The sequence below is a fragment of the Protomyctophum parallelum genome (genome assembly GCF_964188405.1).
Source record: "Protomyctophum parallelum genome assembly, chromosome: 2".
Lineage (NCBI taxonomy): Eukaryota > Metazoa > Chordata > Actinopteri > Myctophiformes > Myctophidae > Protomyctophum > Protomyctophum parallelum.
In genome coordinates, this window is record NC_139699.1 from 21,182,129 (window position 1) to 21,326,307 (window position 144,179).

At 43.5% G+C, this 144,179-nt stretch overlaps 3 protein-coding genes across 5 annotated transcripts; 2 read left to right on the forward strand and 1 right to left on the reverse strand.

Moving 5' to 3' along the window:
• Positions 1-29,952: 29,952 nt before the first annotated feature.
• On the forward strand, positions 29,953-30,423 carry LOC310854558 (DNA-directed RNA polymerases I, II, and III subunit RPABC2-like; the record flags this gene model as incomplete). The annotated part of the gene is made up of 2 exons (XM_083759236.1): positions 29,953-30,100; positions 30,155-30,423. The coding sequence occupies 2 exons, from the start codon at positions 29,953-29,955 to the stop codon at positions 30,421-30,423; spliced, it is 417 nt and encodes a 138-aa protein (XP_083615362.1).
• Positions 30,424-50,464: 20,041 nt separating this feature from the next.
• shcbp1 (SHC SH2-domain binding protein 1) lies at positions 50,465-85,288 on the reverse strand. 2 transcript variants are annotated; one of them, XM_083793365.1, is made up of 13 exons: positions 85,010-85,288; positions 83,304-83,513; positions 82,434-82,549; positions 81,487-81,695; positions 77,560-77,655; positions 71,420-71,650; positions 67,101-67,278; positions 65,113-65,233; positions 62,115-62,246; positions 59,778-59,896; positions 55,446-55,532; positions 54,832-54,943; positions 50,465-52,007 (listed from the first exon to the last, which is right to left on the reverse strand). In XM_083793365.1, the coding sequence occupies exons 1-13, from the start codon at positions 85,137-85,139 to the stop codon at positions 51,592-51,594; spliced, it is 2,157 nt and encodes a 718-aa protein (XP_083649491.1). In that variant the 5' UTR covers positions 85,140-85,288; the 3' UTR covers positions 50,465-51,591. The 2 variants fall into 2 exon arrangements, with proteins under 2 accessions (XP_083649491.1, XP_083649490.1); XM_083793364.1 differs by having other exon boundaries at positions 50,465-52,010.
• Positions 85,289-95,787: 10,499 nt separating this feature from the next.
• Positions 95,788-118,642, forward strand: znf280d (zinc finger protein 280D). Of its 2 annotated transcripts, none has more exons than XM_083759518.1 (18): positions 95,788-95,919; positions 99,693-99,824; positions 100,320-100,540; positions 101,406-101,514; positions 102,640-102,891; positions 103,132-103,206; positions 104,573-104,670; positions 106,824-106,993; positions 112,222-112,379; positions 113,486-113,586; positions 113,699-113,845; positions 114,236-114,370; positions 114,893-115,149; positions 115,701-115,841; positions 115,932-116,000; positions 116,547-116,662; positions 116,761-116,782; positions 117,345-118,642. In XM_083759518.1, the coding sequence occupies exons 2-18, from the start codon at positions 99,701-99,703 to the stop codon at positions 117,958-117,960; spliced, it is 2,811 nt and encodes a 936-aa protein (XP_083615644.1). In that variant the 5' UTR covers positions 95,788-95,919; positions 99,693-99,700; the 3' UTR covers positions 117,961-118,642. The 2 variants fall into 2 exon arrangements, with proteins under 2 accessions (XP_083615644.1, XP_083615645.1); XM_083759519.1 differs by having other exon boundaries at positions 102,640-102,876.
• Positions 118,643-144,179: the final 25,537 nt, after the last annotated feature.

A 144,179-nucleotide genomic window follows, 5' to 3' on the forward strand; every position in this document is an offset into this window, starting at 1 on the left:
CCAGTCCTAGTCTAAGACCAGACCATTTCAACGAATGATCTGCTTACAGAGAGAGAGAGAGACACACACAGGATGGGGGTACATGGCGTGGGTTGTTATATATATATGGGGGGTTGTTATATATATATATATATGGGGGGGTTATGTTATATTGCATTGTGAACTATTTTCCTCTCCTTTACCGCTACACACATAGGCCTAGATTTTGAAGGTGCGTTTTACCAATGGTAATACATAAATTGGCCTCGCTCTGCGCACATTCGTATTATGAAAGGCATATCGGCCCGTGTTGAACGCACTCGGCCCGTGTTGAACGCACACACATTATGGCTTACCGCGTTCCTGAATATTTTAGCATTGTGGGAGTGTCCATATGTTAATTATTTTCGCTTTGCGCAATTTGCTATTAAGCCCCTTGACCTAAAGACACTCAGCGCATAACGATTAGACGTGGGTCTGACCACCTCATAAACGCAAAAAGCACTGTTTGATTTGACACTTGAGCGGCTCTGGGAGGCTGCTAGAGTGTTGCCATGTCTGTTTATTATAAGCGGCTTATTTTTCTGTAAAGTTGCTTTCTGTGTGGTTGCTTTTCTTGTTTCTAAAGTGGTTATTTGGGCTTTTCTCCTAATGTTGTTTAAACCAGTGATCCTCACACAGCACATTCCCATGTCAAGGATCCCCAGATGAATGCAATTGCCCAACTAAGGACGGCTAATCCAAAAATTAAATAAAAAGATTACTTTTGAAAATAGCAGATCTATACCAGCTCACAATGCATCACTTTCATTCATTAAAACTATGAACTCTGACTGCAGGGGGATATATAATGATCATTATAACAATGTGCAAGAACATATTTAAAAAGAAGGAAGAACTTTATATTTGTGGACAATCAAAATATGTTTTTTTATTTTAATGTGGTGTCATTCAAATTAATCTGGATATGGCAGACTCACTATTTAGAAAATAAAAACATGGCACTTCATTTAAAATAGGTTACAGACCCCTGTTATATGCGCTTCTTTTGGGATTATTTTTATAGACCTATTTAGTTGTTTCTATGGGACGTGGCAACAGCTGCTCTCTGCTGCGGCAAAGAGAGGCTTTCTTTGGTAAAAATGTTGAGATTAGAAACGGCCATAATTCTTACATTTCTCAACCTTTAAAAAAAATTAAAACATCTCCATAATCCTTGGGAACTTTGCTTTCATACGCTGTATCACACCCGATTCAAGTCTTCTTAAATAAAATGCTACGAGCGAACTCAGCGAAGACCATACCATCGGGGCCACAGCATTACGCAGCACGCATTCAACTCATTCCTTCCTCGTGATTTGAATGAAATAAAATATAATAAACATTTTACTGTTTTTTTTTTCAATAGAAACAAATAAAGAGCGTGTGTAGGCTACTGTGTGCAAGTGCAACAGTGCATATACATGCATGCACTAGGCTATATTTCTTCCGTGTCGGGATGGTGATTGAGCTCTTCAAGTTCACAGCCCGTTTGTCTTTCATAAAAAACGTTGATATTAGCCTATAAACACTCATGGTTCTCTCATTTCTCAACCGTTTTATTAAATGTAAAAATCTCCATATTCCTTAGGAATCTTGCTTTCATTCGCTGTATGGTACATGGTTCTATCGTTATCGAATTAAACAATATCAAACGAACTTGCATGTTCGGGGGTTAGACGATTCTGGGAACATTACGCATGGATTGCCAATTTGCCAATATGCTGCCATCTACTCGCAGTTCCATTCCGATCTGAAAGGTATAGGTGGGTCTGTTCTTTTGAGGCATAAAGGTGACAGCATGCAGTGCAATAGGAATAATTAACCCAAATGTGACAAAGGCATGTCATGTCTTCTATGGTGCCAGCCTGAAGAAATGTAATACCACGATCCCCAAAGTGCGCATTCCGTATGTGACATCAGCTGACTGGTAAAGAGAATAGTACGGACATGTTGATTGGGTACGTCTCAAACACGCCTTAAACACACCCATGACTAATTCAAGGCCGTTTTGCGCACTCCACAGGGTGTCAAAAGCGCTTCTTAACATGCCCAAAATTGCAATATGACATACCACACGCCCCCAGCTCATAAAACTGTAATATTATATGTAATATTGTTCCACTTGCATAATCGACCCCCTAGTGTCATCCCTAATCAGTGGGATTGGACCCATGATGTGCGTGTGTGGTATATTTTCAGCGTGCAGCGATGGACAAAAACAGGAACAGGATATCGATGTGATGAGTTACGAAGCGGCAGCTTTATTTTTCATTAAAAAGCAGTCCAAACAGTCAAAGCAAAGTCAAAGGAAATCCTTCGTGGTTCACTGGATTAACAACACACGGTACACTCGGGCCGAAAATGAGTCAACCGGATCCAGTCCCCACTAAACATTACAGTCCCTGTTTATATTCTGTAAACTAGTCCCACCCTCTCCCCGACATAAGGTAGGCGTTTACTGACTCTTGACCAATGATAAAATCCCTTTCCGGTTGGAGAGAGAGGCGGGACCTGGGACAAAAGCCTGTGACGTTCCACCTCAGACAATACCCTTTTCAGGTGATAGTAGTTTATAATGAAATTTAACAAAACTTAAACGTAACTGTAAACAATTTATAAACATGGTTACTCATACCTTAAAAGTATATAAAAAATGGAAACACTTAGTTAGGAAATGTTACGGAACTATAAAGTAAAACTGAACACTAAATGAAATGAATTAAGAACAGTGTGAACCAGTGATGAAGACTATAATTCTGGTAGTCCCATAGTACCTTTTAAGAATAAGCACCAACATGGCGAAACCCTATGTTTTTATCATACCTTTTAAAGGAGACAAGTTAAACTCACTATAAATAGTTAGAGTCTCATCTTTCTATAGTAACAGATTGTTATAAAATCATTGAGTTTTAACCTGTGGAGTTTTACAAGTACCAAATGGTCCAATGGTCCTGTGGTAATTTCTAAAACCTCTCCCCTCCAGGGCTTCAAAGGAGTTAGAAACAATGACCCTTTGTTTTCACGTGTGAAATGTAAATGCTCCCTGTCTCTTAGTTTTTGAGAGAGAGAGAGAGAGACTTCACGCTCTAGTTAAAAATAGCTTATCCTGACTTAGTGGCATATCAATTTAGCAAGTAAGTTCACAGAAATTATACGACACGTGCTTATAGGCAGGAAGTGACACTCTGCCTTCAGATTCAGATTTGTTTGACCTTGAACTTTATGCCAACATTGTTCCACCTCCCTTTTCCCCTTTTTTAGTATTGTTAAACCGTATAGGATATAAAATGAATTGTAATTGCAAGTAAGAAGTGTCTGATGGTATTCACACCACTACAACATGCTGTGTTAAATCAAAGGACTCGGTCAAGTGTAGGAAGTCAAATTTGTTGGCCTCCATGTCGACGATGTTGAAATCACCCGAAATTAATAATTGACTATAATTAACACGGTGCCACGGTGGTGGTAAAAAAGAAGGTAAGCAATTGAACGCCGCTGCTGCTGAGCAGGCGGCTGCTAGGCTGAGCGGATAATGAGCGAGCAAACAAAGCTTTCAGAACGTTCAAAACAACGGAAATGAACGGAGAGGAAGTGTCAAAAAGAAAAATAAACTGTCAAAATGACACTGACACTATAGTTGGCGATAAGGAGGCGAAACTCAGTTACTGCTGTTGTTCGAGACCACGTACTGTAGGTAGTAAGTGACGGCACGCAGGTGTATTTATACTGTGGTGATTGTGACAGGGATTGGCCGAATGATAATGAAAAGCAGGTGATGTTGATAAGGAGGGAGGAGTGGTTAAGGTGAGTGGAAGGAGGTCTCTTCTCCTGAAACTGCGTTGTATAAATACAACTTCCCTAGAGTCAGAGCAATAACTTGACTCTCTCCCCATGCAGTCAGAGTTCAGAGTTGTAATGAATGTAGAATTATGTGCAGGATGTAATATACTTACAAATGTGAGGGACTTTATTTATTTGAAAACAAATTTAAAATAGTTTACCAAAAAGCCTGTCTCTCACACTTATGCCAGTGTGCCAGTGATCACCATCCTTGGTCCCAATGCTTACCCCTGGACTAAACCATTCCTTACCAGGCCTCATACAGCTGTCCAGATGTAGTAATTGTCTTGCTGTTTCTACTCTGACCCAGACAGAGGAACCATCGCACAGCGTTCCAGTGGCAGTGCCAGAGGAACCATCCACGTCACACAACGTTCCAGTGGCAGTGCCAGGGCCAAGTCAATCTGTAAGTTAGACTTGCTGTTTGAAAAAAAATAAAAAAATAAACTCACTTGAGAATATACTCAGGTTGTCATCCATGTCTAGCTTCATAGAAAATTATAATAATTAAACTTTTGAATTTGAATACAATCATAGTTTACATATGGAAGAGATTGCTATCAAATTCTGTTTTTCATTCAGACTACAGGACATCGTTCCAGTAAATTTGAGAGTTCTAATCAGACCAGTGTGGAGGCTGATGACCCAGGGGATGACAGCTTCCAGCCCGAGACAAACTCATCTGGGTAGGAGGAGGACGTGATATTTACTGGGAAGGTCCTTGTGGATGAGGAGAGAATAATTCAAGCTCTGCCAGGTCTGTGGAGAAGCAATCCTTGATGCAAATGTGCACAAGTACTATATTGGCGCACAGTTGACTTGAGTGCAGTGAGCCATTGCACTGCCACCAAGTCGTCCACACGCCAGAGGTCAACCTGCAAGCTGCTGCCTCTGTTCTGTTTACGGGGGGCACTTTCACAGAGCTTTTAGAGTGGTCTAAGCAGGCAATGAAGTTACATATGTTTGGTACCACAACATTCCAAAAGGCACACCTACACCCTGCTGCATTTGGTTTCTTGCTCCTCTTTCCAGGTCACACAAGCATCCAGGGGCCTATTTCACGAATTTTGGATTAAATAATCCAGGATTTAAAGGGTAAGACCACTTTTTTTGAGGTTTGGGTTGTGTAGTTACTTTGCCATGATGCAACTCCAAATGTGGACAAGAAATAAAAAATAACTGCTCCAGTGATTAGAAATTGATAATTCAAAATATGCTCCTCATTGACTTGCATTGTATCTAAAACAGCTCTCAAAGTCACTCTTTTAGTATGTAAACAAACACAAACAAAGTTGATTCAGACAATATAGAGCATCACCAAAACTCATGCTGTTTTATTTTTTCATAAAAATGTTTTCTTCCTGTTGATTTTACTATTTGAAGATCTGGATCCAGATCCACGGATCCAGTCCGGGTTTTCTTCCCAATAAAATGGACAAATCAACAGGAAGAAAACATTTTTATGAAAAAATAAAACAGCATGAGTTTTGGTGATGCTCTATATTGTCTGAATCAACATTGTTTGTGTTTGTTTACGAACTAAAATAGTGACTTTGAGAGCTGTTTTAGCTACAATGTAAGTTAATGAGGAGCAAATTTTGAATTATCAATTTCTAATCACTGGAGCAGTTATTTTTTATTTCTTGTCCACATTTGGAGTTGCATCATGGCAAAGTAACTACACAACCCAAACCTTAAAAAAAGTGGTCTTGCCCTTTAAGGCAAAACCAGGCTTGGTAAATCCTTGTCTTTACAGCCTGGTTTATTCCGTTCCACTAAAGCCAAGCAAGGCTGAGAATGGGCGGATTTGGCGAGCATTTGGCCCACATTCCTTTAAAAGCCCATAAGTCGATCGTAGAGTCCTTGACCGAGACCAATCATATGAGGAAGTAAAATCTGTAATAAAAAGAAAAGGCAATACCAGCTCAATAAATAAAGCCAGGGAGAAGGCGTGGCAAACTATTGCTGACAGATTAAATGCGTAAATTGTCCAAAAATAAATGTATATATAGTCCATATGTCACGTCCTGTCCTAGGACGTACCACACCTGGACCGTCGTCCTTATGTTTGCCCCTTACCACCCTGTGTTTTCCCCGCCCCCCTGAGAGACTGATTAATTCTGGACTCAGCTGTGGACTATTATGCCATAAGGGCCTGATGGTATTTATGTGTGTCTGGTGTTGAGATCTGTGTGTTAACTCAGGCCCAGGCTACACATACTCAATCTTTAAAAAAGCGGATATTTTCGTACTCAAAACACAAACAAAACAAACAAGGCGTGCAGACAGGGCTCCGTCTAGTGAGCAACTTTAGAACTCACCTTCTAATATAAACACAAACCCCATTTTGCCAGCTGCCTTGCTAGCCTAGTGGACTACTACGCACACTTGTAATATATGCTTTGCTATCGTGTTTGTTGTCGTTTCTATGGTAACCTCGCTTTCACCTCGGAAGTTGTTCGTTTTTCAATCCATGATTTGATGCGCATGCTCAGTCTTAAAAGCAACAATGAACATGCGCGACTAGGGAGGTGACGTCATCCTTCCTCAAAAACTCTGTTTCGCATGACTACACAGCTCCACCATCCGGATATTTTCGAAAATCTCCACTTATTTATCCGTTGCCAAAACCTCAGTTTGAGTGGCCGAAAACGCCGTTTGCGTCTGGCTGAAAGGCCCAAACGCACATAGAAATGTACATTTGAAAAAACACCCAGAGACGTGTAGCCCACCTCTGAGTCGTCCTTTGACGCGTCGCGTGTAGTGTTTGTGATATCCTTGGTTGCTCGTTCTACAAGCCCTGTGAGGCATCTTGTGTTCTAGGTTCCTGTGTGTGAACGTTTAATAAAGTATTGTTCCAGTACTCCGATGTGGGGAACTCATGTTTTTGTATTGTCTTGGTGTTTATTTTTTTCTGTAGGCCTACTATGTGTTGTTTTTGTTGTTGGTGTTGAACAGACCTGTGAAGATGAATATCCTTCGGGACAATAAAGATTATTATTATCATTATGTCGTGTTTTTCTATGTAACAATACAGTGACGATTTGTAATGATGGCTATTCCATCTGGTAAATGGTAAAATGGTAAATGGTGCATTTATATAGCACCTTTATTCAAGGCACTTCAAATAGATTGTATATTACATTCACCCATTCACACACACATTCATACACTGATGGCGGCGGAAACTATGCAAGGCTCCAACCAGCACATCAGGAGCAATTAGGGGTTCAGTGTCTTGCTCAAGGACATTAACTCTGAGGGAGCCCGGGTTTGAACTAGCAACCTTGCGGTTACCATCCAGCCACTCTTCCCCTGAGCCACCACCACCCCTACCCCTAATCTGGTCAGGTTGTTATTGTTACCCTGGATTTGTTTTTAGATAAGAAAAGATGTTCCTATGGACAGAGACCGCTTTCGAAAGAATATTCTACTCGGATTGTTTGGATTGAAGTTGGAAGACGAGCTCTGCCTAAAGAATAATCCTCAGGAGAAGGGGTATGATGACATTTCTTTTGGACAAAGTATGATTATGAAAATTAAAGAGATGTATTTGAACTTGAAGTGACGGAGAGGAGAGAATGGCAGGGATTGAGATTTCAGAGTTGAGGAGCATTGATTGTGTCAACTGTGCACATGTATAACCCGCCTACACATGTTGCAATAAATGTTACTGCATATCATTATTTGGTATGTAGAAGTGTGCTCCTTTGAGTTGTTATTTTTGTATACAGTAACACACTGCTGCTTTGCACCATTTGACTGTTAAGTCAATCCATAGGCCTACAGTAATAATTTGAGTTTAAATAATACGAGTATTTGAAATGGCTAGACTAGAAAAAAATAAGCATGGATTGGCACATTCAAGGCAGTTGAGAAATTAAGGGAAACACCAATTTACCACCCCAAAAGTTGGTGTGCACAGCTATTAGTTAATGATTTTTTTTTCCTTTATGATCTTTTATCCCTGTCTAGGACAGGGGAGACCGATGCAAGGTTGGGGTGTTTCCCTTTTCAAACAAATCACATATTGGGACTTGGTCAGAAAATCAAATAAAACATTATTTCTTGGGATTTTTTTCTGGGCATTAGTCACTACGCAACATAACCTGTCCTTACCTTCACACAAGAGGAATCAAAACTGTAACTTAGAACTACTGTAGAACAAACACCCAGGAAGGATTCGACGACAAACAAGCAGGTCCAGCCCCACTCAGGCCCCTTATATACCCTGAGCCTCAATTAAGGCAAACAGTCACCCCTTGGAACCGCAGGTGGAACCAGTCTCACAAACGAGAGGGAGTAGGATCACAGTGACATGGTCACAACAGGAACAGGCGGGTCTTAGGCCTGGGCTATACGACTCTGGGTGTTTTTTCAAATGCACATTTCTATGTGTGTTTGGGCCTTTCAGCCAGACGCAAACGGCGTTTTCGGCCACTCAAACGGAGGTTTTTGGCAACGGATAAATAAGTGGAGATTTTCGAAAAGATCCGGATGGTGGAGCTGTGTAGTCATGCGAAACGGAGTTTTTGAGGAAGGATGACGTCACCTCCCTAGTCGCGCATGTTAACACTGACCATGCGCATCAGTTCATGGATTGAAAAACGAACAACTTCCGGGGTGAACGTGAGGTTACCATAGAAACGACAACAAACACGATGGCAGCTAGCGCCACCCGCGCGGGCGGTTCCTCACCATCTAACACAAACCCTATTATTCCAGCTGCCTCGCTAGCCTAGTGGACTACTACGCAGACTAAGAAAATATATGCTTTGCTTTGCTTCGCTGGTTCACGCCCCACTGCCGCCGCTGTTTTTACAACCGCAGACTTTTTAATAGTTTTTGCTTGTTGGAGTCAAAAATGATCGTTTTGGGTTGTATGTGTGGACACAGATATCTTTGTCGTATGGGCCCCTGCCCATACGACAACGGAGTACGAAAATATCCGTTTTATAAAAACCTAGAGACGTATAGCCCAGGCCTGAGTTGGTCTGGAACCAGAGCCTAGTAGATTCCCTAGAAACACATCATCATCATCATCATCATCATTTCACATGGATTTCACAATGCCACGCCAGACTTTCCGGTCCTTCATTGCCACCCCCAGTTCCTGCTTACTGAAACACTGAAACTGAAACACACCATACTTTATCATTTTAAAATTAATTGGACCATAACTAAACGCATATCATGATCATTTATTTATACTTTAAAATACTATAAAAAATTAAATACTTTAAATGAGTGATTGAATTGACTAAGGTAATAAAATCAAGTGTAAAGTTCACCCAAAACCTCATTGAGATACATTGAGATTATAAATGTATTGCAGACTGTGGAAGGTGAAATAGTGGCCAAGCAGAAGTCACTTTTTCACCTTCCACAGTTTGCAATACATTTATAATCTCAATGTATCTCAATATAAAGTATAAAATAATGGTTAAAATCTAATGTCACAGATGCGTTCCTGGTTTTAATGGAGTACTACAGTGAGTCTTGAGAAGGGAGCGATGTTGCAGGATATCACAAGCTGTTTTTTGTCTTACTGCCATAATGAAGTTGAGTTCAAACTGTAGGGGAGAGAAACTGTTCAGGTTACATTATCTAACAAATGAGACCTCTGGCTGATGGCCGAGGTGAGAGGTCTCTGACAGCATCTCTCATGAGGTTACTAATTAAAACACACAATTACACAGTTCATCGATTCCTCATCCTCCCCTGGGTACATGATTATTCCTCTCATATACAGACTAATGTTTCATAATGACAGCTGGCTGAGACACGAGTGAATACATTCCAGCTGTAGCCGACAATAAAACAAGCAATTATATGATATATGGGTCAGTGCTAATAAATGTTAATAAATACAGAGCATCTCACATTATGGTTAGATCAAACTCGTACTCATTTGAAAATACAGACACTTATAAATGAATATCCGTAGGTAATCATATTCTCAAAGCTAAATATGTACATATTTGTCTCCACCAGGCCGAAGGCATGGGGAGAGAGTATGTTTTGCACTCCGTCCGTCCGTGTGTCCGTGTGTCCGTGTGTCCGTCCGTGACAAGCTAATCTCGGCCACCGTTAACCCGGTCGATGCCACATTTTGCACACACACTCCCTGGATGCCAACGATGAACCTCTGCCCCAAAATTTCCAGAACGGCCTGTTATAGCGCCACCAGGAGGCCGCTTTGTGCAAAACAAGTTTTTGCACAGTACACCTACAGATTTTGTCCAAAAATCCCGCAAATCGTTACACAGTATCTCCATAGTCATGTGCTCAAGACGGATGTGTCTGATATTTCATATTCCATCCTAATTGGCTTAACATTGGCTTTCAAATTTTGCAGGATTGGCCTGTTTTGAACAAAAAACCTCAAATCATGAACGCAGCGTGCAATTTCACGTGAAATCTTTCACGCACTTTCCTACTAGGCTGAGGAATATAGCCCACCCATTTCACATTGCCCTGTTATAGCGCCACCAACAGGTGGATTGTGCATGCGTGCCATCAACACGGATCTGCACCATTTCCCATATTCCATCCTGATTGCCAAAGATTGGAACAAACAAACAAAAAACATGTTTATATTACTCCTAAATATTCCTATCCTCCTGGTGGAGACCTGTGCCCAGAAGGGCACTTTTTCTAGTTTGACATTGATATCTTTATTGCCCACCAGTTGACCTTCCTAGCTGTCATCCCTTCAGTCTGCAGAGCTTAGAAATTACATTCAAATGGAAAAAGAGATAGCAGACGTAAGAAGAGACGCCTGCGTTCTTGCAGCCATCTGCCTGCCATGACTAAAGCGTGTTTGAGAGCTTCTCAGCAGGAGGTCTCTCAAATCGCTCCCTGCTGCATTAAAACCCTAAAGTGCCTCTGGACAGCTGTGGAATTGTTGACTTGTACAACAGCCGACCTTTTTAAATTTGCTTGGTAATGTTCCACGGTCTAAATTATTAGGTTATGCCCTAGCCGAGCTAGTCATTATTTTTATTGAGTGGAACTTTATACCAAATGTTGTGTTGAATGTCTATCCCAGCTAGACTAGCATACTACTTCCTGTGAATTTGTTGACAAAGGCCTCCACATCAAGCTTAGTCTCTTGTGGCCAGTCTGTTGCCTCCGGCAATTTTCAAATGCTTCCGTCATACACTCTGGAGTACGGAAGATCTGATCATGAGTAAGCGATAAAGAGGAAGCCTCCTCCCCACTTCTGTTTCGTCTTACAGTCGCACAAATGTATCCTAATATAAATCAAAATCATTTAAGCATAGGCTATGTACTGTAGCTTGCTGCTTAGCAGAAATGGAAATAAAAATCATGCATGTAAAGATATTTTTAAAAGTATTTTCGCGTGAACGGTAATGGCAGCTAGCTTCCTTACTCGGATTTCGGGAGGTGTAGTTCCAGACTATATAGCATTCGAGATTGTGGAATTGTTGTTTGGCTACGCAAGACTACAGTACATCAAGCTCAACACAGACAATAGAGCACCGAAGTCTGACGTCAATATCGGTAGAGGGTGCGTGTTCATGTACTATTTATTTGCATTGTAATCCCCATAGGGGGATTTTAGATCGCCTCATATAAGAACTGTGTTTGAAAAATAAACATGTATTCCCGGCCGTTTCACTCATATGGATATGAAGAATCAACTGACTGAGAGAAAACGCTATTGTTACTGAATTAGTTAAATTTTCGCTAGAAACAGACGGTATCAAATATGAGTGACTGACTGTCAACGATACCGAGACACCTCCCTGACAATAACGCTGAGACAGCTTGTTCATCTTTGGACCACAATGCTTACATGAAACGATTTTAAGATGACCTCATGTTATTCTCCATAGAGAAATTACTTATGTGAACCAAGGGATGAGAGAGTGACGTCAGGACTTCGGTGCCCTATACTGGCAGATGTTTTTCAGGTGCTGCCCCAGTATCTCACCTTTTACTTTGACATCTCCCTGGTACCTACTGTGTGTGGTCGAGGACAGTCTGCTGTCCTTCAGGTCACACATTGTGGCGATCACTCGATCCTGTCGGTTTACAATTACACTTTACCACATCTGAAGGATCCTTCCCTTCCTCACCCAGGGTGGTCTGCCCAGCTCATTTTCCAGGCTTGACTATTTCTACTTCCTCCTTATTGGCCTCTCTGGATGTTCACTGAAGCCCCTCCAAATGATCCAGATTTCACCACTTTTTAACTTATCTTCATATAATTGGTCCTGACTAGGGATTACCCCTTACACAGGGGTAAGGGGTTGACACTATATGGCAGGTAAATAAAATGCTTTCGTGTTGCCCAAACTGTAAGTGCATGTTTGAGTGAGGAGTCTGCTATAAATACAACACAAGATATATATAGCTAGATAACTATAAACACAACACGAGATCACAACACTGGTATCGGTATTCGGTATCGATAAAAATTGTGGTATCGGGATCGGATCGGGAACAAAAAAAGTGCATCGGGACATCCCTACTAGGGTCTAGGGATGCACTAGGGTGGCCAGATGTCCGGTTTCACGCCGGACAGTCCGGTTTTAGACCCACCTGTCCTCCTCCAACCTCAACCTCCGGCCGGACACATAATTGTCAGTTTTTTTGTGATATACAGTGCTTGTGTCATAACTGTCATTTACGTCGTCTGGGTATTAAAATCTCTGCAGCGCTTCTCAGCTCCGCAGGGAGCCGGCCACACTCCCTCTGTCAAGAGAGAGGAGACGTTCGTAGTGTTGCCATGTCCGCTTAATTATAAGCGACTTTGGGCTTGTTTTATAAAATAGCCTACTAAGCCTAGTCAGGCTTCTTTTGGGCTTGTTTTCATAGACATGGTTGCTTGGTTCTCTTCCAAAACCTGGCAACACTGCCAGTGGGACGGTCGGTTTGTTTGTTGTGGAATGTGTGCTCTCACAATCACTTTAGGATAGTTAATGCAGAGATAAATAAACCAAATATGCCGAAATGAAAAACTACATTTAATGAGCAATGGAGCAAGGAACTCGACATCATAAAGGAAGGGAGGCTAAAGCACTGTGAACATATAGGCTACTGGCATCATACTATGTCCCACACCGATGACCATAAGACTATAAAAAAAAAACACAAGAAAGAGATTAAACATAAAACATATCTAAACATGAAATAAAATAAATTGATTATAAAATGAATGGCCTTTGTGGTACCCTATAATTTAAAAAGGTTAATTTAATTAGCAAATATATGTTCTCTGTGGACATAATGCTGGAGATGATGGTGGTGAAAATCAGGTGCAATAGTAGTAGTAATAATAATAATAATATCTGGGAGGGGGGGGGGCGAATCTGGGAGGGGGGGGGGGGGGGGGGTCGGGGGAGCGGGCCCCGCAAAAGTGTCCTCCTTTCTGAGGTCTTGCAGGTGGCCACCCTAGGATGCACCGATATAGAAATTATTCGCCGATAGCCTACCGATGTTTAAAATAACAATTTAGCCGATAGCCGATACCGATATATGTTTATTTAGTTTAGTTGTTTTTTATTTCACCCTTTTGTGCCAGAGAAACAAATACATCTTCAATACAATAAATAAATGTTCAGCATCTACAACTTGGCTGCAGATAACCAACAATCCAATCCAATCCACTTTATTTATAAAGCACATTTTTATACAACAAGGTTGAAACAAAGTGCTGTACACAAAGAAATGCTAAAAAAGCAACAACAACAGTACATAGACAGGGCACATAAGGACACAATGCAGTGGAAGCAGCAACTCTTAATCATTATGTTCAAATGCCAAGGAGTACAAGTGAGTTTTCAGGCGTGATTTAAACACAGACAAGGGTTGAGAAGCTCTGACATGAGGTGGAAGTTCATTCCACAGTGTGGGTGCTACAACAGAAAATGACGTATCCCCCTGGGATTTAGGGATCTTGAGAAGTGACTGGTCAGTCGACCTCAGGGCCCTTGTCGATACTTTGGGAGTTACAAGTTCCGAAATATAGACTGGTGCCAACCCATTTACAGACTTAAAAGCAAACATTAAAATCTTAAACTGGATCCTGTAGCGCACAGGAAGCCAGTGTAGGGAGGCAAGGATCGGGGAGATGTGATCATACTTCCGTGTCCCTGTTAAGAGGCGAGCGGCCGCGTTTTGGACTAACTGTAGTCGTGACAGGCAGGCTTGGGTAACACCAACATACAACACACCAACTTTATTGGTATATTGATCGATAACGGCAAATATCGGCCGATACCGATATGTGGTCGATAGATCGGTGCATCCCTAGTCCTCACTAAAACTGTCCTCAGTAAAACACTGCCAAAACCTAACAATATTCCTAAACGTAACCCCAGTAAAACTATGCCTAAACTTATTTCTAACCTTATTCTCAGCTAAACAAAATACAGAATACAAGAACCACCCGCCACCATTTTAGACGCTTGGAAAACAAGACACCCCCCCGAAAACAGTCTTCAGAAGCATTAATATTTTAACCGCACGGTAATCGGAGCGTTGTTCAATCCAGCTCAATCTGAGCCATAATTCCGAGATAAGCTGCTATAGAGGTCGACGGCCCCAGCATCTTTGGGAGGGCAAAACACTCCGAGCCAAGCATTGCCTAGCGACCGGGAGTCCGGCTTTAGGGTAAATATGAGCGAGACGATTGTGAATTAATACAAAGCTCAAAAACACGTTAAAAGTTTTCCTGGTGCCATGGGATTTCATGAAAAAGACGTTAAATCCTTAGCGTTCAATGAGTTAAGTCAGTACTTAATAACTATGTACAGTAAATGTACTGTGCATATAGTTAGTAGTACTTCACACCACTGCCACCACCTTCATCATGATTATCATGAATGTTACCGTCAGCAGAACTTACTTTTTTCGTTCAGTAAAGCAGGTTGTTGAGATGAATTACTGTGCTCTCTCTTCAGGATAATTAAAACAGAGGTTTTTGATCAACTTGAGGTCTCTGTTCAATATGATAGCTTGAATGAGATACTTTCAGGCAATATTCAGATGAGGGAGAAGGCGTACATGCCCTGCCAAGCTGCCAATGCTGTGGAGATGAATGCAATCTAAAACTAATAGTCAGTTTGCATAAAATGCTCAGCGCCCAACTCAATGCCTCCTGGGAAATCATTTGAATTTGGTATGGAGACATAATTCACTCAGGAGCCAATTCTTGAGCCTTTTTGGTTCCACTGGCATAGCTCATTGTGGCAAACACAGCACTTTTTCATAAGAAGTATGCATTATTTTGTGTTTTAATAAAGAACTCCCACTGTCACATAAAACACCCGGAGTAGAAACACACTACACCACTTTGCCCGTTGTGCCCGATTATCAAATAGGTCTCGCACACAGTGGCGCAGCAGGCCTGAGTATGGCACGCTGTTCAAAACCGTGACTCACTTCAAATAGCTTACATTGTCTAGACCAGGGGTTCTTATAGCCCGTGGGTCGGGATCCCCCGCAATTTAAGGGCGTTTGAGACCTTTTTAAATACCTAAGAAAAAGAAAGGGGAACAAATTAAATTAAATGAAAAAGGGTCATTACTGCATCTAAAGTATAAAAACAGGTCAAGCATTGACCAAAATTGTCAAATAATATAAGAAAATGGAATAACACAACTGTGAGCATGTAGATCGGCTATTTTCACAATATTATCTGTGGAACGGAGTCAAACTAATGTTTGACAATTTCAAGTGCTTGTCAGTGTGGGAGGTCGATCGCGAGTTCAAATATGACGTTCATTGTGGTACCGATAAATAAATTAAAATATACTACCGGTATATTACTTCCATTGATCCAAGCCGCAACACAATCGATTGATCGTTAAAGCAAAACACCCATGAGAATCTACGGTACACCCAAGAGGCGCCAGTGAATCCACGTTATGTTTCTGGCAATTAAAAGCCAGGGTACAAGAAGCCAGATGTCTCCTATACACCCAAATGCTGCACATGGCCCTTGATGGATCATGGTACATACCGACGACAGTGGTGGAAAAAGTACTCAAATGTTTTACTTAAGTAAAAGTATAAATACTGCAATGAAGATGTACTCTGTTACAAGTAAAAGTCCTGTAACTAGTAACTAAAGTTTTCAAATAATTGTAGTGAAGTAAAAGTACACATTTTGGCTCTGAGATGTAGTACTAAAAATTGGAAATGATCAAGTAAAGTATACTCAAAATTGTAGTACAGTACTTAAGTAAAAGTACTTAGTTACTTTCCACCACTGACCGACCATTGCATGCCCCCTGCAATTTGAGAACCGCTGTTTGTTTTACAGTCTATAGATAGAGACCACTGGAGGAAGAGGACTCGTATTCTGGCTCATGTCACCACTACCCAGTCTATAATAGAGACCACTGTATTCTGGTTCATGTCACCACTACCCAGTCTATAATAGAGACCACTGTATTCTGGTTCATGTCACCACTACCCAGTCTATAATAGAGACCACTGTATTCTGGCTCATGTCACCACTACCCAGTCTATAATAGAGACCACTGTATTCTGGCTCATGTCACCACTACCCAGACTATAATAGAGACCACTGGAGGAAGAGGACTCGTATTCTGGCTCATGTCACCACTACCCAGGTGGCACTAGCAGCGACACACAAAGATCCATGAATTAATCAAGCCATTAAAATATCTCAAGTACAATTAAAGGACATGGTGTTGTGGGAGAGGACATGATTTCCCCTGTGACTCAACTGGATCTTTTGACCTCTCCACTCTTATTAAATAAGGATCGCTAATAATACAGATTAACATCAATTACAATTCATGAGAGTTTGTGAACGAATGGACATAGTTTAGAGGACATGGTTGCTACAGTTATAATGAACTTTTGCACAGGTGATAGGAGGAGTCAAGTGATGGTAATTAATTTGGATATATGTTGTGAATATTTCTTGTATTTATTAAAACTAGCCCTTATCCGTTGTGAGATATTGCCCCCCCCCCCCCCCATAAATATCTTTAATTGCCGAAAAATACTTGCCGCGGGGGGTACTGCGCCCTGGGTGCGTTTTCGAATTTTTTATTCACTAATACGTTCATTATTCATTTATAATTTGTTAAATTGGAAAAAACCTCCATATTATTATGGTCAATGCCTGTGTGAAAAGTGGGAGTGATTGGTGCAGGCGGTGAGGAGATACGGCGGTGTTTCTGACAGACATTCAGACATTGAGTTAATTATAGTATGATGATATGATATGATTGAGTTAATTATAGTATGATGATATGATATGATGATATGACATGATAAACAAAAATATAATGAACTCAGATTCACTGGCAAAGAAGCTGAAAAATAATATTTTGAATGATTTCAGGAAGGAAATCAAATAGATAAGTAATTGCAAAACATCTCTTCCATCAAAATGTAGATTGTGTGAGTGGATCTGATGAAATTTCACATGCAGTTAGTCAGCTGTGTAAAATGTAATCTGTTTTTAGTGGAAATGTAGATTTTAATGATGAGTTAATTGTTACTCGTGCTGAAGTTCAATAAGCAGATAATAAGGCATGCGGTCTGGACAGTATAACAGCTGAACAGATCTTAAACTTGGCCAGTATGAAACTGTGTCCTTTGGTTGCCGTGTTTTACTTTTTTGTCTGTTTCCAATCCATGCTCTCTGTTGTTGTTGGACGGGTTTCTAAACTGCCCACAGCCCTCCTATGAGACACAGGGCTGTATTTTGCGTGTCTTAAGTACCAGGTCTTATTCCCTAACTTGAGTAAACTAAAGACCTGGAGGCGTGATCAATGCCATTTGTCTATTCTGAGTGGCCAAAGAGCATTGATCACGCCTCCAGGTCTTTAGTTTACTCAAGTTAGGGAATAAGACCTGGTACTTAAGACACGCAAAATACAGCCCACAGAGTAGAAATGCTAGGTGCTATTGTATCATGAACATTAGTTAGGACCAATTATAGGAAGAGAAGTTGAAAAGTGGTGAAGTGGTCCTGTCAGCTACATAGAGCCAGGTGCCAAGTTGTAGAAGTTGATATTTTGAAAAATAAATGTAACTGCACCGGTATGTGTAAATATGAAGCGTAGGCCTATAGATGGTCACTAGACGTGATGATCATGTTCTTTTTGACAACCTCACCTCTGGTAAACCCCTTAAATCAGTTCTATCTACAAGATAAAAATTAAAATGCTCCCCTGTCTGCTACAAAGTTGGCAATGTTCATTCAAGCATTCATAACGTTCCATCTAGAATATTATCTCCAGCAGGCTTGTCGGGGATGATTCACCTGTGTGTGTGTGTGTGTGTGTGTGTGTGTGTGTGTGTGTGTGTTATAGTGTCTGCATGTGTGTGTGTGTGTGTGTGTGTGTGTGTGTGTGTGTGTGTGTGTGTGTGCGCGTGCGTGCGTGCATGCATGTGTGTTTGAGAGAGAAACAGCAGCACAATTCCTGCAACAATTGTATAAAGTATAGATTGCACAACACTTGTCTGCGATATTGCAATAACAAAGTTTCAGGCCTGATATTTCCAACCCCTGCAGGCATAAGATAATTTGTATTGTCTACAGATTATTTTTGTTTCTTTTTCCTCTGGTAGAAGTGGCCCTTTTCAGTTTGTACAAGTTGGTCGGTTGTAACTGACTGGGCAGAGAGGCCATCTGGAACCAGATGGTTTCCGGGTCTGGCTGTGGTTGCAAAATGGCTTTTAAACACAAAGGGGCACCTGTATTTGTATTGTACCACATGACGTCACATGACGTTTAGTGCTCTGAACAAACGTTAAAGGTCCATAGACTTGGCTGCCATATGACGTAATTTCGTTGTCACGCTGTCATCAATCATCTGGCAACCATGTTGCTCAGTGGCGTTTTGAAGCGCATTTTTCCGATTTGCGTACCAAAATCTGTCTCAATGTTAAACCTATGGAGCCGAATCCATGCCAATATTATCTGTGTGTACGTAAAAGAAAATGCGTAAAAAAGAAATCTGTAAAAGAAAAATGCGTAAAAAAACAATCCGTAAAAAAAAAAATGCGTAAAAAAACAATCTGTAAAAGAAAAATGCGTAAAAAAACAATCTGTAAAAGAAAAATGCGTAAAAAAACAATGTGTAAAAGAAAAATGCGTAAAAAAACAATCTGTAAAAGAAAAATGTGTAATAAAACAATCTGTAAAAAGAAAATGCGTAATATATACGGATAGTGTTTTTTTGTGTTTGGACTTACGAACATAAAAAATGCCAACCTCAGTTACAGATGGTTTTTTTGGTTCCCCAGTGAAATCACTGCCAAATGTCACATGACGGCTGAGAACCAATCACGTGAGGCCTTTTCCTCTACCCAATCAAAAAGCTCCATAAGTCTGCCTGGCAACTGAGGTTGCCATGTTTGTCTGGGGCTACGTTATAAGTATAAGTATAAGTTTATGAGTTACAAGTTTAGCTATATATCCATATCTTGTCTTAAAACAACCACTCAATGGCCAATTGACTAATTCATTATTTTAGTAGCCTATATTAAATAGGGGGGTCTCAAGGTTCGGGGACCCCCCGGGACCCCCCAGTGACCCCCAAATGGTAACTCTGTCATTTCTCAAACGTTTTGGACGGGGGTGGGCTCGTTGGAATCGTGTCACCCCCCTGGGGGCGTCTTTGGGGTCTCAAGGTTCAGGGATCCCCAGGGACCCCCCGGGACCACCCAGTGACCCCCAAATGGTAACTCTGTCATTTCTCAACCGTTTTGGACGGGGGTGGGCTTGTTGGAACCGTGTCGCCCCCTCTGGGGCCGTTCTCAGGGTTTGAGGTTTGGGGACCCCCCGGGACCCCCAAATGGTAACTCTGTCATTTATCAACTGTTTTGGACGGGGGTGGGCTCGTTGGAATAGTGTCGCCTCCCTGGGGGCGTTCTCAGGGTTTTGGAGGTTCGGGGACCCCCCGTGACCCCCCAGGGACCCCCAAATGCTAACTCTGTAATTTCTCAACCGTTTTGGACGGGGGTGGGCTTGTTGGAATCGTGTTGCCTCTCTGGGCGCATTATCAGGAGGTTTGGAGGTTCGGGGACCCCTGGGGGCTCCCACATGGTAACTCTTGACATTTTTATGATAGATTTTTATTGATGGGAGGGAGAGACAGAGAGAACCATTTATATTCATCTGCATATTCTTCTTACTATAGCTCTCTCTCTCACACACTTTTCAGATATCACTTGATATGGACATTTAACCAAGCGATTTCCCTCTGACAAGGCTCGCCGTTTCCCGACAAAACTGCAATTTCTCAATTACTGTGCAATAAACACTCAAGCCACAACGAAAATGTATTTTGTTGCTTTTATATAAAAATAGAAATAAACACATACACTAATGTAAACTGTGGTTACAATAAACTAGACCAGTCCGTACGATGCGTGAGCTAACTAGCATGGTTCGATTGTTAGCATTCCTCGTTGAAGCATGCATTAGTGCAAAGCAGGTAAATTTTACTGTAAACACAAAAATAGACGAAACACACCATTAACAGCAGATATACAAGCGACTAAAGTCTCTGTGCATTTGCACGCTTCTTTTTCAAGTCATGGCGTGGATTGATTGATTGGTTTATTAAGTTTGCAGAATTACAGTACATTTCAAGTACAACTCAATAGAACTGTTAGTGGACGGCACCATAAGGCATTACGTCAGGTCTTCTTGTTTACGTTAACGTTAGAAACTACACTTTGCAACGGCAAATGAATGCACTTTAGCTGGTAGCAATGTTAGCATTTAGCAATTATAGTTCCCCTTGATGTTAGCCAGAAATGAACAATGTTATCTCAACAATGCAAAGCACAGTCAATGAACAACACACACAGTTACTACAGGGCTCGGCTCATGAGAACGTCCGGCCCTCTCAAACAATAATGTGTGGTGCGGTTGCACGCGACGCTCCACTGTGTCACGAGGTCCTTCAATCGAGGCTGCGGTGTTAGAGTTGACGTCCTTCCTCGTTGTTGTCGCCGACCTGTCACTTCTCGGCAATGGACGAAACGGATTGGTAGCCTCTTGCTTCTGATCTGATGTTTAATGTGAATTATGTACCAAAGTTTATTTGTATATACAGTAATGAAAGTAATATTACATCAATTCCAATACCACATCTAACATACTACCCCACAATAATACTCATAATTGACTGCAGCCAAACATTTGTAGTCCTTAGCTGTTTAACATGCAAGTGAAACTCACACACAAATCAATGGACAAAAACAACACAAAACTGTACATTAGTAGCTGCACAGTACTTGTAAGAGGAAATTGTTTGTTTGCTTGGTATTTCTTGGTATGACGCTATGAGCCACCTTGCAGATACACAAACTGTCAACACTGAACACGCCGAAAACAGCAGACTTCCTCGGGTAGGTGTAACGCTAATAAATGTCAGGCGGAAAAGAGCGATAAAACACAAAGGTTCCGCCCTAGAGAACTTTGGTTCCTACCTAAATAAATAACTGAAAAATACTACACTGACTGACACAGAGGCAGTTACATTAGTGTTAGAGCTTTGTAACATGATGGGTAATTTGTATATGCAGGTGTGATTTATTGGCGTGGGTATACATAGGCTATAGCTGTTGGGATTTATATTTAAGTGTATGATGAAGGAGGAATATGCATTTAACAGGGTAGATGTGCCCAGAGAGGCAACACGATTCCAACGAGCCCACCCCCGTCCAAATGGTTGAGAAATGACAGAGTTACCCTTTTGGGGTCCCTGGGGGACCCCAAAATTCCAACGAGCCCACCCCCGTCCAAAACGGTTGAGAAATGACAGTTACCATTTGGGGTTCCCGGGGGGTCCCTGAACCTTGAGACCCCCAAAGACGCCTCCAGGGGGGCGGCACGATTCCAACGAGCCCACCCCCGTCCAAAACGGTTGAGAAATGACAGAGTTACCATATTGGGGTCCCTGGGGGGTCCCGGGGGGTCCCTGAACCTTGAGACCCCAAAGACGCCCACAGGGGGGCGACAAGATTCCAACGAGCCCACCCCCGTCCAAAACAGTTGAGAAATGACAGAGTTACCATTTGGGGGTCCCTGGGGGGTCCCCAGGGGTCCCCGAACCTTGAGACCCCAAAGACACAATCACAACGAGCCCACCCCCGTCTAAAACGGTTGAGAAATGACAGAGTTACCATTTGGGGGTCCCCGGGGGGGTCCCGGGGGGTCCCCGAACCTTGAGACCCCCCTATTTAATATAGGCTACTAAAATAATGAATTAGTCAATTGGCCATTGAGTGGTTGTTTTAAGACAACATATGGATATATAGCTAAACTTGTAACTCATAAACTTATACTTATACTTATAACGTAGCCCCAGACAAACATGGCAACCTCAGTTGCCAGGCAGACTTATGGAGCTTTTTGATTGGGTAGAGGAAAAGGCCTCACGTGATTGGTTCTCAGCCGTCATGTGATTTTTGGCAGTGATTTCACTGGGGAACCAAAAAAAAACATCTGTAACTGAGGTTGGCATTTTTTCTGTTCGTAAGTCCAAACACAAAAAAACACTATCCGTATATATTACGCATTTTCTTTTTACAGATTGTTTTATTACACATTTTTCTTTTACAGATTGTTTTTTTTTTTTTTGCGGCTTACGCCTTTTATTGATTTTTGAAGGGACAGACAGTAGGCTGACAGGAAACGGGAGAGAGATGGGGGGATGACATGCAGTAAAGGCCGTGTCGGGTCCGGGAGTCGAACCCGCGGCACACTGCGACTGGATTACCAGTCCGGTGCCCAGACCGTTACGCTATGGCCTGGGCCTGTTTTTTTACGCATTTTTCTTTTACACCTTGTTTTTTTACGCATTTTTATTTTACAGATTGTTTTTTTACGCATTTTTCTTTTACAGATTGTTTTTTACGCATTTTCTTTTTACGGATTGTTTTTTTTACGCATTTTTCTTTTACAGATTTCTTTTTTACGCATTTTCTTTTACGAACACACAGATAATATTGGCATGGATTCGGCTCCCACGGGTCCTTTCCTTCCTGAAAACATAAGAAGAAAAAAAAAGACGTGAAAGAAATCAGTCACACCTGAGGCAGTAGATGACCCACACCTGAGGCAGTATCTATTTGTATGTCTCTAAATGTTTTGATGAATTGAACAATGTGGACCCTGTTGTAAACAAGTGTAATGCTGTATTGGGTCGTCCACTCACAGTTAACAGTCTTTGTATTGAGTTTGTGCTTGAAATGTACTGTAATACTACAAACTGTTAATAAATATTTCAATCAAATCAATCAATCAGTAGATGACCCACACCTGTACTGAGGCAGTAGATGACCCAAGACAGCTTTCCAAATTAAGGCCTGAGTTGTATTACCACGACATTTTTACATTGAAGTTTTTTATTAACCTGCCCAGGTTTCCAAGAGTATAATTTGTCAGGATTCCTTTTTCCTTTGTTGTCTCATTCTGAAGGGGTAAACAAAAATAGATCTGTTATTTTAAAATAGCAGATCTGCTATTTTCAGCATGCAACCAAGTGTAAAATGACTTATACTGGATCTCTTGTCCACTGTAATCCCTTCCTAACATTTTAGTCTAGTTTTTATTTGTTGACGAAATTGTCAATATATTTAGTCTTAGTTTTAGTAATCATAGTTTTTATTTAGTTTCCATTTAGTTTTCATCATTGGAAAATGGTAGTCGAACATTTTTCGTCTTAGTTTTAGTCGACGAAATCAGCAGTTAATCTGTGGAATGGAGTCACGTGACTAAACCTGTTCCTGACAAAGCAAATTATCATGTGATTTTAACTTAAAGGCTTGTATAAGAATGAAAGAATCCCAGTGTCCCAATTCTGGGCACGTCAACTGTCACAGTCACAGACTGTGTCATTCATTGTAGTCTTGGTCTTGTATTTATTTTTCTTTGTATTCCCTGGTCTAGTTTTCATGGTTCTATGTCTGTTTGCTCCAGCTGTGTCTCATTGTGTAATTAACCCTCATGTGTATATCAGGTGCTATTTACACGAGGATGGTGTTCATAAAAAACGGCAAAATAAAGTACCGTTTAGCGCTGTCATTTAGATGAGAACGGTGTTCTCAGGAGGTGAAAACGCATCGAAGTGAAACCGCCTCCCAGAGTGGAAATCATTCAGAACACCGTTTCCTATGGTCTCCATATAAACAGGCAAAACGGTGAATCCGCAAAACTTATGACATCATGGCTCATGTTGGCTCACAGCGCATATGTTTATTACATTGATGCAGAGCCATATCATTATGATATAATGGAGTTCCTGAACAAGCCTCCCTCCTCGCCTACAAAGTGCTGCTCATCAGCGATGTTGAATGTAAAACCATGATGTAAATAAAAAGCCTTGTGATAGACGGCAGCCGCGGCAGCAGCGTTTATGTAGCCTAATGTATTATAAAATATATACCATCCCGTGGCGCGCCCAGAGCCGTGTTGCGCAGGCTTGCGTGAAGGTTTCTTCTTCTTGTACGTGGGTGACCTGTCTATTTGGCAGCCCGTTATCGCCACCTAGCGACAGTATAGCATAATAGCACATCATATCATAACGTGTGCGTTCTCGTGTAAAGGGTAAGAAAAAATGAGAACGCAACGGGACTTTGACGTGTTATATGGAGATGGTCGCCGTCTAAAAGAGGCCTCAGTCTTGTTCCCCAGTCAGTCCTTATTGAGTCCATTGTATCTTAATTGTCACCTGTTTCAGTCATGTTCACCACGTCTTCTGTATTAAAACACCAATTCATGGGTTTTGAACGCTACCATGCCTGGCTGTCCTGTGTTTGGGTTCTTACCTTGCCTACACATGACACATAACAGGTGAACAAGCTCATAAACAATTATACACATTACACAGTGCGTTGTGAGCTTGTAAGAGTGAGGAGCTTTGATGTAAGGGGGGGGGGGGGGGGGGGAGTAGGGGACCAAATACAGACCCCTGGCCTGTGAGAGTAGTAAGTACACAGGGTTTTAAATACAGACCCCTGGCATGTGGGAGTAGTATAGTATATAGTAAGTACACAGGGTTTTAAGTGGTTAAAGTCATCATAGATGCTGCTTTTATGCACTTCATGGTGGGAGTAACGAGGGGCCTGATGGACGAGAGTGTCCCTCGGCATGAGAAATGATCGCATCACGTTCCCATTAAGCAATCAATCACTTTCTCTCGTCTCCCTCCTAGAAGCATTCCAGATCATCATGGTCGTCATTACGGGACAGGAGGATCCATGCCGGAGCCAGTGGAATGGGCTCCGGGAGGAAATAAGAGCCTTATAATGGCCCCTGAAATGCAGGCCCTAATGTGTTTGACCATGGACTCACCTTGAGAGAGTTCCATCTTCTCATCACCCACAGAGAGATAGGTTGCATTCGTCATGTCTTCAGAACATTGTGCGTGCGTGCTTGCGTGCGTGCTTGCGTGCATGCGTGTGTGCGTGTGTGACTGTTGAGTGTGTTCATGTGTAAGAGGACTGCAGCTGAAAAGAGTGCCCATCATGTGTGTGGAGGATAACACATGTCTCTTCATTCTTAATCACACACGCTGTTGAATCCATGTCCAGTTTCCTTTTCTCTTGGTTCTCTGGCGACTGTGCTCGCTATAGTGCTCATGTTTAATTTGAAAGGCTGGTTATGAATTATGGATGACAAAAAAGAAGGACTGCTCTCTCCGCAGCCACGGCCGCAGAGTAATTGCTGTGACCTCCTGATGTCACAACAGCATTCTGCTGCGCGCTCTGATTGGATGAGGCAGGGTTCCACCTCGTCGTCCCACCGGGAAGGACAAATGTCCAGCGTCTTTTTACTGGCAGAGGAGACAGCAATGTGTCTTTATCATGTCTCAGGTGTGTGACACCATAGTCCCACATGGTGTGTCATGACAAATCACACCCAGTGCAAAGTGAGCGGTGCTTATTTCATTAAAGATGGGGTGCAACGGTTTCAGTCTGAAGCGGAAGCGGAAGCCTCTGTGTTTCTGAACCAATCAGAGCGTTGCATCCCTTCAGGCTATGGGACGTTAGTGTCTACGATACATCTGCGTGGAGTTTGTTTACAGACAGAGCATGTTTGCTACATGGCTTATTTCTAACATTATAGAAATAAGCCAGAGTGCAGTACTTTCATCCGACGGATCATTGGTCCGAACGACAACCTACCTCCTCCCTCACCCTAACCCTAACCTCCCCCGGGGCAGACACCTAAACCTAACCGCAACCCTCTCCCGACCCGCAGCGCACCTCGGAGCATTGCCCCGTCGGGCCTATGAGTTGTCGGACAAAAGGATGCCCCCCAATAAGCCATACCTCTGATTGGTTCAGAAACTCACATCCTGCCGTTTGTGGCTGAAACTTCAAAATAAAATGCTCAAATTAACCCTTTCACCCCGTCTTTAAGCTACAGGAACAATGTTACATTAAGTCCCTGAAGGCTGCTCGGTGGTTGCAGCTGTTGTTGCCGTGCTGATATGGACAAACACAATTGTGCCGATATAGACAAATAGACACACACGGTCAAAATGTTGTGTGTGTCCGGCTGTCTGCATGTGTGCATGGTAACGCCCCGCCTGCCTCTGATTGGCCTACCGACACTGCCCGTCTTGACTGTCCTCCGATATGAGAGGTTTAGTTACTCCGTGGTGGGAAATAATAATACGGCATAAACAATTTTATATTGTTATTGTTATATATTTATTCTTATTTTTGCCTCTTCTACAAAAATAAAACTTACAGATCTCTCGTATCATACCGTATTATTATCCAGGGAAGTGTCGGTAGGCCAATCAGAGGCAGGCGGGGCGTTACCATGTCTATGCTCGGACGCAAACTAGATATACGTGTGCGAGTGACTGTGAATCACCTAAACTTTAGGCTTTAGGTCCTAAAGCGCTGTCATTCTTCCACGACCACAAAATATGGGACTAAGTGCGTCCCATATCAGTTCATTACGGGACAGGTCTTTTAGTTACCAAATACGGTAGGATCCCGTATTTTACGGGACGGTTGGGAACCCTAACATAATTATACCTTGTCATTACGGTATGATAAAAGTGTTGTGGGGGTCATGTTATTATGAAGACACTCAAGCTGCATTCAGATGCGTATGAAGCTGCAGCTACCCCAGGAGTCCATTCAGAGCTGAAAGAGCCCGTCCGAAGAACTGACAGGTTAACAAAGATCTTAAGAGTGCTATGGAAGGCTCACCAGGGGGTCTGAAGACTCCATTAAGGATCAACGCAGCATGGTATTCATAGCATCATGTTAGCTGCATGGCCACATCATTAGACTTGACATGTAGCTCTGCAGTGGAAGTGATCTGACCTCCGGGGATTGTTTCAGTATAGACAGATTAATAATGTTGTACTTTTTTCCATAATCCAGGGATTGACCGGCCACTGGAACAACCCACCACCACCTCCCAATATTTGGAAATGATGCAGGGACAATGTGAACAAGAAGTTTTTCCTATGTTTTCCAATGTTTCATACTCTTTCAATCCACTGGGTTTATGCTAAATCTGACCTCATCAAACCGTGTACACTCAAGTCACGCTCCTTATCATGGAGAAGACTGGATCATCACCTACATCTACATCTGACCTCATGGACACCAGATTAATAGTTTAACTCCTGCTTCTTATTTGTGCCGTATTAAGAAGCTCTGTTGTTTCAGCGCAACCTCGCCCTTTAGGGCTATTTAGGGCGAGGTCGCTTCTCGCCCTCAGGGCGTCTTACTGGTGTATGTGGGAGGGTGGAGTTTTTGGATTTCAATGACGCCACACCGTTGAAGCAAGCATACGTATAGTGACGGAGAAGCGACCATCCATTAAATATAAGAGTATTAGTTTTGCATTAATAGAAATCAATAAAAGACTAGAACTCTCGTTTTGGCACAGGCGCTATATACAAGAAATCTATCTGGCATAGATTGTGATCATTTCATTACTACAGGAACAATGTTAAATTCCCTGTCCATTCATTCCAAGGCTGCTCAACAGCACCGCTCGTGGCTCCAGCTGTTGGATATGGAGTCGGACAATTATTGACAAACTAAATCGTGCTGATATGGACAAATACAGTAGACACACAGTCAAATGTTGGAGTGGCATGCACCGCTCAAAAATGTGACAGTAACTTCAAACACAATCTGTGAAATTGAGGTAAATCATACTTACAGGAAAATGAGATTTGTCATTTCTTTACAGAGCGGTTTATATAATACAGGTACATGTAATTCGAGGTTATTTCCCAAATGGCCCTAAACATATTAGAAAATGTGTCAGAACATATTTTTATTGAGCAGGGTTTAGCTGGGGACAGATATGCATCAGTTGGTTCTTCCCCTTCCTTGCCTAGATGATTTTTTTGAGTGGTGCAACAAACTCAGAAACGGGTCTCATGGTCACAGCTTACGTATTTCCTGTAGGTGGAGCCGACATAGCTGCAGCGGTTTAAACCCGCACCTCTTCTACTACAGTGGATGGTAGAGTGACTGATGTTAGTCTGCTCAAACTTCACTCTTTTACCTGCTTTTTACTAACACTAACTTTACAAAGATGCCAAGAACATTGGGATGAACCTGTGTAGTTTATGGCTAGCTGCTCCAACAGTAGTGGCAATATTCAACTTTGGAGAAAAACGGAATGTCAAAAAATATGCCGCGGTGGCTGAGACCAGAGCCATTGAGTAATGGTTGAGACAAAGCAGTGAAAGGTCCTGAAAGATACATAACATCAGTCTTAGGTCACATTCCCACCTAATACTTTGATAGACTCGATGCGAATGGGCGGAGAAGTTGGGATTCTTAATTCGCATATTACATTTTCTGCGGTTTGCCTTCACACTGCGCTGTCACCCGCAGCAATTGGAAACGCAGCAGCATGTTTACAAGTTTATCGAGATGAAAGTCCCTACTCCCTAGTCCCCACACAGTGACAGCACTTCATGTTTACAGACAGACAGACAGAATATTCTGTAGGCTACACTGCAGTGTTTTTATGTGTTTCCTTAAGCAATTGATTAATGTACTCATCCTCATTTCGACCAGGGCTTCGGTCTCCTCATTCGACCACGTCTATCCACGGTAACGGGACATCTTTGCGCTGCGTGCCTTCTCCATCTCCAACTGTGTTTAGCTCCTCACCCACCACATTGTTTGCTTCATTTCCTTTATTTGCTGCAGATTGCATTCACACCTGCACCGAATCGTAATCAAGTGCGATTGGAAGCGAAGCGAAACCCCCGTTTTTGGTCGGAGTAGAATGCGGTTCTTTGATGCTCATTAGGATTCAAATGATGCTTCACACCTGCCAAATGAAGCACACTTTCTGACAATGTGCAGCAGGATTCGTTTCAATCGCAGTAAAGCTTTCTGGTGTGAAGGTCGACCTTACTCTTACCCAATAGGGCCAATACCCAATCTTTCTGTTGTATGAACACAAGGCTGCTGTACTTTATACAGGAGGGGTTCCACGGCAGTTCTGAGCAGTGTTGATTTTGTCGACTAATACTATGATGACTAAAACTATGGCTAACAAATACAAACTAAACTAAAATGTTAGGAAGGGACTAGTGGACAAGAGAACCAGTATAAGTCATTGTGAGCTTGTAGATCTGCTATTTTCAGCAAGTGTACAATCAGCCATTACGATGGCATCAAGGCCCGTCAAAATACATTTTACTAAATCAACTGTAGATTTAGTCGACTAAAATCGTATGATATTTAGTCGACTAAAACTAGACTAACACTAAAACATTCCAGGTGCCTAAATGTGACTAAAACGTGAAAACTATTCAAGAGACTATATGACTAAAACTAAAATCAATAATTGCTGTAAAAAACAACAGTGATTCTGAGGTTCCTTGACATACTCTTCTCAGTCTGAGAACCACTGCCCACTAGCGGCGCTATAGGTCTACCAGCACAAGCCCGCACAAATCGGCGTTGTGCGGCAACAGCTCGTGTCGTTGTTGTCTGACGTCAGATCACAGCTCGGTGAGCCTTATATTAGACATCCAGCTTCCGTTTATCCATAATTCTTTCCGCTCTCTCTCTATTGTTGCATGGTTCATCTTCAACCATCTCAAAATGTCGGACAACGAGGACATGAACTTCGACGACGGCGACTTTGACGACGCCGAGGACGAGAGCATGGAGGGGCTGGACGACCTGGAGAATGTCGAGGACGAACTGGACCACCAGGAACACGGCGTGCAGATCCTGCCGGCGGGGGAGGGTGGCGGCGGCCGTGGTGGCGGCGGCCGTGGTGGCGGCGGCGGCGGCCAAGGGTACGGCGGCGGCGGCGGCGGGGCCAACCAGAAGAGGATCACCACCTTATACATGACCAAGTACGAGAGGGCCCGGGTGCTGGGCACGCGCGCCCTCCAGATAGCCATGTGTGCGCCCGTCATGGTGGAGCTGGATGGTGAGACGGACCCACTGCAGATCGCCATGAAGGAGCTGAAGAGGGGGAAGATCCCCATCATCATCCGCCGGTACCTCCCCGACGGCAGCTACGAGGACTGGGGCTGCGACGAGCTCATCATTAATACCGACTAATATGGAGAATGTTTTGAGCTTGCGACTGACCCTGTTATGTGTGTTTTCAATTTTCATGTAAGAAAGTTTTTCGTGCCAATATAAATAATACATCTCTCCAACTCTGGGAGACACATGGAACAAAATAATGGGTCCATTATTTTGTTCCATGTGTATACTCTCAGAGTTATAACTATCTATAAATGCACCAAGTCTCTGTGTGTACGTATACGTACGTAAATGCGTATGTGTGCACGTCTGTAATCCTCTGAGAACCGTTCGCCCCATCGACTTCAAATGCTACACACACGTTCCACACCACCACAGGGAGGGCAGTGCCCGGCGTCGAGTCCGTCGGATAGCCAGTTGTCCAGACCCAGCACAAAAGCATCGGCCCGGGCTCTGGAGGACCCGATCACCAGTATATTATATGGAGCTGGCCTGTTCTGACATCTGCATAGATGCCAAATTTGGGCATGCCTGCCAAACAACTCCATATATGGGCATAAAAGGGACACGGACATACTAACTGGGTGTGAGTTTTGAGTTAAAACAAATGGCTCTGACCAGGACCGCTGGCCTAGCGGTCCGGGCACTCCTCTGGTAAATGGTAAATGGTGCATTTATATAGCGCCTTTATCCAAGGCGCTTTACAGAGATTTTGCATTACATTCACCCATTCACACACACATTCATACACCGATGGCAGCAGAAACCATGCAAGGCACCAACTAGCACATCGGGAGCAATTAGGGGTTCAGTGTCTTGCTCAAGGACACTTTGACAGTAACTCTGGGGGAGCCCGGGTTCGAACTGGCAACCTTACGGTTACCATCCAGGCACTCTACCCCTGAGCCACCACCGCCCCTGCTACGATGTAGGCTGGCGGTCGTTGCTGCGTATCACTCCCCCTCACTCTCCCCATTTCAGACACTGTCTTTCCACTACTTTTCTTTCCATAATAATAAAGGTGTAAAGCCAAAAAATAAACCTTAAAGAAAAAAGGTTCGCTTTAAAAATATAATACATCATTCAAAGATTTGTACAAATTTGCACGATCTTTCAAAAGTAGCAAATCTACAAGCTGACGCGCTTATGAGCGTTCTCTGTTATTTTTGAATAGTCAAAGTGAAGTATACAATAATGGTTAAAGTGGTTGAAATGATTGTCATATTAACTACTTTAGCTGCAGAAGTAGTTTTGATGTTTGATAGCGAAGAGAAAATAGCATGTACAGTGCACTACAGGCTCAAAATGGCTTAAGTGGTGTTCAAATTATTGTGCCAGAACCGTTTTTGGTGTTTTAAGCTTTATGTTTTACTTTAGCTCTTGAAAAATAGCAGATCTACAAGCTCATAGTGCGGCACTGAGTGCCGCGCTACGAGCTTGTAGATCTGCTATTTCTGATAAATCGTTAATTTGTGCCTCAAATCCTTCAATATATATTCTTTCAGAATGGTAAATGGTGCATTTATATAGCGCCTTTATCCAAGGCGCTTTACAGAGATTGTGCATTACATTCACCCATTCATACACCGATGGCAGCGGAAACCATGCAAGGCACCAACTAGCACATCGGGAGCAATTAGGGGTTCAGTGTCTTGCTCAAGGACACTTCGACAGTAACTCTGGGGGAGCCCGGGTTCGAACTGGCAATGGCAACAGGCAGTGGAGCCACCCTTCACTGATTAAAAAGGGAACATTCCCTTATTGAGCTCACATATAACACGCTGACGCGTCCAGTGGAGCCATGACGGCCAAGCTACACCAGGATTTTCAGTGCACGTTTACGCGAATACGCACACGCACGCAATGTAGGTCCAGTCCTATATTTGTCTCCACCAGCCGAAGGCATGGGGAGAGTATGTTTTGCACTCCGTCCGTCCGTCCGTGTGTCCGTGTGTCCGTCCGTCCGTGACCAGCTAATCTCAGCCACCGTTAACCCGGTCGATGCCAAATTTTGCACACACACTCCCTGGATGCCAACCATGAACCTCTGCCCCAAACTTTCCAGAACGGCCTGTTATAGCGCCACCAGGAGGCCTCTTTGTGCAAAACAAGTTTTTTCACAGTACACCTACAGATTTTGTCCAAACATCACGCAAATTAGTACACAGTCTCTCTAGAGCCATTCAACGAAACGGGTCTTTCAGATTTCTCAGACTCCATCCTGATTGGTTAAGATTGGCTTCCAAAGTTCACAGGAGTGCTCAGTTTCAAACAAAATGCTGCAAATCATGAACACATCGCGTGATTTCCCTGAAATTGTGCACGCACATTCCCACTAGGCCGAGGACGAAATGCCACATGAACAATTTCAACTCAGCCTCAAGGTGGCGCTATAACTGGCCCAAAAGTGTTTTTACCTCTAACTGCACGGATCTGTGGATAACCTGGTGGAGACCTGTGCCCAGAAGGGCACTTTTTCTAGTTACAAGCTATTTTTGAAAAATTGTGAAAATGTGACGAAAATATTTGAATATATATTATTTCACAGAAAACGTTTTTAACTAATCTTTGCTTCTGGGGGGGGGGGGGGGGTCCCTTAATTGATCAACATATTTTCAGATGGGGGTCGGTGGCCAATTACATTTAATTTTTGGGGTCCTTGACATGAAATAGTTTGAGCACCACTGATATAGAAACGTACGTTTTTCAGAAAACTGTCATGATTTAGAAGACATTTGTATAGAATCATAGTCTCAGTCCTAAATTAGTTAAATGAACACTGAAGGATTTGAACGGGTATGATCTACCTGCAGAGCGAGGTATGTTGAATTACTGTAGCAGGTATTAGAGAGGTGAGAGATGAGGTGTATATGTCTCGCAGTGTTTCCTTTTTTTCTCCCGCCTCAACCCGAAAGAATTCCTTTCGGCATCCATTAGTCATGACAGAAACTGACGGATGAAAAGAAGCAGGAGAGGACTAGGAGAGGAGGGCAGAGAGGGAATCATGATACGAGAATGAGAGAGAAGGGGGACGGGGGGGATCAGGGCGTCATGATGAAAGATTGAGAGAGGGGGTTGACAGGGAGAGAGGGGGAGAGAGTGAGAAAGAGAGGATACAGAGGAAGAGAGAGAGAGAGAGAGAGAGAGAGAGAGAGAGAGAGAGACTATCTTCTCGGTAGTAAATCTCTGAAATGTCATACCTGCATTTTGAGAAAGAAGGAGATGACTCGGTCATGCGCCCGCACTCTCAGAAATCTTCCTCTCATCAAATTGCATGTGGGTTTGCTGAGCTCCAAACACAAATTGCTTTTCCTCCTTGGGAGTGATAGTGTCACCGCAGCGGGACTCGTCGAGCCTCAACACACGATGGAGCTGAAATTGGAGGGTTCTTGGAGTGAGCTTTGGTCAACAAACATTCCAGTGATCATCGGTTTGCTTCAAGCTTTTCAGTTTTTAGTTGTTTTTGCACACACACACATACAATATTTAGAGGTAAGACCCATCTAACAAATTCCCTTGTGGGTGGATGGACCGTCCTCATTATGTTTGAGGAGAAATACATGCAATTTCATTCAGATCATGAGCAGATGAGATGGTCCTCTTTCTTACGTAATATTTGATAATTTGGCCAATTTGGTATGAACCCATTCAGGAAGGGAACCCCTTTTGGTGTTTTAAGCAATATGTTATACTTTAGCTATTGAAAAATAGCAGATCTACAAGCTCATAACGCTACGAGGTCTCCACCAGGCCAGGTTGCAGGTTGTGGCCTCCTAGTAGCGCTATAATAGGCCAATGTGAAAAGAGTGCCATGTGTTCTTACGCCTTTGATGGCAATTGGATGATTTGAGGCATTTTGTTCCAAAAATGTGTTTTGCAAAAATCCACCTGTTGGTGGCGCTATAACAACAGGCCAATGTCAAAAGGGTCGGATATATTCCTCAGCCTAGTAGGAACATTACACGGTGCGTTCATGATTCGAGGCTTTTTGTTCAAAACGGGCCAATCCTGCAAACTTTGAAAGCCAATGTTAGCCAATCAGGATGGAATATGAAATAACGGACAGATCCGTCTTGAACACATGACTATAGAGATAGTGTGTAACGATTTGCGGGATTTTTGGACAGTATCTGTAGCAGTAATATAAAAAAATGTGTCTTTACAAAAGTCGGCCTCCTGGTGGCGCTATAACAGGCCGTTCTGGAAAATGTGGGGCAGAGGTTCATCGTTGGCATCCATGGAGTGTGTGTGCAAAATGTGGCATCGACCGGGTTAACTCCCACAGCGCCAACAACGTCTTTAACGCCTTTTTAACATGTGTTTAACGTTGGGCAAAAAAATAAAAAAAAATGTATAGAAACTGGCGCTCAGGGCCTTTTTTGCGCCCACGGTGAGTAGGTTTTTACATAAAATCACACCAGTGTGAAGTGAGGGGCGCTCTTATCATACGTCATTATAATACATCATCTCATTCTCAACCAATGGCACATCTCCCACCCAATCACGCTGGCCAATCACAATTTGCATCCTCACTTTAGTCTTCAATGTTTGTGTTTACACAGACCCTCAAAACATAGGGGCTAGCCTCCCTCAAAAGCTGGAGTATGAATGCCTTTACTAGTAACAAAATCACATGTGAATATTGGTAGTTGCTGGTTGTGTTTCTTTGGGCTTATAAAGTGTAGTTGCTTATTAGTGTGGTTGCGCAACCAGACTATTGTAATTGTAACACTTTATTATTTTTACTGCAGTAACCCTAAACTTTGCCGGACTACTAGTTTAATTTGTTCTTGTCTCCTGTCAGGGACCCCCAAATGTATTTGGATCACCACTTGTTGACCTGTTGATAATATAGCAGATCTACAGCTTGTCACAACTTGTACAGTGTAGAGTCTACACTGTAGCTGACCCCCTGCGGGACCCCATAAGTGTATAGGTTTTAAGTGGTGGAGGAGAGTCTATAAACATCCTCCTGAAAACTATTCTCTTATGGGTAACAAGAAGACTCACCCCGGTGCGTGCCCGTTTTTCCTCCCGGAATTTTCCCCAGTGAGGGGGATAACTTTGTAATATGCTATTGGCTGTTTGTATTCTTTTTGGAAAAATATAAAAAGATACTCCTGTGGAAAGGCTATATTATATTACTTATATTGACCCTATAAACAATTTAGTATTATTTAGTATAGGCTATGTAAGGTTTTGCCCCCTCAAATGGTACCTCATCAGATAATCCCCACATATCCTACAACAACTTCTGTGAACAGACTTCACTGTAGCTTTTCATAAATTATATTTGTACTTAGGCTGTCTGCTGTCATGAAAGTTTATAGTTAGAGAAATTCAAAATCCAGCCGTCTGCTGTCCAGCCTCTCCCACCCCTCACTCTTATGTCACGCCCTTCATCCTCAGCCTTGTCCCACTAACACTTATCTCTCTCTCCTTCTCCTAGGAGCCCCGAGGGGGGGGGCAGCTTCCGAGCCGAGGCGACCGACCGCTCCCGAGCAGAGCACGGCGGTCCAGAGACTATACGCCCCCACCCTGAGTCTCACCCTCCTCGGCTCCTCATCAATACACCTACATCTCACTTGTGCACCTAAACTTGAGCAGTTGCATGTGGTCTCTTACTAATGGTCCATTATGTAAGAATGGACCATGTCTGCCTGGTTGCAATAGGACTGCTACGGTGCTGCATGACGCATGCAGTTTGGTGAGAAGATTAGGTGGAAAGCATGAAGAGAAATACTTTCCTGGAGAGGGACTTTAATGAGCTTGACAGGGCGATTCTTCATGGTGGGGGCCAAGAGGATGGAGCATGCAGGGCCAGAAGAAGCCAGATGGAGATTAGGCTCTGGGAGCAAAAGGCCGGGGTAGGGGACACACAGGCAACAGCCGGACAGAACCGCAGGTGTTCCTCAGGAGTGATGGAATGCCTGCTTCTCTCCCTATAACACGCTGGATGTGGAGAAAGAGGGATGAGGGGAGAAAGGAGGAGAGATTGTCCAAAGCAGCGGCTCAAAGAGCGAGGAAAAAGAGCGTCCATTTGTCCTCCTGTCAGCGCCCCCGGTATGCCCCACTGCTTCTGCTTTTATCGGCCTCGTCAAGGGCAGAGGTGGCGAAAGGTTTGTGTAATATGAAATGCTGCCATGTCTGTGACTGATGCACAAGGTCTGACGTATACTGCATATAATGGTGAGGACAGAATATTTAAGCACTTTTCAACCCAGTATCCCTGACACGAATGATGAGGCAGTCGGGAAGAAACCTTGTAGGCTATCTCCAAATGTCAACTGTTCCCAAATATGGAGAGAGGTGGTGGTAGCGCATCTATTCTTCTGTATATTTGTATAAAAGGAGAGTGCCTTCAATAATGTACTTCTGGTGTTTCAATGACATACTATGTAATGGATGCATTGGAAGTAAATAATTACGTTACTTTTAAATACAGAGATTGTCGATTTGCTTCGGGCCTCATGGTGGCGCTATAACAGTCCGTTCTGGCCTGAGGTTCGTCGTTAGCATCCAGGGAGTGTGTGTGCACAGTTTGGCATCGACCGGGTCAACGGAGCCAGGAGATTAGCTGTACACAGACAGACAGACGGACACAAGGATGGACTGACGGAGAAGAGAGGGAATTGCAACTAGAAAGGGGCACTCATCGGAGAGCAAACGTGTGCCAGCTAGGAGGCGGGCGCTCCAGCTGACTTGACCATATGACCACAATGTTTCAGTGTTGTTGTTTGGGTGGCCTGACTTGGATAAAACAATACGGGAAGCACAACATTTTGTTGGAGGTATCAACCATCCCATCTACAAGCTGCGTATGAATCTGTGTGCACACACGTGTACGCGCACACGCGTGTATGGTGCAGGGCGGGTCCTTGGAGTCCAAGACAAATTTCTCCCTTGGGAGACAAAATAAAGAAACCTTGAACGCACGCACGCGCACACACACACACACACACACACACACACACACACACACACACACACACACACACACACACACACACACACACACACACACACACACACACTCTCTCTCTCTCTCACACACACACACACACAATGCAGACACTACATACACACCCAGCGTGCAGCACCCAGCATGCAAACGCACACGCACGTATGCAGCCGTGCGTGCACACACACACACACACTTTCTCTCTCTCTCTCTCTCTCTCTCTCTCTCTCTCTCTCTCTCTCTCTCTCACACACACACACACACACACACACACATACTGTACACACACACCCTCACACACACACACACACACACACACACACACACACACACATATGCAGACACTACATACACACCCAGCATTCAACCACCCTGTTACATTCCCTTATATGTCTAGGGTTTATTAAAGGATGCAACAAGGCTGGCAAGTGAACTGCTGTTTATTCACGGAGCTTCAATAAGGTATATACAATAGACAGAAGGTATACAGTAAATACAATTTACAATAGTATATATATATATATATATATATATATAAATATTATGTAACACAGCCTAAGCTATTCTTCAGATCTTCCACAAAACTTCAAATTACAGCTCAAAACCTGCCTTTGGTCATTTTAAGTGCCAGGTATAATCCCATTTGAATGAGTGTTTTTTTACTACTATAATTTTTCTATACAGTAGTACAGTAGTATAGTCTCCTGTGCTAATAGTGCAAAACGTTAGCATGCAAATGTGCATGACACAACCCAACTGCTCTGTTCATCATGCTTCACTGATCATGTTTCATGATCATACAGTACATGGCAGTTCCTTGTGTTTGGTGTCAAGGTTAAGTTGAGTACATTACGAGGCAGCAGGGGGAGATTCTATAAGGTGTAAAGATCTGATTAATCAAGTCATTTGACATCACCGTAGGAGGCATCTACTCACCATCTGTTAGTGGACGATCTGGCTCCTCAATCTTAACTCCGATCCTCATGACTAATGCATTAGGTTCTTTAAGGTTGCCTTCTCTTCTCAGCCCTCGACAACACCTTTATGCACCATTACAGCCATGCAACCTTCTCCAGCCACCTAGGACCTGAGAAGGGCTCCTTGACCAAACTTTAAAAAAAGAGCAATTGAAGAGTGTGGGTATTTTTGTCAGGCGAAACCTGACATGAACGCTCATGAAATGTAAGCGACCAATTCGCGACCTACTAGTCATACTGATCTTATTGGCTCCTCTAGGCCAATAGGACACCAAGCAACGGCAAAGCTGCCCCAGGCTCTGGCCAATGGGAAGGAGAGAGGCGAATAGTGCTTCTTCCACCTGACAAATATCACTATGTGATCATTTCTTGTTTATTCTTGAATCTGTGTGTTCATTTTGTTGACTAGAAAGACTAAGATTCTGATATTTAGTCTACTAAGACTAGACTAAGAATAAACAATTTCAGATGACTGAAATAGGACTAAAACTAAATGGTGTGTTGTTAGTCAAAACTTTGCTGTCAAAATGAACACTAACGGTCCTAATGCATATACTCTACCAACAATGTCATAATGATTATATTCAAGTGTTCAAGAGACTTTTAGATTTTATATAAAGAAACCAAAACAGGTGTTTAAAAAGTGAGGATAATCTTATAATCAGGGTCATCTTTAAAGGGTTAGTTCAGATTTTTGGATTTAAAAGCCATAGAAATACAGTATAAATGTAGACACCTCTTCCGTGTGAAGTTGAAGGTATGAAGCATGAGCGGAAGGAAGCTTGTCAAGCTTCCACGTGCATAACATAAAAGTCCCGGAAAAGACGTGCTGTGATTGGCCAGTAGTCACTTGAGTGACGTCACTTGTGCAGCGACGCAGCGTGCCGTCAGCGCTTCCCTATAAATGGCACTTCCGCTTGACTTCCTGCCTAATTTTGCAAAAGTGAGATTTGTGGTGCTGGACAAGTGGACAAAGTAACCCCATTAAATATCTAGGCTATATTGATTGGCAGGTGTCAGCATCCCTGAGCTCTTTAAATCCCATCATTAGATTGTGGCACACAGAATGCATCTAACTACATCTGATCAAGATGTTATTTTCTGGGTGGCGGAGCAAACGGCTCTACAGTCAGTGACACCTCGCTGTCTTCGCCACAGTTAAAGGGAGGATAGGATGGTTGTGTATATACCCACAGGCTGTCAGGAGCAGCACAGGCACTTTTGCAAATAGATTGCTATCGATCCGTTTTCCTCCGAAACCACATTACGGTGCAGATGTGCGATGATCTGCCAGAAATGCGGCGTGAAGAGAGGCCACATGCAGAGAGAGAGAGAGAGAGAGAGAGAGAGAGAGAGAGAGAGAGAGAGAGAGAGAGAGAGAGGAGACGATAGCATCCAATCTCTGTCATCTCTAGTGGAGAGATAGCCATCGACCACGATGGCTTTGATTCTCGGCCGTGCTTCATCTGCCTGTGAGTGATTAAGAAGTGTGTTTATGTATATATGTGTTTGTTTTCTGTAATGAATTAATAAAAAAAAAACAAAGGCACGTTTGAATTCGTAATTATAAACAATCATTAAGACACTTATAGTTCATTCAGTCGGGTTTTAATCTAGTCAAAATCTGGTTAGTCTTCGGCCGGTCAGGAGGCCAAGCACGACACGCTTAATATCCGAACAATTAGTGAGGACCAATTATATGAATGTAGTCAACCTACCTTCATATAATTGGTCCTCACTAATTGTTCGGATGGTGAAGTGGTCCTTCAAGCATCAATCAAACTCAACAATAAAACCTCACACTACACACGTATTGCACTCTCTCCAAGGTGAACAGTGCAAATCACATAGAATGTCGTAGAATCCTAGAAGAACTAACAGCATCTATATTTTCCTGAACATGTTTAACCACAGAACACAACTCCGCCTCCTCTCTATTATGTCAGGCTGACAATGCTGAAAGGCTTATATATATGTTATTATTACGGTGTGTACCTTGAGGACGTCATACAATTGCATGTTGCTTCTTGTATCGGTATGATTGGTGACAAATACACCTTAAGCTTTGTATTATCACTGAAATGTATTGAAAAGCGCTTCTAGCTAGAAGGTCCTGGGTTTGATTCCCACTGGGAACGCTGTGGTTGCTGGCGTGTTTTATCCTCCGCGTTATCAGTGCCCATACCCAAGGCGGTGTTGGCGAAAGGGCCTTTCTGTGTGGAGTTTGATTCCCACTGGGAACGCTGTGGTTGCTGGCGTGTTTTATCCTCCGCGTTATCAGTGCCCATACCCAAGGCGGTGTTGGCGAAAGGGCCTTTCTGTGTGGAGTTTGCATGTTCTCCCCGTGTCCCCTATAGGTACCCTCACAAAAAACATGCAGTGTTCCTTCCACACGCTACGTCCAACAAGGGAAACTCCCCCCTGTCAGGTGTAAAGGAGCAACTTGGCATGAAGGAAGCATGAGTTCAAGTCCGTTGCTCTCCCCATGTCCCCCATATATGGGGACTAGGTTGGCGGAGTTTGTGTAGAGCCCAGGATCAGTCACATTACATAATTGACACAGGGGTGAAAAATGTGTTACAAAATCGTGGGATAAAAATTATAAAAAATAAAAGAAAAGCGCTTTTACTTCCTAACTCCATTGGATCCTCAAACTGTCTTTAGGAGATAGTTGTTGTTTCCATCATTGATTAGATTAGAATGACAAAGTCAGATGAAAAAATAAATGAATGGTCAGAAACCTACTCCGCTTGGGTAAAGTGATAAATAATAAGGACGCATTCAAGTATAGAACAATGAAGTCACCAAACTTTTTCTCTTATTTTTTTCCCCTGAAAAGTTAATATTTTGGACCTTGCTGGTTTCTGCCCGACAGCATAGATATACTTCCTCATATGACAATAGCAAAAATAGCAGATCTACAAATTCACAACAATGTGAATCTGCTACTTTACTTTTTTTTTTAATGCAACCAGTAGCAAGATATTAGAGTAAGAAATATTATTTGGCCCGGAATGAAGCAGAGTAAATATGGGGCAAGACGGACAATGATTGGCAGAGAGACAATGTCACAAGGGCATAGATAGCCAAAACCAAGGCTGCGCGCGCATGCGCGCACACGCACGCACGCACGCACGCACGCACGCACACACGCACGCACGCACGCACGCACACACACACGCGCACGCACGCACGCACACGCACACGCACACACACACACACACACACACACACACACACAGGCAATTGTCCCTAGCTGTTGCCGGTGGCCATTGCTCTCCTCTGCCACACTTATTGAAGGAAGAGTAATGGTCTCTTGTCTTTCCCCTCAAGAAAACCACCAGAAACTATAGCTGCTCTGTGAGGGTTAAATTCATCAAAACATTTAGAGACGTACAAATATACGGTGCAGTCTCACAGATATAATGGGCAGCTATAAAGCAGTGGTGGAAGAAGTGCTCACATTTACTTAAGTAAAAGTACCAGTAAGATGCCCTGAGGTCACGTGCACGCAGCCTGGGGTGACAGCAGACTGCTGGGCGAGTGCTGGCACTGTACTGTACTGGCCATATAACGAGCCATATAACGAGCCTCTCTCCCACCATACAGCCAGTCTACACTTATACATTAGATGGTTAACGAGCCTCTCTCCCACCATACAGCCAGTCTTACACTTTCTGACATTTGTAGAGAGTTCGTCCATATATACATTAAAAAGCACAAGTGATAAAATCCCACGGTTTGACCCCATTAGTCACTACGAAAAAAGGCCCAGATATAGTATCACCCCATCTAACTTTGATGGGAGTACCAAAACTGTAAAATACATATACAACTAGATAAAGTGCCCATCGGCACAGGTCTCCACCAGGGCAGGTCAGGTTGTGGCCTCCTGGTTGCGCTATAATAGGCCAATGTCAAAAGGGTGCCATTTCTTCTTGCCTTGGATGGCAATTGGATGATTTGAGGCTTTTTGTTGCCAATGTTAGCCAATTAGGATGGAAAATGATATATCGGACAGACTCGTCTTGATCACATGACTACAGAGATCATGTGGACCAATTTGCGTGAGATTTGAATGAAATCTGTGCGACTAACATAAGCAATGTATTTTACAGAAATCGGCCTCATCGTGGCGCTATAACCGGCAAATGTGGAGGGATGCAGGGACAATGTTTTTCCATGGCCTCTAGGGAGTGCGCATACATAAGTTGTATACAGATCGATGCAGTTATAGCTAAAAACAGGAATTGGCCTGTTATAGCGCCACCGTGAGGCTGATTTGGGGGGAAATGTTGTGGCATGTCGTCCTTGGCCTAGTGGAAATGTGCGTGTATAATTTCACGGAAATTGCACACTGTGTTTGTGATTTGTGGCATTTTTTTAGCTTTGGAAGCCAATCTTAGTCAATCAGGATGGAAGATGGGAAATGGTACTGCTCCCTGTTGATCACATGACTATGGAGATAGTGTATACCGAATTGTGTGATGTATGGATAAAATGATGACGAGTAATCTACAGAAATGTGTTTTGCCTAAATCGGCCTCATGGTGGTGCTATAACAGGCCGTTGAGGAATATTTGGGGCAGAGGTTCGTCGTTGGCATCCAGGGAGTGTGTGTGCAAAGTTTGGCATGGATCGGGCCAACGGTGCCGGAGATTAGCTGATAACGGAGGGAAGGACTAAATCGGCCTCATGGTGGTGCTATAACAGGCCGTTGAGGAATATTTGGGGCAGAGGTTCGTCGTTGGCATCCAGGGAGTGTGCGTGCAAAGTTTGGCATGGATCGGGCCAACGGTGCCGGAGATTAGCTGATAACGGACGGACGGAAGGACACACAGACGGACACACACACGGACGGAAGGACGGACAGAGTGCAAAACATACTCTCCACCCTGGGGGGAGGTCTTTTAGAGCATATACACACGTCTGTGCCATGTTTACTTTTAAATCCAAATTGTATCAGTGGTGACAATATACTCTTGCATCTTCTCAAGTAGTACTCTCTCTAAGACCTTTGACAACACACTAGCCAAGGTAATAGGCTGTAGTTGTCTGTCCATACTTAGATATTCCCTGTTTTCTCCTTGACTACTGGGACCAACAGAACTGATAGCATAGATTATAGTCAGGAAGTATTCCATGCATCATCATTTGAGAGAAGCACAGCTAGAGCAAGTAAAACAAAGACTCTGTGGCTGGAATATCTCAAGTCAGGCCTAATAACCACATTTTTAACACAATTAAAAAGGTCTTTGTAGTGTGTGTCTTCCATAATCCTGCAATACTTGCACTCCCTGTGATCCCCTCAATATTAGAGGGCAACGGTATTTTACTATTATTTATAATCTTGACTTCTTTGCAGAAATCAAAGACATTCTTTTGCTGCAGCTTTCTGGCCATTGAGTTTGCTCTCAAGGTCTGCTCGTTCCTCTTTATAAAACGCACTGCGCTTTTGAACCGAGCCACAGCCTGCTTTTTAGAGTCTGTTATGTACCTGGCCTAGGGGGTGCCAAGATACACAACAAAAAACAGGGGAGACGCAGTTGACCAAAGAAATAGAATTTATTAACTAAACAAAAATAGTAAATGTAAGGAATAAATCATGATTGAACAGATGAAGTGTGGAGATCAGTAGTCAGTGGTGTAGTGCGTGTATGCATGAGTGAAATGTATGTGTGTGCGTGTTGTATGGATTAACAGAAATGTTGAGAAGTGTGCATGGTGAAGTGCAGGAGGCAAATGAAAGGAACAGATCTGGGGAAGGACTGGGGAAGCAGGCTTTTAAAGGGTGTCGACACCCGGGCCCAGGTGCGAGCCACTTAGGCTGATCATCATGATTAGCTCTGCTCCCCAATCCTATTGGATACAAAGAACAGAGGTTACTATAGGGCAAACAGTAAACACCACATATACCTAAACCAGACAACCTAAGAGTAATATATAACACACAATAAAGGGAACCGTCACAGAGTCACATTCATGACCAGACCTTGGTTTACCACGATGTGGAACTACTTTGTTACAAGTAAAGGTCTGGCATTAAACATGTACTTGAGTAAAAAAGTAAAGATCTACTGTCTAACTAGCCTCGGTACCAGGCTTTGATTTTTGTTGGTGCAAAACTTGAAAGCCTGGAGGAACGCATTGGCCGCTCTGGTCTAAAAGTGGGAGTCAACCCTTCCGGGTGGGCGTCGCTCCAAATGATGTGACGTAGCGCTGCACTAGGGGGGAGAGGAGGGGCCGGGGGTGACGGACAGATCGATGAGATCCAATCAGGGCGTGCGCAAATCTCAGCCGTGACCCGCCCCTCTAGACCAGAAACCTAACACGTTAGCTCAGGCTACTGTCTAACCAGCATATGCACCCCCTACTGTAAACTCACAACATTGTGAGCTTGTAGATCTGCTATTGTCAAATTGCCGGTGTGTAATACTGAAGTGGTTTATGCACTGTATGTTTTCTAAAATTAAGCAAAATCTAGAAAGTGTTAGGGTGTTTATAGGACACAAAAGCAGAACTCAGAACCAGGTTAACAAGCAAAGGTTATTTATTCAACCTTTAAATTAAAGATTATAGGAATGGAGGGGCTGTATAGGTTTGGCTGGTTGGCAGGCAGGCAGCAGGCGTGGAATGTTGATTAAAAGCAAAAACAGAGTGCATGAGGTAAAGTATGTTTACCGGGCAGAAACTGAACAAGGTCTGGAGTGAGCCAGGGCTTTCATGGGCATGATGACTCGAGAAGATCAACGTCAGGTGTGCAGAATTTGCGGGTGCATGATGAGGGAGCGTCCAGGCAGACAGCGGGTGGATGATGAGGGAGCGTCCAGGCAGACAGCGGGTGCATGATGAGGGAGCGTCCAGGCAGACAGTGGGTGGATGGATGATGAGGGAGCGTCCAGGCAGACAGTGGGTGGATGGATGATGAGGGAGCGTCCAGGCAGACAGTGGGTGGATGGATGATGAGGGAGCGTCCAGGCAGACAGTGGGTGGATGATGAGGGAGCGTCCAGGCAGACAGTGGATGGATGATGAGGGAGCGTCCAGGCAGACAGTGGGTGGATGATGAGGGAGCGTCCAGGCAGACAGTGGGTGGATGATGAGGGAGCGTCCAGGCAGACAGTGGATGGATGATGAGGGAGCGTCCAGGCAGACAGTGGGTGGATGATGAGGGAGCGTCCAGGCAGACAGTGGGTGGATGATGAGGGAGCGTCCAGGCAGACAGTGGGTGGATGATGAGGGAGCGTCCAGGCAGACAGTGGGTGGATGATGAGGGAGCGTCCAGGCAGACAGTGGGTGGATGATGAGGGAGCGTCCAGGCAGACAGTGGGTGGATGATGAGGGAGCGTCCAGGCAGACAGTGGGTGGATGATGAGGGAGCGTCCAGGCAGACAGTGGGTGGATGATGAGGGAGCGTCCAGGCAGACAGTGGGTGGATGATGAGGGAGCGTCCAGGCAGACAGTGGGTGGATGATGAGGGAGCGTCCAGGCAGACAGTGGGTGGATGGATGATGAGGGAGCGTCCAGGCAGACAGTGGGTGGATGATGAGGGAGCGTCCAGGCAGACAGTGGGTGCATGATGAGGGAGCGTCCAGGCAGACAGTGGGTGCATGATGAGGGAGCGTCCAGGCAGACAGTGGGTGCGATGATGAGGGAGCGTCCAGGCAGACAGTGGGTGGATGATGAGGGAGCGTCCAGGCAGACAGTGGGTGGATGGATGATGAGGGAGCGTCCAGGCAGACAGTGGGTGGATGATGAGGGAGCGTCCAGGCAGACAGTGGGTGGATGATGAGGGAGCGTCCAGGCAGACAGTGGGTGGATGATGAGGGAGTGTCCAGGCAGACAGTGGGTGCATGATGAGGGAGCGTCCAGGCAGACAGTGGGTGGATGATGAGGGAGCGTCCAGGCAGACAGTGGGTGCGATGATGAGGGAGCGTCCAGGCAGACAGTGGGTGGATGATGAGGGAGCGTCCAGGCAGACAGTGGGTGCATGATGAGGGAGCGTCCAGGCAGACAGTGGGTGCGATGATGAGGGAGCGTCCAGGCAGACAGTGGGTGCGATGATGAGGGAGCGTCCAGGCAGACAGTGGCAGACATGTTAAGAGTCCGACAGGCATTAGTCCGACACCCCGCCCTGCCTCGAAGAGGTGCAGACGGTCACACGCCCACACGTCAGCCAGACCATGTAGGAAGAAAAGGGAGGAAAACGTGCTGCTGACCATCGGTCAATCTGGGACAACTAAACCTGACCACATATAAAATGCATGTACTTGAGTAAATGTACTTAGTTACTTTCCACCACTGGCTAAGACTCCCCCTTCCTGCACACTAACACAGTGGGGTAACACAACTCAAAGTGGGGTTATTTTTTTCTTTTTTTTGCCCACAAATTTGTAACCCATTTTTCACCCCTGTGTCAATTATCTAATGTGATCCTGGGCTCTACACACCCTCCGCCCTTTCGCCAACCCCGCTTCGGGTATGGGCACTGATGACACGGAGGAGGAAACAAGCCGCCAGCACCCACAGCGTCCCGAGCGGGAAACGAACCCAGGACCTTCTAGCTGTGAGGTGACCAACTGTGCCACCGTGCCCCCCAAAGTGGGGTTCTAACGAAGGAAAGGAAAGTAGTATAGTCTGCATGTGCACATTATGAATATATATGAACCCATTTTAAATATTAGCAGGAACAGGAAACTATTGAACAGTGGAGATCAGTTATAGGGTCTTGCTCAAGGACATTTCAACCCGATGCTCGGAGCCAGTGTTGTTTTCGTCGACTAAAACGAAGACGAAAAATGTTCATCGACTACCTTTTTTCACTGACGAAAACTAAATGGAAACTAAATGAAAGCTAAGCTATGGCGACTAAAACTAAGACTAAATATACTGACAATTTCGTCAACAAATAAAAACTAGACTAAAATGTTAGGAAGGGACTAGTGTACAAGAGATCATTTCACAATTAGTCATTTTACAATTAGTTGCATGCTGAAAACAGACGATCTATTGCCCACAATGCGTCACGCGGCGACGCGCTGTGGGCTTGTAGATCGGCTATTTTCAGCAAGTCATTACGTCGTCATTACATCAAGGCCCGCCAAAATACATTTTGTTCGACTAAATCAACTGTCGATTTAGTCGACTAAAATCTTATGAGATTTAGTCGACTAAAACTAGACTAACACTAAAACATCCCAGGTGACTAAAATGTGACTAAAACTAAATGAAAACTATTCAAGAGAGTAAGAGACTATGACTAAAACTAAAATAGAAATTTGCTGCCAAAAACAACACTGCTTGGAGTCATGCAGGATGGAACCAAGAACCTCCTGATCTTCCAGGCCTCATGGTTCTATACCTAAACACGGTCTCCGCTGCCCTGGGGTCCTCCACGGGTCTATACTCTACGTTTTCTCCCTCTAAATGTAAGCTGTTTAAGCCGAAACATTCACAAGCTCACAATGTGCCCCTCAGGTTAGCAATTACTCATTTATAAGGTTTTGAGGTTTGGACTCGTCGTTTTGGGTTTCGTACAGTATTTGACTCTGAACGCAGGAATCGAAATGAATAATACAACTTCCAATATATATCACGTAGGCCGGTATTCAGGTCCGTGTTCCTCTGGGCAGATCGTGCTTTGCTCATCTCTCTCTGCCACAATTCATATGTGCAACTATATTTAATTCACTTTTGCGTTTGATGGAGAGAACATTGATCTAGTCAGGGCAGTTAAACGGAAGCTCACAAGGTGAGTCGCACAGCCGAGCAAACACCGACTCACGCTGAGAACAATGATGTCATTAATCACACCGGCTCAGTGGAACAGCTGCTTCTTAATGCAGGAGAAATTAATCATGTGAAGTTAATCACTTTAAAGCCCTATTTTATACCTTGTCGTACAACGGTGTCGTGCGGAACTGTGCCGACTTGCAAGCTCACAAGGCATTCCAATCCACCACAAACACTATTCTAGTGTAGTTTATGTGAAAGTTGTGCTGTAGGTATAGTACAGCTTTCATGTTCTTGCCACAAGTGCTGTATTTATTTTAACCACTGAGTCAACTAATTTAGTAATTTGATTTACAGTATAGGACAAATGTATGTGACTGCAAGACAAAACGCATGTGCTTGTGGGTGTGTGTGGGGGGACGACGACACCTGTAGTTGCTTCACGTTTTCGCTTCCATTGAACAACAAGAGCTTTTGAAAATTGCGAGAGTCAACAATCTGTCTGGAGAGACTACAGCATTTGAGAGACAAGTGGTTCTCAAAGAGGTCCGTGAGAGCCCATTGAGATGTTAGACGTGTGGTTTATGTATAGACCTAAATTCGATGGCCTAGAGTAGTCAGTCTATAATCCATAATGTACTGTAGGCAGAGAGAGGCTGCTGTTGGCTATGGCATAAGAGAGGACAATAGCTGGAAGCCTGGATGAGAGGGGCCATGATTTGGCCAATCATTGCTGACCTGCCAACTGGAGAGTGTCGTCGTGGTTAAGTAGGATGGGGACCACCTGATGACCTCTCCAGGCCATCTATTAGACATTGATTATAATTTCATATTTGATGTAGGGGCCCATTTACAAACTAGACCGAATCTAGATGATTGAATTTAATCAATTATTCCATAAATATTGACTGTAAACTGTAAGTTGCACAACTGATCTCCAAATAAAATAAGACTATAATCATTTTAATTGACATTGATTAATACAGTATAGGGTTCTAGGCCTAGGGGGTCCCCCACTGAAATGAGGAACAGTATAACCACTGCAGCCCGAATACAAAAATAGCTTTTCTTTTTTTGCACATTGGCCTATGGCATGCACAAAATAAAGATGAAAGTGGTTAATTTAACGTAGAGAGAATGTAGTGTACAGTATAAGAATGACCATTCAGTTCATTCTACCCACTTTTTTTCCTGACCTCAATTACACCCCCCCCCCCCCCCCCTTTGATGTCTTTGATGTAAATGTCCATTAATCCCAGCCCCTCTCCTCCTCTCCCTTCTCCCCCTGGGGAATGCTGTTTCCCAGAGCATTCTACCCGATGGGCGTGGTTATATGCCTAAACCTAACCTTAACCTCACAGAATAATAACCTCAAAACCACGAGCATCGGGTAGCCCATCTGGGACAGAGTGAAAACCGGACAGAGCAGAGACAGGCAAAACCCAATTTGTTTTTGTGTGTGTGTGTATATATATATATATATATGGGCTGTCAAATGATTAAAAAATAATAATCAGATAAATCACAGCTTAAAATGTGTATTAATTAATCATGATTAACTGATTGGACACCACATCCAAGAGAACGAGATTAATCTACCTTGCACAGGTAGCCATGCCTAAGATAACGAGATTTGATTAATTAGCATGAATCGAACGTTTAAATTTTTTATAGCCACCACTATACGTCCACCTAAGAAACAGCCAAAATCCCCTTTACTGACGGCTCATAATGAGATGAAGTAAGCACAATAATAAAACAAAATAATAAAATAAAAAGCTCCCGCTAATCAAAACACTGATCGTATCGCTAGTAGGCCTCGTTGGGCCCCAGCAGAGCCGGGGGTTTGAAAACAGACCTCTTCTCTGCTCATGTTGCACATTTAGCTGGCACTCGCCAGTTATCACTGTCCTACCGCATCTACTGCCCGGCCTTCAAAGAAAGCACCAATAAACCATGTCCAAAATATGCCATGTTTTTATATTGTTGGGAATGGTAAGATAAATGTCAGAAGGCGGATAAATATATTCAACATACGTATGTATACCGTATTTGATTCTTTATAACAAATCCAGTGTGGGATGGTGTCTCTGTGTCTCTCACCCTGTTGTCGTGCTGTGATATTAGCCTCTGCAGTAAATTGTGCTGCCTTTTATGGCAATAACCAACATAATGTTGGTTATGGCCATCCAGATACTGCACTCTACAATCCATGTCCTGCTGCTGTGATGAAAGAGCATTATTCACATCATTGATTGTGAACCCTGTCAATCATTCAGATGAAATATGCACCTTCTCCTGCAGCCACCAAGAGACCATCAAAAGGTTTGTGGGTCAACAATAGCAGAGCATGACATCCAGGGCCAAACTAAGGAGAACATTTTCAATTGGTTTTTAGTACATTTTATTCATACCTGGCCAGTAACGTTCACACAAAAGCCCATAAGAGTGAGAGAACAAAACCATTGTGGAACGAGAACATACAGTAGGAAAACAGAAGTACATGTGCAATTCTTAATCATAAATCTCCATCATGCAAAACACATAAACCATCACCACATAAACCATCACCCAGAACAATGAATATAGTGAGACAACTCAATTGCACTTGTGGAAACAGGCAGCCATTTTAAGTGTAGTTCAGTTTATTATACCCAAACTGGATGAGAGCTGAAAAAAGACGTTTTAAAAACTACAAGTGTATCACATCGAAGAAAGAAATAAAAAAAACACAAATAAAGGGTTGTCCCGAAATAGACATGCAAGGTGCATTTCGATGAATCTCTATCAGCTATGTGCTGTCCGGTCAATCCCCCCTCCTGTACACAGAGTCAAAATATCAGATCGGAACATATCGGACGGCAATTAATTTACAATAACCGAAACTAAGACATAACAATGGGAGTATGGAACATCCCGAATTAAAAGATCTATAGTTTAAAAAAAAAATCCAACTAGCCAGTTAAATAATATATACCCAACTAGCCAGTGTATATAATAATATAATATAATAATATATACCCAACTAGCCAGTGCAGCCAACATTTTTTGTCGAGAGCCTAGAGAATTCAAATCAAAGTGTGTTTGTGCATGTAAGACAGGGAAACCATTCACAGCATGTGACTCCACTGACAGACATCAAAGCCTGAGTAATACGGTTGCGCACTGAAAATAGCCGATCTATAAGCTCACAACGCGTGTCGCTGCGATGCGTTGTGAGATTGCTGATCTGCCATTTTCAGTGCGCAACACGGGCGCACAAAAGTAAAAAATCAAGCATGCAGGTCCTTACCCACGAGGAGTAGGAGTGTGACAAATAAATGATCTGAAAATACCTCTGTGAATATTTCACATCAAATTCATTTTGTGAAGCCTCGTCGGTATAGATTCATTATTTTATTTGCGGTGGAATAATTTGCCTCATTTTGGAAATAAAATATTCGTGTTCTGTGCGGATGTACATGACACACACAAAAAGCAGTTTTAAAATAATGAAAAAAATAATCAAACCAACTGCTCCCCGTGTTGCAAGGACCTCACCAACAACAAGTCCCATTTCATCCTCCATCCATCAATAGAGGAACGTTCCAAAGTTGGCCAAGCCGTTGCGTTTGAACTCGTTGCCCTTGATGGAGACGAACATCTCCTGCCGCTCCATCAGGCCCTCGTCGGCCTGCGTGGAGACAGGCTCCTTGTTGCGGCTCAGCTGTCGGACCAGTTGCAGCTTCCGGCTCGACGTGGAGGTGACCAGTTCACGCCGGACGGTGGCGGCGGCGCCGCTTCCCTCCATGGACCCGGACGGGAGTTCAGACGTGCTGCAGCCGGATGAGATGGTGGAGGTGGTGGGGTCTGAGGACATCAGAGTAGAAAATGTCTTGGAGGGACATTCTTCTGTCGTGACGGCTGGTGGATTTTCTGCAGGGGCTGCTGTGCTCTCCTCTCCTGTTCGGGCTGCTTCGAACATGTCTTGGGTTGCCGGTTTAGCTTCTACTTTTGCGGAGTCGTCCAGAGAAGAGGTGGGGAAAAGTACAAATCATTATTTTTATTTATTATTTCAAGTTTCAAACTATAAGCAAACTGATGAATCTGCTCCACTCATGTTTAGCTAGATCCGTGGTCTTCAAACTTTTTCATCCCGGCAGCGATGCCCAACATATGTTTGACCGCAGACCATCTGAAAATGTTTTGTGCCAGTGACCCCCTGGAAGAGAAGATGTTTAATGTAAAAAATAAATAAACAGAATTATTAAACGTTTTCCAAAAACATTTGATATTTTTTCAAAGATTCTTTGTGCCGCACTGAGAAGCTTGTACAACTGCTATTTTTGAATATCCAACATGTAAAATGGATCAAGTGGTTCTAATGATTGTGATGCTGTATTAAAACATTTTACTGGAAGCTCCCCAAGGACCCAACTTTGAGAGACACTGAGCTAGATGTTGAAGATAATTAATTAATAAAAAGTAATGTTTACTATTCTGTTTTAAACAATATTAAACAGTAAACATCTACCTTTTAAGTTGCAATGAAGCAAAACTAAATCTGATTAAGAGCTCTCCGTGGGCCTCATTCACTAATCTTGCATATGCAAATACCTGTGCAAATACCACTGCGTATGAGTTTTATGGAAGATTGGGGGATTCATGTTTTTACTTGAATTTGTTCCAGCTCTACTCTAACCAACAAATGTACAAGTGCCTCAATCCACAAAATCATATAGACCAAGAGTCTTTGAAACTCTGTGAATTCATTTAAATTATTCTTAAAATATTAGTAGTAATGGGTAAAATATTAAATATTTATTTATACAAGTAAAAATAATACATAGTGTACTTATTGCGAATGCAATGAGCACTAACTATGAGACCCTGCAGATCATGTCTGTCTGTCTGTCTGTCTGTGTGTGTGTGTGTCTGTCCCGCTGTGACACCACCCGCCCGCCACCAGAGGGCGCAGCTGTATCACACAAAACACACGCATGCACGCACTCACACACACACACACACACACACACACACACACAACTTAACTTAAAAAAAACTTAACTTAAAAAAAAAAGAATAAACTTAACTTAAAAAAAAACTTTAAAAACACTTAACTTAAAAAAACTTAACTTAAAAATAAAATCTTAAAAAAACAAAAAAACTTAACTTAAAAAAAAACTTTAAAAACACTTAACTTCAAAAAACTTAACTTAAAAATAAAAACTTAAAAACTTAAAAAAACACAAAAAAACTAACTTAAAAAAAAATCTTAAAAAAACACAAAAAAGAGAACTTTAAAAATAAAACCTTAAAAAAAGTATGTAATTTATTCTAATTGTTGTTATTGCCATTTACGAGCTGCGTTCGCTTCCCGCGTTTGCGCGTCTTACTTGTATGTATAACATTAAATAATATTATCTTTAGTACACATGTATTTTATTTCCTAATTTCACAATCATTATATTGTTAAATTAATCACAGATTAATTTAAGAATAAAAATAAAATACATAGGTGATTGAATGATTGTCAGATACAGCCCTGGTTCACACATACTGTATTAAGGCAGTTCTCAAAAGGGGTCCGGGGACCTCCAGGGGTCCCTGGGAGGGTACCAGGTCGATGGTTCGTCCGTACCCTATGCCTACACTACAGATCCAGCTCGGGCGGAAGTGACCTCTCTGCTTATTTTGCGGATTTCTCTGGTCACTAGCGCCACAATCTCGCCTAGAGGGCTGGGCAGTAATGTGTTAACAGTTTCCGTGCTTTGAATGGATTACTCCAGGTTAATGTCGCTGCCATATCGGACATACGCGAGTTTTGTTTTATGTGTTTAATCCGCCGTAATGTAAACAAAAAAAAGAAAATTCTTCTTCGCCGCGGAGAAAGAGAGTAGGTGCATCTGTTGTGATAAAGAAACCGGAAATCGTCACATGCTGTGGGCTGCTAGGGCTTCTGGGAAATTGAGGCCAATGTAAACGAATGGGGTGCAACGCCTCATTGAGACCAGTCTTGTGTGCGTCTTCCGGGTGCACCAAGATGGTGGATGCTACACTCGGATCATAACAAACCAGGGGAGCTTTTTTTGCTGGATTTTCGCGGATTAAAAGCCCAAATAATTCAGCGTATGCTCTAAAGGTAATACAACAATCTCGGCTGTGAAGGGGGGTTGATTAAAAGTCCGGTAAATCGTTTTCCGCAGTCAAACTGTTAATAGGGCTTAATCATAGTCTAGTTTTGGGTGAAGAGGTGACCACCGAAAACTACAACGTGACGTCACACCGCGGCGGTCACCGCTCACAACACATCTGTTTTTTTTACTAACCACCGTTTCGGTGGTCACCTCTTCACCGAAAACTGGACTATGAATTAAGCAATATTACACTCGAGGGGGTGGTTTAACATCATTAATGCACACCTGCAATGCTGCAGGAACGAGCCCGCAGGACGAGTTCCTAAAGCAACGCAGAAGTGTAATATACCCCCTCGAGTGTAATATTGCAATTATACAACAGTTACCCTTAAAACTTAAAACGAAATCGCAGATTTTTTAATTTTTTATGACAGATGTACCGGTAGTCACTACGACCACAAATGTCCCAAGAAACTAGCTAGCCTAGCCACTGGGTTTGCTGTGCTCTGGGAGAACAGAGCAGCTGAATTCTTTGTTTTGATTAGTTGTGGAGTGGTGCTCGTTTGAACCACAGCTAGAAGGCTGTTTCAACCAATCAGATTGCTTCCTCGAAACGACCTGTTGTATAATATGCCTTTACGGTACAGAATCGGGGCTTTGTGGGGCCGATGTGCGGAGGGGACAGGTTCTCTCACCTTCTGCGGCGCAGTTGCGTTTGACCAGGATCACGCCGTAGCCCTCGTTGTTGTGGATGACGTTGTTCTCCATGGTGATGCGAGGCATTACGTCCAGCACGTCGGCAAAGTCCTGAGAGCGACACGGCACGACAGACGGTTTTAGATCGGATTAGAGAAGGCCACCAAAGTGTGTGTGTGTGTGTGTCAGTGTTGTTTTCGTCGACTAAAACTAAGACGAAAAATGTTCGTCGAATATACCGCCAATTTCGTCAACAGATCAAATCTAGACTAAAATGTTAGGAAGGGACTAGTGGACAAGAGATCCAGTATAAGTAATTTTACACTTGGTTGCATGCTGAAAATAGCAGATCTAGTGTAAAATCAGTCATTACGACGCCATCAAGGCCCGCCAAAATACATTTTAGTTGACTAAATCAAGAGTAGATTTAGTCGACTAAAATCGTATGACATTTAGTCAACTAAAAGCAGACTAACACTAAAACATTCCGGGTGACTAAAATGTGACTTAAAAAAATAATAAATTAAAACTATTCAAGAAACTATGAGTAGAACTAAAATCAAAATGTGCTGCCAAAAACAACACTGGTGTGTGTGTGTGTGTGTGTGGTCACCTTGATCAGTATTCCTTCTTTACAGTGGTGGATGCCGTTCCCTACTAGACTGCAAACACTCCCAGGATACACCTCCACGCCCGCACCCTGCACCAACACAGCATGCACTACCATTACACACTGAAGTGTACACACATGCACTACCATTACACACTGTAGTGTACACACATGCACTACCATTACACACTGTAGTGTACACACATGCACTACCATTACACACTGTAGTGTACACACATGCACTACCATTACACACTGTAGTGTACACACATACACTACCATTACACACTGTAGTGTACACACATACACTACCATTACACACTGTAGTGTACACACATACACTACCATTACACACTGTAGTGTACACACAATCACACATACACTACCATTACACACTGTAGTGTACACACATACACTACCATTACACACTGTAGTGTACACACATACAATACCATTACACACTGTAGTGTACACACATACACTACCATTACACACTGTAGTGTACACACATACAATACCATTATACACTGTAGTGTACACACAATCACACATACACTACCATTACACACTAGGGCATTCACTTCTAGTTATATTTACTAGTTGATTAGTTTTTTATAAATATTTGTCTTCTTATCAACTAGTACCAACAAGGCTGACTAGTGGATTTACTAGTCGACTAGTTGAATAGTTGACTAGTTGCTTAATGCCCTAGTACACACACACATACACAGCATGGCACCAGTGACACACTATAACTTAAGCTTGTATATCTGCTCTTTTTGAATAGCCAACCTAATTTATATACAAAATATAGCTAAAATCTAAAGTGACAGATGCTTTCCCGGTTTCAATGGGTTAAATGCATATTTTAAGCATTCTCCCTATTCAATTTCTGACAGACATGTCACTTTTATTTTATTTTTTGTCTTTTATCATTAGACATTTTCTGATCTGTGCACATAGTTCATGTGAAGTCAGTGCATTGCACTGTACATTTTCATTTACAGAATGCCCCATGTGCATTGACAAGCACCCAGTGGGGTGTGATAATCTGTCCGTTTTGCTTACGAAAGCCGTTTCCTAGCCAATCTACAAGCTCGAAATGCGCCGAGTTGCAACGCGTTGTGAGCTTGTAGATCAGATTAAATATATATATATATTTACCAAAAACAAAATATTGAAGATATTGTCATAATACAATATTGTCGCAATAGCAATATTGGGGTGTCCCCGTACACAAAAACGTTTTAAGGCAAGTGTGTTGCCTTCCAGGCTAGTGTTGGTGCAGGCTTTATTTTCTGTTGTATTAATGTGTGCCTATTAAGCGACCCTAGGTTAAAGTGACCCAAGCCTGCTTGATTGTACCTGATTGATTGTCACTTGTGCTGCATTGAGGGGTAATCAGTGCAATGAGACTCCATGTGAGTGAGGGAGAGCAGGCAGAACAATGTTTGCTGTGAAGAGAGAGGTTAGCTGTGCTGTTTGAGACTACAGAAAGAGCATTGTTTGTAAGTTTAATGTTTATTTCCATTTAATGCAAGGAATGTAACACGTATTTGGATTTAGACAGGATTGTTATGATTTTGGTTTTATTATTAAAATGCCAATTGTTTAACCGCTTTTTGATGACTTACATGCTGTAGATTTTTGTAGCAGTTTGATAGACTATTTGCAAAGGTCTGTATTATTTCATGTGACTAACAGTCAATTGTATTTGTACATTTTACTGTGTTACAGTTTCACTCCTGACAAAGATCAGTAAAAAGGGGAGCAAGACGCCTCATTCCTGACTCCTGTCTCTTTTTTTTAATGGAGTTTGGCTGGCTGCCTAATTGTGGTTACAACACCTCAGTGGGGGCAGTACAGCAAGTTAATAGTAATTAACTAGGAAGGCACATTTATGGGAAATTGCAAATGTGGTTGCACAGACAATTTCAAGCTTCGAGTCTTGCATAAGTACAGTATGATGATGATGCATTGACCCACATGATGTCACAGGGACACAAAAAACGTTTATACAGAATAAATAAATATAGTAAGGCAATTACTATAGTCTTTTTCCCCCTCAGGGTAACCACACTAATGTAGTCTCCCCTTTAAAGGCCAATGCATACCATTTTAAAAGCAAAAAAATTATAATCTGTTCGTCCGACTCGATTTTATTTAGTCTCTAAAAAAGTCATTTCATACTACAGTGGCTCGTGCTCACGGCTTGTGCAGAAGTCGCTTGTCCTTGATATGGAAATGCTGGAGGGGGACAAATGGAGACAGACTGGCGCGAGGGGGACACATGGAGACAGACTGGCGTGAGGGGGACAATTGGAGAGAGAAACGCTTTGCTGGACTGTGTCGCAGCTCGTGTCTAAACAAACTGATGAATAGTGAATTATGTCACGTAGTTGTTGCATTAACCCATTCTGGGCGGGAACCCCTTTTGGCGTTATAACTCTTCTGGACAGGAACCTCTCTTGGGGTTCTGTACAGTATGTACAGAACAGTTATATATCAAATATTTGAAGTTCTTCACTTAAGTCACTTAAGTCGTGATTTAGAAGGCGTTTTTAGAATCGGCCTCAGTCCAAAATGGGACTCCCACAGGACACCCTTGTTGGGAGATCCAAAGACAAAATCAATTTTTAGCATTTAAATAAACAAGCATTAACAAATCAATTCACTTGACAATGTTGTCGATGGTAGCCTATGTATGTTTCATATACACAGTTTCTGCAGTGGTCGGCTCTCCTCTGTGCCGTGCACGTGCGTGCGAGTGTGTGTGCGTGTGCGGTAGCGCAGGGGTTGGGGGCGGAGAAATAGACAGCTCGTTGGGGTCATTTGGCAGCTTATTTATAAACTTCCATCCAAGCAGTGTGGAGCCAACAACACTAGTGCCAGCAGCACTGCTGGAAGTGGAACAGATGTTAAATGAATACCTCGATATTGAGATCGCGACACGCTGTGGGGAATTTGTGTGACAGACGTATATGGAGGCATTTCCCATTTCTAGTGATAGGTTTGGTTTGTGAACGGTGACCAAGACAGATATTTCAGAGGTTGTCTTGTTCCTCCTTGGAAGTCATCCTACGTTGTGTCTCTTCCAAACTACCGCATATTTGCCAGGCTTCACTGCCGACAGAATAAACTTGAAGCCGGGCTGAGAGAACACCGTACAGTACATATAGGGGATTCCAATTGGACCCTTACACGTCTAACTCTGAGAGTAACTACAAATAGAACCAAATGGACCCTCACAGGTATGTAACTCTGAGAGTACAAATAGAACCAAATGGACCCTCACAGGTCTGTAACTCTGAGAGTACAAATGGACCCTTACAGGTCTGTAACTCTGAGAGTACAAATGAAACTTTACATGTCTGTAACTCCAAGAGAGTACAAATGGAACCAAATGGACCCTTACACTTCTGTAACTCCCACACACCAGATCCGACAAAATTGTGATGGCAAAACAGTACCAGAAACGGTTCCAAATACGATGGAACAGATTCCAGGTTCTTCGATCTTGGAACCGGGTCTGAAATCGTACCGGTTCCGGGTCCCAAGCAGAGTCTCCAGAAGCAAAAACAGATTCCCCTCCAGTTTTTTACCCATTCTGAGAAAATCTGAATTCTTTACCCATTCTGAGCGGGAACCCCTTTTGGTGTTTTTAGCATTATGCTATACTTTAGCTATTGAAAAATCTATAAGCTCATAGAGCGGCACTTGGTGCCGCGCTATGAGCCATTTTTGAAATATCTTGAAAATGTGGCGCAAATCCTTTTATCCTTTCACAGCGAACATTTTTAACTAAAATCTTTGCTTCTGGGTCGGTGGCTAATTACATATAGTTTTTGGGGTCCTTGACATGAAAATGTTTGAGAATGACCGACATAGAAACATAGGTTTTTCAGAAAACTGTCATGATGGCATGATGCTCAGCGGTCCAGGCACCTTGGCCGGTAGTCCGAGTCTGGCAGTGTGCTGCGGGTTCGACTCCCTACTGTCTGTCTCTTATAAAAAAAATCACACCCGTGTGAACTGAGTGGTGCAACTCATCTCTCTCTCTCTCTCTCTACACTATCCCTCTCTCTGTTTCTGGCGCCCCCTACTGGTACTCATAAGTCATATACTGGTGCTCATTAACGTCACATACATAGATTAACAACACATAGGTGTACACGGACATTGCTGTTCCTTGGAGTGGTTGCACCACTCAAAAATATAAAATGAAGGCGAAAGCCGGAGAAAAAAAAACATAACAAAAAAAAAAAGATTTAGAAACATTATTCTTTTTTTGACGTCAGGTCTAAATGGGTTAAACCAAATGGGTCAAACAGTCACCTTGGAGCCGTAGATATCACACATGTTCATGGAGAGTTGTGCCGAGCTGCGGACGATCACACCGGTGGTGTCACACTGCAGCACACAGTTCTCCATCTCCAGTCTCCCCTGACGCACGCCTGGAGGAGAGGAGAGGAGAGGAGAGGAGAGGCGAGGAGAGATTACTCGACGTGTAAAATATTCATTAGAGCAGCGGTGCACGAGGCACACCAATGAGCAATTTGGAAAATGTGTGTAAATAATAACTGTTTAATACCCAAATAGGACACCAGGTTCAAAGTGGTTGAAATGTCAATATTGTTAGGGTATATTTTTATACGCCAACAATATATTTTGAATACCATACAGTCCTCTGTATTGGCAGAAATACTGATATAGAACATTTAAAATGTTATTCATATATTTTTGTATAGATGAATATAGTTTGTAAACACTAGCCCTTACCCAAAAAAAAAAAAGAAAAGAGATATATATATATATACACACACACACACACACATATATACATACATACATACATACATACAGTGATGTAAATACGTTTTCAATGTAATGGGTCCCGGGATGCACAGGTGGTCATTCAAATGAGTCCCAAAAAATTCTTATGAGTCCCAAAAAAAATCACACCTGTGTGAAGTGAACTCCGTGTGGGGGGTTCGCAGGGGGGCAGCGCCGTTTAGTTGAGAGTTGCGACATCTCCGTTAATTGCTTATTCGTGGGGCTGCATGAGTCACTGATCACTCCATTGCCGTCACTCTCTGGGCAGTATTTTGCGTGTCTTAAGTACCAGGTCTTATTCCCTAACTTGAGTAAACTAAAGACCTGGAGGCGTGATCAATGCCATTTGGCCAATAGCCAAATGGCATTGATCACGCCTCCAGGTCTTTAGTTTACTCAAGTTAGGGAATAAGACCTGGTACTTAAGACACGCAAAATACAGCCCTCTGTCTCTAAACAGCTCTAGTCTAAAGGCAGCGCTCCGCTCCCCGGTCAGAGCCAAGTAGTACTCTGAGCAACATGGCGGCGCACAGCGCGCTGTGTTGAGTGTTGTTACAGACTAGTGGTTCTACAACGATTCCTACGTGGATTCTATTTTTTATAACATAGGATGAGGTCGGATGCGGGCATGCAAAATGATCGTGTCCGTAGATTATTGTTTTACCGCATTATTTTCCCTGCGATTTCTTTTTTTTTTCAAGTGGATTATTATTACGGTGTATGCTGAGTACAGTAGTCTAGTGCATCCCGTGGACGCAGAGGTTGTTGGTGTATTGCGGCCCAAAACTATAAAGTGCGTTTTGGGACGCAAAACACACCCCATTTAAATCACTGTATATATATATATATATATATATATATATATGCAACCATTATCAATGCATGTTTGGTTTTCATTACAAAGATGACCTGGCCTACAAATGATTAATTCTCATAGAAAGAAGCACAGTAGGTTAGAGGGCTTTACAGGCAGATAGCCACGGCGTCCTGCGCAAATTATTTCAAATTGACTACAACAGCAAACAAAGTTAACTCAAATAATGTTCAAACATGTGCAACTAAAAGCCCACGTCCACCTCCTCCACACTACAGCATGAGACAATGACTTGAAAATGTCTATAATTTAATAGTAATTCAGTCTCTCTAAATGCTAGGTGACAGAACTTTTCGGTGACTCATTCCATTTTGTGCAGCCTACTGAGGTGTCGTTTGGGGGGGCGTAAATTGCCCACTCGCCCACCCCAGTAATCTTTTGTTAAGCAATGAAATGAGCGATACATTTACCACGGCTTTAAACATACATTTGCAAGCAGTTTACACATCGCACCAGTTTAGCTTCACTTTTAGATATTTAATATGTATCACTTTTCTTTTTAACTCCCTTGTTTTTTTTGTGGCGTCTGGTGGTACCCCCGTAGGTCATGGTCATAACAACACCCACAGTAGCAAAGACCTTTTAGACTGGGTCCAGTTGATCCATTCCATTTAGTTACGCTTATGTTTTTGCTACACGAGAGAGGCTTAAGTCAAGCACTTGTTGTCAGTCTTCCGTCAGTTGATGTTCCAGTTCAACAAAACATTTATGTATTTTTTTTTGAGGGGGGGGGGGGGGCAATATAGTAAAAAAAAATATCACTGCTTCATAATGAGCTCTTTAGCGCCGATGTGGAAACACCTCAGTGCACCAAAAGTCGGGGGGGGGGGGGGGGGGGGCACGTTAATATTTTTTTATACAATTCATAATAGCACAAATGTACGAGACCACAACACTGTGGGATGTTTGTCCTTGACTGCGAGTTCAAATGCGTGTTGTAATTAATTAGTGGCCAGTAGACTCACACAGAATGCCTTCGATGGCGTCATGCTCAATGAACTTGATATTGGAGATCTTGACGTCGGCTCCCATGGACTCCACAAACGAATCTCCTTTGTTCTTCTTCTCGATCACGACTTCGTCACTCAGCCCGAACCCTTGACCAGACAGAATGGCACATTATACAACAGGTCGTTTCAAGGAAGCAATCTGATCGGCTAAAACAGCTTCTAGCCGTTCCTTAAACCAGCGCAAAGGAACATCTATTCAAAACAAAGATTTCAGCTGTGTTTTTCTCCCTGGTTCACTGTAATATACAGTGAACCAGTAGTATGAAATAAATGTGGGTTAATTTAAAGACAAAACGTTGACTTTGGAATAACTCCAGTGATGTTTTAGTCACTGTTGATCAGATAAATCCACATTGAAGCCATGCAAACGTTTCAGATACACAAAATATTTACCGTTTATCAGTTGAGCGTTTGTGAGAAAAGGAGAAGAGAGCGAGGGAGAACATAAAACCTCTATTCAAGTTCTTGTCTGGCTTAAAATGTTCACTGGTAAATCTGTGTCATTTTGTGGAGAGAAAAAAAAAGCAGACTTTGTGCTCATTTGTCAATCTGTTAAATAACTAATGAATCTCCCTAGCAAAGTTAATTAAACTCATTAAACTCTTTTAGAGAGTTAATTAAACTCATATCGAGTCAATGACATGTAGTCTTTGGGGGGAAATCTTGCCAACACATTTCAAATTCACAAATTACATGCCAACTTCGAAAGCAGTTTTAGCTGCAGTACCACAGTGTCCTGATGTGGTGGGGGTGCTGATATGCAGATTATTTAATATTTGAGTCATTATAATACTGATGCTAGATAAAACCAGGCTTGTTTCCATTCCATGCAAGCTTGGAAAAATCAACAATGGCGGACATTGTAAGCAATGTGGAAATGCTAATTTGGAACTGAAGACTGAAGAGGATGAATTATACAAAGTAGGGTGACATTGATGACATCACGATGAGGACAAAATCAGTTGAGCTGTTCCTGAGAGCAATTTCTATTAAAGCACCCATATTATATGAAAGCCTGATTGTTCAAAATGTGTTGGGATAGCCCCCAAAAACACAAAATAAATGGAAAAGTTGAATTTTATGTTATAGGTCATTTAAAGGAGCATTCAGTGATTTGGAAAACCCCCGGTCTGCCCCAGTAACAAGATGTACACATGCACGCACTACAGTGGGGGGACACAATATATATAATATACAAGTAAGTTGCGTGAACGCGGGAAGCGAACGCAGCTGTTGTGGCAGTCTGACACACACACACACACACACACACACCTTTTTTATTATTTTAGTATTATTTTTTATTTATTTTGTAAAGTTTTTTATCAGAGGGGTCGGGCTATGGCGTCATCGGTTCAGGAAATATGCGTATTTGGTTGTACACATTGGAGGCACAAGTCACCCAAAACACGCCGGCATGGTGAGGATTAGTATGTCCTTCTAATGTGTGAGGGGGCTGAGATTTGTCACAGCAGTTTTTAAATATAACTTTTTAATTTGAAGAAAATTGTACTGTCATTAGTGTCTTACTCCTAGTGTGCAGGGGCCACTTGCAATACCCTCATGGCCCCTCAGCGCACCCTGGCCCAGGGACGAATAGTTTTCATAATCCTCATGGGGGCCCGCTTTTTGGGGGGAAATGTTTTTTTCATAAAAAAACAAATCCAGTGTTTGGTAAAAGATTTATAAGGGATTAGGTGATAAATAAACAGCTATAGTACCAATGTGGAACTAAGTTCAGCTCATTTTTGCATTAATCCCCTTTTTGAAAGTGTGGCGTTGAATTTAATGTCTGTCACACTCATATAAATTGTAATTGGAGACCATCTCCCCCCACCCCCCCCCTCACAGAGTGTGTGATATCAGAGAACTGAGAGAAGTGCTGTGAGTTGAGATAAAGAGGGGGGGGGGGGCTGCCGGGAGAGGAGCAGCTCAATTAGTTCTCTGCTGCCAACATTACCACAGTGAAACACTACTGAAGAAACCTTTGATACCTGGACACACACACACGCACGCACGCACTGCAGCAGCACCACTGCATGCAAGTGTGCAATGCATTCATAATTGCGATCGCAATGAGCGATTACTATGGAAGCCTTTAAAAACAGTTTTTTCTCCCCGTGTGGACACACAGGGTTTTTTTAAACAGTCTGCCTGGATGTGCCCACGGAACGAGCATTAGTGAGGACCAATTATGAAGATGGGTTGAAAATGGGATGACGCGGTTCTTTAAGCCATTAAAAGCAGGAACTCATCCGTGTCATTTCAGTCTGTTGGGTGGAAAACTCCAAAACTGTTTTTGGTATAGCGTTGGCGAACTGTATGATCAAACTAAGGCGTTAATTTCTTGAAGAAAACAGAAAAGTTAAAATATGGAGAGAAGAGGTTTCATGAAACCCGTTAGGATTTAGAAGAATCAGCCTCAGATCTTAATCCACTAAGACCTGCAACGCCTCAGCGTTTAACCACTTTTGCGTCGATCTTTGAATTCTTTCCCAGGGAACGGTTTTAACACATCTTTCAGAAAACTCATGATTTAGAAGACATTTGAAGAGAAGCTGGTCTCAGGTCTCAATGTGTTGACCCATTCTGAACGGGAACCCTTTTTGGTGTTTTAAGCATTATGTTATGCTTTTATGCTTTAGCTATTGAAAAATAGCAGATTGAAAAATCGTGAAAATGTGGCACACATTTGGAATATATAATCTTTCAGAGCGGACATTTTTCACTCAAAAGTTTGCTTCTGGGAGGTCCCTGGAACAACACTTTTTCAGATTGGGGTCGGAGGCCTATTACATATAATTTTGGGGGGTCCTTGACATGTAATAGTTTGAGAATCACTGACATAGAAACATGGGATTTTCTGAAAACGGTCCTGATTTAGAAGACATTTGTAGAATCAAACTTATTAGGTCTCAATGTGTTAATAGGTTAAGAGACTGAAAGTCACACATACCTTCTATTGTGATGGAGTCTGGTAAGAAGATGGAGCTGGAGACACAGTAATGTCCTGGCAGGATAATGACCGTGTCGCCCTGGTAACACGCACCTATGGCCAGCACTGGGTCACTGTGGAACTGAACATGGAACACAACACACGTGGTGGTGTCAGGGGGTTACTATACTTACTAAAAACTAAAAACCTCTTTATGTTAAAGATGGCGTGCCGTGATTTTTTCTGTTTTGTATGAGTCTATGGATGGAGAAAATATTACAATAGACCGCCCACCCCTGTGTATTTTTTTGGTTTCTCAAAAGGCCCAATGGAGGCTCAGGTCAAAAGGCCAAAACGAAATGACAGTGATATAGTAAAATAGTAATAAAACAGAGAATCGATTTTAAGATTATTTTATTCACCTTTAAATCCCTCAACGGCCTGCCCCCCCCCATATATGGCCGAACTCATACAGCAATACAACCCCACCAGAGCTCTGAGGTCTGCGGACCAGTCACTGCTGACCGTGCCAACAACACGAACCCTCAGAACAAGAGGTGACCGCGCTTTTGCGGTGGCAGCCCCTAAGCTCTGGAACAACCCCCCCCCCCCCATATTAAAGCTGCTCAAACAATTAACATGTTCAAATCCCTTCTTAAAACGCACCTTTTTCCCTGGCTTTTAATGTGAACTGATTTTAACCTTTTTTTAGGCACTGTACAGTACAGTATTATCCATGTCCCACGTTGACTCTATACGCTATGTTTCTATGATTGATGTATTCTGCTTTGAATGTGTTTATTTTTCTCTTTTTGTTGTGAAGCACTTTGGTCAACTTCGGTTGTGTTATAACGTGCTATATAAATAAAGGTTGTTTGATAGTGACATCACAATATCATCGCCTTGTCTAACCCCTCCCCCCTCCTTTATCATACAACAACAGCTGTGGGTGCGGCTTCAGTTCAGGTGGATTCACCACCCACCAGGAAATAATAAGCCAGGCATACTTAATGAACTGGTGGGTGTGGGTGTGTGACCACCAGTGGTCCTTGAGGCGGGTTCCAGCCTCCAGGTGGTCCCCAAGCACAAATGATGGAGAGTTGGTAACCAAATGGACTCTTGTATAGATCTTTAACTCTTTATAGCGCAAAATGAAACCAAATGGACGCGTACAGGTCCATTTGGTTTCATTTTAGGCTCTCTCAAGAGTTAAATTATTGTTAAACAAATGCATTACGGTACTTAATTTACAAGAAGTCTACACACAATTAGAGAATGTCAAATAATAATTATTTATATTTAGCCTGTTATCTCACCTATGGTATACCAACATCAATAAAGCATGGAATTGTGGACAAAATATTATCCAACGATAAACATTATTTCGTTTTGGGTCTGAGGGGCTAAATCTCATCAAATGGTGGTCCGACTCTGTGGCGCCAAAAAAAAAAGATGGGCCTTGATATGAAAAGGGTTGAAAACCACTGATCTACGCCCTTAAGCGTTATTCATAGTCTGGATTTTCGGTGGTGAGGTGACCACCGAACTACAACATGAAGTCACGGAGCCGCAGTGAAGAGCAAACCACCGCTACCACCCCAGCCCTTGTCTCTGTTTTTACTCACCACCGCTCAACGTTATTTCAGCTCCGGTGGTCAGCTCACCACCGGAGCGGTGGACACCTCACCAACAAAAATCCAGACTATGAATGAGCCTTTACTGCTAACCACCAGCTTTTTCATCTCGCCAGTACATAACAAACACATTATGTGCCCTTTCATTCTTTCAAAATAGCGACTTGTGGTGCTTATCCGATTTCGCTTTAAAATTTTTTTATCCAACACGTGTACAGACGTACTGGGCACTGCATGAGATCATTCCTAGGACGTCTGTGGACGTCTTGGGCAGAAATTGTGTTAAGACTGGGCAATTCATTCGAAAATACTGTAGGGCACAGTATTTCTGGGCGCCCGCTAGGCCAGCAGGCGCCCCCACAGTCCTGTGCTTACCTGGATTTCGGTGTGCTCGTCGGAGCAGAGCGGCTGCAGTCTGTCCTGGAGCAGACACAGCAGCTGGCCCGCGTTGGTGGAGGCCGTGACCACGTGCACCACGCGGCCCCCGGACGCCCTGGGCCCGCGCGTCTGGACGAACTGCTGCCTGTTGCTGCCCTGGTAGCCCAGCACATACCTGGTGGTGGCATGGACAGACAAGACAAGACAGGACAGAGGTTACGGTCACTGCCCTGGTAGCCCAGCACATAGCTGGTGGTGGCATGGACAGACAAGACAAGACACAGGTTACCGTTACTGCCCTGGTAGCCCAACACATACCTGGTGGTGGCATGGACAGACAAGACAAGACACAGGTTACTGTTGCTGCCCTGGTAGCCCAGCCCAGCATACTACCTGTCAGTGGGGAGTGTTGGCTGATGAACGAGTATCAACATCCTAATACATCCTAATACAGGGGGGTCTAATTATGACCCCCCCAGTCAAAAAACACTTTGCTTGAAATAGACACTCATGGCTCTATAACATCCTTCCTGGGGGGGGGGGGGGTAACTACCTGTCAGTGGGGAGTGTTGGCTGATAGATGAGTGTCTATTTCAAACAAAGTGTTTTTTGACTGGGGGGGGTGATATTTTGACAGGAGGAATTGCCTGTCATCCTAATACCCCCCTGCATTAGGATGTTGATATTCATTCATCAGCCAACACTCCCCACTGACCGGTAGTTACCCCCACCCTTTTGATTTACATCAAAAGGGCATGTGAACTCAAACCCACAATTCAACATTTTGGTTTTAATATGTTGATATTCATCCTTAGGACCCCAAATCACACCTTGACACCTTGGAAAGCATGAGTGTCTATTTGACTGGAGGAATTACCGGTCATAATTTGACCCTCCTGTATTAGGATGTAGATATTCATTCATCAGCCAACACTCCCCACTGACAGGTAGGGGGGGGGGGGCTTGGTTGCATGCTGAAAATAGCCGCTTGTAGATCGGCTATTTTCAGCATTTTTATTTTTATTTTATTACCCCCCCCCCCTTCCCCCCCCGATCGACAAAGTAACGTGTAACCAACATTTTCAAATAACCGCAGTGGAGTAAATGTACTTAGTTACGTTTCCACCTCTGCTGGTAGAGGTATAGTACAAGGAGACACAGACAGACACACACGAGATACAGCACAAGCATATTAGTCAAAAAGAGGTAGTCATTAGACACTTTCATTCTTCAAGCAGTAACACCGCTGACATTCCAGCCCGTCGGTTTTTTACCGTTACCATGGAAACCCACAAACTATCGGAGAAACAGCTCTTAGTTTGCTAACTAGCTAGGCAAGAGAAAAGTGTCCGTACTCATATTTTATTATTATATCATCATCATAATTTGTTTTATCAACCATTATTGCTTTTAATTTAATAGTGGATTCCATGTGTCCTAGCAATAATAGACTGAAATAGCAACAATGAGAATAGCAGTCAAAGCCGGTAGCACTTAAATACTATAATACGAGTCATGAGACATGAGTCATGTTTTTGAGTAATACAACTCGTATAAGTCTTGAAGTACGGTAATTGAGGTAACTTGAGGTGAAATGGGTGTCTGGTGTTTCCAAAGGGTACGTGGAACAATGCAGACCGTGTCTGCTAATATGTTAATATCGTCCGCATGGGACTTTGAAGGGCAAACTTAAAAAAAAAAAGTGGGGTCCAGGGACCCTAGGGGGTTTTAACTGGACCCATACAGTTCCATAACTCTGAGAGTTAAGGAACTGCTAAGGAACCTTGACCTTGAGTCTGGTGGGATAAATGGGATAAATAATTGACGTTGACTTTGATCTTAGTCTTGTAACTTTTCCTTGGCGGCAGTAAGTGGTCTGATTTGCATTCAGTTGTAGTCTATGGTTATGAGCTGCTTCTCCGACTCTGGGACAGACAGGGGTCGAGGCCAATGGCCTCTGTAAAAGAAAAAGCTCTCTCTTGCATGATTCAACTCCTCCTCCTCTCTATTTTCAAGAGGTTCCGGGGGGTGTAGCCTCGCCCTTCATGTATCCACCAGAATACAGACTTTTGCTGCTCAGTCAGTTTGTTCCCGCTGTTAGGTCTATCTTGACCGCATGGCATTTTAACCACTCAAAATCCTTAGCATTGCTATTCTGGGGTGAAGACAACCCTAACCCTCTTAGATCCAACAGGGTTTGAAGCAGCTAAACATGCGTGACATGTTCAGCAAGACTGTATCAACAATACAATAAGACACAATATTAATAATAACAACAACAGCAGCAGGATGTAATACAAATAAATAGAACAAAAAATATAACATTAACACAAAGTCTGCCATTGCCATTAATCTATTTTATGTGGCCCATAAATGTTTTGCTTCCAAAAGGAAGTTTTGATATGTTCAGTCCTGCACTCATTCCGGGCCCCTCGCCAGAGAGAATGTCGTCCGTATTTTACTAAATATACGTTTTCTGCCAGAACTTTCCAATTAATATGAAACTAGTCCCAAAAACGCCTTAGGAATTAATTATTGGGTGAGTGCACATGCAGTGATACAAGTTTAAATGCAGACGAGGTCAGTCTGCCAAACGTGCATGGATAGAAACGATCTATGGCTGTGTATTTGGAATACATGAAATGTATATTAGATCACGACACAGACAATCTAGGGCTATTAACTTGTAAACTGAGAATATGCAACTAATATGCAAACATGTATTCACCAAAACCAACTTAGTTAGTTAATTTAAAATGTATTTGTGTGTGCTTGTGAATGGGAAATAATTTACTTGTCCGAAGGATAAGTGCCTCAAAAAGTATTGTCAAGCCCTGCCTTATAGATCTTTAACTCTTGAGAGCGCTCTGAAGAGTTAAATTATTGTTAGACATCTGAATTACTTAATTTATAAGAAGTCTACACAATTAGAGAATGTAGAAGAACCAACATCAATAAAGCATTTGAATTGTTGTTTTGGCTCAGAGACGAAACCTCAACAAATGGTGGTCCGTGGCTCAAATGCAGACTAAAATAGTGGGCCCTGGTATCAAAATGGTTTAAAACCAAATGGCCTGGACCGCTAGGCCAGCGGGCGCCCCCCTGACACACACGCAGCTCTTTTCCCCCTTACGTATCAGCGGGTTCTAACTTCTCGATGACACGCAGCTCTTTTCCCCCTTACGGTATCAGCGGGTTCTCGATGACCCGCATCTCTTTTCCCCCTTACCGTATCAGCGGGTTCTCGATGACCCGCATCTCTTTTCCCCCTTACCGTATCAGCGGGTTCTCGATGACCCACATCTCTTTTCCCCCTTACCGTATCAGCGGGTTCTCGATGACCCGCAGCTCTTTTCCCCCTTACCGTATCAGCGGGTTCTCGATGATGCGCATCTCTTTTCCCCCTTACCGTATCAGCGGGTTCTCGATGACGCGCATCTCTTTTCCCCCTTACCGTATCAGCGGGTTCTCGATTACCCGCATCTCTTTTCCCCCTTACCGTATCAGCGGGTTCTCGATGACGTGCATCTCTTTTCCCCCTTACCGTATCAGCAGGTTCTCGATGACCCACATCTCTTTTCCCCCTTACCGTATCAACAGGTTCTCAATGACGCGCATCTCTTTTCCCCCTTACCGTATCAGCGGGTTCTCGATGACCCGCATCTCTTTTCCCCCTTACCGTATCAGCGGGTTCTCGATGATGCGCATCTCTTTTCCCCCTTACCGTATCAGCGGGTTCTCAATGACCCGCATCTCTTTTCCCCCTTACCGTATCAGCGGGTTCTCGATGACCCGCATCTCTTTTCCCCCTTACCGTATCAGCGGGTTCTCGATGACCCACATCTCTTTTCCCCCTTACCGTATCAGCGGGTTCTCGATTACCCGCATCTCTTTTCCCCCTTACCGTATCAGCGGGTTCTAACTTCTCGATGACCCGCATCTCTTTTCCCCCTTACCGTATCAGCGGGTTCTCGATTACCCACATCTCTTTTCCCCCTTACCGTATCAGCGGGTTCTCGATGACCCGCATCTCTTTTCCCCCTTACCGTATCAGCGGGTTCTCGATGATGCGCATCTCTTTTCCCCCTTACCGTATCAGCGGGTTCTCGATGATGCGCAGCTCTTTTCCCCCTTACCGTATCAGCGGGTTCTCGATGACCCGCATCTCTTTTCCCCCTTACCGTATCAGCGGGTTCTCGATGACCCGCATCTCTTTTCCCCCTTACCGTATCAGCGGGTTCTCGATGACCCACATCTCTTTTCCCCCTTACCGTATCAGCGGGTTCTCGATTACCCGCATCTCTTTTCCCCCTTACCGTATCAGCGGGTTCTCGATGATGCGCAGCTTGCGTCGGAGTGTCTCCATCTCCTCGTAGAGCCGGAGGCCCTCCACCATGGACACGTTGTCCAGCTCCGACTCAGAGTCGCTGTTGAGGTCGTTGCGCAGCGACGAGAACTGGTGGAAGCGCTGCGAGCAGCGCGACAGCAGTGAGTGGTACTCCGCCACCAGGCCTGTGGGCACGCGGTCCTCCAGGATGTCATAGTACCTGGGGGGAAAAAGTACTTTTGTTTTACTCCAAGTAATGTACGTAGAACTACTTTGTTACAAATACAAGTTGGGAATTAAAAATGTACTTGAGTAAAAAGTATCTGCATCAAAATATACTTAAAAGTAGAAAGTACTCACTATGCAGAATGTCCCATTTCACAAATTTTCAAATGTATAAAAATCTTTTGAAATGGCATCTACATGCTCACAATGCATCGCGACGCATTGTGAGCATGTAGATGGGCTTTTTGGCCATTTTCAAATGGCTAGAATGTATAATGTAAAGACTATTTGAAGTACGTCTAAACACGTCATTAGCAAAAAAGAAAAGTGTTAACAGTTGCTTTTATGAAATATCTGGGACCATTACGGCTTATCGAAGAAGAAGAAGCTTCGTTCTAAACATGGATTCTATTGCTAGTTTGTCAGTGTCACAACAAATGTCACATTTCCATAATTATTTCCTACGTGGTCGTCCACAAAACTGGTGTCTATTTTTGGGCATTTGTGGGCAACAAATATGAAAGATTTTGACAAATTTTCAAACTGGGAGGCTCAACGAATCATAATTGAATGAATGAAGACCTAAGGGTCGAAACGTTGTGGGTCGAATCGTGAAAACACATGCAAATTTTTGAACATAATTATATTCTTTCACAGCGAACATTTTTTATTCTAATCTTTGCTTCTGGGGGGGGGGGGGGCACAGAAAGACTTCAGTGCACTGTGCCTACCAGGGGGGCAGTCAGACAGATATTTTGTGAAGCCTATAAGGAAATCGCGATTCATATAATGGCCTGTTGTGGCGCTGTCATTGGACCCAGAAAGACCCATAGCCCCATAGAAGTCCATGTATTTGGGCCCAACTTCACCTAGACTGTATTACCTTAACCCATTCTGACCGGGCACCCATTTTGGTGTTGGCATCATGTTATGCTTTAGCTATTGAAAAATAGCAGATCTACAAGCTCATATCGCGCCACCGAGTGGCGTGATACGAGCTTGTAGGTCTGCTATTTTTTGAAAAATCGAAGAACGACTGACATTTTTAAAATCTGATCTCAGGTCAGAATGGGTTTAATCAGACCAGTGTGTGTCCAGTGGAAACCTCGTATGAATCTGATCTCAGGTCAGAATGGGTTAATAAACATGGTCATGAATACTTTCTGCTTCCAGTCACTAGTTTAAAGTCTCATTTCTAATGTCATAATATTCTTTTTGGAAAATGATGGTCCCATTAATAAAAAAAATGACCATAAAGTTGCGTATGTTCTGAGGGGCGTGGCTACCGTTACAGTCTATGATCGGGATTCCCCTCCCACTCGAGTCAAAATAAAAACCAACGGAGAAGAAGGGGGGAAGTCCCGCCTCGTTGTCTGGGCCAGCCAATGGCCAGCTGGGCCAAAACGGAGCCAGCCAATGGCCAGCTGGGCCAAAACGGATCTAGAAATATGGCGATTTACATCAGGAATTACCATAGAATTACAGGCTTCATTTTACGTCCATGTTAGACCCGGGGAACGCTTTGTCCATATTTTTTACAGTCTATGGTGCCTACACATGTTGCGACCGAATTGTAGGCACAATGCAAGGAATGAATGCATTTGCCATGTATCCGAAGGAAGTCTGATCCAATCACTTTTAGATTTACTCCAGTTTAATCCTGAGTTTAAGTTTTGTTGTATTCAAGATCTGATTTTTGGCATGTTTAAGCCTCCAGGAAAATCCGTGTTGAGGTTCTTAATCCACTGTTTTTCATTAAAACGTCTTTGTCCTACTGTCCAGTTGGGATTGTGTTGAAGTCCAGCGCCTTTTAGGGCTTCAATGCCGTGAGCCATGAAATGTTGAACCAACCTTGTGGTTGTCTTTTTTGCATTGTTAATATTGTATCTGTGTTGTCCCAGCCTTGTAGCTATTGTTTTACCCGTTTCTCCGACATATTGTAAACCACATTTTTCACATAAATAAATGCAGTTGCTGGTTCTGGCTGTTATTAGTTGTTTAATCTCCAACACGCGTTTTGTAGTTATATTTTTGACTAATTGTTTGGGTTTGAAGTATTCTGGTCCCTGGCGTGCTGGTGTGTTGATTTCTTTTAGCTTGCTGTGTACTAGATAATCTTTAAGATTCTTGTTTTTTCTATAGGCCGATGTAATTTTATAATCTTTTAGAAGATCACCGTTCGGTTCTCAAAATTCCTTTTTATTCTGTGGCTGGCTAGTCTGCTCTGTGTGGAATAACTGGTTATCAGTGCCAATTTAGGCCTGTATCCCGCACTCTTACTTCTAAAAAGGTTTTGTGAGCTTTCCGGAGGAAGGTCCTAATGTATCCTCTTAGTCTGAGGGCATTAAATAGCGTTTTACAAGCTATTTTGAAATCACTTCTTTGCGTGCAAATCCTATGGAATCTTAGTAATTGTGATTTGACTATTCCTGTGTAGGAGTGTGTCGGGTGGAATGACGTTGTGTGTAGTAAGGCGTGAGTGTCCGTTTCTTTAAAGAATACTTTTAAATCTAGTTTCCCGTTTGTGTTAAAGTTTGGGCCCTTGAAGATTGTTACATCAAGAAAGTCAATCCTTTCTGTGTCTGTCACATATTTTATCGTTATCGGGGGGAGGGGGGGTCCCTGGAACAACATATTTGCAGATGAGTGTAGGCGGCCAATTACATATAATTGTGAGTGTCCTTGACATGAAATAGTTTGAGAACCACTGACATATAAACATAAGTTTGTCATGATTTGGAAGACATTTTGTAGAATCTGGCCTCTGTCCTACGTTCTTTGGAGCTATAAAACAGTGTGCGTATGTTTTATCCTTGCCCTGATATCCAGCACTCGCCTTGCAGGCATAAGATCTGCACACAATCTTCTCTGTTAACAGCTCACCTAAGCCGACAATGTGTCGCAATGCGTTAGATGAGCTCTGCTTATACATTGGCTATAAAATGTTTTAATATAAAGGCTGTCTAATACATTTTTGATTTAATTTCTTGGAACATTTCTGTAGACTTATATTTGCGTTATTTATCATATATCTGACCTGAAATTTTTGCTTACAAAGCCTAAAAAGGTGCAAATTAGGGATGGAATTTCCGAATGAACGATTAATGCATCAATACTTAATTCATAAGTCGATTGATTCACTGATTCGTTCATAAGCCGCGCTGAAAAATAAATGGAGAATCTTAATTTCCCTCAATGTCAATGTCTAAAAATCTACACTTTGCCGATATACAGAAAGAATACAAAAGGCATATTATATTCCATAATCAAATCGTTATTTGACCATTTGCCAAATTGTGATACAGGGCCAGACAATGGCATCTTTGTATGAGAAATAGAATCAAATGGAAAGTGCACTGTCTTGTCTGTTACTCACATGCAAAAGCAGAGACGTTTCGATTAATAGATTAGATTAGTAATTAACTGTTAAGTTAAACAATTACATAAAATCACACAATTATTTCTATGACAACTAATCTAAATCTAAACTAAAGTTTTGTGACGTGACACAGCCCTAGCAGTGAGGACCAAGAATGTTCAGAGCAGTGGAGAGAGAGGCTGGGGAGTTTGACAACTGACAAGCACAGAAGAAGGTTATGACAGGAAAAGTAAAAAGACAAAATAGTAGTCAAATGAGAAAAACAGATTGAAATGAAAAGTGAAACAGAGGGAACATAATGCTCAGGGGAGCGGAAAAAACAAGTGATGAGAGAAAGACAAGATCATAAGTATCAGAGAACAGGAAGGCAAGGTGAAGAATCTAATCCCAGTGTTGAGCACACAGTACCTACAGCAGGGGTCTTCAACGTTTTTAGGTCAAGGACCCCTTAGCTGAGAGAGATGAAGCAGCCAGGGACCCCCCACCCCACACTACATGTACAAAATTGTGTTGTAGATTAAACATGTTTATAGACACTTTATAAGACTACAATCAGTGTTAATACAAATTCATGTAGATTTTTTTATACACTAGCGTTTCAATTACCGTAATATGTTGGATTCTTGTTAATATGCTTTTTCACAACCACTTAAACCTTCAGCACGTGGAAATACTTTGACATTTGGCTCTGTACTAGGTCATCTCTATTTTCTCCCTACACCTAATCTTTTGAGGGAGAATTAGCTGATCTACAACGAGTCGCAGCCTTGTGAGCTCGCAGATCTGATATTTTCCAGCGAATAGTGATGAATAAGAATATGGTGGTTAATGTGGTGCCTCTTAGCCTGCAAGTTGCAAGTGGTTTCTCCAGGCATGTTTATACATTCATAGTTGTTTTTGTTTGTTTAAAGAAAAAAACAATCATATTGAACATGCAGATCTTAAACATTAGAATACAGATAAAATACAGGGACAGTGAGAGGACGGAAATGTACTGTATAACAAACCGCTATAGGAGAACATTGAGTACACCAGGTTAATTTAGCAGACCGTATGGGAAGTACTTGGTGGTTAGGAGAAGTTTAGAACCTTCTTGAATTGAATATTGAATTGAATTTAGCTATTGAAAAATAGCAGATCTACAAGCTCATAGCACGCCACCGAGTGGCGCGCTATGAACTTGTAGATCTGCTATTTTTGAAAAATCGTAAAGATGTGGCCCAAATCTTTGAATATATATTCTTTCAAAGTTAATGTTTTTAAATCAGGTCTAAATGGGTTAACTTGGCTCAAACGGAGCATATGGGAAGTTCACATCCAGAAGAAGATCACCAGCCTTAGTAAGCATTATGCCATCATCACCCCCCACGACCTCCTAGCACCAAACATCTGGAAAAGATGCTCAGAGAAAACATAAATAAAAGAAAAATAACTTTGCAGCGTCATAATGCGTGTGCTCTCCTAGGACATAGTGCCCTCAAGTGGTCAACATGTACAACTACAGACAGCTCTAACTAAACTGCCTCATTCGGGTGTAGTTTTATATTCTTATGCTTTTGGTCCATGAGGTAAAAACGAAACGTCAATCAAGGGGGGCTGAACTGCAGCAACGTGACTGAACTCTCTGTCTACGGATTTAGGGGCTATATATATATATCTGCTGTCGGGAGGAAACTCCAAAATGTTCACTTTTCAGGAAATTAAAAATGTTCATTTTTCACGAAATAAAGAAAACCTTATATTTTAAAAATCAAAGTTGGTGTTGTGACCCAGGGAGGTAGCTGAGCACAGGTGCTCATTTTCAGCAACGCCCTATATACACACACACACACACACACACACACACACACACACACACACACACACACACACACACACGGGAGCTGACCAGTACAACCACAGTCTTATACTGTTGGCCACTAAGCAGCTCCAGGGGGAGCAGTTGGGGGTTCAGTGCCTTGCTCAAGGGCACTTCAGCGGTGTTGGGTGAGTGATGACAATCACTTCCCCACCCATACTTTTCCTGCCCGTCCGGGCAACAAGGGCGCTCCTCTAACACTTAGGCAACCACTGCCCCTATATATTGTCAATTACTTCCATGAGAGGGGGAGAGGTGGTGGAGTTAGTTGCTTTAGCAGACATTTTGAGGGTCCAATGCAGTTAAGAGGTTTTGTCTAAAGCACTTTTTACTACTTTTACTACATGTCGCTATAGGCCTTATTTTGTGAATATTTAGTTGTCAGGTCCATGTCTTGTCTAAAATACTCTTTTTCAGAGAGGATTTCAGAAAATGCATGGACCTGAAGAACTATTATTCACAAAATAAGGCCTATAGCGACATATACATACTATATACCGTATGAAACATAAGACTCTCTGCTTTCATAATAAAAATACTTCTACTGTAATAATAATAAAAATCACACCCCTGTGAAGTGAGCAGTGCAACATTGCACTGCTCACTTCACAGGGGTGTGATTTTTGGTGTCAGGTCAGCCACACAAACACACAGGTGCTGCACTCACAGTCTGAGGCGAGGCTCCAGACTGCGGACAAAGTAGTCAAACTCGTCATCCTCGTCCTCTTCGTCCCACTTCCTCCAGATGTGCTTGCAGAAGAACCTGCGGAGAAGACGAAAATGGAAGAGAATAAATAGATGACATTTATCTTCTCTGCTGCTGCAGACGACCCAAGGTCTCTTCCTTGCCATGTAAATGTGGCAACAAAGTACAGATAACGTCTTGTGAATATATCATGGTTTTAGAACAGGGGTTCGTTCTCAATGTTTTTTTGGCTAGGGAACCCCGGAAATGGCCTTTGGCCATGTCTTGTCTCGTAACACCCTCGTCTTGTCTATACACCAGATTATAATCACTTAGTAATCAATGTTTGTGTTTGCACAAACACTCAAAATTGTCCATTCATTGTCAATGGCATATAATGTTAGTGTTAGGACAAAATGTGGGACAAAAAAAACCCAAAAAACAATGTTTATATTTTATTTATTTATTATTTTTTGAAAATAATCTGGGGACCCCCCCGCCCCCCCCCCCCCCCCCCCCCCACCAAAATAAGATTGATCTTTAGGAATGAAATGGACGTCTGTAACTCAGTGTACAAATGGAACCAAACGGACAAGAATTCAAATTGCACTGATGATCCCAGAGGGTCCCAGAGATATACACTGTATCAACATGGGGATCCCCCCAAGAAGCAAAGATTTGAGTTAAAAATGTTCGCTCTGAAAGAATATTCAATGATTTGCGCCATATTTTCACGATTTTTCTAAAATAGCAGATCTAGAAGCTATGAGCTTGTAGATATGCTAGTTTTCAATGTTCAATGTTGAACATTATGGCAGTCTGTGACGATATGACGATATTTTCACGTCACGATTAATTGTGGCCAAAACAGGCATGACTAGGCATGCATTTAGGCATGTGAGAAGATAAAGGCTAGTTGACAGGATAGTGTCTCGACCACTTGAACCCATTTAGACCCGAGGACGATTATACAAATGCCTTCTAAATTTAAACAGTTTTCTGAATAACCCATGTTTCTATGTCAGTCAATCTCAAACATTTTCATGTCAAGGACCACGAAAAATATACGTATGTTGTTCCAGGGATAACTCTAAGAGTGTACAAATGGAACCGAATGGACCGTAACAGGTCTATTTGGGTTACATTTGTACACTCTGAGTTAAATTAACATTGATTTTACAATATAAATTGGGGGTCCCAGACCCAGAGATAGAAATGCCATTAAATGGGGGTCTGTCCGTAGACTGGGGGTCCTTGAAATTAAACGGGTTGAGAATCACTGCTAGAGCCATAAAAATCTTCTCTCATGGGGGTCCCTGGAATATCTTTTCCAATGGGGGTCCGCGGGGCTAATTAGTGTCAATTTGGGATCCTTGGCATGAAAAAGTTTGGTTTAGAAGGCATCATCCTCAGGTCTTAATAGGTTAAACAAAGTGCAGGGTATTGAAAGTCAAAGTGAAAGTCGAAAGCAGAGGCAGTCGAGCCTGTTTGTCCAGGACGTCCACCACCCTCCGGGTGCCTGCCTGTCAGTACCGTCTCTCTCCCTCTCGCACGCACGCACACAGTCTCTGTCAAATGAAACCCAGGCATCTACTGCATTGATCTAAAACAGCGATTCCCAAACCTTTTGAATTTGGGAGACATGAAAGTTCTGTTTTGTGTCTGGAGCTAAAACGTTTGGGGAACGTTAGGCCTGCAACGCCCATTAGATGCCCCTTTGGGACAGGGACCCCAAATGAAAACAGTAAAATACTGAGTTAATGTAACACTGACAATGTAGTATGCACAAATGCACTCCAGTTTAGATGTTCATCTAAAAAAGGTCAAAACTATTGTTATTTCTGCCAGTCAAAAATGTATCTCAAAGTTGTATGACCTTCAGATAATTTTGATATGAACTAGGGCCGGGACAAATTGCGATTAATTTAGATTAATTAACTACAGAAAAATGTATCGCGATTAACTACAGATAAATTAATCGCACCTTTTTTTTCACCGCGGAACGTTTCTCACTGGGCGCTTTTCTATAGTACTGAAAACTGGAAATAATAAAAAGTCACTCCATTTTGTGTTGCCTAGAACTGGAGGTCTGACAAAAAACAGTAACAATATGAAGTAAGTACAGCTTTGTGATGTCACTGAGATGTCACTGAGATGTACTGTTACAAAAACAAATTCAGACCTCCAGTTCTAGGCAACACAGAATGGGGTGACTTTTTATTATTATTTCCACAACAGGTATATTAATGACAGTAAAATGTTGAAAATGAGTGGTATCCTGTAGTCACTATTCGTTGATTCACTGGGATACCAAAAAACATTAAAAAAAAGGTTTCTCGCTGTTCTCGGGTTGAATATTGATATGCGATTAATCTAGATTAATTAATCGCAAAGCCTCTGATTAATTAGATTAATTTATTTCAATCGAGTCCCAGCTCTAATATGAACTTTATCTACAGACTACAGACTATGTCAAATTATATATATGTCACAAATGTTGGGACGGAAATGTCATGCTGTTAACTTTTAGATTTGATAACCTTTTGTTCTACTGGAGGAGTGCGTCTGACACCCCTCATTCCTACACAACACCATCCTATTCTCCATCTTGTTTCTTGCGGTTCCCTTCAGAAAAAACCTCAGCTTGAGCCTTGAAGCCATGCAATGACGAACACCCACTACACAGCAAAATAACTGCTTAGAAAAAGAAAAACACTATCCTCTGAGAGACACTATACTCTGATTTCTTATTGTAATGTAGATGTTCTTGTTTATATAATTGAGGTGTTCAAGAGATTTTACACACAAAAACCAATTGTTGGCTGCACAATTAGACTGAATGTGTGATGATGTACCAAAAAGATGAGGCTTTTTATTCTTATTAGATTTAATAGGCAATGTCACAGTGTTGATTTCACTGCAGAAAATTTAATGGAAACTAAATAAAAAGTAAGCTACGACTAAGACTAAATATAATATTAGCCTAAAATGTTAGGGAGGGACTAGTGCACAAGAGATCCAGTATAAGTCATTTTACACTTGGTCTATCTACAAGCTTGCAGTGTGACGAGTTGTGAGCTTGTAGATCTGCTATTTTCAGCAAGTGTAAAATCAGTCATTACGATTCAAGGCCCGCCAAAATACATTTAGTCGACTAAATCAACTGTAGATTTAGTCGACTAAAACATTCCAGGTGACTAAAATGTGACTAAAACTAAAGGAAAATCATTCAAAAGATTATGACTAAAACTAAAATCTAAATGTGCTGTGAAAAACACTGCACTGTCACCAGCCATTTCAACTTCACTTGTAGAATTGCTACCATGAACACCTATTGCCATCTAGTGGTAACACATAATAATAAATAAGACTGCATGATATGGAGAGGATTTAAATGAAAACTATTTGTAATTGTATTAAGTAAACGTAATTGATGTTGTATTACTCAATTTGGCCTTGGGGTTTTGAATGTTGATAAATATGCATTTGATTTTATATTTGATGATAGATTTACCATCACTATAATAGCTATTATTGTTTGTCTACACATACTTAAGTCTGAATGTTGACTGCTACTGATTACGAAGCCTTAAGCCCAAATCACAACAAATGGTCGAGTTAACTGTTTTTAAGGTAAACCACATCAATGCAACTCATTGAGTTGCATTTGTGTGTTCTACCTTAAAAACCCTTTTGTCCAAACCCAACCCTTTGGTGTGGTTTTGGCTCAACCCATTTAGAGCAGAGGACGATTCTACAAATGTCTTCTAAATCCTGACAGTTCTGAAAACCCCATGTTTCTATGTCATTCGTTCAAACATTTTCATGTCAAGGACCCCCAAAACTGTATTTGGCCGCCGACCCCCATCTGAAAATATGTAGTTCCAGGGACCCCCGCCCAGTCCCTACCTGAGATGTTCAATGGCGAGGGCTGTCTGGTCAAACTCCCCGGAATCGTCGTAGACCACCTGTAGCTCCTGCAGCGCCACCTTGTGTTGCGTGGCGTCCAGCAGAACCTTCATGGACTCCTCGTTCAGCTCACAGCCCCTGGCCTCGAACTGGAGAGGCCGAGCCAGCTTCACGCTGGCCTTCAGTTCTTTGTAGTCCACGTCTTCAACCTGAGGACAACAGAAACACCAGAGTTTAATTTGGCAGCAAATTTTGATTTAGTTTTAGTCGTTAGTCTCTTGAATAGTTTTAATTTAGTTTGTCCCATTTTAGTCACCTGGACTGTGTTAGTGTTAGTCTAGTTTCAGTCGACTAAATATAAGATTTTAGTCGACTAAATCTACAGTTGATTTAGTCGACTAAAATGCATTTTGGCTGGCCTTGATGCCGTCGCAATGACAGATTCTTTTTTTTTTACAGATTCTGAAAATAGCCGATCTACAAGCTGTCAGTGCGTCGTGAGCTTGTAGATCTGCCATTTTCAGCATGCAACCAAGTGTAAAATGAATTATACTGGATCTCTTGTCCAGTAGTCCCTTCCTAACATTTTAGTCTAGTTTTTATTTGTTGACGAAATTGTCGGTATATTTAGTTTTAGTCATCATAGCTTATTTTTTATTTTGTTTCCATTTAGTTTTCGTCAGTGGAAAAAAGTAGTCGAAATCAACACTGCACAACACCCACAAACATTCACATGATGGAGTATGCTTCTGTGTGGCTGCTTGGCTGGATACTGGATAGGATACGCTTCAACAACCATAGCGGGCCTGGGCCTAGGTGCATGGTCGAGGGGTCCATGCACCTAGGCTGGTCACTGTGTGTCGCGGGTTTTGCTGCATGTCTTCTGAAGGTTGCTTATGATGAATTACACCTATACACCATATGACTGGTTTGGAATGCACACTCACTTCTACCAGTATGTCAAAGACTTGTGTAGACCACAGGGCTTGCCAGTCACATGGCTCCACAACCTTCTCCAGGTATTCACTTATGAAGGCCCACACCTCTGATGTCTTGCAATCACCTGCACAAGCAACACTAACATTACCTTCATACGTCATGCATGCATGCACCAGCCTCACAAGTACAATTATAGTTATCACACTTTCACAGTTCACACTTATAGAATACTGGGAGAAAACAATGGTTTGTTGACCCCCATGTGTATCCGTGAGGCAAAAATGAGTGAATATTATTATGACGTTCATTTCATTTTAACCAGCAGATTTCAAAAGATCTATATTTTTTTAACAATTAAAAATCTTGTATGCTCTGGCACATAATCTTTTCAGATCGGGGTCCACAGCCAATATACAGATTAATTTGTAGGGGAGAGATCCACCACTTATTTACAGTACGACTTACAGAACTATTCAGAGATGTTATATAGAAGTGTATATCTGTACTGATATAGCACTGACGAAGGTCTTAGGACCGAAACGTTTGCTTTTGAATTGCACTTTGAGCACAGAGCACTATATGAGCATGATAAAATAAAATAAAAAATATTTTCTTAAGTCTCAGTCTAAGGAGTTTTACTTCTATTTAGTATACGGTGAGCGAGTCTTTTTCTGTCAAAGTTTCCCTATCTGTACGTCTCTAAATGTTCTGATGAATTGAAAAGGGTGGACCGTGGACCCTGTTGTAAACAAGTGTAATGCTTTATCAGTGTGTCATCCACAGTGACAGCCTTTGTATCGAGTTGTGCTTTCATGTGAAATGTATTGTACCCACACAACTGCAAACTGTTCATAAATTCAAATCAAAATGCTTCAAACCGAGCATATAGTCTTGGTAAGCCTTGAATCGCTCGTAGAAAAGAAGGTTGTTTGTCTGGAAGACATCAGGCAGCGAGGATTTGCTGCCGACATCGCGCTCGGCCCTTAGCAACCGAGTGCCTGGCGTTTCAACGTTTAGGTAGTCTGTTCCACTGTCTTCATCCTCCTCCTCCTCTCCTGCATCACTTCCATCGGCACTCGCAGAAAGGACTGTAGAGAAAGAAAAAATACCGAATATAGGAAACGGTTGGCCGAAAACCGATTACCGAATAGCTGAATATGATTCATATTATATTAGTATTTTCCTATCATTGCTGTCATTATGGCAAAAGACATGACTATGGCAAAACTTCACTTAAATAATAATCACTGTTATATGGGTCCATAACACATTTATTCAGCACTTTTGAATTGCATACACTATGCCGAAAATGCATTTTTAGCCAATATTGGGCCGAATATTTTCTGCGGCCGAATATTCGGTGCATAACTATAAAAAAGGAAGGGTGGGTGGGGGAATAATCACCTTATCATGAGTAGTCAACTGTCATGTCAGCAAACTGCCTTGTTGACATGTGTGCTAGCTAGGGAGTATGGATGTATTAGGAGATTCTATTTCTATGAATGGGTTGTCTATGTTGCTGTGTCTTTTAATGGTTCCCAAACTTTCAAGGATCCCCAAATTGACACTAATTAGCCCGCGGACCCCCATTTGAATAGATATGCCAGGGACCCCCATAAGAGAAGATTGTTTACAGCTCTAGCAGTGATTGAGTCGTTTAATTTCAAGGACCCCCAGTTTGACATGCATTAGGCTATTACGGACCCCCATTTAATGAAGATCTAACTCTGAGACCCCAATGTATATGATAAAACCAATGTTAATTTAACTCTGAGAGTGTACAAATGGAACCAAATAGACCCGTTAGGTTCCATATGTTTGTTATGCGTTTCTATTATGAACAGACTGTGAAAGCTAATGTCCCTCAAGGACAATAATAAAGACTAATCTATTTCCAAGTTGTCTACCCGTCCGGTCCGTATAGGGTTACTCTTTTGGGACCCTTGTTTACCGACCCGTACCATTTCTGTATTTCGGAAGATCGAAAAGGTAAACAAGAGTCTCGAAAGGGGCCACACACACACACACACACACACACACACACACACACACACACACACACACACACACACACATTCAATGTTTGTGTAAATTCAAATTGTGTTAGGACAATGTTAGTGTTTACACAAACCCTCAAAGCCTGACATAGGTTAGGAGGGGCCCCTCCAGAGAATGCAAACACCCCATTTTCATAAAAAACTAAAATAACTCGACGTTACTTACAAGTGCAACCGTCGTGTCACAAAACTGACGTCATGGTGTAATGAGGTTAACAACCAGCAAATGCAACAGACGTTGTTGTTGTGTTGGTCAAGTAAACAACGTACCAAAAAGAACCAGCTAAAATCATGTAAACTAACTGTATAGTAATAATAATCATAATAATAATGGATTATAAAGGAAGGAAGCATGAGTTCAAGTCTTTTTACAGTCTATGGTTCGAGTCCGTTCCTCTCCCCAGGTTGGCGGAGGGTGTGTAGAGCCCATGATCACATTTTAATTGACACAGGGGTGAAAATGGGTTAGAAATTCGTGTGATAAAAAATATTTAAAAGAAAATAAAAGAATGGATTGTAAAACAGACCTTGCGCTGCTCCCACTAATGCTTCTTCTTCCATAGCAGGCTCGCTGTCTTCTGTGTCCAGCTCGACGTTCACGTACGAGTCCATGTTAAACAACTCCAACACTTCTGTCGCCATCGTCTCTGGAGCCATGAAACAGACCAGGGGGGATCGAATGGAAATGGAAGCAAATACAAGAGATCAACAAACAAACTACGAAACTATAACGTGTGTTGTTTCCGTTTGTTTGTGTATTATTTCGCTGGATCACACAAACAAACAAACCGTGAAGCTCAAGCTTGAAGCTACACTGACAGTACAGCCTCCAGTCTAGCAGCTCCACCCGAATACTTTCAAAAATCTTCCCCCGGTTCAATCGGTACTTCGGGAGCCAATGAGCGGGGACGCTGCTTTCCCTTTTCCGACGTCGCTGATGATGTCAGTGCCAGAGTAATCTAGTAAGAGAGTGGCGACACTAGCGTTGACATTGTAACAAAATAATGCGGAAGTGCTCATTTGGAACTCAAAGCGTGTCGCCACTCTTTTACTTGATTACTTGATTTAAGATCTGACTGAGGAGCATTTTCAATTCTAAAATAAAGTGGGTAAAATTTGGTAAAGTTTTAGCGATTTTTTTGTTTGTGTAGGCTATAAAGAATTAACTATAAACTAATACAATTTTTAAAACAAATTCAAGTGGGGCATCTTCTGATTTACTGTAATAGCACATTGTAATTTAGAGTAAAGGAATAGATCAAATTCACAGGAATAAAAATGCTACAATCAATCAATCAATCAATAAATCAATCAATCAATCACAACTGTATGAGTATTTTTTTTTTTTTTAAATGACACTATTTAGTTCGTGGACCCCCATTTGAAAAGATACACGGCCAGGGACCCTCCATGAAAGAATATTTTTATGGCTCTAGCAGATATTCCCAACCCGTTTAATTTCAAGGACCCCGAGCATGATATGAATTAGTCTACGGACCCCCATTCCATAGAATTTCTATCTCTGAGACCCCCAATTTATATTGTAAAATCAATGTTAATTTAACTCTGAGAGGGTAAAAAATTGACCGTAATGGGTCCATTTGGTTCCAGTACACTCTCAGAGTTACAGACCCATAATAGTCTACTTGCCAGCCCATAGTGCCCGATTGTGAACCCGGAGTTGAGTGTTGAGTAAGGTTTTATGTTAGAAATGGTGAGTATGGGTTCCCAGCATTATAAACTGCCGGATGCTAACTTGCATATGTTGAAAAAAATATATAATTGGCATAATGTGACCATACCTCATCTTGATCAACGTTTGCCTGTTATTTCGAGTTACTTTGTAGATTTCGATTATTATTACAAAACATAAATTAAAGTTAATTAGAACTCTAATAATTATATTGTTGTCTTTATCAGTGCGATAATGTCATTTTGGCTATCTGCGTCTGTCTGTGTTGGGTGGTGGGGGGCACCGTTTTGTAGCCTGGCTAATAAGCCAGATAAGCCAGACCGAATCAGCCGTTGGCAAAACAAAATGCCTACCACACGACAGTGTGATTTGAGTGATTTGAGCTACCATTTTTGCACTTCTGCTGGCAGGTTCTCAAGACATCCATCTATCTGTCTGTCCATCCATCCATCTATCTATCTGTCCATCCATCCATCCATCCATCCAGCATCTTCAACTGCTTATCCGGAGTTAGATCACGACGGCAACAGCTCCACCAGAGAGCTCCAGACTTCTCTCTCCCGAGCAACATTAACTTCATCCTGATATGTTCCAAGGCCAGTTTGGAGATATGTCTATAATCCATCCATCTGGTCTTTAGTCTTCCTGGGGGTCTCCTTCCCGTGGGACGTGCATCGAGGACCTCCCTATAGGGAGAAGCTCGAGAGGCTTCCTAAAGGGACCCGAACCACCTAAGCTGCATGTTTCCTTTCCAATCAAAGAAGCAGCACAGGTCTACTGCGTGACTGAACTTCTCATCTATAAGCCATGGCCACCCATCTGAGAAAACTAATTTCGGCCACTTGTATCCGCCACAAATCCGTGATTATGTTTTGAGGGGCTCTACCCCCTCCAATGTCTGGCTTTTGAAATTACGTCATATAGGCCTATGGCAGCCAAGTCTATGGATTTTTACAGTGCCTATAGAGCACTTTTAACAAATATATAGTGGCAGCCAAGTCTATGAACTTGTAATGATGTTTTTACAGCAGTAAACAACATGTGGTACAATGTAAGTGAGGCGCCCCTCACTTCACACAAGTGTGATTTATTGAATCAACCGAAACAACGTGAACATAATAACATTGTCCGTTGAGGGAGGAGTGGGTAGGTTTGTGTTGGGATTTGGGGAGGCCAAATAACACACCTTTGGTGCAGTGTTGTTTTATGGCAGCAAATTTCTATATATATTTTAGTCACCTGGAATGTTTCATGCGAGTGTCATGCGATTTTAGTGGACTAAATCTACAGTAGATTTAGTTGACTAAAATGTATTTTGGCGGGCCTTGATGCTGTTGTAATGATATATTTTACACTTTCTGAAAATATCCAATCTGCTATTTTCAGCATGCAAACCAAATGTAAAATGACTTGTCCACTAGTCCCTTCCTAATATTTAGTGTCTAGTTTTTATTTATTGATGAAATTGTCAATATATTTAGTCATAGCTTAGTTTTTATTTAGTTTCCATTTAGTTTTCGTCAGTAGTTTTCGTTTGGTAGTCGACGAACACTTTTCGTCGACAAAATCAACACTGCTTTGGTGTGCTGTACTCAGACTAACTCAATAAGTTGAATAAATTCCATAAATGTCACACAAATAGTCCTTTCCCTAACAGCAATGATATTTAAGAGAAAACGAATTAATCCCAGACGCCATGTGACCAGTCTATGAACATTGTCAGTCGTCTCCATTTGTCCAAGGTTTCAGCCCAATTTGACAGCTGTTAAGACTTCCAGTATAAAATAGTTCAGGGCGATATGCAGCCTTCACACAATGTACAATTTAGGAGTACGCTCTTATCCAGATTGACTTACAATAAGCAAGGTAAAAACATGCAGAGCAGTTAGAACAGTGTATTGCCTTAGTATTAATTGCAAACAGTAGAACCATACTGTATGTGAACAAAAAATATTAATTAACTAGAACTGCACTCTGTCGAGTGCATACTTGCTTGTTGCACACTAGTAGGCCATAAATGGCCAACTAGTGCGCAAGCAGAGCGCGCAAGTACTTTCGACCGCTACAAACTGTCAACCAATTACATATACATATGTATATGTAATTTGTAAGTTGATTAGTGGTATAATAATAAATAATAATAACTTGGATTTATATAGCGCCTTTCAAGAAACCCAAGGACGCTTAACAAGACAAAAAACAAAAAAACAAACTAGTTGCCAAAAGCCAAAGTGAACAAATGTCTTTTCAGTGCAGACTTGAAAGAGTTCAATGTGGGAGTCTGGCGGATCTCCAAGGGGAGAGAGTTCCAGAGGGCAGGGGCTGCCACGTAGAAGGCTCTATCGCCGAGAGTCCGCCGTTTTGCGTGACGGATGGTGAGGTATACTGTGGTTACTTTGCGCCGTACACACCGTCCCAGCCGTCCCGCCACTTTTGATGCGTATGCATCGTCCCAGCAAATTGTGCCTGATACGGCAGTGGTGCCAGATTACATACATGTATACACAGGAGCATTACCTTTAATCTTCCCAACACTAAAACATATCGTCATTACGTCACCATCGAAAACCAATTACACTCTGGCATTGGGACCTTTAATCCACATATTTCTTACGTCATCATTGAGAGCTAGTTATTATACACACCATGTAATCTGGTCCCAGCAAATCAGGCACAATTTGCTGGGACGGTGCATACGCATCAAAAGTGGCGGGTTGGCTGGGACGGTGCGTACTAAAGTAATAAAACACAACAATATAAAACTGTGGTAAGCCTTATATACAGATAGATAGAGGGGGATGCCATATATTGGTGCCATATATTGGGGAGTCGATTGATAGTAGGCAGGCGGCTTTTGTTTTGACACTGTCTCTTAGTCAAGTCTGTCTTTTGGTTTGACTATTATTTGAATAAAATATTAAACACAAAAATTAAACACAAATTATGCCTGACACAATCAACACCTTTTCACCCAGCCACTTATATGTTACACTATACCCCTAAGACACCCTGTGAGTCATAACATGAACGAATGTCTTAATTTTGGGTTATCGATTTAAATCGGGATGTTCTGCTATTGTTAAGTAAGGACGGACTCGCGTCCCATTTTCTCTGGAAATAAAAACAATGCAGGCATGGTCTTCTCTGTGCGGTCTGTACCTACTATCTACAGTAGGCCTATGCATATAGGTTACTAGGTGTGCAGTTTGTAATCAAAGCAGTGATGTGCTGCTATAAAGGGCTAATATGTGGTGTGAATGATATAATATTATATTCATATATATCGAACAATGTTTTTAGTAGTCCTCGCATGTCTCATATGGGTTATAAGAAATTGAAAAGTTGGGTAAGGAACCTATGGATGAGTCATCATCTCTGTCATCAGTGGCAATCTCTGAGGAGGAACTCTTCACAGGCACGTTGAGTCTAACCAGAAGGGTCTTAAGTTGTACCAGATTTGGGTGTTTAGAACACAGACCCTGCAAGATGTCAGAATGATTCTGAAGATATGGAATGGCTGCAGCTTCATCCTTAGTGATATACTTCTCTGTGAACTGCAAGACATTATTGATGAAGTCCAAATGAGAGCAGCTTTTCTTAAAGTTCTGAATGATCTTCATGAATGAAAGAAGGCAGTCTTGTAGTACCTGTCGGTGGCCACTGTGGAAGACAAATGGCTGCAGTACCTCCAGGATGGCCAGTACGTTTGTGAAGAACGTTAGGTGGTTCTGCTGTTTGGACTCTTGGAAGTTGAGGTGACTGTGGAGGAGCCCTGCAATCATAGGCAGGTGTCTGAGAAGAATGACAGGATGGGACTCTGCCAGCTTCCGACAGATGAGGTTGGCATCAGACATACGTTTCTCAGGAGTCTCCGTATCAGCAAGCAATGTGATCAGGTGATGGACTAAGCCGTCAAGCTTGCTGGTAGTACCATCTGCTGCCACCACCTCACTGTTCAAAATGTCAAAAGGTGGGATCACATGCTGAATGACTTCGGGGAAGTGCAGGTAGATCTGAAGCAGCAGGATCTGGCTCGGCTTGCTCAATGCGCTGTCCCCCGATTTATTTGTGCAGTTAATGAGATATTCTGATATTTTCTTGATGTTTTCCAAGTTTCCATTGCAGCAGGACTTAAGGAGTGGCACTCTGGACTGGACGAGGGAACTAGAGGCCTTGTCATTGAAGGTGTCATGGGAGGAGTTGCATCCACTGTGCTCTGGCTCCAGTAGGATCAAGTCCACAAGACTGATGAGCTCCTCTGGGTTCAAACAAAGGACAAACTTGTCCTCTTTTTGAAGGGTTTTCTGGCCCTGCCAGATACGTGGGATATGGCTGCAGGCCCACAGGAACTCCAGGACAGATGAAGGGTCCAGACTCTGGTCTCTATGCTTGCCGAGAAGAGCACTGATGCACTGCAGTAGAGTGGTCCAGTTGGACTGATGGATCAGTAGAGCCAGAAGGTAAGGTCTATATGCAGGTGTGCCTTGTTCTTTGTTGAGAGCAAACAGTAGCTTCTGCTGCATGTCTGGACAGACTGAAGCAACCTCTGGGTCGAAATGCTCGAGCCAATCAACCAACAGGCCTGAACTCAGTCTTGTTTTTACCAGCTCAGAGTTAATATTAGAATCTACTTCTTTTTTCAAAGGTCGCTCCTCAGAATCCTGGAGCAGCAGTGAAATTATCATGGCAGCAGAGCCAGCTGTCCCATTCTGTGTACTATTAGTCATTAGCAGGGATAGCAGCTCCTCCAAATAGGGTGACTTCACCTCCATCAGGCCCTGTAACACTTTGCCAATGAGTTCGGCCTCTGCAGTGCATATGTGACCTTCCTTTAGCATGGCTATGATGGTCCTCACAGGAACCTCAGTGTCGCTGCGATTAGCCAGAGTCTCGGCCAAATGAAGGAAACCTTTATGTACACTTCTGTATGTATCACTATGCTTGTGTTTGTGATTAAATTCAACAGCAAATGATTTGAGCAGGGTATGTAGTGGTCCAGCCTCCACAGTGAGGTTATTTAACCTGGTCATCATCCTTTCAGTGACCGTGGTAAACAGTGACGAGAAAGCAATGTCCTGAGAGACAAGTCGTTTGTAGAGGCGAAGCTGATGCATCAACAGACAGGAGATGGCATGGCTGTGGTGCATTGCCAAGACAATATCCTTTCCATCATCAGAGGTGAGCAAGGTGTCCATGGCCTGAAGGAGGCGAAAGGTCAACCCAGCCTGCTGAATGTTACCCTGCTTGGCACGGAGCAGCTCCTTCATCAGAGCCTGCTGCAAAGCCATGGAAAGCTGGCTGGGACTCTTAGAAGGGGACCTGTCTGCTGTCTGCCAGCAGGGGTCTGCCTTTAAGGAGAATATGTGAAGCATCATGCAAGTGAGATTATCTTTAGGCCCAATCACAGGCATCTGATTGGCTGTGCTTGTTTTAACAGAACTATGGGGGGCTTCCGTGGCCTTTCTCACTTCCACTGCATCTCTGTGTAGCGGCAGAGTCTTCTCTGCACTCTTGCTCAGTAGAGTGAGGAAAGTGTACCCCGCAGTGGCACCTCGCTTATGTTGCACCTCCACCAGGTCGGCCATGTATTGCTTGTTCATGATGTTCTTTTCCAAGGTATGTGGATCGGCCTGATCTAGACACTGCAGGAGTTTACTCATGTTTGATACCGGAATGCCAAAGGACTGGACAAACATTAGCAGTTGCTGAGGCTCCAGGCGTTGCAGAGCTGCATCAACCATTTGAGAAACCTCCGATTGGATCATCCTCAACTTCAGCCAATCGGGCAACAGAGGGGACTCTTCTGAACTGCCAACCCGGAAAGCAGTCGGGAGAGGCTTCTTGTTAGGAAACCAAATGTTCAGCAGATTGTAGAACTCAGCGTCTCCTTTAGGTGGACCCAGGGTCAGTAGAATGACTATAGCATGGATGACCATGATATGCATTGTGGCAGTCTCCCCTGTAGTCCAGCGTAAACACACTACCTGGTCCTGAGATTCTGACCAGTTATAGAGGTCCTTTGCCTCCTTGGTCTTCCTCGTCCTCTTGGTCTTCCTAATCCTGTTGATGTAGGTGGAGAAGATGACTAGAAAAGCAGAGAGCACTGCGTGAGACTCTGGCCTACAGGAATGTTTGGAAAACATGATGGTGGAGCGTTCAATGATCAGCCGGGCCATGTTCAGAGCCAGTTTAGTATGTGATGCTTGCTCTTCCACTGGTGCATGCTGGGATAAGTAGATGACATAGGCACAGATGGTCTGTGGATCCGTCTCGATGTGCATGGCCTGCTGTAGTGCGGAAGATGCCATGCCCCTCACAGTGTCAAATGGAAGCTTTGGGAGATCTTGCCAAAGCCACTGGTACCCTGGTAAGAGCTTAGCATTTGCTGAGTCCTCTTCCATGAGCTGATCCCACTGTTGTTGTCCATCTCTCAGCCTTCCCTCTGTCAGCACCAAAGACAAGCCCTTCATGGCTAGGGTTCTTGATGCCACCTGAGAGCATTTGAGTCTCTGCAGGAAGTAGTCCAGAACTTCACATGTCTTCCATTCATCGGCCTTAGGGCCCGACAACATTTTCCGGAGCCTTATGATGAGCTGCCCCTGCATATCTTGCCTTTGGCTCTTTTTGGCTCTCTCCTCATGGCTCTCTGCTTCATCCTCAAGTTCAACTGGCAAGTTGTCATCTACCGCGACGGAGAGAAGGAGTTCACACAGGCGCTGGACAGAGAGAAGGTCCAATGACCCCTCACAGGACTGGACCAGGTCAATCTGCAGCACTGCTGGGGGACCTTCAATAGGAACCACTAATGGCTCTTTAATGGAGGGTGATATCATTGCCCTCTTGTATGAAGAAGCTGCAGCATTAGCAATGGGCTGGCCCAGGGTTATCCCCGGAGGTGTGGAGGATAATTTGGGGCGTTTGGCTAGGGTGTTTAACCCAGAAGATGGCAAAGAGTAAGTTGTTCTTTTACGGTTGTTGGCTATTAAGCCTACAGGTGTTGTCCGCAATATACCAGCAGGTGCCTTCAGAGGTGTAGGGGAAAGCTTGGGGTGGTTGTCTATGGTGGATATGCTCGAAGATAGGAGAGGGGAATACATATTTATTTGACTGGTAGTTAAGCCCTTGGGTTCTACAACAGCAGGTGCTATGGACTTTCCACCTTGACGCTTTGACCCCAAAGCTATGAAATCCCCAGCAGGAGGATGCCCTCCAGTTGGTTTGACAGTATAGGAGCGTCTGAATGTTGTGGGATGCATAGCATTAGGTGCTTTGTTCATTCCACCTCCACCATAGCCTTTTGCCCCGAGAGGTATGAAAGCTCCCGAGGGACGATTCCCTGGTGGCTTTGTATTAGGGTATCTGGGTGATATTTGCTTTGGCCGATTCATTATTAGACATGATAATGGTAATGCAACATTGTGCCACTGTTTAATATGGAATTGACCCACCAACACATGTGATGTCAGACCAGGAATCTGTCCGGCGTCACAGACGCATACATCCTTCTATAAATTCTATAAATGTGAAAAACCTCCACGTACTGTATCTGCACTATCTATCCTATGCTCGTCTGAAGAACCGTCTGACCAATCAACTTCAAACATGCCAAGTATGTTTGGATCAGTGGTTAGCCCATATAAGGAGATCCCTGACATGACATGACATAATGACATCATAGACGATAATATGACAACGGGTGCAATGGGAATTGCATCATATATGATGCATACAGTAATTGCATCAATTCATATCTAATGCGCAAGTGTTTTTAAGGTTAACAGCTTTTGTCTCCCCACATCTCAATTATTTGCCATTGACCACGGTAAGATAATTCCGGTCAAAAGTCTGCAAAATGTTGTCCCCACCCGTCTCAAGAATTCCGCTAAATATGACGTAAATGAAACATCAAACATTAAACGCCATTGACATTGAAGGGAAAACGTACGTCATATGTAAACGACGATGTTGGTGGGAGTGCTTGGCCAATAAGGGACCAATATGTACCTTATGTAGCAATGTCAAATGTCCGCTAACATAAATTGATGTATGATGACAAGAGCACCCCACATTTCACACAGGTGTGATTTTTGAGGGGAGACAATTTACAATTTACAATTTAGGCATTTAGCAGACGCTCTTAATCCAGAGCGACTTACATTAAGCAAGAACAAAAAGCATGGGAATACATCACAAAAAAGCATTTATCATGAAACATGCGTAAGCTAAGAAAGTAACAGTGGAATATCTATATTATGAGACTATACATATAAACTATATATATACTACTATGCTATACATATGTACTATGGCGTGCTATGACTATATACAATGCAATTATAGTGCTGTCTACATAACATGCTATAAGTCTGTATCAAATGCTATCTAAGGGGGTAGGGTAAGCGCTATGGGCCAGCCCCTCCTATACACAGGTTTAATGTTTCAATGTTTGTTTTGTAAACGCCATTGACAATGAAGGGGACATTTACATCATATAATGTGCCTCATTACGTCATATGGTCTCTTTATTGTTAATGGCGTTTAATTTGGCAGTTTGTGTTGGCAGAAACATTAAACGTTGTATATTAAAGCAGAGCTTTTAATATACAACTGTAAAGTCCCATCAATTGCTTTAAAAATAAACCGCTGTGCCTACCAATGTTTATTTTGTCTGTCGGCCAAGGAAGGCCAGCCCACTCTGTCATATAGGATGCAGAGATGAGTTCTGTAAGGTTCACCAGATATAAATCGCAGAGCAGAAACTTCATCCCAGGGCTTGAGGACTGAAGGAGCAGCAGGCCCGCCCCCTACCAGGGCCCATGAAATGATTCCCCGTTCATTTTCCTCATAGACATTTCAAAAAGTATTTAATTAAAGACTTACCATATGGTATTTAAAGGCCTATAAAAGCCATTCAAAATAATAATAAAAATGTATAATAATCATGCCTATAAAAGTTCAGTGGTTCCCAAAGTGGGGTCCGGGGACCCCCAGGAGTCCCATGAGGCAGTTCCAGGGGTCCCCAGCTAAATTATAGTTTAGAACCAAATGGACCATTACGTGTCTGGGGTCCATTTGGTTACATTTGTACAAATTGGGGGTCCCAGAGAAAGAAATGCCATTAAATAGGTTGTCCTTTACTAGCCTAGAAATGCATGTCAAACAAGGGGTTCTTGAAATTAAACGGGTTGAGAATCACTGCTAGAGCTGTAAAAAATCTTCTCTTATGGGGGTCCCTGGCATATCTCTTCAAATGGGGGTCCGAATGAGTGTCAATTTGGGGGTCCTTGACATGGAAACGTTTGGGAACCACAGTGGCCTATAGTTTCTATTCACTGGGCTATCCTCAGACCTGGTCTAAAGCCCACCTACTGTATCCGCTCATTTCTACGCACACATACAATGTACTAATATAGGCCTATCAGGCCGTTTCCGTATCTGTTCTCGACCGGATACGAAAACAGCAATACGAATGAAATTCATTTTCCCTCACTGTGATTGGTTCCGCCAGAAAGCGTCTAGTTCCGCCTCCTCCCCTAGCTCCTCCCCGCTTTTTTATTTTTATTTTTTTCTCTTCCTACTAGGATACTTCTCTTGGCCAACCGAGAGTCTAGCCGCCTGGTGGGTCAAAAAAATACACCACAAACCTTGAATCCTATGCGTTTCTTTTGGCGGCGGCTAAAGGAACGTTTTTCGCTCGGCATTGAGTCGTACCTCGCGCCGCCGGGTCACCGGGCAATGAGCGAGGTAAGCTGAACGTTATCAGGTTTAGAGATTAGAACGCCATTCCTTTGTCTGGAGGATGGAGAGAGAGATACGGACTAGAGACACAATAAGACGCATTCTACCCTACCCACCCCAGCAGCCACCATTGCCCCAAATAATGCTAGTAGACCTAGCTTCCAAAGGTGTTGCTAATGCTAACGTTAGCCTATAATTATTAGGACTATGCTTGTTCCTTTTGGCGTTTGCTTATGTTTACAAAAGTGGGAGGATGTCGACAGAAATGAGCTTTTTTTGGTGCACAAACGTGTGAATTCGGCTGTATTTAATGCAGCGTTAGGAGGATCCATATTAAGCATGGACGCTAGCATTGTCGTGGCACTGCGCTAGCTAACGGTTACTAACCTAGCCTACAAGCTATCTACAAGCTCACAACGCGTCGCGATGCGACGCGTTGTGAGCTTGTAGATCAGCTATATTTGGCGCGCCACACCACACGCACCCCTACAAGCTCTGAGTCTGAAGGCTAGTATGGACCAGAGGCTAACGCACCCCTTTAGCTGTAATACAATGTGATCATTCCATCGTACTGTTCGTACACCGCCCCAGATGTTATGTTATGCAACCTTTATGGCTTATTGTGTGCATGTATGAACATTAGAATGGAATGCTCTGATTGATTGATTGAAATATGTATTAATAGTTTGCAGAATTACAGTACATTTCAAGCACAACTCAATACAAAGACCGTTAACTGTGAGTGGACGACCCAATAAAGCATTACACTTGTTTACAAGAGGGTCCTTATTCAATTCATCAAAACAATTAGAGACATACAAATAGACACTTCTTTATAGCCAAAGCACAGAACAGGAATTCATCATACAAACTCTGAACTCTGAAAACGGAGGACCCCTCATGTAAACAAGACTGCTTTGTCTGGGTTTTGTTTTATGATCCATCGTTGCATCATTTTGTTTTGACCTGTGCTTTAGTTTGTACCCGCACTCTGACTCTACAAACTGTGAATCAATCAACTCGTGTTGATGACTTTCCTCCACATAGAAATAATAATAATAATGACACGAAAGGGAAACCACAACAAACTGTGAATAACATGTTCAATCAATCAAACTCGTGTTGATGACTTCCTTCACATAGACATTAATAATAATAATAATGACACGAAAGGGAAACCACACGAAGAGAAATCTCTTGATGATGGATTGAAAAGGCTGGACCCTGTTGTAAACAAGTGTAATGCTTTATTGGTGTCGTCCCACAGTTAACAGTTTTTGTATGGAGTTGTGCTTGAAATTTACTGTAATTCTGCAAACTGTTAATAAATACTTCAATCAATCAGTTACCGGTAAGTTGATTGCCCCTCAGTCAACATGATATGACCACCACGTGATCCATGTGATCATAACAGTTTGGGAAGGATGTGTTTGCAAACATGATTATCTTTTCATATTCTACAAACCATGCACTGAAATCTGTTATGCAATCAATCAGTGTAAAACAGGACTTTAAACATTATGTGACATTCTACCATAAATGTATGTATACATTATATGATTATGTCGTGGAACTGTTAATAAGGTTAATATAACTTTTATAATCCAAAATGAATTCTTCTGTAAAGGAATATGCAATTCATTAGGTGCTCGGATCTTTTTTTCTTTACTTAAAAAGACAATTGTGTACTACTGTGTTCAAAATGCCATATCCCCCAGCCAGTCACTGCCGCTAGAGGGCGCTATTCCCCTGGTTGAATGGAACTTCCTTTCCCTCAAACCGGAAGAATAACAATAAAAGCTCTCGTACCCTGCAGCTTTTATTGAGAAAAATCCGTTTGAGGGAAAAGGATGTTCCGTTTGATTGTTCCTACAAAACAATACTACAACATGGCGAACGATATCATCCGCTCCCGACTGGATCACAGTGTTTCCTGCAGGAAAAGGCCTTGGCATGGTGCTGGGTGCGGGGGGACCTTCTGGCACGCGGCCTATGGCCGCGCGCCAGAAGGTAAATTTTGATTAATTAATTAATTAATTTGATTAATAAATTAAGATTGATTTGTATTATTGCTCTTGTATTGCTATTGGAGACACTGGGGGGGACACTGGGGAACACTGGCGAGGCACTGCAGGGGCACTGGGGAGACACTGGGGAGGCACTGGGGGGACACTGGGGAGACATGGGGAGGCACTGGGGGGACACTGGGGAGACACTGGGGGACACTGGGCAGGCACTGGGGAGACACTGGGGAGACACTTGGGAGACATGGGCAGGCACTGGGCAGGCACTGGGGAGGCACTGGGAAGACACTGGGGAGGCACTGGGGAGACATGGGGGGGCACTGGGGAGACACTGGGGAGGCACTGGGGAGACTGGGGAGGCACTGGGGAGGCACTGGGCAGACACTGGGGAGAAACTGCAGCCACTGGGGAGACATTGGGGAGGCAGTGGGGAGGCACTCAGGGGGACACTGGGGAGGCACTTGGCGGAAACTGGGCAGACACTGGGGAGGCATTGGGAAGACACTGGGGAGGCACTGGGGAGACTGGGAAGACACTGGGGAGGCACTGGGGAGGCACTGGGCAGACACTGGGGAGGCACTGGGGAGAAACTGCAGCCACTGGGGAGACATTGGGGAGGCAGTGGGGAGGCACTCAGGGGGACACTGGGGAGCCACTGGGGAGGCACTTGGCGGAAACTGGGCAGACACTGGGGTGGCACTGGGGGAGGCACTGGGGACTGGACATTTCATATCACACACACTATGATTCACTATCCCCCCCAAAAAATAAATAAATAAATATATATATATATATATATATTTTTTTTTAAGCTTGGCATGGCGCAATTTATTTCAAGCATTGCGCAGCGCCATGCCAACAACATTGTGCAGGAAACCCTGGATCATATACCCGAAATGAAATGGTTCCCAGGCTAGCCTTTCATAAGAACTGTGTTAGAAAAATAGACAAGGCCCAGGCCGTAGCGTAACGGTCTGGGCACCGGACTGGTGATCCAGTCGCGGTGTGCCGCGGGTTCGACTCCCGGACCCGACACGGCCTTTACCGCATGTCATCCCCCCATCTCTCTCCCGTTTCCTGTCAGCCTACTTTCTATCCCTTAAAAAATCAATAAAGGCGTAAGCCGCAAAAAATATCTTTAAAAAAAATAAAAAATAAAAAATAAAAATAGACAGAGCCTGACACTGCAATTTCCTCAGCTGGGTGGCTGTATGGCAGGAACATGGGTTTACTTTAGACTGAATGATAATACCTAAACATAATTTTACATACCGATATTGTGATAATTCTTGTTTAGGAAACTCGATTGTGTGGGGTTGCTCCTTTCGCACCATATTTTAACAAATCACAGATTGTGTACCTGGCCTGATGAAAGTTTTCGGTCGGGATATATATATTCTTTTGCTTTAATCCATGCACTTTGAGTGTTTGCGTGCGCGTGCGATAACGTGGTTATGTGTGTGGCAGTCTTGTTATGGTTCCAGCACTGAGCAGTGTGCAGGAACCAATATGACTCCACACAGAGTGATTTGTGGTTCCTGCCGACAGGGCCTTTAAAGGCGTTGGGTTCCCTGTGCGATGGTGCCATACATGATGTTAAGATTACACTCATGATGCGGTATAAAGGGATAAATGCAATGTATATAGAGCAGGGGTCTTCAACAGGGGCTCCGGGACCCCTAGGGGTCCTCAGAGTTACTACAGCCAAATATTTGTTTGATAGGTCAATCATGTATGTTTGTCATGCTTTTACAGGTTTCATCATGTCAGAACTGTTTATGGAATGTGAGGAGGAGGAGCTGGAGCCGTGGCAGCAACAACAACAAATCCCAGAAGTCACCTTGGTGGATGATGATGATGATGAGCCCATCTTCATTGGAGAACTCAGTATGTCACCGTACAGTTGCCCAGGATGTTTTATTACACACAAACGTACAACAATGCAAGTTATGACATTTAGTGAATGAATGATTGCAACTGCCATGCAACACTTCCACAATGTGTTTGTGCCTTTTCTGTATAAAAATGTGTTTGCAAGTGGAAAATAATCAAAATGTTATGTTGAACTGGGGCTGGGCGATATGGACAAAACCAAATATATCTATCTCATATATATATAATATATTTCTTTATTAATGTGCAAAACGAGCTAAAATAGCCAATCTACAAGCTTACATGCGTTGCAGCATGCTAGTGAGCTTGTAAATGTGCTATTCACGAACGTGAATACAAAAAAATAATAATCATGCAAGTCTTTATGGGGCTTTAACTGATTCAAACCAGGAAAAGACCAATACCATCATGATATTCAAAATCCCAGATGATATCTATCACTATTGCCCAGCGCTAACTGCCATATTGTTTGAACATTTGTGTTTTCAGCCAATAACCAAAGGAATAATAAGACTGCACCTGTTAAAGGAAAGCTGGCGGGAAAACCAGGGTTGGTGCCCATTGTTCCTCTCCGGGGTCGCCCCACGAGGGGTTCGGTAAAGAGGACTCCTGACGTGTATATGCCTGGCAAAGGAGTGAAGAGTGTACCAGTTAGTACCCCAGCTATGACAGCAATAACTCGACCACAACCTGTTATGGTTAATAACCAGGTATGTTGTTGGTTTTGTTGATGAGCACAAAATGTTTACTGTTGTCTAATTGCTAGTCGTGTATTGTCCGTTCCCCCATCATTTGTTTCAGTAGAGATGTTCAGATAACTGAGTGGGGTCTAAACCATATTTAGACCCAATAGATAGATAGATAGATGGATAGATACTTTATTAATCCCAGAGGGGAAATTGAAGTGTTACAACAGCAACAACAGGCAGCCAGCTTCATGCGGCGCCAATACTTAATCTCCGTACATCTCAGAAAAACAAAGAAAGTTTGGTACTGTGCAGGCATGGGGGGTGGGGGGGTTTGGGCCTGGGCATAAAAAAGCTCAACTCCCACGCATACCTTCCAGTGGGATAGGCTGCGTGGGGGGAGGAAAAAAGATAACCCAGCTGGAGCAGGGGGGGTGGTACGGGTGGTGGTGGTGGGTGGCTGGAAGGAAGTTTCAATCGTATAATCGATCAAAATGCACAGTCTTTCTTGAAACTTAATTGGCGAAATCACTGTCGCACACCTATACTGCACAAGTCTTTGCATTTCAAAACATAGATTATAATTTTCATAAAAATGAAGCGGTCTCGGCCCAAAGCAAGCGTGTGCTGCCACAGTTAAATGCATATAGGCGGGGAAACACTGATAACCACTTGACTGGTGTTGTTGAGGCCACTTTGATGAATACTGTAGAAAATAGACCCTGGCTTTGGTGATGCCGAGATGTATGAAATGTAAATGCATTGTTTGTATATAATTGGATGAAGACTAATTGAGCAGGGCTCAATCGCAGGGAAACTTTGTAAGGTGACAAGTTATCAGAAGAATCCTACATTCAAAATCTCATCCAGATTTCTTTCTGTTTCTTAGGGTTTTATCGTGACCCCTTCCGATTTGTCAAGTATGTCGACCAATAGAGAGCTGATCACCGCCCTTGGCAAACAATACCCCCCTGGGACAACATTCACAATTTTTCCAGGTAAAAAAGTGGAAATGTATCCATTGGTGAAACTTGGTTTGAGTACAGTATATTAAACAATATCATTTTTTTTATATAAAACTCTGTAAATATACATTATTCACACTATAGCCGTTGTTTACTGTTTGTGGTATAGTTTCATTTCATTACTGGTTAACCACATCGAATCTAGGGTCCATATATCGGGGCATATCCGGGCAAGCCTTGTAAGCTTGTAGATCAGCTATTATAGTTGAATTTATTTTGTGTGTATCTATGGTTTAACCCATTTTGGGCGGGAACCCCTTTTGGTGTTTCAAGCATTATGTTATGCTTGCAGATCTACAAGCTCATAGTGTGACGCTATTAACTTGTAGGTCTGCTATTTTTGAAAATCGTGAAAATGTGGCACAAATCTTTGAATATATATTAGTGTTGTCACGATACTGGATTTTCAACTTCGATACGATATTTGGAAAAGTATTGATATTTCGATACCACGCAACCACGGCGATTTCTGAGGGTTTAACATTTATTACAAATTATTATTATTGGGCCTATTATTATAATAATAATTATTATTATTATTATAAATAACTATGGATTATAAACCAGTATAGGCCTACACATAAAAGTAAAGTTGTGAAGCACAACAGCATTTAATTTCTTTCTGACCATCTTGGTTTCTATTCCTTATTTATAATCTTTATCATTTATAATTATTAAAAAAAATCAAAATAAATAAAGTTTGATAATCTATTCAGATATTATTCAATGCATCCTATCTAAGGACAGCCTACTCAAACTATTATTATTTTTATTAGTAGTATTATTAATATCCAGAATTACGCACGCACACACACACACACACACACACACACACACACACACACACACACACACACACACTTCTTTCAGAGTTCAGGGGGGCCAAATACAGATAATTCTGGGGGTCCTTGACATGAAAATGGTTGAGCACCACTGACGTAGAAACTTTTAGGATTTTGAAGATATTTTTTAGGAATCGTCCTCGGGTCTAAATGGGTTAGTTAATTCTGTTTTTGGGTCAATGATTTTCGTTTGTCCTATATTTATCGTTTTCATTGCTGTATGATGTAATCTATTATGTATGCACTTTTCTTTCAGCGAGCCAACCGCAACTTCTGCAGCCCATGAGTCAGGCCAGTGTGTTACCTGGAGTTGTCCACAGGCCTCAGGTGCAACAAATCAACAACAACATAGTGACCTTGTCCAACGTCCAGAGCCCTGCCTCGTATTCAACGGCATCTCAACTGGCCAAACCCAATCAGCCCACCATGATGCAGCCTGTGCAGAGCTTCTCTGCAGTGTCTGCACCCATTAAGATGGAGACCAACAGAATTGGTATGACTTTGCTTGGTAAGATTTGTTGAATGAATAATTGGGGTCGCACACACCAAGACTTTTAATATTTATTTCATTTTTGAACGGGGACAAAGGTTTCGGCTATCCAGCCTTCATCAGTGTTTCCACAATGATGAAGGCTGGATAGTGCGGTGGTCACATGAAGAGTAATTTGTTGAATGAATAATTTAAATGTACCTGGTAAAACTGCAAAAAAATGTATACATGGATTTTATTTTGTTTTTGTTTTCACAGATCAAACGGCAGCCAAACGGAAATTTGTGACGCAGCAAAGCGAAAACCTAGTAAAAAGGACAAAAGTCGATTCGGGTACATTACATTTAACATAAATTATGATAGTATACAGTTTCACAATGAACCAATGAATCAGCTGTTTAACTAAATGCAAAAACAGGTGTGTAGTAATGCTCATGACTCTTAAGAAATACCAAAAAAAAAATAATTGTTGCATCCTTTCAGATGCATGAGGGAACCCGTCTATAATGTTACATTGTTTCGCATCACCACACGTTCGTTTGTAGATGATCTTTTAGGCAATTTATGCATCAGCTCAAGTCTGGTTGTGCGCCACCATGTCACCGGGCGGTGCGCACCGAAAGTAGCAAAACCAAATGGAGCGGACCCTTACAGATCTTTAACTCTGAGACCCCCTTTCAGCCGGTTGGTTCCCAATGGGAACCGGTTCAGTTCTTTTTGGTTCTTAGTCCATGAGCCGGAGTTCCAAAATTGGTGGGAAAAACTAGACCTATATTAAATTGTGTATAGGATCAATACAAGTAAATTAATACATGATAACCCCTTCCACAGTAGTATTTTCAATTATTTTGCATATTTTCCTACATAAGGCCTCATTTGCATATTAAAAAATTGTAATACAATAAATCATTGTCTTCGTGTAAGTACTCAATTGGGAAGTTTCAATGTTATAACAATCTAATACAGGTATGGTTTTGCCCACTCAATTCATAATTAACGTTCCAATTTTGGAGCTCTGGCTCATGGACTAAGAACCACAAAGAACTGAACGTGTTCCCATTGGGAACCAACCGGTGGAAAAGGGGCCTGAGAGTGTACTAATGGACCTGTAATAATAATAATAATAACAATAATAAAACTTTATTTGTATAGCACCTTTCATGACATGAAATGCAGCTCAAAGTGCTTTACAGAACAATGGAGAATAAAAGAAAAGCAAGGCAACGACATTAAAAAACAAGCAGTAATGCAGTACAGTGAGGACATGAAAAATAAAAAATACAAGATCAATTAAAGGCAATGTTGTAGAAGTGGGTCTTGAGCTGAGCTTTAAAAATGTCTACAGAGGCTGCCTGACGAAGGTACAGTGGGAGCTTGTTCCATGCCGACGGCCCGTAGAAGCAAAAAGCTGCTTCCCCGTATTCTTTTGTTGCCATTTTTTTGGGCAAAGCGAGCAGGCCGGCGGTGGAAGACCTTAGGGGGCGGTTTGGGACATATTTAGGCAGTAGTGCAGTAGTGTAGTGTAATTGTACATTCTCAAGAGTCATGGGGGTCTGTGGCCTAATGTATTCTATAAGAAAACTAGTGGTCCCATGTAACAGTTTAAGAACCACTGATGTAGAAGGAGACCCCATTGTTGTAATCTCTGCAGTGTTGTGGTTGCATGTTGATAGTGACACCGCCTATTGACTTTCCGTAGCGGCGATCAGTGTGGTCGACCTAGTGGAGGGTGGTGGAAGCTGCCCGAGATGCAACATGGAGTTCCATCAACGGGACCAATTGAAATATCACATGAAGGTGAGGGAAAACCTTTGAGGAACTCCACTCTTACGTTTGTCTTCCTAGAGGTTTTCGTATTTCAGTATGCTTTTTACAGCGTTTCTCCAATTACAGTAGGAGGCGAAAGGAGCAGCCCCTCTTTTTGGCAACCTTTTTTTCCTGTAAAATATCGATGAATGACAATGTAGATAATAAAAGTGGTTGCTGTGCCAGAGATGCGCATTCCTGCATATAAAAGGCAATATTGGCCTTTTATGATACCAATAATTTTAAAAACAGAATGACCAATAATCTGTGTGTTGTGTACGATTATCGGTCTCTAGTGTATTGGCAAGCATTGTGAATTAAAAGGGATACAAACCGAAATGTCAATACTAGCAGCTATAGTTTCTCAGACCCCAAACCTAAATGATAGCAGTTTGAGAAAATGATGCCGTACCAAAAAATAGGCACGGAAAGTGAAATATATAGTTTCCCATCGATACAATGTTATTCACTATTTATTTGCATTCTACGTGTGGTGATTTATTTTTAAGTGGTGCAACCACTTAACATTACGGAGCTTTGTGTGTGCCTGGCTGGCTGGGTCTGTGTCTGGCTGGCTGGGTCTGTGTCTGGCTGCCTCGGTCTGTCCCTGGCTGGCTTGGTCTGTCTCTGGCTGCCTCGGTCTGTCCCTGGCTGGCTGGGTCTGTCCCTGGCTGCCTGGGTCTGTCCCTGGCTGGCTGGGTCTGTCTCTTGCTGCCTGGGTCTGTCCCTGGCTGCCTGGGTCTGTCCCTGGCTGGCTGGGTCTGTCTCTGGCTGCCTGGGTCTGTCCCTGGCTGGCTGCCTGGGTCTGTCCCTGGCTGGCTGCCTGGGTCTGTCCCTGGCTGACTGCCTGGGTCTGTCTCTGGCTGCCTGGGTCTGTCCCTGGCTGACTGCCTGGGTCTGTCTCTGGCTGCCTGGGTCTGTCCCTGGCTGGGTCTGTCTCTGGCTGGCTGGGTCTGTCCCTGGCTGGCTGCCTGGGTCTGTCCAGGGGGGCAGTCAGCCAGATATTTCGTGAAGCCTCATTTGAAATCGGTAGTTCATATAATGGCCTGTTGTGGCGCTGGGCTGGACCCAAAAAGCCCCATAGCTCCATAGAGGCCCATGTATTTTGGCCCAACTTCACCTAGACTGTATTACCTTAATAAACATGGTCATGAATACTTTCTTCTTCCAGTCACTAGTTTAAAGTCTCATTTCTAATGTCATAATATTCTTTTTGGAAAATTATGGTCCCATTAATTAAAAAAATGACCATAAAGAAAAAAAACCATCGCGTATGTTCTGAGGGGCGTGGCTACCGTTACAGTCTATGATCGGGATTCCCCTCCCACTCGAGTCAAAATAAAAACCAACGGAGAAGAAGGGGGGGAAGTCCCGCCTCGTTGTCTGGGCAGCCAATGGCCAGCTGGTCCAAAACGGAGCCAGCCAATGGCCAGCTGGTACCAAACGGATCTAGAAAGATGGCGATTTACAATGAAGCGATTTCAGGCTTCATTTTACGTTCATGTTAGACCCGGAGAACGCTTTGTCCATATTTTTTACAGTCTATGGGTCTGTCCCTGGCTGGCTGGGTCTGAGCACGTACATAGCGTTTTGGTTGGTTTTCACAACAAAGTTTAACTGTTTCACAGCCACACACACACACACACACACACGTTAACTGTATATATTATGATGTCGGGTGTGACAGTACAGTACAGTGACAGTACAGTAGAGGACTCCCACACGGTAACTGTCATTTCTCGACCATTTCTGACGCGGGGCGGCTTGCCGGACCCGGGCAGACACCCTGGTCGCGTTCCTGTGTGTCTGGAAGTTCCGGGATGCCCACACAGAGTTGCACCACTTACTTCACACGGGTGTGATTTCTTTTTTAATTCTGTTCATGCGTTTCCTGCAGTGCTGAAAACATAATCCTGTACATTTATCATACCATTTTGTGACTTTGATTAATGTTGGCCAAAATATTGTCAATCTTATGATTTTTCCACATTGTGTTGTGGATTAATATATATCTTTCTGAGGCTAACCAGGCTTTAAGTCAACCATTTGAACCTAGGTAATCAATCCTGTCTATGAATGAAGTTGTTCTTTTTGTAGGTATCAGACAGAGGATTAACTTTTGTGAAACGTGTTTTGTGTCTTAGATTTGCACCGTCACCGCTGAGGACCCTGCAAACAACAACAAGCGCATCATGTTGGTATCAGACTTCTATTATGGCCGATACGAGGGAGACCCCCAAAAGCAGCAGACTCAGAAAACCAATACGACGTTCAAGTGCCAGACCTGTTTGAAAATACTGAAGAATAATATCAGGTATGTACGTGTAGTTGGTACACATGATTATTATCCTGTGACTGAATCGAAGTGTTCTGAAATCTTGTAGAACTTGGAACCCCTGTTGGTGTTTTAAGCATTATGTTAGCGAACGTTTTAACTCAAATCTTTGCTTCTGGGGAGTCCCTGAAACAACATATTTTCAGATGATATATAGACATATATTTTTTGTCCTTGACATGAAGATGTTTGAGAACCACTGATATAGAAACGTAGGTTTTTCACATTTGTAGACTCGTTAAAGGTGATATAGACAAGTTTCCAGTGTTTGTACACAGAAGTGAGTGAGTGTTTCCAAACAAATGCATATCTAGCTCCACCCCCCTCCCCCCCTCATTCTATTGGCTGAGCCAGGTCACTTCAGGCTATGGGATTGTTGTTGCTGCTGGGACGGACGCTATGGATATTGCGCTCGTATGGCTAAATATGACATTACAAAATTATGAATTTCTATCTATCTTAGTTACAACAATGACATTGAGTTGACATGTTTTTTTAAGGGTAACTGTAGCATAATCGCAATATCACACCGAGTCCCGCAAATGAGGAAGTAGGAAGTAGAGGAGACTCACTGGCTCTCAATTCAATTCTCTTTTATTTGTAATCGTGCATATAAAACATATTGCCCCTCAAATGCCCCATGCCACTACAGCGTCGTTCATTCATGTGAACTACTCTGTCCACGCTTATTCATTGCAATGAAGAAAAATCGCTATGATGATCCGCGACGGCCTGTCACCGTTGACGAGCACGGGTTGAATGCATGCTTCAAGCCGGCCGGCCGGCAGGCAGGCAGTCGCGGCGGTGCAGGGTGAAATACTATTACTCACTTCCACTTCCACCATTTCAACAAAAGCACATACAACCCACTCCACATGAACGAGAACGAGAACGATATTGATGTAGGCCTAAACAGGAGATTTTATTGGGGTCTGAGTTGTTCTGTGACTAAGGATCCTGAGTTCTGTGGGGTGCTTATTGCTGCTGGTGTTGTTCAGTTTCACACCACCCAACCATGCACTATACATAGCGATTCTCATCATTTCAATAGGCTTACATATTAAATCATAAACATACTATTTCACATGAACAATGTTAGTGAAACTAAGATATGGGGATAATATTATACATTGCAATTGAAATCGCATCGCGTTTTCATTATAATACTGCAGTGCTGGGTTGAACACACCGTCACTGCCTTGTGCTGCAATTGGCTAAAAGTTTAAATCCCCTCCGACGTCCCGAGTAGTAAACTGTAGTGGATATAAACAGTGCATTCAGCCACAGGGGGGAAAAGGGGGAGTGTGCTGTTGCAGGAGAACACCTCAGCATCATAATATAGGGAAAGATACAGGGGGAAAAGGCCAAAAGAATACATTTATATTAGTGGTGGGCATAGATTAATTTTTTTAATCTAGATTAATCTCACTGCAATTCTGGAGTTAATCTAGATTAATCTAGATTAAAATGGCTCATTTGAACTCTGCCGAAAGCATTGAAAATATGTGTGCGCTACCTAAATAATGACCAGAAGTAAATCCTTGAACGGGCCACGTGGCCCATTAGACCAGGAGCCCTATCATAATTGGTAATGAAAATATAATAATAATGTTCAATACGATGTACGTGTGTTATACATTGTTTATTCAGTTAAACACGAATAACCATAAACACGTTACCATACAGGCAATTTGAAACAGTGGGTGCAAGAACAAAGTACCCCCTTTTCTGGGATATGACATTAATTAAACTGTAAACCTAGAGGTGATGAAGAACTGTTTAGAGTCAGTAGCTTTGTGACATGATTTGAGTCCAACCTCTACCTCTCCTTCTTCCACCAGTCACTCAGACACACCAGCTTGTTCACATTAGTGCTGTCAGTTCACCTCTATAATCCAATTCGAATTTCATTGCTTCATTATTTGTAATATTCGGAAATATTCGAATATTTACATTGTTTATTTTAGCTCATATTTAGCCTATAATAATACACAGAATAACAACCCATTTTTTAATGCTTGCGCAAGTTGGTTACATTGTATTATTAGGCTACTGCCTACCGTCATTGCGACGCATTATCACGGGCCACGGCCCGGTTAAAAACGAGAATGATACACACCATGAACTGACCATAGACAATATCCCCTTTACAGCTCTCTCTTTAGCCTATTAACCAAATTAATAGCCACAATCGCCAGCCTATACACGTAGGACTGGACAGAAAGAGAGTGCAGAGAGTACAGACAATAATATGCCATACTATTAGGCTGTTGCGCTGCGCTCCTAATGCCTTCTCCACGGCGCGCACCGTGGCACATGAACAATAACAACTCCACGTGGAGTGGACCCACGACGAACCACATATGAATTAGATAATTTATAAGAAATGGCACGGCGGCCATCCTTGCAGGCAGTGACAGAATGAGAATCCTTAGGCTGTAACCTGTTCATTTTGGGGGGCATCAAACAACAGCCTGTTGATTATGAATGATACTATGAAACTTAACAATTAATTAACTAGTACTCACCTAATGACGCCGCCACGGAGGATATACCATGTTTAACGTAATTCCAAAGTGTTTAGCCTACATTGTTTAAGTCATAGACGCATGCGGTTTTTATGAACTTTGGCTAAAAGCATGTTGTTGTTATTATTCCACTGCCACCCGCACCGGTAGACTCAAGACTGTCATGGTAGCTGGCTACAACCTGAAACAACTTCCTCTTCCTCTTCAAAATAAAAGCTGCTTGTAACAATACTTTTATTTCTTAAGTGAACTACAGGATGTAGTAGACGCAGAATGTATAGTGGATAAATCACACAGAAGGCAGGAGAAATAAACTCCGCAGGCAGTCGGGCTTATTATTTTTAAATCTTGCCAACAGAATGAACTGGGATAATAAATGATAAAAGCTCCATTCGAATGGCAATTTGAAACGTGAAATTCCTAGTTTGCTCGCTTTATGCAGTCAATGCAGACCCAGCTCCCAGACCCAACTTTGAGAATAGATTAATGGCGATAATTTATTTGACGCGCGATAATATTCTCGCGTTAACGCAGCACGTTAACGCCGATAACGGCCCAGCATTAATTTATATATATTTAAAATTTTGGCTGAAAACTTGTCTATATCACCTTTAAAGGACAACTTTATTTTCTTTTCAACCAAGGTTCATGTTTTAGGTTATTAGAGAAAGTAAAAGATGAGTGTTAATATTTCTTCATTTGCTTTCTTTCGTTTTAGTGATTTTTAACAGGGGGCAGGGGGCATTCGAACATATAAATATGTATTTCTTTACAACATTTTATGTCGATTTCTTTTTTTAAATTATTTACAATAGTTCTACTGGCCACAAAAGATCATGGGATCTACTGGTGTGAAGGTAGAGGTACTGGGGGGCTCCCATACTGTGTGTTGTAGGCTAATTCTGTTACCGCCTCATTCACACCAGTAGTTCCCGTGATCTTTTGTGGCCAGATGTAATGTCCTGGGGTCTAGTAGGACTATAGTAAATAATACAAAAATGAAATCGTCATACAATGTTAGCTAAAACTCATTTACTTTCTCTAATAACAACCTAAAACATTAACTTTGGTTGAAAAAAAACTAAGTGTCCTTTAAAGGGGCCCATATGCATAGGGCTAAATCCTTGGTGGTCTGAGTCACCACTAGATGGTACTGTTGGGCAGTCAATGAGTTTTAATGAGAGCCGCTTTAGAAAGAAATGCCCATTGGCCACTAAGAAAACATGGGAGAACTGCCTCCACTCTTCCTCATCACAGTTTTCCACCTAGATGGATGACTATCGGTCCAGGCATTTTCCCTCGTGGGCCTAAAGATGAAAAATGATTGCTAGTTTAGGTGACACAAAAGAACTGCTCCTTTTGATTCAGAACATTGCCAAAAAAAAGCCACAAAAATGCCCCTGTAAGCTGCTTTTAATGAGGAAACACATTTGTACTACAAGCACACTCTTGCGGTAGAGGTCATAGTTCACCCGTCTGTTCTGGGAGCTGAGGTAGCACAATGTACAGGCTGAGAAATGGGCCGTGCTTCTAGTCGGGGCAGCGGTGGCAGCTGGAGGTGAACAATCTCATACAGTAGACATCATTAAGCAAAACAAAAAAGCTTTTGTTTAATTGCTGGTATTATAACAGCCATTATACATGCTTAGAGAACGGGGGAGCAAGGAGAATGGTTCATTTGTCTTTGTCTTTTAAACCTTTGGGATGCGAAACGTGTTGCATTGTTATATATATATGTTTTTTTATGTTTGGCTATGAATTTAAGTACATTTATTGGTATGCATGGGAGTTGTGGTCACATGGTGGAAATTAGGGCTGGGAGCTATCAATTATCTTCTTAGGAATTATTCAGTGCGTTCCCTTTTTTTTGGATTAATCGAATAATTTTGTATAATGGTCTAACTCATTAGTGTGATTAACCACTTAAGGAGAACCATTTTATATTTTGTCGTGCAACAATAGCCAGAATAGCTGTAGTATGTATGTATGTATGTAGTACATACTACATACATACGCATCACGATGCATTGTGAGCTTGTAGATCCACCATTTTATGTGTTTTTGAAAATCGATTTACACTATTTTAAGTGTTGCACCCCTGGTGGAAATTATATTCTGCCCAATTTAGTCAAGCCCTAGCTGTGATTAAAAAATAAAAATAAAAAGCTAAAGGGCAGGGTCGGAGACATTTTGAACAGTGAAGTGTGTGACAGGAGTTCATATTAATTGAATATTAACAATTATCTAGATAATGCTTAAATGTGACCAGATTTGACTGAGAGCCTTCCATCTCGCAACCTCCAGCAGAGGAGAAAAACTTTGTTTTTAATCCAAAATGAGTTAATGGCACAGGCAGACTCTTCACATACTAGAGCATGTCTTAAATAAATGTCAGAGCTGAAATTGACATGTAAATATGAAATAAATGCTTAAACATGTAGCTAGCGGTAATTGGGAGACCACAGAAGTGAACCTTTCAAGCCTGTTTTCTCAACTCGCTGTTTCTCTGCAAGACATTACTCTATGAGCCACATCTCCAAAACTGGTGGGTTAAACTGAACAACCAATATGTCAATTTGAAGCTATGATTCCCTGCTTTCATATGACATGAAAAGAGAAATCCAATGGCAGTCCCTCAGTCAAATGTGGCCCCAAATCACACTGGTGGCGTTTTTGCAGATTCATGAACCACATGAAGCACCACCTGGAGCTGGAGAAACAGAACAGCGAGAGCTTCGAGAGCCACACCACGTGCCAGCACTGCTACCGCCAGTACTCCACGCCCTTCCAGCTGCAATGTCACATCGAGAGCGCCCACACAGCCGTGGAGTCTTCAAGTAAAACACACCGCTCTGTTATTGTGGGGGGGTCCTCTCAGAGTTATAGAGCTTCGCAGTCCCTCCCCCTTTCAGAACGACGAGTGGCCCAGGAAATTAATCCCAATGCATTTTTCCCATAGGCATTTCAAAACGTATTTATTTAAAGACCTTTTAAGCGTCGTATGAAGCCAACTATTGTCGTGACAAATCATGACTACACACACAATATTTTGGACCAAACAAATAATTACAAACAAGAAAAACAACAAAAAAAGTGTTGTAACCTGCCGTTTTTTTCTACTTTCTAATTCTTTGTTTGGCCCGAAAAATTGTGTGTGTTGTCATGATTTGTCACGACAAGAGTTGGCTTCGTACGGCGCTTAAAAGGTCTTTAAATAAATACGTTTTAAAATGCCTATGGGAAAAATGCATTGGGATTCATTTCCTGGGCCACTCGTTGTTCTGAAAGGGGGAGGGACTGCGACGCTCTATAGAGGGTATGCACGTGACATCATCATCATACCCGGAAGTTATGCAGGAATGCCTACTGAGTGGCAAAAAACTACTTTCTGGCCTTGACAGCCCATACATCCAAACAGAAAAGTCCTATTTGATTGCATTAAATGACATTGAACGACATTCTATTACAGGAGGGCAGACAAATGGGATCTGATGGGAACTTTTTATATTTTTTGTTTTTATTAGTGCTTGTAGATCGGCAAAGAGCCAAAAAAGAGTGGACCAAGTATAAGACATAAGACGACCCCCATTTTTCAAGACTCTTTTGTGGAAAAATAACATTGAATGTAGTCTAGTCCCTGATTATAATACGGCCCCGTTTTTTAGAACAAGTTAAAGGAGTTTTGGCCAAATGACCTGCTAAGAATGAGTTAAAACAAGTTTGTAGGTTATTATTGAATTATGTAAGATCGTTGTTTTCTCTACCGTCTCGATAGCTCTTTGTTGCTAGGCGATCAATAAACAAGAAATGGTCCTGTTTATAGAATATATAATGGGTAAACTAATGAATGTTTAATCTGTAACAAAGTTTTATACAGTATGTAGTGGGGGGGCGGGGGGTCACTGTTTCTGAAGGTTAATCTTTCTATCGTTTCCCCCCCCAGCAAACTGCAAGATATGTGAACTGGCATTTGAGTCGGAGCAAGTGCTTCTGGAACACATGAAAGACACCCACAAGCCGGGGGAAATGCCCTACGGTTGCATGGTACGGTGCAAATAAAACAGATTGATTGTGTTGTGTTGTGTAGACGTGCATTATAAACGCATCACTCACTTCACTGCAATTTAACACTTTGTTTTTACTTAATCCTCAACAGGTGTGCGATTTTAGGTCCTCTCTCTTCTCTGATGTGGAGAACCATTTCCGAACAGTGCATGAAAACACAAAGGATCTGCTCTGTCCCTTCTGCCTTAAAATTCACCGAACTACTCATACTTACATGAATCACTACATGAAACATCAGGTAAGTTGCTGAAATTCATTTATATAAAAAAAAGGTGCCTTTTTAAAAAGAATTGTGGTTCTGACTCACCTGGAACTTTGCCATGTTAGGAGATCATACTTGGGCTCTGGCACCTTAAATGAATGGTGTAATTGTAAGAGTTGTTGCTCACTTTTGTGTTCCCTATTATCTCCAATGCAACGGCTGGATTGATTTGGTTGTCTGCTGAACACCTTACTATAATAAATAAAATGCCTGCTTCTCTTCACATGTCCTAAATGAGCAAATTAAATGTATAAATACCCATAGAAAAATATATTGTATTTTTTTCTTTTTGTCTAACAATATGAAACGCTAATTGTATTCCTCCGCCAATCGGTTTGTTAACTGTTTTTTAAATTTTGTTTCCAGAGAAAGGGAATCCATCGATGTGGAAAATGTAGGCTGAATTTTCTCACCTACAAGGAGAGAGTAGATCACAAGTCTCAATTCCACAAGACCTTCAGAAAGCCCAAAGCTCTGGAGGGCCTCCCCGCTGGAACAAAGGTCCGACACTATGAATGTTATGAATGTTTCACAATTGTATATCTGCTGTATTTCTCAGATACATTTTAGTGTGTCTTATGACGAGGAATTTATATTCCAGAGCCTCTTATGAGGCCTTATACCGGTAGTCATTTTTTAGGTAACTCCTCTTGCATTTGAACTTGAGACCACATGACCGTGATCCCGACCTCTCATATCACAGGGACTGGTCTTATTTAACCTGTGTTCCCCTAACACCTTCTGATTGGTTGCATGACTATCTGGCACCATATTTAAGTGTGAACCATTATGTTCTCTGTATTCCCTGATGAAGCCTTAACCGCTGAAACGTTGGATTAATTTGTCTTACCTGCTACGTCCTAAATAAAATATTGGCACTCTGGCTATTGGCGTGTGCGGCCACCTTGTTTTTTTCAAGATTTCCTCAGCAGACACTATGAATGAGCATTCATCATTCAAGTTACACTGTATAAATCTAAAAGGAATTCAATATGTCTGGGCTTGTCTTTTCCTTTTCTCTAGGTGACGATACGTGCCTCCTATTTAGGGAAACCGCCCGGAGGACCCAATCCTCCTCCTCCTGACCATTATGTCAGCCAAGAAACGAAGGTTGCAAAACCGCCCGCCAAAGTTGAGAGCAGCACACCCAAGCTTGTGTCTACCGTGGCTGTCTTGGCAAAAATGGTGGAAAAAATGAAGTCCAAGAAGACGACTGAGGCCAAGAATGATAGTAACGCGAAGCGTAAAGCTAAGACCAACCTCGTACTGAAGAATCTCAGGTTGGTCCACTGTACAGCACACTTAGTCACTTAAACCCATTCAGACCAACCTGGTACTGAAGAATATCAGGTTGGTCCACTGTACAGCACACTTAGTCACTTAAACCCATTCAGGACGGGAACCTCATTTGGTGTTTTTTGGGGGGAAGACATGCAGTACTGCTCATAGCGCGGCACTCGGTGCCGCACTATGAGCTTGTAGATCTGCTATTTTTTTTTTTTAAATAGGTGCAAATGTGGTGCAAATCTTTGAATATATATTCTTTCAGAGTGAACATTTTTTAACTCAAATCTTTGCTTCTGGGGGGAACATATTTTCAGATTGGGGTCACGGCCAATTACATTGTTTGGGGTTCCTTCACATTAAATTGTTTGAGCACCACCGATACAGAAACATAGGTTTTTCAGAAAACTGTCATGATTTAGAAGACAGATTTTTGTATTTAGACAAAAGCATTTACTTGGTATGTAGACATGTGTGTTATAAAAAACATTTTTGAGGTGTTTATACCAAGTATTCCCATTCCCTTTGTATTTCCTTCCCTCTGCAGAGTCAAGGATGGCTCTTACACATGCATCGAGTGTCATACACAAATCGGCGACTTCTTTTCTCATTATCCGGTGATGGTGAATTGTGGCGCATGCCATTATCGGACAAGCTGCAAAGAGTCCTTTGCGACTCATATGATAAGGTAAGTAAACATGACCTCATTTGAATTACCAGCACCCCTTTTTTTCCATTTGCCAAGTGTATTAACTGCTGTTTTTGTCCCCCATGTTAGATTTCATAGTAGCATCACCAAAAAAGACAGAAAATGGAAAACGGATCGCCGGAAATCTCATGTTCTCAAGTAAGTGAAGTCAAACTTTTCGTAGGATTCGTGAGAATATTTTCATTAACCCATTCTGGGCGGGAACCTTTTTTGGTGTTTTAATCAATATGTTATACTCAACAAGCTCTAAACAAGATCTACAAGTTCATAGCGTGGCACCGAGTGCCGTGCTACGAGCTTGTAGGTCTGCTATTTTTGAAAAATCGTGAAAATGTGGCGCAAATCTTTGAATATACTTTCAGAGCGAGTGTTTTTAAATCAAATCTTTTCTTCTGGGTATTCACTGGAACAACATATTTTCAGATGGGGATCGGCGTCCAATTAGGCCTACATATATTTTTGGGGGTCCTTGACATGAAAATGTTTGAGAACGACAAACATAGGTTTTTTTCAGAAAACTGTCAGGATTTATAAGGCATTTGTAGAATCGTCCTCTGGTCTAAACGGGTTAAATATTGACTGCAGCCAAAGTAACATAACCTAGATGTACATTATGTACTATGTTGCACCATATCTGTTTGGAACTCTACCGGAATGAACGTTATTCTTTTTGCTCTTTTGCAGATCAACCCTGGTCTGTCTTGACTGTGACCTTATTACAAGTGTAACCAATGGTGATGCAATGACTAAACATCTAATTGAAAAACCAAGTCACGTATGCAGAGTACTTCAGGAGAAAGGTATTACACTTTGTGCAGTTGAACACCAATAAGCATGGTACAGTATGTCTTTGTGCAGAGTCCCTTTAAAATGTTTCTCTTGTTTTATACTCCTGCAGATGTCAAAGGTGACGATGGAAGGTGAGCGAGGACTCCCAGTCATCCATGAGATGTACTGGAGAAAAGATCATGCATTTGACAAATGTGTCTCGGAATCTCAGAAGATGGGTTAAAATATCAGCCTGAATGGACAAAAGGGATATAGAATATCTGATCCAGCACAGTTACTGAAAATGCACACTTATAGTTGTAAAACTAGGCCTTTGGTGTTTTAAACATTGTTATAATTTAGCTATTGAAAAATAGAAGATCTACAAGCTCATAGCACACCACCGAGTGGCGCGCTACAAGCTTGTTGGTCTGCTATTTATTTTAAAGCGAACATTTTTAACTAATAAAGATAATTCTGGGGGTCCTTGACATGAAAAAGGTTGAGCACCACTGACATAGAAACATAGGGCTTTTCAGAAAATAATTAGGATTTAGAAGCCTTTTTTTTTTAATCGACCTCAGTCCAAAATGGGTTAATAGGGTAGTATAATTGAGCTTGTAGAATAATTGTCTGCTCCGAATGAAATAAATACATAAATTATAAGAAATGTATGCTGAAAATGTTCTAACTAGTAAATTGTCCTTCATCTAGGCACCCTGCGTTGGTGGAGCCAACGACAAAGGTGTTGTTCATGGTCGCGTCTGCTGCACAACCAAAGGCGATGGACACGGCACACGTTGAAAGTGTTGAAGCTGGAGGTGGTGATCTTCCATACGAGGAGGTCACTTTTGAGGGCAACGAGCAGGTCACTTTTGAGGGAACCGATGAGGTCACTTTTGAGGGAAACGACGAGGTCACTTTTGAGGGAACCGACGAGATCACTTTTGAGGGAACCGACGAACAGGTCACTTTTGAGGGAACCGACGAAGCATTGAAGCAAAGCTCCTCGGTTGCTGACCGGCACAGTGACCCAGTGGAACCAATCCTCGTAGAGGACGACGCCGAGGAGCGACAGAAGCCGTCCGAGCTGCGCTGTCGTTCGCCGTCGTCCGCGGGCGGTACGTTGGGTGTTGCGGATCCTTCCAAACAGTCTGTGGGAAGCTCGTTGGGCCACGATATGGGAGAGCAGGACACCACCGCTTCCCTGGAAGCCCCCATGCCTGTCCTGGACTCTCTGTCCAATCATATTGTCGTCCTTGACGATCCAGTATATGACGGTGACATTCCCCGTGTCGAACCAGAAAGTTCTGCATATAACATTGAATAGAGAAAAAAGTATCGCATTAGGTATGTTTTTTTTATTGTGTTTTTCTTCTTTGAAGAAAGACTATCACTTGCTACTTAGGGGTGTAAGGATACATTTTAACAGCGATGCGATATGTATCATGATACATGGTTGACGATGTGATACATCAATGGATATTGGTTCATTCGTAGCGATGCGATTCAATGATTTAAAATCGATAGTGTAAAAACAAAATGTGTGATGGTGAATAGTGCAGGTTTATGGGAAAATGTATGAATATGGATATATAAATAAAGTAATAAACAGTGATTCTCTGGCAAATACAGACATTATATTTGAACACATGGACAAACCTGTACCTTAACATGAACACACCAAGTACAGCGATATTATTTGCATTGCAAAACGATTCGATACAAAGTCAAATGATACGATATGTTGCTGTTTACATTTCGCTTCTTGAAATTAAAATCGTTAATCGACGCAGTTCGATATCGTTACACCCCTACCTACTTGCAACCAATGTCCTGGATATTTGTCATTCTTTCATTTTATAGATTTTTTTTGTCTAGCCACCTTCAGCAGCCGGACAACCTACAGTAGTATCACTCTTGTTCACTAAATATGGTCTAGCTTAAATATTATGTGAAACGTGTTTGACATTATTAATAAAAAAAGGAAATGCTTAAAAACTAAGAATCGATTTCCTCCAGTTGCAAGTTATGTTTTCAATTGAATTCACACAGAAATGAGTAAGCTGCCCTATCTTTACATCCAGGCCAGTCCCTGTAACGTCATTTTAACCACTTAACCCAGGGTTCCCCAATTAGAGGCCTGCGGGCCATCTGCGGCCCGTGGAGCGCCCCCTGGAAGAATGTCCAAAAGATTCTTTTTTGGGGGGGTCCCAGATATAAATGGCATTAAATGGGGGTCAGTAGCCTCTGCATGTCAAACTGGGGGTCCTTTTCAAATGGGGTCTGACCTCGACCGTGCCGACTCGGCCCCCAGCCTGGTACCCTAGTCAAAATATGGCCCTTGAGGAAAATTAATTGGGGAACCCTGACTTAACCCATTTTGGGCGGGAACCCCTTTTGGTGTTTTAATAATTATGTTATACTTTAGCCATTGAAAAATAGCAGATCTACAAGCTCATAGCGTGGCACCGAGCTTGTAGGTCTGCTATTTTTGAAAAATCATGAAAATGTGGTGCAAAGTTTTAACTCAAATATTTGCTTCTGGGGAAGTCCCTGGAACAACATATTTTCAGATGCGGGTCGGAAGCCAATTACATATATTGGGATGTATCAGAAAACTGTCAGGATTTAGAAGACATTTGTAGAATTGTCCTCAGGTCCAAGTGGGTTAAACTATAATTAGATGATTTGGGGGGGCGGGGCACACATTCTTGTTGTCACTCTCACACCAACTCAGAAATGGCCAAAGCTCACTACTAGTCACAACGTGATACGTGGGCTTGGTAGCTCACTTTTCTGATGCATATTGTTGGTGTACAATTTAAAATCTAAAGTTGTATGAATAATGACTAAGCTGCTTTTTTTAAATTGTATCCTCTGTTTTTCTTAGTTGTAGTTTTTGTTGGTGATTTGGATGACCCATTTTTTATCAAACTTTGTTTTTGCTCTTGTAAATAAATTCGACAATCTTGGACAAATTTCTTTGTTTTTAGGCCGTTAGGGCATTTAATACTGTAGAGTAGGTGGACTGCAGCTTGCAATTTATATTTTTATTTATTTTATTCACCATGTCCTGACGTTCCGTTTTTGACCACCAGGTGGCGATTTAATACTAGAGGAAGTAATGCATGTGGGCTCCGTCTTTTGAGCTAATTTAGAACTTCCTGTCTGAGAGCTAGCTAATTTAAGACATCCGGTTGCTTTCAGAATAAAATAAGTTTATTTAATTAATAATTATTACATTACATTATTAGTATTATTATTACATTACAGTTATTGTAAAGACACACATTATGTTTCTGTGTAAAAATAAGTAATTAAATAACATCAAAAAGTTATCTAAATGGATAAATGCTATTCACTGGAGTGAATATTCTATTATATTCTAAAAACGACTTATAAATCCTAAAGCCTTGTTTATACTTCACTGTGCAACGGTCCTATGCTGGACAATAGCAGATATGCAAACTCACAGCACATCTCATTCAAGACACTGAACTTGCAGATCTGCCATTTTTGAACACACTATAAAGTTAACCATTTATCATGCTGCTCTACGTGGCACTGCATTCTGTGACATTAAACCAAATGGCATTTTCCACTCTATGACACTACTGTTCTACATTTTTGTCTAATAAAATAGGCTATTAATTTAATCAATCAAACTGCATTAACTAACAGAGATACTACTAACCAAGCTATCCATGTCAACATGCTCTATAGGAGTCTCAATAACAGGTATAAGTAACGTTTAATGTTTAGTAATTTTTAATGTAGCAGAAGAGGCCATTCATTGAACAGAGTTTTGCACAATTTTAACATCCCAGATCGATTGAAATATGAATCTACTGTGCTGTGCTACACCATGATATATTAAGAGTACAATAACATTCCATTGTGAATAAAAACGTATTAACCACAGTGTAATGCTAAAGGTTTCATCACAGGGCTGTCTGCTTCATGTAATATCATTAAAAGTGTTGTTGGTGACAGACTGACAGTTATATGAGTTGGAAGCATTAAGACCCATTTTAACCCCCAATGGCTTCCTTTCTGACAAATAACGTTATTGTAAAAGATTCACGCGTTCATATGTAGCTATTTTGCATTTACATTTTTATGAGAAGCGGGTGGGACCAAGGGACCCGGATGTAACGTAAGAGCACTACAATATGACTACAATCAATTCCCGGTTAAATCTCGCGGGCGTGGCCTCACACCGGAAGGAAGTGCCGCCGTCCTCAAATACGGAAGAGACGCGTGGAGGTCGGCTTGGTCATTTTTTGTTTGGAAGTGCCACGTCACCATCTTCCGGGTCCGTCTTCGGAGCAAGTAAGTGATTAAATGTTATTTAATACTTAACGCTGTTGTTGTTTTTGTGTTCAAACGTCTATCACTTGAAGTTACTTGTTATGATGTTTATATATGATGTTTGTACGAAACCGTAAAACAGTGTTTCAGTTAATGGTTACTGTTGAAGGTTTATAAACAACGGGCCCGTCGATGACCGAGTGTTTTTCCTTCTTACCAAAACAAACACAATTGTTTTTCCATCTAGTCGAGGTCCATTATTCATTAAGTATTTGAGCCACGGACCACCATGTTACATTTATAGACTCACATTAGAAATGAGCGAGTTATGATTAAAAGAACGTATAAGACGTATGATCTTGGCTCTTTGCTCTTTAACACACGACACAGACGGCTAGCTAACTAGGCTAGCTAGCTTCTAGCCTGTTTGTTGGTGAAAGACTCCAAGCTGGGAAGTGTATTTCAGCGAGTAGCTATACGTGGTTTTGTTTATTTTCTGTAAAGTATAACCCTCGCTGCTACTCGCTGAAATACACTTCCCAGCTTGGAGTAAATAAACAAAACCACGTAGCCTATAGCTACTCGCTGAAATACACTTCCCAACTTGGAGTCTTTCACCAACAAACAACAGGCTAGAAGCTAGCTAGCCTAGTTAGCTAGCCGTCTGTGTCGCTCATTTCTTGCTCATTTAAAAAAAGGTTATATACTATGTAAACTATGAAATGCAGGCTTTCATTTGGTATATAGAACGTTTGTGTAGGCCGTCTCTATGAAACGGTATCAATTGAAAAGGAAATGTTGGGAAATCGCTTTATTTTTTCCCTTGCGCACCCAGCGCCAAGATCACGCGTCGTGTAGGCCGTCTCTACGAAACGGTATCAATTGACTAATGATCATTATGACTTGCTGTTTGCTGTATCTGTTTTTTTTTAAATAGCAAAATACTGGGTCAATTGTCTGACTTTGATTGCTTAAAGTAGACCTGCATAAAATTCTGTACTGCAGCTATTTACAACCAGGTAGTGTATAAGTTAAATTGAATTGTTGTACTTTCAAAAGGGTTTATTGGGGCACCTAAGGTGTTAGATCTCATTCTTCTGCCCTTTGTTTCATTGCACACATGTTAAAGCATTGGTCTAAAACTACATAGCCTATATCCATTGAAAACTCTGTTAGCCTACTAGTTACTTTTTAGATTGTATTATTACAAAATATACACTAAACAACAGTCCTATATTTCTTTACTTTAACTTACTTTTACTTTAACCTAGTGGGGGAGTGGTTAGTGGGTGGGGGAGTGATTATGCAAGAAATTAGGGTTGTGGACAAGTATCTATTGTCACACCCATTCAAGTGGTGCTAAAATTTCAGGATTCTTTGCATGGCTTATTCTCTGCTTTGGGGTTTCTGTTTCAACAAGTTTTAGATGGTCATATCTCCTTCAATTATTGTCCAATTTCATTGAATGATACATCATATGAAAGCTTACATTCTGTACTTTAATAATTTACTGTATAAATCGAGTTGAGGCATATTCTGCTGGCACTGGTCACAGATTCTAAACACAACAAGTAACTTAAAAAGTGATAACATGTTTGAGCCACGGACCACCATTTCACATTAATAGACTCTCACAATGGTGGTCAGTGGCTCAAATGGGTCTGAGAGACTAGATGGCGTCAAATGTTGGTCCGTGGTTCAAACGCTGAATAAATAATCGACTAGAGGTGAGAAGAGTATTGTTTGGTAGGTAAAGGACACACATTCTGTGAAAATTGGCGCGAAGCAACAAACATTCTTTGAAATTGGTGGGAAACGATCCCGGGCACTCATGTTAACAAAGCTCAGTCACTAACCACTATGCTACAATCAGCATTATATAATTAAAGGATCAAAAGTAGCAATCTTCTACATTCTCTAATTGTGTAGTTTTTTGGAAATTAAGCAGATGCTTAACAACAATTGAACTATTGAGAGTGTAAAGATCTACTATTGGGGTCAATTTAGCCTGACCTAAGCAGAGACATTTCTGGCCTAGATGGGAGGGTCGCGTCTCAGAAAAGCGCGCACCCTGATTGGATCTCATCGATCTGTCCGTCACCCCCGGCCCCTCCTCTCCCCCCTAGTGCAGCGCTACGTCACATCATTTAGAGCGACGCCTACGCGGAAGGGTTGACTCCCACTTTTAGACTGGTTCAGCCCACGGCTTTTTCCAGGCTTTCATCTTTCGCGCAGACGAAATGAAAGCCTGGGTATCGAGGCTAGGGTCAATTTGGTTACCTAAATTAAATTGCTCTGTATTGTGACAGTAATCATTGCTATAGAGTGTGTGTTCAGTAACAGTGTTAAATAGCTCTATAGTGTGACAGAAATCATTGCTATAGTGTGTGTTCAGTAACAGTGTTAAATAGATATTGTGACAGTAATCATTGCTATAGTGTGTGTTCAGTAACAGTGTTAAATAGCTCTATATTGTGACAGTAATCATTGCTATAGTGTTTGTTCAGTAACAGAGGTCTCCCGGTCTCTCCAGCTTTTTGTTAAACACAGTCCCATAGTCACAGTACCTCCCATTCACTCCCACTCAGTCCCATTCACTTTTATTCACTCCCATTCAGTCACATAGTAACAGTACATCCCATTCAGTCCCATTAACTCCCATAGTATCAGTCCCATAGTAACAATACCTCCCATTCACTCCCATCCACTCCCATGCACTCCCATAGTATCAGTCCCATAGTAACAGTACCTCCCTTTCACTCCCATTCAGTCCCATAGTATCAGTAACTCCCATTATCTTGCAACACAGCAGCCAAGTATATGCAGAACACGTATACACGCATTTGACATAACACAAACAACAAGACAATTTACATACATAAAGACATGAAGACAAGAGCAATATCCACCGCTTTGATTATCCTGTGGCTACTACAACTCATGATTAAACCCTTTTCTATTTATTAAAGAGCTGGAGAGACAGGAATATTCCTGTTACTGAACACACACTATAGCAATTATTACTGTCACAATAACTTTGTACTTTTGCTACTGATGTTTGTGTGCAACATTTGAGCTGGTGTCAAGTCACCTTAATTCAAGTGATAGATTATATACAGGGGCATGCCATATGGTCTACCTGCACAGCCTTTGTGATTACTGGTAGATCACGATGTACCTTTTGGGCACCCCTGCAATACAGGATTCCTGTCCAGAATTGTTTTTTATTAAATATAGAGGGTTTAAGTGTAGGGTTTGTCATGTTGGTGTTCTCTATAACTTTTCGTCCTGGGCATGACGTTAAACTGTCCAGTGTAACTCCAAGTTACATGGGGTGGGTATGGTTTGAGAGTTTGTGATGCTCAGTTCTTTTTTTGCGTCTCGGTTCCTCAGGTGGAAGCTGCATAGTTGGGTTTTTGATGGGTTGGGTTTCAAGTGGCTGGTCGTTTGTTTAGATATTGAAAAGGAGGGGGGCGAGCGCGCTACCTTGTGGGAGGCCGTTCTTTTCGGCTTTCCATTTACTCCTCTGGTCATTTAACTGAACATAGAAGCGCCTGTTGTTGAGGAGGCTTTTCCTGACCATTGTGCGGTGTTGGACAGTGTCGTAGGCAGCAGAGAGATCTCTGAATGCTGCTCCAGTTATTTGTTTCCCCTCAAACCCATCCTCAATGTGTTGGGTGAGGTTGAGCTCTGTCCAGCACAGGAGCGGCTGGGACGGAAACCAGCTTGGTCTTTAGTCAGCTTGGTATCTATGAGTGGCAACAAGGCGTTGGAGTAGCAGCTTCTCATATAGCCTTGTAGGTGATGCAGAGGGAAATGGGTCGGTAGCTCTTTGTGGATAATGGGTCTATGCCAGGTTTAGGGATTGCAACAACGTTGGCCTTTTCCCAGACAGAAGGGATGGTTTTCTGTGCTATGCATGTGTTCAGCATCCCCACAAGCCAGGTCTTTGCGTTGGGTCCCAGGTGCTGTAACATTTCTGCCAGTAGGTCATCAATCCCTGCTGCTTTTCCGGGTTTCAACTTTCCCATTGCAGTTTCAAGTTCTTCTAGGTCGAAGGGTTTGGTTTGAGGGCTGGCTGATTGTGGTTGGACTGATACCACTGTGCGATGGTATTCTCCTGTGGGTCGGTGGCGGTCTTGGTCACAACTGGTGGCCAACAGTTGTAACCAACACCGCCACCGACCCACATAGAATACCATCGCACAGTGGTATCAGACCAACCACAAGCAGCCAGCCCTCAAACCAAACCCTTCGACTTAGAAGAACGTGAAACTGCAATGGGAAAGTTGAAACCCGGAAAAGCAGCAGGGATTGATGGCATACTGGCAGAAATGATACAGCACCTGGGACCTATCGCAAGGACCTGGCTTGTGGGGATGCTGAACACATGCATAGCACAGAAAACCATCCCTTCTGTTTGGAAAAAGGCTGAAGTAGTTGCAATCCCTAAACCTGGCAAAGACCCATTATCCCCGAAGAGCTACCGACCCATTTCCCTCCTCTGCATCACCTACAAGCTCTATGAGAGGCACTACAATTTCTGAACAGACTATATTTACATCAATATGTCTGGGTCCCCACCTACTCACTCAGGGTTGACGTGTCACACCTGCAGTGATGGGAGGGGCACCAAAATGTGGTATTTTGATTGTTTAATGGGGGCACTCCCTTAGTATAAAAGTGTATGTTTTGTGTACACATGACCTGATGAAGATCAAATGGATCGAAACGCTGTCAGTATTTCAACAAAGAACGTCTTTCTTATACCTGTGGTGTGCGGGCTCCATCCAATACCTACACCAGTTGTGATGCAACAGAGTTTGCTGTGACCGTTGTGAATTATGGGTGGTGTGGTTTTTGCCAAGACGGTGGATTGTGGCCCATGCCTTCCTGCTGTTATTTGACATGTTGGTGTTCTCTATATCTTTTCGTCCTGGGCATGACGTTAAACTGTTCCGTTCGAGAGGACCAGCGACCCTCGAATGTAAACGGCCACGAAAGGAAATTATGTGTGTGTGAGGTGTTCTCTATAGGTTGGGTTTCAGGTGGTTGTATTGTAGTAGCTTGACATTTCTTGGAGGGCACTTTCAAGGACAGACTCAATCTTCTGGAAGTCTGCTTGTTGGGTCTTAATGCAGAGGTTGTCGGCGTAGATGAAACGCTGGCATTAGGCATTGGGTAGTGGCTGGTCGTTTGTGTAGATATTGAAAAGGAGGGGGGCGAGCACGCTACCTTGTTGGAGGCCGTTCTTTTGGGCTTTCCATTTACTCCTCTGGTCATTTAACTGGACATAGAAGCGCCTGTTGTTGAGGAGGCTTTTCCTGACCATTGTGCGGTGTTGGACAGTGTCGTAGGCAGCAGAGAGATCTCTGAATGCTGCTCCAGTTATTTGTTTCCTCTCAAACCCATCCTCAATGTGTTGGGTGAGGTTGAGCTCTGTCCAGCACAGGAGCGGCTGGGACGGAAACCAGCTTGGTCTTTAGTCAGCTTGGTATCTATGAGTGGCAACAAGGCGTTGGAGTAGCAGCTTCTCATATAGCCTTGTAGGTGATGCAGAGGGAAATGGGTCGGTAGCTCTTTGTGGATAATGGGTCTTTGCCAGGTTTAGGGATTGCAACCACTTTGGCCTTTTCCCAGACAGAAGGGATGGTTTTCTGTGCTATGCATGTGTTCAGCATCCCCACAAGCCAGGTCTTTGCGTTGGGTCCCAGGTGCTGTAACATTTCTGCCAGTAGGTCATCAATCCCTGCTGCTTTTCTGGGTTTCAACTTTCCCATTGCAGTTTCAAGTTCTTCTAGGTCGAAGGGTTTGGTTTGAGGGCTGGCTGATTGTGGTTGGTCTGATACCACTGTGCGATGGTATTCTCCTGTGGGTCGGTGGCGGTCTTGGTCACAACTGGTGGCCAACAGTTGTAACCAACACCGCCACCGACCCACATAGAATACCATCGCACAGTGGTATCAGACCAACCACAATCAGCCAGCCCTCAAACCAAACCCTTCGACTTAGAAGAACGTGAAACTGCAATGGGAAAGTTGAAACCCGGAAAAGCAGCAGGGATTGATGACCTACTGGCAGAAATGTTACAGCACCTGGGACCCAACGCAAAGACCTGGCTTGTGGGGATGCTGAACACATGCATAGCACAGAAAACCATCCCTTCTGTTTGGAAAAAGGCTGGAGTAGTTGCAATCCCTAAACCTGGCAAAGACCCATTATCCCCGAAGAGCTACCGACCCATTTCCCTCCTCTGCATCACCTACAAGCTCTATGAGAGGCACTACAATTTCTGAACAGACTATATTTACATCAATATGTCTGGGTCCCCACCTACTCACTCAGGGTTGACGTGTCACACCTGCAGTGATGGGAGGGGCACCAAAATGTGGTATTTTGATTGTTTAATGGGGGCACTCCCTTAGTATAAAAGTGTATGTTTTGTGTACACATGACCTGATGAAGATCAAATGGATCGAAACGCTGTCAGTATTTCAACAAATAACGTCTTTCTTATACCTGTGGTGTGCGGGCTCCATCCAATACCTACACCAGTTGTGATGCAACAGAGTTTGCTGTGACCGTTGTGAATTATGGGTGGTGTGGTTTTGCCAAGACGGTGGATTGTGGCCCATGCCTTCCTGCTGTTATTTGACATGTTGGTGTTCTCTATATCTTTTCGTCCTGGGCATGACGTTAAACTGTTCCGTTCGAGAGGACCAGCGACCCTCGAATGTAAACGGCCACGAAAGGAAATTATGTGTGTGTGAGGTGTTCTCTATAGGTTGGGTTTCAGGTGGTTGTATTGTAGTAGCTTGACATTTCTTGGAGGGCACTTTCAAGGACAGACTCAATCTTCTGGAAGTCTGCTTGTTGGGTCGTAATGCAGAGGTTGTCGGCGTAGATGAAACGCTGGCATTGGGTAGTGGCTGGTCGTTTGTGTAGATATTGAAAAGGAGGGGGGCGAGCACGCTACCTTGTTGGAGGCCGTTCTTTTGGGCTTTCCATTTACTCCTCTGGTCATTTAACTGGACATAGAAGCGCCTGTTGTTGAGGAGGCTTTTCCTGACCATTGTGCGGTGTTGGACAGTGTCGTAGGCAGCAGAGAGATCTCTGAATGCTGCTCCAGTTATTTGTTTCCCCTCAAACCCATCCTCAATGTGTTGGGTGAGGTTGAGCTCTGTCCAGCACAGGAGCGGCTGGGACGGAAACCAGCTTGGTCTTTAGTCAGCTTGGTATCTATGAGTGGCAACAAGGCGTTGGAGTAGCAGCTTCTCATATAGCCTTGTAGGTGATGCAGAGGGAAATGGGTCGGTAGCTCTTTGTGGATAATGGGTCTTTGCCAGGTTTAGGGATTGCAACCACTTTGGCCTTTTCCCAGACAGAAGGGATGGTTTTCTGTGCTATGCATGTGTTCAGCATCCCCACAAGCCAGGTCTTTGCGTTGGGTCCCAGGTGCTGTAACATTTCTGCCAGTAGGTCATCAATCCCTGCTGCTTTTCCGGGTTTCAACTTTCCCATTGCAGTTTCAAGTTCTTCTAGGTCGAAGGGTTTGGTTTGAGGGCTGGCTGATTGTGGTTGGTCTGATACCACTGTGCGATGGTATTCTCCTGTGGGTCGGTGGCGGTCTTGGTCACAACTGGTGGCCAACAGTTGTAACCAACACCGCCACCGACCCACATAGAATACCATCGCACAGTGGTATCAGACCAACCACAATCAGCCAGCCCTCAAACCAAACCCTTCGACTTAGAAGAACGTGAAACTGCAATGGGAAAGTTGAAACCCGGAAAAGCAGCAGGGATTGATGGCATACTGGCAGAAATGATACAGCACCTGGGACCTATCGCAAGGACCTGGCTTGTGGGGATGCTGAACACATGCATAGCACAGAAAACCATCCCTTCTGTTTGGAAAAAGGCTGGAGTAGTTGCAATCCCTAAACCTGGCAAAGACCCATTATCCCCGAAGAGCTACCGACCCATTTCCCTCCTCTGCATCACCTACAAGCTCTATGAGAGGCACTACAATTTCTGAACAGACTATATTTACATCAATATGTCTGGGTCCCCACCTACTCACTCAGGGTTGACGTGTCACACCTGCAGTGATGGGAGGGGCACCAAAATGTGGTATTTTGATTGTTTAATGGGGGCACTCCCTTAGTATAAAAGTGTATGTTTTGTGTACACATGACCTGATGAAGATCAAATGGATCGAAACGCTGTCAGTATTTCAACAAAGAACGTCTTTCTTATACCTGTGGTGTGCGGGCTCCATCCAATACCTACACCAGTTGTGATGCAACAGAGTTTGCTGTGACCGTTGTGAATTATGGGTGGTGTGGTTTTTGCCAAGACGGTGGATTGTGGCCCATGCCTTCCTGCTGTTATTTGACATGTTGGTGTTCTCTATATCTTTTCGTCCTGGGCATGACGTTAAACTGTTCCGTTCGAGAGGACCAGCGACCCTCGAATGTAAACGGCCACGAAAGGAAATTATGTGTGTGTGAGGTGTTCTCTATAGGTTGGGTTTCAGGTGGTTGTATTGTAGTAGCTTGACATTTCTTGGAGGGCACTTTCAAGGACAGACTCAATCTTCTGGAAGTCTGCTTGTTGGGTCGTAATGCAGAGTTTGTCGGCGTAGATGAAACGCTGGCATTAGGCATTGGGTAGTGGCTGGTCGTTTGTGTAGATATTGAAAAGGAGGGGGGCGAGCACGCTACCTTGTTGGAGGCCGTTCTTTTGGGCTTTCCATTTACTCCTCTGGTCATTTAACTGGACATAGAAGCGCCTGTTGTTGTTGAGGCTTTTCCTGACCATTGTGCGGTGTTGGACAGTGTCGTAGGCAGCAGAGAGATCTCTGAATGCTGCTCCAGTTATTTGTTTCCCCTCAAACCCATCCTCAATGTGTTGGGTGAGGTTGAGCTCTGTCCAGCACAGGAGCGGCTGGGACGGAAACCAGCTTGGTCTTTAGTCAGCTTGGTATCTATGAGTGGCAACAAGGCGTTGGAGTAGCAGCTTCTCATATAGCCTTGTAGGTGATGCAGAGGGAAATGGGTCTGTAGCTCTTTGTGGATAATGGGTCTTTGCCAGGTTTAGGGATTGCAACCACTTTGGCCTTTTCCCAGACAGAAGGGATGGTTTTCTGTGCTATGCATGTGTTCAGCATCCCCACAAGCCAGGTCTTTGCGTTGGGTCCCAGGTGCTGTAACATTTCTGCCAGTAGGTCATCAATCCCTGCTGCTTTTCCGGGTTTCAACTTTCCCATTGCAGTTTCAAGTTCTTCTAGGTCGAAGGGTTTGGTTTGAGGGCTGGCTGATTGTGGTTGGTCTGATACCACTGTGCGATGGTATTCTCCTGTGGGTCGGTGGCGGTCTTGGTCACAACTGGTGGCCAACAGTTGTAACCAACACCGCCACCGACCCACATAGAATACCATCGCACAGTGGTATCAGACCAACCACAATCAGCCAGCCCTCAAACCAAACCCTTCGACTTAGAAGAACGTGAAACTGCAATGGGAAAGTTGAAACCCGGAAAAGCAGCAGGGATTGATGGCATACTGGCAGAAATGATACAGCACCTGGGACCTATCGCAAGGACCTGGCTTGTGGGGATGCTGAACACATGCATAGCACAGAAAACCATCCCTTCTGTTTGGAAAAAGGCTGGAGTAGTTGCAATCCCTAAACCTGGCAAAGACCCATTATCCCCGAAGAGCTACCGACCCATTTCCCTCCTCTGCATCACGTCTTTCTTATACCTGTGGTGTGCGGGCTCCATCCAATACCTACACCAGTTGTGATGCAACAGAGTTTGCTGTGACCGTTGTGAATTATGGGTGGTGTGGTCTTTGCCAAGACGGTGGATTGTGGCCCATGCCTTCCTGCTGTTATTTGTCATTATGGTGTTCTCTATATCTTTTCGTCCTGGGCATGACGTTAAACTGTTCCGTTCGAGAGGACCGGCGACCCTCGAATGTAAACGGCCACGAAAGGAAACTGTGTGTGTGAGGTGTTCTCTATCATTTCATTCCAGACTTCACTGTCTATCTCCTGTGTTTTCCATTCATCTTGAGCGTTACACAGTCGTCTGATGTGCGGGGGGAGGTGCCGGCTAGCGCATAAAGGCACGGACGGGACAGGTGTTGTCTTGACCCATCCCGTGATGATGCGACAGGTGTCATTTAGGGCTGTGTCGACCAATTTGGTGTGACGTGATCGGCTCCAGCTTGAGCAGGCATACTCTGCTGTAGAGAAAGACAGGGCCATGGCAGTTGCACGGATTGTTTGTGGGTCTGCGCCCCACTTGGGAGTTCACTAGTTTTCACAGGATGTTATTGTGGGTGTTGACCGTGGCTTTTGTGTTCTCCAGGTGTTTTTTTGAAGAAGAGTGTCCTGTCCAGTGTAACTCCAAGATACATGGGGTGGTTATGGTTGGAGAGTTTGTGACCATCCCAAGTGACGCTCAGTTCTTTTCTCGCGTCTCGGTTCCTCAGGTGGAAGCTGCATAGTTGGGTTTGTGTGTCTTTCTTTTTCTGTCTTTCTTTCTTAGGACGGAGATCAAGGTAGACGCCATAGGAAGGCTCAACACTAGCCGATGCCCCTAGAGATCCATCCCAAAGCTTCCCTCAGGGAGCACAGCAAGCCAGCTAGCCAGCAAGCCTGCCCAGTCAGCCAACGCAGCCAGTCAGCTCCGCCAGTCAGCCAGTGTAGAAAGTCAGGCTGCCAAGCCAGAGCATATCAGCCCTTGCAGTCAGCCATTGCAGCCATACCAGCCTTGCTCAGTCAGCTCAGCCAGGCCTCTCTTGAGGCCTGGCTCTCTGTCTGCCTGGCCCGGTCTGCCCTGCCCTGCCTTGCAGCAACAGAACCAGCCTTTCTGGAAAGCCAGCCAGCTCAGAATGCGAGCTGAGCAAGCCAGTGCAGCAGCAAGCCCAGACTAGGTTACCGCAGCCTTACTGTGCAGCCACAGCCACTCAGTCTAGACCAGCAGGAGCTGGCCAGGCTCCAACCCTTGCAGCGCAGCCTTAGGCCGGACAGTCCCCCTGCCTGCACTTTGTTGCCTTCCTGGCCTGTCTGCCTGCCTAGGCGCCTCGGTCTTCCTGTCTGTCTGCCTTGGCCTGCCAGTCTGAAACTGGTTTAGACTAACTGCGTGCTTGCCAGCTGCGCTGGCTTGCTGAGCTCGTATTCTGAGCTGGCTGGCTTGCCAGCAAGGCTGGTTCTGTTGCTGCAAGGCAGGGCGGGGCAGACCGGGCCAGGCAGACAGAGAGCCAGGCCTCGAGAGAGGCCTGGCTGAGCTGACTGAGCAAGGCTGGTATGGCTACAATGGTTGACTGCAAGGGCTGATGTGCGCTGGCTTGGCAGCCTGACTTTCTACACTGGCTGACTGGCGGAGCTGGCTGGCTGCGTTGGCTGACTGGGCGGGCTTGCTGGCTAGCTGGCTTGCTGGACTCCCTGATGGAAGCTTTGGGATGGATCTCTAGGGGCATTGGCTTGTGTTGAGCCTTCCAACGGTGTCTACCTTAATCTTCGTCCTAAGAAAGAAAGACAGAAAAAGAAACACACACACAAACTCAACTATGCAGCTTCCACATGAGGAAGGCAGGCAGGCACGCAGGCAGGCACAAGCTGCCTGCGTGCTTGCTTCGCCCTCCAGTTGCTGCTCCAGTTATTTGTTTTCCCTCAAACCCATCCTCAATGTGTTGGGTGAGGTTGAGCTCTGTCCAGCACAGGACGGGACGGAAACCAGCTTGGTCTTTAGTCAGCTTGGTGTCTATGAGTGGTATGAGGCGTTGGAGTAGCAGCCTCTCTTGTAGGTGATGCAGAGGAGGGAAATGGGTCGGTAGCTCTTTGAGGATGATGGGTCTTTGCCAGGTTTGGGGATTGCAACCACTTTGGCTTTTCTCCAGACAGAAGGGATGGTTTTCTGTGCCATGCATGTGTTCAGCATCCCCACGAGCCAGGTCTTTGCGTTAGGTTCCAGGTGCTGTATAATTTCTGCCAGTATGTCATCAATCCCTGCTGCTTTTCCGGGTTTCAACTTTCCCATTGCAGTTTTGAGTTCTTCTAGGTCGAAGGGTTTGGTTTGAGGGCTGGCTGATTGTGGTTGGTCTGATACCACTGTGCGATGGTATTCTCCTGTGGGTCGTGGCGGTGTTGGTTACGACTGTTGGCCACCAGTTGTGATGCAACAGAGTTCGCTGTGACCGTTGTGAATTATGGGTGGCTCCCTGAGGTCCTTGATCGCCATTGGGTCCAACAGTGGTCATTGAAGCGTGCACACACATGCACACATGCACCTACACACACAGGGGCACATGCGTATGCACACCTGGACCTTTAAATGAACAACAACACAAAAACTAAGGCACTGGTGTCGGACTTCTGGTTTACCGGAACGGGGTTCAACTCCCTGCAGTGCCCTGCTCAATGTGTTGTATTTCATTCATTGGTCCATGGTCTCAGGTCATTGAGCGGCGCGCTATAGTGTGCGATTCTTCATCATTGTTGAGGATTTTTTAAAGGTGAAAATCAAGGAAAAGCAAAAGGCTATAGTCCATGGTCACGGACCGCATACTGGTCAAGGTCATTTATACTGGTGAAGATCATTTATTAGTCTTCTAAAGGTCATTTATACTGGTGAAGATCATTTACTAGTCTTCTAAAGGTCATTTATATTGGTCAAGGTCAATTACTAGTCTCATGAAGGTAATTTATACTGGTCACAGTCATATACTGGTCACGGTCATTTCTACTGGTGAAGGTCATTTATACTGGTCAAGGTCATTTGTACTTGTCAAGGTCATTTATACTGGTCAAGGTCATTTACTAGTCTTATTGAAGGTAATTTATACTGCTCAAGGTCATTGATATTGGTCAAGGTCATTAAGTGGCACGCTATAGTGCGCGATTCTTCATCATTGTTGAGGATTTGAAAAAAGGTTAAATTGCAGAAAAGCGAAAGGCTAAAGTCCATGGTCACGGAGGGCATACTATAGTATGTTGTTTTTCTTTTTTTTTGTGGTGTGCGGGCTCCATCCAATAACTACACCAGTTGTGATGCAATAGAGTTTGCTGTGACCGTTGTGAATTATGGGTGGTGTGGTCTTTGCCAAGACGGTGGATTGTGGCCCATGCCTTCCTGCTGTTATTTGTCATGTTGGTGTTCTCTATATCTTTTCGTCCTGGGCATGACGTTAAACTGTTCCGTTCGAGAGGACCGGCGACCCTCGAATGTAAACAGGTGTTGGGACAGGGTCAGGTGTTGTCTTGATGCATCCTATGATGATGCCACAGGTGTCATTTAGGGCTGTGTCGACCAATTTGGTGTGACGGGATAGGCTTGTAGGTGATGCAGAGGAGGGAAATGGGTCGGTAGCTCTTTGGGGATAATGGGTCTTTGCCAGGTTTAGGGATTGCAACCACTTTGGCCTTTTTCCAGACAGAAGGGATGGTTTTCTGTGCTATGCATGTGTTCAGCATCCCCACAAGCCAGGTCTTTCCGTTAGGTCCCAGGTGCTGTATCATTTCTGCTAGTAGGTCATCAATCCCTGCTGCTTTTCCGGGTTTCAACTTTCCCATTGCAGTTTCACGTTCTTCTAGGTCGAAGGGTTTGGTTTGAAGGCTGGCTGATTGTGGTTGGTCTGATACCACTGTGCGATGGTATTCTCCTGTGGGTTGGTGGCGGTCTTGGTCACAACTGGTGGCCAACAGTTGTAACCAACACCGCCACCGACCCACATAGAATACCATCGCACAGTGGTATCAGACCAACCATAATCAGCCATCACTCAAACCAAACCCTTCGACCTAGAAGAACTTGAAACTGCAATGGGAAAGTTGAAACCCGGAAAAGCAGCAGGGATTGATGACCTACTGGCAGAAATGATACAGCACCTGGGACCTATCACAAGGACCTGGCTTGTGGGGATGCTGAACACATGCATAGCACAGAAAACCATCCCTTCTGTTTGGAAAAAGGCTGGAGTAGTTGCAATCCCTAAACCTGGCAAAGACCCATTATCCCCGAAGAGCTACCGACCCATTTCCCTCCTCTGCATCACGTCTTTCTTATACCTGTGGTGTGCGGGCTCCATCCAATACCTACACCAGTTGTGATGCAACAGAGTTTGCTGTGACCGTTGTGAATTATGGGTGGTGTGGTCTTTGCCAAGACGGTGGATTGTGGCCCATGCCTTCCTGCTGTTATTTGTCATTATGGTGTTCTCTATATCTTTTCGTCCTGGGCATGACGTTAAACTGTTCCGTTCGAGAGGACCGGCGACCCTCGAATGTAAACGGCCACGAAAGGAAACTGTGTGTGTGAGGTGTTCTCTATCATTTCATTCCAGACTTCACTGTATCTCCTGTGTTTTCCATTCATCTTGAGCGTTACACAGTCGTCTGATGTGCGGGGGGAGGTGCCGGCTAGCGCATAAAGGCACGGACGGGACAGGTGTTGTCTTGACCCATTCCGTGATGATGCGACAGGTGTCATTTAGGGCTGTGTCGACCAATTTGGTGTGACGTGATCGGCTCCAGCTTGAGCAGGCATACTCTGCTGTAGAGAAAGACAGGGCCATGGCAGTTGCACGGATTGTTTGTGGGTCTGCGCCCCACTTGGGAGTTCACTAGTTTTCACAGGATGTTATTGTGGGTGTTGACCGTGGCTTTTGTGTTCTCCAGGTGTTTTTTTGAAGAAGAGTGTCCTGTCCAGTGTAACTCCAAGATACATGGGGTGGTTATGGTTGGAGAGTTTGTGACCATCCCAAGTGACGCTCAGTTATTTTCTCGCGTCTCGGTTCCTCAGGTGGAAGCTGCATAGTTGGGTTTGTGTGTCTTTCTTTTTCTGTCTTTCTTTCTTAGGACGGAGATCAAGGTAGACGCCATAGGAAGGCTCAACACTAGCCGATGCCCCTAGAGATCCATCCCAAAGCTTCCCTCAGGGAGCACAGCAAGCCAGCTAGCCAGCAAGCCTGCCCAGTCAGCCAACGCAGCCAGTCAGCTCCGCCAGTCAGCCAGTGTAGAAAGTCAGGCTGCCAAGCCAGAGCATATCAGCCCTTGCAGTCAGCCATTGCAGCCATACCAGCCTTGCTCAGTCAGCTCAGCCAGGCCTCTCTTGAGGCCTGGCTCTCTGTCTGCCTGGCCCGGTCTGCCCTGCCCTGCCCTGCCTTGCAGCAACAGAACCAGCCTTTCTGGAAAGCCAGCCAGCTCAGAATGCGAGCTGAGCAAGCCAGTGCAGCAGCAAGCCCAGACTAGGTTACCGCAGCCTTACTGTGCAGCCACAGCCACTCAGTCTAGACCAGCAGGAGCTGGCCAGGCTCCAACCCTTGCAGCGCAGCCTTAGGCCGGACAGTCCCCCTGCCTGCACTTTGTTGCCTTCCTGGCCTGTCTGCCTGCCTAGGCGCCTCGGTCTTCCTGTCTGTCTGCCTTGGCCTGCCAGTCTGAAACTGGTTTAGACTAACTGCGTGCTTGCCAGCTGCGCTGGCTTGCTGAGCTCGTATTCTGAGCTGGCTGGCTTGCCAGCAAGGCTGGTTCTGTTGCTGCAAGGCAGGGCGGGGCAGACCGGGCCAGGCAGACAGAGAGCCAGGCCTCGAGAGAGGCCTGGCTGAGCTGACTGAGCAAGGCTGGTATGGCTACAATGGTTGACTGCAAGGGCTGATGTGCGCTGGCTTGGCAGCCTGACTTTCTACACTGGCTGACTGGCGGAGCTGGCTGACTGCGTTGGCTGACTGGGCGGGCTTGCTGGCTAGCTGGCTTGCTGGACTCCCTGAGGGAAGCTTTGGGATGGATCTCTAGGGGCATCGGCTTGTGTTGAGCCTTCCAACGGCGTCTACCTTGATCTTCGTCCTAAGAAAGAAAGACAGAAAAAGAAACACACACACAAACTCAACTTTGCAGCTTCCACATGAGGAAGGCAGGCAGGCACGCAGGCAGGCACAAGCTGCCTGCGTGCTTGCTTCGCCCTCCAGTTGCTGCTCCAGTTATTTGTTTTCCCTCAAACCCATCCTCAATGTGTTGGGTGAGGTTGAGCTCTGTCCAGCACAGGACGGGACGGAAACCAGCTTGGTCTTTAGTCAGCTTGGTGTCTATGAGTGGTATGAGGCGTTGGAGTAGCAGCCTCTCTTGTAGGTGATGCAGAGGAGGGAAATGGGTCGGTAGCTCTTTGAGGATGATGGGTCTTTGCCAGGTTTGGGGATTGCAACCACTTTGGCTTTTCTCCAGACAGAAGGGATGGTTTTCTGTGCCATGCATGTGTTCAGCATCCCCACGAGCCAGGTCTTTGCGTTAGGTTCCAGGTGCTGTATAATTTCTGCCAGTATGTCATCAATCCCTGCTGCTTTTCCGGGTTTCAACTTTCCCATTGCAGTTTTGAGTTCTTCTAGGTCGAAGGGTTTGGTTTGAGGGCTGGCTGATTGTGGTTGGTCTGATACCACTGTGCGATGGTATTCTCCTGTGGGTCGTGGCGGTGTTGGTTACGACTGTTGGCCACCAGTTGTGATGCAACAGAGTTCGCTGTGACCGTTGTGAATTATGGGTGGCTCCCTGAGGTCCTTGATCGCCATTGGGTCCAACAGTGGTCATTGAAGCGTGCACACACATGCACACATGCACCTACACACACAGGGGCACATGCGTATGCACACCTGGACCTTTAAATGAACAACAACACAAAAACTAAGGCACTGGTGTCGGACTTCTGGTTTACCGGAACGGGGTTCAACTCCCTGCAGTGCCCTGCTCAATGTGTTGTATTTCATTCATTGGTCCATGGTCTCAGGTCATTGAGCGGCGCGCTATAGTGTGCAATTCTTCATCATTGTTGAGGATTTTTTAAAGGTGAAAATCAAGGAAAAGCAAAAGGCTATAGTCCATGGTCACGGACCGCATACTGGTCAAGGTCATTTATACTGGTGAAGATCATTTACTAGTCTTCTAAAGGTCATTTATACTGGTGAAGATCATTTACTAGTCTTCTAAAGGTCATTTATACTGGTCAAGGTCAATTACTAGTCTCATGAAGGTAATTTATACTGGTCACAGTCATATACTGGTCACGGTCATTTCTACTGGTGAAGGTCATTTATACTGGTCAAGGTCATTTGTACTTGTCAAGGTCATTTATACTGGTCAAGGTCATTTACTAGTCTTATTGAAGGTAATTTATACTGCTCAAGGTCATTGATATTGGTCAAGGTCATTAAGTGGCACGCTATAGTGCGCGATTCTTCATCATTGTTGAGGATTTGAAAAAAGGTTAAATTGCAGAAAAGCGAAAGGCTAAAGTCCATGGTCACGGAGGGCATACTATAGTATGTTGTTTTTCTTTTTTTTGGTGGTGTGCGGGCTCCATCCAATAACTACACCAGTTGTGATGCAATAGAGTTTGCTGTGACCGTTGTGAATTATGGGTGGTGTGGTCTTTGCCAAGACGGTGGATTGTGGCCCATGCCTTCCTGCTGTTATTTGTCATGTTGGTGTTCTCTATATCTTTTCGTCCTGGGCATGACGTTAAACTGTTCCGTTCGAGAGGACCGGCGACCCTCGAATGTAAACAGGTGTTGGGACAGGGTCAGGTGTTGTCTTGATGCATCCTATGATGATGCCACAGGTGTCATTTAGGGCTGTGTCGACCAATTTGGTGTGACGGGATAGGCTTGTAGGTGATGCAGAGGAGGGAAATGGGTCGGTAGCTCTTTGGGGATAATGGGTCTTTGCCAGGTTTAGGGATTGCAACCACTTTGGCCTTTTTCCAGACAGAAGGGATGGTTTTCTGTGCTATGCATGTGTTCAGCATCCCCACAAGCCAGGTCTTTCCGTTAGGTCCCAGGTGCTGTATCATTTCTGCTAGTAGGTCATCAATCCCTGCTGCTTTTCCGGGTTTCAACTTTCCCATTGCAGTTTCACGTTCTTCTAGGTCGAAGGGTTTGGTTTGAAGGCTGGCTGATTGTGGTTGGTCTGATACCACTGTGCGATGGTATTCTCCTGTGGGTTGGTGGCGGTCTTGGTCACAACTGGTGGCCAACAGTTGTAACCAACACCGCCACCGACCCACATAGAATACCATCGCACAGTGGTATCAGACCAACCATAATCAGCCATCACTCAAACCAAACCCTTCGACCTAGAAGAACTTGAAACTGCAATGGGAAAGTTGAAACCCGGAAAAGCAGCAGGGATTGATGACCTACTGGCAGAAATGATACAGCACCTGGGACCTAACTCAAGGCCCTGGCTTGTGGGGATGCTGAACACATGCACAGCACAGAAAACCACCCCTTCTGTCTGGAAAAAGGCCAAAGTGGTTGCATTCCCTAAACCTGGCAAAGACCCATTATCCCCGAAGAGCTACCGACCCATTTCCCTCCTCTGCATCACGTCTTTCTTATACCTGTGGTGTGCGGGCTCCATCCAATACCTACACTAGTTGTGATGCAACAGAATTTGCTGTGACCGTTGTGAATTATGGGTGGTGTGGTCTTTGCCAAGACGGTGGATTGTGGCCCATGCCTTCCTGCTGTTATTTGTCATTTGTCATTATGGTGTTCTCTATATCTTTTCGTCCTGGGCATGACGTTAAACTGTTCCGTTTGAGAGGACCGGCGACCCTCGAATGTAAACAGCCACGAAAGGAAACTGTGTGTGTGTGAGGTGTTCTCTATCATTTCATTCCAGACTTCACTGTCTATCTCCTGTGTTTTCCATTCATCTTGAGCGTTACACAGTCGTCTGATGTGCGGGGGGAGGTGCCGGCTAGCGCATAAAGGCACGGACGGGACAGGTGTTTTCTTGACCCATCCCGTGATGATGCGACAGGTGTCATTTAGGGCTGTGTCGACCAATTTGGTGTGACGTGATCGGCTCCAGCTTGAGCAGGAATACTCTGCTGTAGAGAAAGACAGGGCCATGGCAGTTGCACGGATTGTTTGTGGGTCTGCGCCCCACTTGGGAGTTCACTAGTTTTCACAGGATGTTATTGTGGGTGTTGACCGTGGCTTTTGTGTTCTCCAGGTGTTTTTTTGAAGAAGAGTGTCCTGTCCAGTGTAACTCCAAGATACATGGGGTGGTTATGGTTGGAGAGTTTGTGACCATCCCAAGTGACGCTCAGTTATTTTCTCGCGTCTCGGTTCCTCAGGTGGAAGCTGCATAGTTGGGTTTGTGTGTCTTTCTTTTTCTGTCTTTCTTTCTTAGGACGGAGATCAAGGTAGACGCCATAGGAAGGCTCAACACTAGCCGATGCCCCTAGAGATCCATCCCAAAGCTTCCCTCAGGGAGCACAGCAAGCCAGCTAGCCAGCAAGCCTGCCCAGTCAGCCAACGCAGCCAGTCAGCTCCGCCAGTCAGCCAGTGTAGAAAGTCAGGCTGCCAAGCCAGAGCATATCAGCCCTTGCAGTCAGCCATTGCAGCCATACCAGCCTTGCTCAGTCAGCTCAGCCAGGCCTCTCTTGAGGCCTGGCTCTCTGTCTGCCTGGCCCGGTCTGCCCTGCCCTGCCTTGCAGCAACAGAACCAGCCTTTCTGGAAAGCCAGCCAGCTCAGAATGCGAGCTGAGCAAGCCAGTGCAGCAGCAAGCCCAGACTAGGTTACCGCAGCCTTACTGTGCAGCCACAGCCACTCAGTCTAGACCAGCAGGAGCTGGCCAGGCTCCAACCCTTGCAGCGCAGCCTTAGGCCGGACAGTCCCCCTGCCTGCACTTTGTTGCCTTCCTGGCCTGTCTGCCTGCCTAGGCGCCTCGGTCTTCCTGTCTGTCTGCCTTGGCCTGCCAGTCTGAAACTGGTTTAGACTAACTGCGTGCTTGCCAGCTGCGCTGGCTTGCTGAGCTCGTATTCTGAGCTGGCTGGCTTGCCAGCAAGGCTGGTTCTGTTGCTGCAAGGCAGGGCGGGGCAGACCGGGCCAGGCAGACAGAGAGCCAGGCCTCGAGAGAGGCCTGGCTGAGCTGACTGAGCAAGGCTGGTATGGCTACAATGGTTGACTGCAAGGGCTGATGTGCGCTGGCTTGGCAGCCTGACTTTCTACACTGGCTGACTGGCGGAGCTGGCTGACTGCGTTGGCTGACTGGGCGGGCTTGCTGGCTAGCTGGCTTGCTGGACTCCCTGAGGGAAGCTTTGGGATGGATCTCTAGGGGCATCGGCTTGTGTTGAGCCTTCCAACGGCGTCTACCTTGATCTTCGTCCTAAGAAAGAAAGACAGAAAAAGAAACACACACACAAACTCAACTTTGCAGCTTCCACATGAGGAAGGCAGGCAGGCACGCAGGCAGGCACAAGCTGCCTGCGTGCTTGCTTCGCCCTCCAGTTGCTGCTCCAGTTATTTGTTTTCCCTCAAACCCATCCTCAATGTGTTGGGTGAGGTTGAGCTCTGTCCAGCACAGGACGGGACGGAAACCAGCTTGGTCTTTAGTCAGCTTGGTGTCTATGAGTGGTATGAGGCGTTGGAGTAGCAGCCTCTCTTGTAGGTGATGCAGAGGAGGGAAATGGGTCGGTAGCTCTTTGAGGATGATGGGTCTTTGCCAGGTTTGGGGATTGCAACCACTTTGGCTTTTCTCCAGACAGAAGGGATGGTTTTCTGTGCCATGCATGTGTTCAGCATCCCCACGAGCCAGGTCTTTGCGTTAGGTTCCAGGTGCTGTATAATTTCTGCCAGTATGTCATCAATCCCTGCTGCTTTTCCGGGTTTCAACTTTCCCATTGCAGTTTTGAGTTCTTCTAGGTCGAAGGGTTTGGTTTGAGGGCTGGCTGATTGTGGTTGGTCTGATACCACTGTGCGATGGTATTCTCCTGTGGGTCGTGGCGGTGTTGGTTACGACTGTTGGCCACCAGTTGTGATGCAACAGAGTTCGCTGTGACCGTTGTGAATTATGGGTGGCTCCCTGAGGTCCTTGATCGCCATTGGGTCCAACAGTGGTCATTGAAGCGTGCACACACATGCACACATGCACCTACACACACAGGGGCACATGCGTATGCACACCTGGACCTTTAAATGAACAACAACACAAAAACTAAGGCACTGGTGTCGGACTTCTGGTTTACCGGAACGGGGTTCAACTCCCTGCAGTGCCCTGCTCAATGTGTTGTATTTCATTCATTGGTCCATGGTCTCAGGTCATTGAGCGGCGCGCTATAGTGTGCAATTCTTCATCATTGTTGAGGATTTTTTAAAGGTGAAAATCAAGGAAAAGCAAAAGGCTATAGTCCATGGTCACGGACCGCATACTGGTCAAGGTCATTTATACTGGTGAAGATCATTTACTAGTCTTCTAAAGGTCATTTATACTGGTGAAGATCATTTACTAGTCTTCTAAAGGTCATTTATACTGGTCAAGGTCAATTACTAGTCTCATGAAGGTAATTTATACTGGTCACAGTCATATACTGGTCACGGTCATTTCTACTGGTGAAGGTCATTTATACTGGTCAAGGTCATTTGTACTTGTCAAGGTCATTTATACTGGTCAAGGTCATTTACTAGTCTTATTGAAGGTAATTTATACTGCTCAAGGTCATTGATATTGGTCAAGGTCATTAAGTGGCACGCTATAGTGCGCGATTCTTCATCATTGTTGAGGATTTGAAAAAAGGTTAAATTGCAGAAAAGCGAAAGGCTAAAGTCCATGGTCACGGAGGGCATACTATAGTATGTTGTTTTTCTTTTTTTTGGTGGTGTGCGGGCTCCATCCAATAACTACACCAGTTGTGATGCAATAGAGTTTGCTGTGACCGTTGTGAATTATGGGTGGTGTGGTCTTTGCCAAGACGGTGGATTGTGGCCCATGCCTTCCTGCTGTTATTTGTCATGTTGGTGTTCTCTATATCTTTTCGTCCTGGGCATGACGTTAAACTGTTCCGTTCGAGAGGACCGGCGACCCTCGAATGTAAACAGGTGTTGGGACAGGGTCAGGTGTTGTCTTGATGCATCCTATGATGATGCCACAGGTGTCATTTAGGGCTGTGTCGACCAATTTGGTGTGACGGGATAGGCTTGTAGGTGATGCAGAGGAGGGAAATGGGTCGGTAGCTCTTTGGGGATAATGGGTCTTTGCCAGGTTTAGGGATTGCAACCACTTTGGCCTTTTTCCAGACAGAAGGGATGGTTTTCTGTGCTATGCATGTGTTCAGCATCCCCACAAGCCAGGTCTTTCCGTTAGGTCCCAGGTGCTGTATCATTTCTGCTAGTAGGTCATCAATCCCTGCTGCTTTTCCGGGTTTCAACTTTCCCATTGCAGTTTCACGTTCTTCTAGGTCGAAGGGTTTGGTTTGAAGGCTGGCTGATTGTGGTTGGTCTGATACCACTGTGCGATGGTATTCTCCTGTGGGTTGGTGGCGGTCTTGGTCACAACTGGTGGCCAACAGTTGTAACCAACACCGCCACCGACCCACATAGAATACCATCGCACAGTGGTATCAGACCAACCATAATCAGCCATCACTCAAACCAAACCCTTCGACCTAGAAGAACTTGAAACTGCAATGGGAAAGTTGAAACCCGGAAAAGCAGCAGGGATTGATGACCTACTGGCAGAAATGATACAGCACCTGGGACCTAACTCAAGGCCCTGGCTTGTGGGGATGCTGAACACATGCACAGCACAGAAAACCACCCCTTCTGTCTGGAAAAAGGCCAAAGTGGTTGCATTCCCTAAACCTGGCAAAGACCCATTATCCCCGAAGAGCTACCGACCCATTTCCCTCCTCTGCATCACGTCTTTCTTATACCTGTGGTGTGCGGGCTCCATCCAATACCTACACTAGTTGTGATGCAACAGAATTTGCTGTGACCGTTGTGAATTATGGGTGGTGTGGTCTTTGCCAAGACGGTGGATTGTGGCCCATGCCTTCCTGCTGTTATTTGTCATTTGTCATTATGGTGTTCTCTATATCTTTTCGTCCTGGGCATGACGTTAAACTGTTCCGTTTGAGAGGACCGGCGACCCTCGAATGTAAACAGCCACGAAAGGAAACTGTGTGTGTGTGAGGTGTTCTCTATCATTTCATTCCAGACTTCACTGTCTATCTCCTGTGTTTTCCATTCATCTTGAGCGTTACACAGTCGTCTGATGTGCGGGGGGAGGTGCCGGCTAGCGCATAAAGGCACGGACGGGACAGGTGTTTTCTTGACCCATCCCGTGATGATGCGACAGGTGTCATTTAGGGCTGTGTCGACCAATTTGGTGTGACGTGATCGGCTCCAGCTTGAGCAGGAATACTCTGCTGTAGAGAAAGACAGGGCCATGGCAG

What these genes read in the sequence shown, in the direction of transcription:
- shcbp1 (XM_083793364.1), bottom strand. Translation starts at nt 85,139, where the DNA reads ATGGCTCCAGAGACGATGGCGACAGAAGTGTTGGAGTTGTTTAACATG. An exon ending in ACGAGCACACCGAAATCCAG is followed by an intron (nt 65,234 to 67,100) that starts GTAAGCACAGGA and finishes TTCCATGTTCAG; the next exon opens with TTCCACAGTGACCCAGTGCT. An exon ending in AGACTCCATCACAATAGAAG is followed by an intron (nt 62,247 to 65,112) that starts GTATGTGTGACT and finishes TGTCTGGTCAAG; the next exon opens with GGTTCGGGCTGAGTGACGAA.
- znf280d (XM_083759518.1), top strand. Translation starts at nt 99,701, where the DNA reads ATGTCAGAACTGTTTATGGAATGTGAGGAGGAGGAGCTGGAGCCGTGG. An exon ending in CTCGTACTGAAGAATCTCAG is followed by an intron (nt 115,150 to 115,700) that starts GTTGGTCCACTG and finishes TTCCCTCTGCAG; the next exon opens with AGTCAAGGATGGCTCTTACA. An exon ending in GTCAAAGGTGACGATGGAAG is followed by an intron (nt 116,783 to 117,344) that starts GTGAGCGAGGAC and finishes TCCTTCATCTAG; the next exon opens with GCACCCTGCGTTGGTGGAGC.